The sequence below is a fragment of the Sorghum bicolor genome, chromosome 10 (assembly GCF_000003195.3).
Source record: "Sorghum bicolor cultivar BTx623 chromosome 10, Sorghum_bicolor_NCBIv3, whole genome shotgun sequence".
NCBI classification, from domain to species: Eukaryota; Viridiplantae; Streptophyta; class Magnoliopsida; order Poales; family Poaceae; genus Sorghum; species Sorghum bicolor.
The window spans coordinates 1,629,357-1,767,623 of NC_012879.2; the positions used below are offsets into that span (position 1 = coordinate 1,629,357).

General features: G+C 45.0%; 16 protein-coding genes, 2 long non-coding RNA genes and 1 pseudogene across 25 annotated transcripts; 11 read left to right on the plus strand and 8 right to left on the minus strand.

Annotated features, from left to right (window-relative positions):
* On the plus strand, positions 1,632 to 4,934 carry LOC8068382 (putative endo-1,3(4)-beta-glucanase 2). The gene is given in 2 exon segments (XM_002436359.2): positions 1,632 to 4,745; positions 4,748 to 4,934. Coding segments are annotated over 2 exon segments (2,199 nt in total). The 5' UTR covers positions 1,632 to 2,639; the 3' UTR covers positions 4,841 to 4,934.
* On the plus strand, positions 7,075 to 7,841 carry LOC8069055 (pathogenesis-related protein PRMS). The gene has a single exon (XM_002436360.2). The coding sequence runs from the start codon at positions 7,155 to 7,157 to the stop codon at positions 7,659 to 7,661; it is 507 nt and encodes a 168-aa protein (XP_002436405.1). The 5' UTR covers positions 7,075 to 7,154; the 3' UTR covers positions 7,662 to 7,841.
* Positions 8,648 to 14,153, plus strand: LOC8069056 (spastin). Its single transcript, XM_002436361.2, has 13 exons — positions 8,648 to 9,113; positions 9,208 to 9,305; positions 9,678 to 9,706; positions 10,138 to 10,378; positions 10,452 to 10,547; positions 10,631 to 10,746; positions 10,824 to 10,904; positions 11,729 to 11,852; positions 12,535 to 12,584; positions 13,092 to 13,182; positions 13,296 to 13,331; positions 13,407 to 13,507; positions 13,698 to 14,153. Exons 1-13 carry the CDS (start codon positions 8,821 to 8,823, stop codon positions 13,812 to 13,814), a joined length of 1,473 nt encoding a protein of 490 aa, XP_002436406.1. The 5' UTR covers positions 8,648 to 8,820; the 3' UTR covers positions 13,815 to 14,153.
* On the plus strand, positions 15,909 to 22,154 carry LOC110431277 (serine/threonine-protein phosphatase 2A 65 kDa regulatory subunit A beta isoform). Of its 3 annotated transcripts, none has more exons than XM_021450220.1 (13): positions 15,909 to 16,122; positions 17,195 to 17,605; positions 18,523 to 18,769; positions 19,198 to 19,310; positions 19,508 to 19,587; positions 19,719 to 19,860; positions 19,943 to 20,023; positions 20,118 to 20,222; positions 20,396 to 20,578; positions 20,724 to 20,816; positions 21,408 to 21,547; positions 21,619 to 21,685; positions 21,781 to 22,150. In XM_021450220.1, exons 2-13 carry the CDS (start codon positions 17,213 to 17,215, stop codon positions 21,898 to 21,900), a joined length of 1,764 nt encoding a protein of 587 aa, XP_021305895.1. In that variant the 5' UTR covers positions 15,909 to 16,122; positions 17,195 to 17,212; the 3' UTR covers positions 21,901 to 22,150. The 3 variants fall into 3 exon arrangements, with proteins under 3 accessions (XP_021305895.1, XP_021305894.1, XP_021305896.1); XM_021450219.1 differs by having other exon boundaries at positions 15,910 to 16,127; XM_021450221.1 differs by having other exon boundaries at positions 15,924 to 16,127; positions 21,793 to 22,154.
* LOC8069057 (LRR receptor-like serine/threonine-protein kinase ERL1) lies at positions 37,778 to 44,652 on the plus strand. The gene is made up of 26 exons (XM_002436362.2): positions 37,778 to 38,371; positions 38,754 to 38,825; positions 39,062 to 39,133; positions 39,237 to 39,308; positions 39,601 to 39,672; positions 39,854 to 39,925; positions 40,007 to 40,078; positions 40,167 to 40,238; positions 40,327 to 40,395; positions 40,505 to 40,576; positions 40,672 to 40,743; positions 40,826 to 40,897; positions 40,976 to 41,047; positions 41,131 to 41,202; positions 41,288 to 41,359; positions 41,465 to 41,536; positions 41,654 to 41,725; positions 41,802 to 41,873; positions 41,953 to 42,024; positions 42,111 to 42,182; positions 42,265 to 42,336; positions 42,424 to 42,494; positions 42,574 to 42,705; positions 42,809 to 43,147; positions 43,253 to 43,623; positions 43,839 to 44,652. The coding sequence occupies exons 1-26, from the start codon at positions 38,151 to 38,153 to the stop codon at positions 44,202 to 44,204; spliced, it is 2,937 nt and encodes a 978-aa protein (XP_002436407.1). The 5' UTR covers positions 37,778 to 38,150; the 3' UTR covers positions 44,205 to 44,652.
* Positions 46,055 to 53,287, minus strand: LOC8069058. Of its 4 annotated transcripts, none has more exons than XM_021448898.1 (15): positions 52,749 to 53,287; positions 51,448 to 51,585; positions 50,892 to 51,048; positions 50,345 to 50,453; positions 49,349 to 49,399; positions 48,942 to 49,063; positions 48,772 to 48,847; positions 47,662 to 47,774; positions 47,357 to 47,429; positions 47,183 to 47,245; positions 47,005 to 47,067; positions 46,834 to 46,920; positions 46,705 to 46,747; positions 46,500 to 46,589; positions 46,055 to 46,419 (listed from the first exon to the last, which is right to left on the minus strand). In XM_021448898.1, exons 1-13 carry the CDS (start codon positions 53,026 to 53,028, stop codon positions 46,709 to 46,711), a joined length of 1,371 nt encoding a protein of 456 aa, XP_021304573.1. In that variant the 5' UTR covers positions 53,029 to 53,287; the 3' UTR covers positions 46,055 to 46,419; positions 46,500 to 46,589; positions 46,705 to 46,708. The 4 variants fall into 4 exon arrangements, with proteins under 4 accessions (XP_021304573.1, XP_021304574.1, XP_021304575.1 ...); XM_021448899.1 differs by having other exon boundaries at positions 47,662 to 47,771; positions 52,749 to 53,273; XM_021448900.1 differs by having other exon boundaries at positions 47,357 to 47,426; positions 52,749 to 53,273.
* On the plus strand, positions 65,930 to 69,607 carry LOC8068383 (probable aminotransferase ACS12). The gene is made up of 4 exons (XM_002436363.2): positions 65,930 to 66,522; positions 66,643 to 66,795; positions 67,864 to 68,024; positions 68,114 to 69,607. Exons 1-4 carry the CDS (start codon positions 66,034 to 66,036, stop codon positions 68,970 to 68,972), a joined length of 1,662 nt encoding a protein of 553 aa, XP_002436408.1. The 5' UTR covers positions 65,930 to 66,033; the 3' UTR covers positions 68,973 to 69,607.
* LOC8069059 lies at positions 69,779 to 72,070 on the plus strand. Of its 2 annotated transcripts, none has more exons than XM_021449385.1 (2): positions 69,779 to 70,356; positions 70,498 to 72,070. In XM_021449385.1, exon 2 carries the CDS (start codon positions 70,512 to 70,514, stop codon positions 71,661 to 71,663), a length of 1,152 nt encoding a protein of 383 aa, XP_021305060.1. In that variant the 5' UTR covers positions 69,779 to 70,356; positions 70,498 to 70,511; the 3' UTR covers positions 71,664 to 72,070. The 2 variants fall into 2 exon arrangements, with proteins under 2 accessions (XP_021305060.1, XP_021305059.1); XM_021449384.1 differs by having other exon boundaries at positions 69,779 to 70,246.
* Positions 72,563 to 75,907, minus strand: LOC8069060. The gene is made up of 2 exons (XM_002437708.2): positions 75,575 to 75,907; positions 72,563 to 75,472 (listed from the first exon to the last, which is right to left on the minus strand). Exon 2 carries the CDS (start codon positions 75,039 to 75,041, stop codon positions 72,930 to 72,932), a length of 2,112 nt encoding a protein of 703 aa, XP_002437753.1. The 5' UTR covers positions 75,042 to 75,472; positions 75,575 to 75,907; the 3' UTR covers positions 72,563 to 72,929.
* On the plus strand, positions 75,907 to 77,237 carry LOC8068384 (peptidyl-prolyl cis-trans isomerase CYP18-1). Its single transcript, XM_002436365.2, has 3 exons — positions 75,907 to 76,293; positions 76,405 to 76,641; positions 76,753 to 77,237. Exons 1-3 carry the CDS (start codon positions 76,291 to 76,293, stop codon positions 76,993 to 76,995), a joined length of 483 nt encoding a protein of 160 aa, XP_002436410.1. The 5' UTR covers positions 75,907 to 76,290; the 3' UTR covers positions 76,996 to 77,237.
* Positions 77,945 to 83,075, minus strand: LOC8069061 (barley B recombinant-like protein D). The gene is made up of 3 exons (XM_002437709.2): positions 82,807 to 83,075; positions 80,314 to 80,433; positions 77,945 to 79,215 (listed from the first exon to the last, which is right to left on the minus strand). Exons 2-3 carry the CDS (start codon positions 80,377 to 80,379, stop codon positions 78,292 to 78,294), a joined length of 990 nt encoding a protein of 329 aa, XP_002437754.1. The 5' UTR covers positions 80,380 to 80,433; positions 82,807 to 83,075; the 3' UTR covers positions 77,945 to 78,291.
* On the minus strand, positions 85,645 to 86,816 carry LOC8068385 (histone H1). The gene is made up of 2 exons (XM_002437710.2): positions 86,475 to 86,816; positions 85,645 to 86,353 (listed from the first exon to the last, which is right to left on the minus strand). Exons 1-2 carry the CDS (start codon positions 86,799 to 86,801, stop codon positions 85,904 to 85,906), a joined length of 777 nt encoding a protein of 258 aa, XP_002437755.2. The 5' UTR covers positions 86,802 to 86,816; the 3' UTR covers positions 85,645 to 85,903.
* Positions 90,073 to 91,044, minus strand: LOC8068386 (histone H3.3). The gene is made up of 2 exons (XM_002437711.2): positions 90,807 to 91,044; positions 90,073 to 90,702 (listed from the first exon to the last, which is right to left on the minus strand). The coding sequence occupies exons 1-2, from the start codon at positions 90,876 to 90,878 to the stop codon at positions 90,364 to 90,366; spliced, it is 411 nt and encodes a 136-aa protein (XP_002437756.1). The 5' UTR covers positions 90,879 to 91,044; the 3' UTR covers positions 90,073 to 90,363.
* Positions 94,397 to 99,776, plus strand: LOC8068387 (protein DECREASED SIZE EXCLUSION LIMIT 1). 2 transcript variants are annotated; one of them, XM_021448552.1, is made up of 13 exons: positions 94,397 to 94,891; positions 95,028 to 95,090; positions 95,177 to 95,245; positions 95,715 to 95,771; positions 96,285 to 96,478; positions 96,565 to 96,620; positions 96,828 to 96,921; positions 97,363 to 97,429; positions 97,911 to 97,993; positions 98,119 to 98,210; positions 98,728 to 98,834; positions 99,007 to 99,070; positions 99,284 to 99,776. In XM_021448552.1, exons 1-13 carry the CDS (start codon positions 94,770 to 94,772, stop codon positions 99,335 to 99,337), a joined length of 1,122 nt encoding a protein of 373 aa, XP_021304227.1. In that variant the 5' UTR covers positions 94,397 to 94,769; the 3' UTR covers positions 99,338 to 99,776. The 2 variants fall into 2 exon arrangements, with proteins under 2 accessions (XP_021304227.1, XP_002436411.1); XM_002436366.2 differs by having other exon boundaries at positions 94,399 to 94,891; positions 99,312 to 99,776.
* Positions 100,226 to 101,111, minus strand: LOC110430862 (annotated as a pseudogene).
* On the minus strand, positions 102,293 to 105,349 carry LOC8069062 (aspartyl protease family protein 1). Its single transcript, XM_002437712.2, has 7 exons — positions 104,843 to 105,349; positions 104,160 to 104,750; positions 103,895 to 104,033; positions 103,345 to 103,421; positions 103,007 to 103,197; positions 102,786 to 102,857; positions 102,293 to 102,669 (listed from the first exon to the last, which is right to left on the minus strand). Exons 1-7 carry the CDS (start codon positions 105,196 to 105,198, stop codon positions 102,368 to 102,370), a joined length of 1,728 nt encoding a protein of 575 aa, XP_002437757.1. The 5' UTR covers positions 105,199 to 105,349; the 3' UTR covers positions 102,293 to 102,367.
* On the plus strand, positions 112,598 to 115,166 carry LOC110431337. Its single transcript, XR_002448831.1, has 2 exons — positions 112,598 to 113,727; positions 114,963 to 115,166. It is a non-coding gene; the product is annotated as an uncharacterized LOC110431337 (long non-coding RNA).
* Positions 116,381 to 119,295, minus strand: LOC8068388 (arginine decarboxylase 1). The gene has a single exon (XM_002437713.2). It carries the CDS (start codon positions 118,833 to 118,835, stop codon positions 116,730 to 116,732), a length of 2,106 nt encoding a protein of 701 aa, XP_002437758.1. The 5' UTR covers positions 118,836 to 119,295; the 3' UTR covers positions 116,381 to 116,729.
* LOC110430763 lies at positions 120,267 to 122,042 on the plus strand. Its single transcript, XR_002448121.1, has 3 exons — positions 120,267 to 120,571; positions 121,521 to 121,800; positions 121,883 to 122,042. It is a non-coding gene; the product is annotated as an uncharacterized LOC110430763 (long non-coding RNA).

A 138,267-nucleotide genomic window follows, 5' to 3' on the forward strand; every position in this document is an offset into this window, starting at 1 on the left:
AGTTGGGCTCTACTTTCCGCAGAATGACATGAATAAGGCTCATGAAATTATTCATACCACTGGAACAGCAGAATACAGACGGAGTGTCTCGGAGATTGCAGCATGGAGATAGTGCATTTTTTTTCAATGGCACTATCAGTCAATCTTGCAGCAAAATTTTCAATGTTATCATCTTCCTTGGCCCACTCAAGTAACTCAATGATTTTGTGGGCAACCTTATCCTGCACTATGGGGTTCTGCACTATAGGTAGCACTGTTTTGCTGTGCTGTCTTTGCCAGCAATTAGGAAGTTGAGGACTATGTCATGCAGGTAATGTTCATTCATTGTTTCAGGATCACTCTCGCTTTCTAATATGAATCTTGATAGTATATCCTCTCTGGCTTTCTGCATGTGTCAAAAGGAAAATGTAATTACAAGTAAAACAGTGTGGTATATTGTTTACTTTGAGAAAATCTACTATTCTACATGAGCAAATCCACAACTTGTTCCAAAATTTTCAAGGACACATGATACAGATTAGACATCCCCCCCCCCCCCACACACACACACAAACACACCACACCAAAAGAAGAAGAAAAACAAATTACCAACTATATTTTCTATCTTGTACTATATTATTTGCAAATCTGATGATGTTTGCCTGTTCATGATATAAGACTATAGTACGGAATGGATAGATGCAGTTTCTTACAGTCATGTTCATTCTTCAACTGCTCTCTCTTTTTATGGATCAAATGCATTACAAAGTTGTCAATGATCTGAATGCTCCTCTTTAGTTTGGCAAACATATAGACATTAAGTAGCCGTTTCAGTTGGCAGAATATACCGATATCGGTGGTAAACAAGAGAGTTTGCCTCATCAAAGTCCTCACTGAATCGAATGCTAGATTCATCTAACCAAATACTGTGTTGAGCTCCAAACCAAATCCCACTTTGAAGATTGAATCCATAGTTGTTTTCATCAAAAGTCCTGAGGAAAATTGCATTGCAGTGAGTTGTGTTGGAATCAAAAGGGTAGAACTTGTAACTAAACAGGCAGAAATAAGCAAAATTACGAAGTCGAGTTTCTTTTAGTTTTCTTAAGCACATGCTGTTGATGACCATGTTCAAGGTACTCAATTTTCAGATCAAGCTTAGTTCGTAGAACTCTGTAACTCCGCTTCAAGTTAATCATTATGTTTGTTTGCTTGTTCAGAGAACTGGTATATGGTATCTCAATCCAGCAAATGTCTATATGTTTGCTTGTTCATTTGGTGGCTTGCCATCATAGTTGGTACTAACGACAAGCATGTTATGACTTACCATATGTTAAATATTACAGTCCAGATGATATGATAAATAAAAAAATATTACTCTATGATTATTACGCTGTTCACAAGAACACGTTTCTAGCGTTTCCTCTTCATGTATGATGTATGCCAAATGTGTGTCAGAGATTGTTTCGATTAAGGCCTTGTTTACTTTCGAAAAATTTTACAAAATAGGAACAGTAGTACTTTCGTTTGTATTCGATAAATATTGTCTAATTATGGACTAACTAGACTTAAAAGATTCGTCTCGTCAATTCCGACTAAACTATGTAATTAGTTTTTATTTTCATCTATATTTAATACTCAATGTATACGTTTAAATATTCGATGTGATAGATAATCTGAAAAATTTTGTAAAATTTTTGGGAACTAAACAAGGCCTAATAGTCTTGGTCTTGGTAGCGGCAGCGAATGTTGGAGGTTCTGTGAATCATCAGAATCAGAATATATATATTCCCTCACTCATGCATTTCCAGTAGGTTGCTTTTAATTTTCCTCTAAAATAACAAGCAGAGCAGCAACGTGGGGTGGTACGTGACGGGTTATTTCTTCCTTGCGGCCGCGTCCAACCAAAGACAAATCGTCGTGGGCTCGTGAGTGGCGCCCCGGAACCAAGCAAGCAACGAGCACCGACGGCCGACGGCCCCCCTTGCGGCATTGCCGTTGCCGGTCGTCTTCGCTTCGCTCTGCCGCTAAGGGCAAGCATTCGCCGCCACGGCAACCCTTTTACCCGATCCGTGCTCTCTTCATCCTCGCACGTCTCCCTCCCGGCCTCCCTCTTTACTTGCTTCTACTCAACTAATCATAATTGCCACCACTACAATCATCACCGTGCTAAGAAAAAAATATATTGTACAATTAATCCTTCGACGCTTAGCCGCTAACCATCTCGATCTGTCCTTCGTCGTGCTTGCGGCCTTGGTGTCGTCGGCGCTCTCAGTCTCGTGGCCCTTACGAGTCGGTTCACTTTTTTTATTAGCCGTACTTTATAAGTACAACCAACAGTAATTTTAGTCATGATCAGTAATTTCAGCTATGACTTTTCAAACCATGCAGATGCAATAACTGTACTCAACATATCCATCCATCGATAACTAGCTACCATTGCCAAGATTTTGAAATCGATCTATTTGTTTGAAATAGTGTCGATGACACGCTGGCCCATACAAAGCCCAGCCCGGCCCAACCATCATCACACGCACAGTATACCAGTATAAAAGCAGCTGCAGCCGAGATGCGGTAGTGGCCGAAGATTCCAAGAAGCTGGGCCAGCCACCCCGTTCGCGCGCTATCTCCCGGCCCAGGCCATCCCCTCCCGGCTTCCCACCATGCCGCACCACGGCAGCCACCGCCCGGGCGCGCCGCTCCAGGTCCAAGACGGCCCCGTGTTCCCGCGCGCCACGTCCACGGTGGTGCCGGACCCGTCCCGCTTCTTCGCGCCGGCGCTCCTGGCCGCGCCGCTGCCCACCAACTCCTTCTTCCAGAACTTCGTGCTCAAGGACGGGGACATGCCGGAGTACATCCACCCGTACTCCATCCGCTCCCCCGGCGCCGGCGCGCTCGACGTCTGCTACCCGTCGCGGATCCACTCGGCGTCATCCATCACCCAGGCGTTCGTCGCCGACCTCACCGTCTCCGACGCCTCCGCAGGCGCCGGGACCGGGACCGCGCAGCGCCACGTCGTGTCGGCCTTCGATGACCTCTCCGTCACGCTCGACGTGTCCCCGTCCCTCCGCGCGCACCTCGTCCGCGGCTGCCCCTACGTCACCCTCGCCACCACCGCCGCCGGCCCGATCGACATCTCCGTCGCGTCCGTCCACGCCTTCGTCGAGGTCGGCGCGACCTCCTGCCACTGCCACCACGGCTCCTCCGGCACCAAGTGGCGCCTCCGGATGGACAGCGGCCAGACCTTCCTCCTCTACGCCTCGGCTCCGATCCACCTCACGCAGGCCACCGCAACGCAGCTCTCGGCGCCCGCCTTCGCCGGCGCCATCCGGGTCGCCTACCTCCCGGACGCGTCCATGGAGCCGGTCCTCGACCGCTACAGCCGCTGCTACCCGACCGCCGGGCACGCCACGCTGAACCCGAACGACCGGCCCTTCTCCGTCGACTACTCCTGGCGCAAGGAGGGGCACGGGGAGCTGCTGATGCTCGCGCACCCGCTCCACCTCCGCCTACTCGCACTCGCCGCCGCCGCCAACGACGACGACGACGAGAACCGTGCCGTGCGGGTTCTCGACGGCTTCCGGTACCGTAGCATCGACGGCGACATGGTCGGCGTCGTCGGAAACTCCTGGGCGCTGCGCGCCGACCCGGTGCTCCCGACGTGGCACTCCACCCGCGGCGTCAGTGCGGACGGCGTGGCCGAGGTGGTGGCCGCGCTGCGCGCCGACGTTGGAGCGCTCGCGCCCGCCGCGGTCACCACCACCTCGTCCTACTTCTACGGGAAGGCGGTCGCGCGGGCGGCGCGACTGGCGGTGATCGCGGAGGAGGTCGGGTGCGCCGACGTGGTCCCGGCGGTGCGGGAGTTCCTGGCGGCCACCGTCACGCCGTGGCTGGACGGCAGCTTCCAGGGGAACGGCTTCCTGTACGACGCCACGTGGGGCGGGCTTGTGACGCTGCAGGGGCTCACCGACTCCGGCGCCGACTTCGGGTTCGGCATCTACAACGACCACCACTACCACCTCGGCTACTTCCTGTACGCCATCGCGGTGCTGGCGAGGTTGGACCCGAGCTGGGGCCGCCAGTACGCGACGCAGGCCTACGCCATGGTGGCCGACTTCATGACGGTGTCGTGCGACAAGTCCGCCGCCGCCGCCGGCGGCGGCTGCTTCTTCACGCGGCTGCGGATGTTCGACCTCTGGACGCTGCACTCGTGGGCGGGGGGGCTGGCGGCGATCCCCGACGGGCGGAACCAGGAGAGCACCAGCGAGGCCGTGAACGCCTACTACTCGGCGGCGCTGGTGGGGCTCAGCTACGGGGACGCGCGGCTCGCCTCCCTGGGCGCGACGATGGCGGCGCTGGAGATGCTGGCGGCGCAGACGTGGTGGCACGTCCGGGACGGGGACGGCATGTACGAGGAGGACTTCAGCGGGAGCAACCGCGTCGTCGGGGTGCTGTGGGCGAACAAGCGCGACAGCGTGCTGTGGTTCGCGCCGGCGGAGTGGAAGGAGTGCCGGCTCGGGATCCAGCTGCTGCCGCTGCTGCCCGTCAGCGAGGCGCTGTTCCCGGACGTGGCGTTCGTCAGGGAGCTGGTGGAGTGGACGCTCCCGGCGCTGGCCAGGGACGGCGTCGGCGAGTGGTGGAAGGGCTTCGTGTACGCGCTGGAGGGGATCTACGACACGGAGGCGGCGCTCGCCAAGATCCGCGCGCTCACCGCGCATGATAATGGCAACTCGCTGACCAACCTGCTGTGGTGGCTGCACAGCCGCGCGCCCGCCGCAGCGTCGTCGGGGACGGGGACGCCGGGTTCGGGTTCGGGTTCGGGTTCGGGTTCGGGTTCGGCGGCTGCTGCTGGTACTGCCACTGACAGTGACAGTGGTGGCCAACGCGAGTGACCGTTCGTGACAGTTTGTGGAACAGGGTGATCTCGGCTTTCAATGGAGAGAGTGTGGAGTTGAGAAGTTACGAGAAAACCTTTATATGTCACCAAAATCTATGGGCATTTTTTGCATGTTATATGCCATCAAATTCTACAGACTTTTCTTACATGTCATTCAAAAGGGATTTGCTAAAATTCTGAATTTTAGCTTCCTTTCGGGTGACGATTAGTGCATATATTTTATTCTAAAATTGTAGGTTTAGTTCGTTGTAATTTATTTAGGCATAACCTGCAATTTTTGGGATACGAGAATAAAAAAAACTTGTTAGACAAAACCACGACAAAACCTGATCCATGTGGGCACAAAAATAATTAACAATTCATAATTATTTCTATAGTCAGACAAGGATAAAAAAAATGATATGTTATGATACAAGGATAAAATAACAAATCATAAAAATAACAATTTACTTGTGCTAGTTGGTTGTACAAGATTGTTGCTTGAAATCACCATAAAATTCAAGGACCTGAAACATTGGAGAGGTGCATTCAGAAAATATAAATTCCCTTTATTGTCATTCTTTTCGCGGATTAAGATGGAGCTTTGTTAACTAGACAATGAGGAGACTTAATCCATTTGGATTAGGCCATGAACACGTATTCAGGCATCCAACCTAACCAAGTCGATGTATGTGCATTTTGTCTAACTAGTGATGCTATTTTTATTTTAAAAAGGCGGCAAGAGCTTTGTCGTATTTTTATTAGACGAGGAAAAATAAAAGCAAAATAGATTTACATCAACTTACTCCTATATGGCAACTCGACTTAAAACTACTGTGGCACACATACCATAAACCATAAAACTATCTTCCACAGGCTAATTCATTTGCAACGTCGTTGCACTACCTCTTAACCTAGGCTATCTTCCACAGTAGCAGCATGTGGGTGTACTCTTTTGCTTCTTGGATAGCAAAAGTATAATCTAATTAACAATAACCCCAACACCACCTTCACCACATTGCAACATAAAAGGAGCCATCCCATATGGATCTTGAACCATCCTGGCAGTTGGTTGCTTAACGGGGAATAGGTTGGTTCTATGCCCTGAGGTCTGAGGATACATGTGGTCATTTTTTGTTGGAATCCTTTAGTAGTGTATTTTTGTTATAATTAAATTTATTTTTAGAAGGCAAGACCGGAGGAGTATTTTTAGAGCACCTCCGCATACAGGACCTAGCCGGATGTTCAAATCCTTTAGAGCTTATCTATTTCAATCCACATGTTTTTGAGTGTATTGGAATATTGAAACTTAGTTTAATTCCACTTTAATATCCACTTCACCATATATGGATTAAGATAAACAAGGGCGAATCCAGGCACCGGACTAGGAGAGCTGTAGCCCGAGGTGTAGTGTAGCCTAAATTTCATATGAACAAGTCTTTGAAGCCTATAAAATCTCCAACATTTAGCCTAAGATAGCTTAACCAGCCCAAGCAATATTTTACTAATTAGCCCCCCCCCCCCTCCTGATGGTCTAGATCCGCCCCTGAAGATAAGTATATGCGTATCTAAACAAGACTTTAGTGGTGTATTTTTATTGTAGTTATAATTTATTTTTAGAAGGTAGGATGGGAGGAGTGTATTTTTAGAGCAGCTGCGCGTACAGGTCCACGAAGAGAGTTACAAACAACTGGACATACGGTCGCACACATCTATCGTCCACACGACCGAATAGGGGAAATAAGAGCATGTTCGTTTGTATAGAAAATCATAGTTAAAAATATTATTCGCTAATTTATTATAATAGAAAAATACTGTTGGAAAAAAAATACATCGAATGAAGCCTAAATGTCGCAAGTCTAAACTTTGCGTGACGATCATAACAGAAATAGATAGGCATGCATCCTGTACGTCTAGCTAGCTTTTACTACGTTCTAGACTAGACAGCTAGCATGCATGACTTGACCATTATTCCAAGAGGTCCTTTGATTTGTACAATCCATGTAACAGAATCAAAGTGCATGCCTCAACGCTATGCACGTCCGCCTCTGTTCGTGGAATTCTATGCCCCCTTGAATTCGTACGTAGAAAAAATTGGGCATGCCGGCCACCATTTAGGTACGCGTGCAGTGCAATAGGAGTATTTTTCCAAGCAAACCAGAGAAAATTCACATGCTTCTCCCACTATAAATACCGTACCCCCACATACTTGCAATATACAGTATCTTGCACAAAACACACACACATACACAGGGTCGATCATCTCCCTGCTGCCTCTAGCTAGGTCGCAGCTTCTACTACTATGGAGCCATCCAACAAGCTCGTCGCTGTCTTGCTCGTGTCCTTGGCCATGGCTGCCGCCACCGTCGTGCAGCCTTCCTACGCTCAGAACTCGCCCCAAAACTACCTGACTCCCCACAACAACGCCCGTGCCGCCGTCGGCGTTGGCCCGGTGACCTGGAGCACGAAGCTGCAGCAGTTCGCGGAGAGCTACGCCGCGAAGCGGGCCGGCGACTGCCGCCTGCAGCACTCCGGCGGGCCGTATGGGGAGAACATCTTCTGGGGCTCCGCCGGCGCCGACTGGAAGGCGGCGGACGCGGTGCGGTCGTGGGTGGACGAGAAGCAGTGGTACAGCTACGCCACCAACAGCTGCGCCGCCGGCAAGGTGTGCGGCCACTACACGCAGGTGGTGTGGCGCGCCAGCACTAGCATCGGCTGCGCGCGCGTCGTCTGCCGCGACAACCGCGGCGTCTTCATCATCTGCAACTACGAGCCCCGCGGCAACATCGTGGGACACAAGCCCTACTGATCGATTATATATTGTGATCGACGGCTTACACAGACACGTACGTCCGTGTGCATGCATGCACCGCGCATGACTTTCCGCATATGAATAAGATTTTATTAGTAAATAAAAAGGCCATCTCTGAGTGGAATATCTATATGTACGTAGTAGTCATCAATTAATAAAGAGGTCCGTTATTTACAAGTTGTTTGCTTGGTTCTTCCTATACCAGTCGTACCTACCACTGGTACAAAGATGCTTTCTACATGCTTTTGGCATTTTCACTGCCATTTCTTGTTATCCCCAATATCCCCAAAGGCTAATAAAAATTGAGATATTCACCCGCGTTTATTAGAGAACTGTCGGTGTAAATCTATTTATATTAGTGTTTGGCTTAAAAAACCGCCTCTATTAATCGATTCTCAATCAAAGCGGCATATTTAAGTTACAAGTTATGTGATTTTTCACGCGAAAAGTGCTCGCTATGTGGTCGGCGACACTTGAACCCATGACCTCGGGCTTCGTGCTCATTCACTATTTTCCTAACCACTTCACCTATAAAGACACTTGTACATTTGGGATATTCGTCCTCCCCATTTTATATCGATTTAGTTTTGAAATGAGTATTTATAATCTAAATGGATTTAAATAAAAAAGTTGTCAACTACATAGTTTTATAACTTTTTAAGATCTACAACTCTCGTTTTGATCATTTCTCCATCCAAGGTTGTTGAACAATTCGAATTTTAAATGTGATAAAATTAATTAAAACATAACTTTCCTTGTATAGATGATCTCACTAATCACTAACTAAAATAGTTTTAGCTAACTAAAATTTAGCAAGAGAGACCAAAAGCCCTCGATAGAGTTTGTGGTCTACGTTGGTACGAATCAAACAAACCCAAAAATCTAGGCCTGTCCAGCCCAAGAAAATCTCTAGTCCTGGCCCATCAAGCCACAAGCCCAACAACGCATGCGCCTGCCTTGCGGTCTCTTGCCGCGGGCGCACGACTTTTCCCCAACAACCCGATCGCCCACGCAAACCTCTCCCCAACTCGATCAAACCGCGGACGAAAAAAACCACCAAAATTCTCCCAAATTTCACAACCCCCCTAGCCCCCAGCCAATCTCGAATCCCGATGCTCCCAGCCTCCACCGACTCCCTAGCGGTCGTCACCAGCGCATGAGCTTCCTCCGCTCGCTAGCCGACTCCTTCTCCTCGCTGCTCTTCTCGTCGTGGGGCGAGGCGGCGCCCATGGACGCGGCGGGGGCGGCGCCGTCGCCGGCGGCTGTGGTGGGGGAGCGCGTGGCGGTGAAGCTCAGGGGCTACTTCGACCTCGCCAAGGAGGAGATCGACAAGGCCGTGCGCGCCGAGGAGTGGGGCCTCCCGGACGAGGCCACCGCGCACTACCGCAACGCGATGCGCGTCATGCTCGAGGCCAAGGCCGCGCGCGTCCCCGACGCCGTCTCCTCCAGGTGCGCCCGCGTTCACTTTCTCGTCTCCATCGCGGATTGGGGCTTCTGGAATGTTTGGTGTCTGACTAGTGATGGTGCCCTGTGGAGCTTGCAGCGAGAGGGGGCAGGTCAGGGTGTACCAAGAGAAGATCGCCAAGTGGCAGGCGCAGGTCGAGGAGCGGCTCAGAGTGCTTGGTCGGAGAAGTGGTGAAGGTGTGCACTCCTTTTTCTTGTCAATTCAGTTCCACTATGATAAGCCACTGCAAAGTTCACGAAGTGTGATCAGCTATGTGCGCTTTGCATCTAGGATAATCTGCCCTACAGCCATTGTTCACTCTGTTTTCTGCTTGAAAATATGTGCTATCATCTAGACATTCACTTCAGTGAGCTGTTCAAAAGTTCCATATTTTGTTATTTGATCATTAGTCAGCTTTCTTGCACCAAAAAAAAAAAAGATTATTAGTCAGCTGTGTTGTTGAGTGAGGGCTTCAAATCTTACTTTGTTTCAACATATTGATTTTTTCCTGGCTGTCTATTACTGTACTTCCTTGGGACTTAATTGTGTTATCTTCTCTGATTTTTCAGGGGCCACTACTGCAGTAGTGCCTAAGAAGGTACAGTTTCTGGACTTCTAGCTGCATGTGGGTGTGTTATCTTGTATCAAACTTTTGTTTCATAGCTTAAATATTTGTTACCTTCTGAATTTTGATGTCTTCATCTTGGTTGTTTGGCATATATGCTTTGTATAATGTGATATAATGTACCTAGTTTTTTTAGTGAAACTAAAACAGGACTATATTATTGGTAGGGGGCTTCCCTGCCGTTTCCTCAAAAAAAAAAAAACAGGACTATATTCTAGGCAGACTTTTCCTCCTTGCCTGACTAGCTTTGGTGATATGTTGAAATAGTGCAACGGACTACTTGTTAAGCTATGTTGTTGTTGGGGGTGGTCGGGGAGCCACCCTCTTGTGCTCCTGTGGTATAAATTTTTCAGTTTTGATGTCAAAATATCAAACATTATAAAAATTAAGTATCGTTATTGTAGGTTGCTGCAAGCAATCCTATCGGTAGGACTGCAAGAACAGCGCCAAATAGCATCCAAAGATCTCCTTTGCAAAATAGTCCTACCTTCAACAGAGGTGGCCAAGCATCTGGACATCAGAAGATAGGAAGTGGAGCTTCCAGACCTGTTCAAAAGGCTGGTGGAAGCTATGATGACAAGCTTGTTGAAATGATTAATACAACAATTGTGGACAGAAGCCCTGCTGTTAAATGGGATGACGTTGGTATGCTGCTGAGTCCTCTATAGTCCACTAAAACATTTGTTACAGTATCCTTGATCAGACGTTTGATTTGTAGCTGGTCTTGACAAGGCAAAGCAAGCACTCATGGAAATGGTTATTTTGCCTACTAAACGAAGGGATTTGTTCACCGGACTTAGGAGACCTGCTAGGGGTAAGAGCATTCTGAAACTGTCCTGTTTTGCACACTTGTTCTGTTAATAGGAAGATCTGATTAAAATTCACATCATCTTTTAGGTTTGCTTCTCTTTGGTCCACCTGGGAATGGAAAAACAATGCTTGCCAAAGCTGTTGCATCAGAATCTGAAGCAACATTTTTTAATGTTTCGGCTTCTTCATTGACATCAAAGTGGGTATGTGCTTATCCTTTCCTTTATGACAATTTTCGTTGTGAATAGTCTAAATTAATTCGTGTTTCATTGGAGAACAGGTAGGAGAAGCTGAAAAACTTGTCAGGACACTTTTCATGGTTGCAATTGATAGACAACCATCCGTTATTTTTATGGACGAGGTTCGTGTTGCATGCTCTTTGTACAGTAATCATTTGTAGTGACCTTCTTGATTTATATTCTTTCTGAAACTTACGTGATAAAATTCTGTATTTCTATTCAGGTTTGCTTTGCTTCTGTTTTCTTTAGAATTTTTTTATTGATGGAACCTTTTGCGTGATTTAAAGTACTCCTTGTTAGAAACTTAGAATGGTGATGTATTATTAAAAACAGAAAGGTTTGATCATTTGAAAAGGTAAAATTATTAGGCATGGAAAAGATATAATTTCCATCCACTTGTTTTCTGTATGTTCTCCACAAAACAGTGTATTAGAATATGAATAGCTTAGCGCATGAAGAGTCATCTAGAATGTGAACAACACTTAGCATATGAATAGTTGTGATGTGTTGTTGTATCCTGTAATTATAAAACCACTTGCTAATGAGTGGAAACTCAGGACAATTATTCTTACATGGTATCAGCTAGGTACCGTTCCTCTTCCTCTGTTGCTGCAATGTTTAATGGAATAATTTCAAATGCCCTTAGATTTATGAGATACTTGTGGCTACTCAGGACAATTAAACGGTACCTACTCAGGACAATTATTCTTACAAAGTATCATTGAAATATTCCATTAAACATTGCATTCTGCCCTTAGATTTATGTATTTCACTGCTTTTGGTTGTCCTGTAACTCTGTATTTTCTGTTAGTTCAGTTGCAATGTGATATTCTTACAGTATTGAACTGCACTACTTAGGTGATTTTATATATTTATCATATTTTAGTTGTTTTCTTGTAATATTGGAGGCTGAGCCTTCTTTATGGTGGCTGGTTTTTATTTGCAGATTGATAGTGTCATGTCTACAAGGTTGGCTAATGAGAATGACTCTAGCAGGCGACTGAAATCTGAATTCCTTATCCAGTTTGATGGGGTGTCCTCAAACCCAGATGATTTAGTAATTGTTATAGGTTAGCGTCTTCATCTTCCTCTAGTTGTTTAGCTTTTACTCTATGTTTGGATCTAGCTACATCTTACATGTGCAATTGTAATATGATACATATTACATGTGCAATTTTAAGTTATAACTAGGGAGTCCTGGAACCGCATACTAAAATATTTATTTGCTTTAGTTCTGCTGTTTTGGATTTGATATCCAGTATTTGGCAGTCACTTCGATTTCAATGTAAACGACCCTTACTTCAACTCCTAGTATTTGGTTTCCATTACTTAAGTAACCTTGGCTAGGACATGGAATTTTCTCTGTATTTTTGCTTCTTGGGGTGTCAGTTCCGTGCTCCGTCATTTCTGAAACAGTTTTCAGCCTTGTAGGGCAGGAGCTGTCATCACTAAATTAGTCTAATTAATATTCCACTTTACCTTCTCACAGCTTTTAGTGGCCACATTTTCCCATGAATAGTAAAGAAAAAGGAGCCTGGAAACTAATGGTTGTTCTTTGCATTACCAAAATATGACTTTTATTTTTGTCATCTTTATATAGTGGCTGCTTTTATAGAAGACAACTCTAGATTAGCGGTGTGCACTATGTGTATGGATCCTATGTATTTGACATGACAATGTCTGTATACAGGATTGCAGGTGTTTTTTATTTTTTAACGCTGAATCATCTTTTCTTGCCAATTCTCTGTCCAGGGGCTACTAATAAACCTCAAGAGTTGGATGACGCTGTTCTTCGAAGACTGGTAAGATCTATTCTAAGTTCTAACATATATGTGGTGTGGTACTGTTTTTTGTTGGGTACAGAGTTTGTGCAACATGGAAGCTTTTACAGCTGATTCCTGAGATACTCGTGGCTCAATCTCTATTGCGGATTATAGCTGTGAGAGAGAATTTCTGGAATTGAGAACGAAAAACGCTGATTCCTGAGATACTCGTGGCTCAATCTCTATTGCGGATTATAGCTGTGAGAGAGAATTTCTGGAATTGAGAACGGAAAAACAACAGTTTGAACTAGTTACAGTAGCAACTTGTGTTTGTCTTTTAGTAAAGTAGATTGCTACTATAAAGCATGATTGATGGCGCGGCATGTGATTTTGTTGTATCATTATTCTTTGTCAGTGAGTGAGTTAGGAGTTGGGCCTTAGGATCATTGTTGAAGTGCTATGCACTTATTTTCAAATTAGTACCAGACTTTGCTGTCTTGTTTTTCTAGATATTGAATGTCACTGTTTTTGTTATCCAATAAACAGGTAAAAAGAATATATGTGCCACTACCTGATCCAAATGTACGGAAGCTACTTCTGAAAAATCAGCTCAGAGGACAAGCATTCAAATTGTCGAGTAAGTGCTCCAATGTTTCTCTTGAGAACTACTTGATCGTGGTGATTGTATGTGTAGCACTGTTTTTTTTTAATGTTTGGCACAGTAGCTAACCTGGAACTGGTTCCTGACAGACTATGATTTCGAAAGACTTGCTGTGGAGACTGAAGGTATTGTATATTCTAGTTAGTATATGGTTGTTTTGAAAACATGGGCTATGTGGTCCCTGATAGTCCTGTTTGTAGGATATTCTGGAAGTGATCTGAGAGCCTTGTGCGAAGAAGCTGCAATGATGCCAATAAGAGAGCTCGGTCCACAGAATATTCTTACTATTAAAGCAAATCAGGTATGTTTTTAAAACAATTTGAATTTAGATTCATTTGTTCTGAATTTTGTCAATGTTAAAATACCAGCTCAAACAGTCTTGTAAGGTATCTTTATACAGATAACATAGCCTAAGCAGTTATTGCCCAGTAAAACTTGGGAATGTCTGGTATGCAGAGCAGTTAACCCCGTTTCTAACCTTATATCTTCAGTTGCGACCTTTGAGGTACGAGGATTTCAAGAACGCAATGACGGTGATTAGACCAAGCTTGCAGAAGAGCAAATGGGACGAGCTGGAGAAATGGAACGAGGAATTCGGTTCGAGCTGACGGCTATGCATGCTGCCTGATGATTATGATGGTGAAGCGGCCCTATTTCCATCTGTACATGATTTATGTCTTCCGCAACACAAGAGGTCACACACACACGCCCATTGATGCCGTCCTTGTTGGGAACACAGAAGCTGAAGGTATATTGCTGGGAACAGTCCCTATAAAGTAGAGCCATTGAAATGCTGCTGCCCAAGTTATTTTTAAAAAAAACCTCGTGTGTGTTATTAGTCGATGAGCTACTTTGACCGTAGAGGGCGAAATCGAAGTGCCATCGTCATTGTGTAAAAAGACAAACAGAAAAAAAAAGGCTTAATGACATATATATATATATATATATATATATATTAACAAGTTTTTGCCTTTTTGGTGGTGCCGCTGCGGCAATGCAACGTGCCGGATCCGATCCCACGGGCAGTAGCTGCGACGGCACGGGCGCATGTGCCGACGTTCGCCGTGTACCTTGTAGCCTGTCGCTCGTCTAAAAGGTTATAACTAAAATAATGTTTGTTAATTTATTGTGAAAGAAAAACACTAAAAAAAATATAAGATAAGCAAACAAGCAAACGGACTCACCGTACGGTACAGTATTTTGCAGTGTGGCATGTGGGTCAATGTTCTTTTCTTCCTGCGATCTGCTGCTGCTACACACATGCCGTGCCGGCACTTGTTGGCTCGGTGCATTGGTGAGTGCTCGAGTGGTGTGATCGGTGGATTCATCAGGGCAGGGCAGGGCAGGGCAGGGCAGGCTCGCCGCCAATCGGAGCTGTGATTGTTCATGCTCCATGGCTTAGCGCTTGCTCATCAGAGTTTTTTACAGCAAAAAATGTGCGAAAACAATGTCGGTGAATCTCTCCCAGCGCTGTGCTGGCATGGTGCTGGCTGCATAGAAGCATGTTTGGATCGCTGGACTAAATTTAGGCCCCGTTTATTTGTGCTTCTGCACGCTCCGGCTCTGGCTCCCAGTTTAGGCACTGTGTGGTCGTGTGGATTACTGTAGCCGACCAAAAAATGGCTTCGGCTCTAGCACAGGCAATAGAGGAGCTGACAAAATGGCTCCGGCTCTAGCACAGGCATGCTAATAAGACATGATCGGAAACACTGTTTGCTGAAACTCTGCTGAAACTCTTGACTCTGCTAAGCCTCTTCAGCATATTGTCTTTAATGTATTTTTTCCTTTTATCATGTATGGATAATAATTGTATAAGACCTATCTATGATTCATACAAGTAAATATATGAATGATAACTGTAAAAAAAATTATCTATGGTTCACAAGTAATTATATGATGTGGCATTAACCATACGTAATTTGTGCACTGATTAGTAGTTGAATCTATCTACAAATAAGATGTCTACTATTTACCAAGTTTTGAGATTTTGAGAATATGGTTCACGGTAGTGTGGTGAGAGCATGAGATTAGCCAAATCATTTTCTAAAGGTATCTTTTGTTATTGTTGAAAGAAAAACGTCTTCTACAGACTCTGTAAATGACTCTTGAAAATTAGAAACTCTCCATCCCACCTTATTCACTCTCTACTTTTAGATAGCCTACCTTACTAGCCATCCTTTTATAGAGTCGGTTGAAGTGCTCTAATATCTTTTTGTCAAATCTATTTTAGAGAGTAGTTAAATTAGTAAATTTGGCTAGTTTCTTTAGCTAATCTTTTAGAGATGCTCTAATGGAGTCTTATGAAACTAATTGCTACTTCTACGCATTGTGTCATATGTAAATTTGGTTATACTCAATTTATTCTAAATTATAAGACGTTTGGCTTTTCTAACATCAAGTTTATCACTCGTCTTATTTAAAAATTTGTGTAAAATATTATTTCTTTTGTCGTGGCTTGGTTTATTAATAAAACTTCTTAAAAAATAATTTAAATTTATATAATTTTTTAATAAGATGTGTGGTCAAATTTAGAGTTAAAAAAAAGGCAAACAGAGGAATGGAGTAAATTTGAAAGGGAATTATATCGTGTTTCAAATGATAACGAGATATATCGAAATCACATTCCAATTCCAAGCGAAGCCCGTCCATAGGAGCGGGTCGTGTTTGAGAACGGGTCGACCCGTCCCCTTGCATTGCAGGGCCCTAGTCCCACATCGCACGCCCAGCCAGGCCTCCTCGACATCCACTGCCCCCCGTCCGTCTCAATTCCCTCGTCGCATTCCGCAACACCTGCTCCTCCTCGCCCCCCTTCTCTCAGCGGCGACGCCTCGGGGCGCTCCTACCCTGCCCCCTCTCCGGTCTCCCCCGCCGTCGGCGAAGCAGCCGTCGCAAAAGCCCGATCCGGACCCCCGCGAGGTCAGGTGAGATCCCGCTTCTCTCCCCCTCTCCTCCTTCCATCTCTAGATCTGCGCACCGCTCGACCACCTCCGATCGCCGAGCCCGGCCTTCGATACCGCCGCCGTTTTGGAGCTCAAGCGTCCTTCGTTCGCGCGTTTACGTGTGGTTCCCTGCCAGATCTGTGTTGTTTTTTGGCCGATTCCTCGCGGATTGGTTTGGAGGCTGTGTGGTGTTGGTGGTGGCTAACTGGTTATTTGGATCAATCATTGCTCGTGGTGTGTTGTAGATGAGTAGATCGCGTGTGCGTCTGCTGTCACATCTCGTTGTGTGCATCAGCTCGTATCGAGATTCGCTCGTTTATTCAGGATCTGCGAACATGCAATTTAGGAGTTGAATATGTCGTTACATAAATCAGATTTCAGAAACAACATCCAGGTTAAACTTTTGATTCCGAGAATTTTCTCCATGCCCCATGAGTGAGAAGAAAAAGCAATCAAACAAGTAGAAAGCCATAAATAAATATTCCTCGTGACCAAATGACCAGATCTGTTCATGCCAAATTTTACTTTCTCAGAGCATTTGCCTGCACTTGATTCAATTTCTCAGAATGTTCAGATGCCAAATGACGATGTTTCTTTCCTGAAATCTTATTTATTTATAGGCAATATAAATAGGCATCTTTGCGTGACATTTTTTCTCTGGATCAACCAACTATTATTGTTTGAACTGAAGCCCCTGCCATTTCTAATTGGGCAGTTGAGACTCACCTCCATAGATGATGTTATGAAATGTTTGTCCCTTCGAAGTAATTTGTGATGTTGTACTTGTCAACGTGAATTGGTTAGTTTTATTTGGATCATGTGTATCAGTAGTATTCTTGTGTTGTTCAAGCAAGTCAATCCCAGGGAGCTTTTAGTTGTAAATTTGCAATAGTTTGGTTCATCTATTCTTTGGTTATGCCATCAGAGATCTGATTTTTGCATATTTTATCCAAGTTCCTTTATAATTTGCTTCTGTTTGTTTATTCAACCAAAGTTGTCTTTATATAATTACAAAGCTCCTAATGTTGTTTCCTCATTTACCAATTCAGAAATCCTTGATATACCTGATGGCTATGATTGATGAACCTCTGTATCCAATTGCTGTACTGATTGACGAGCTGAAGAATGAGGACATTCAGTTGCGTCTAAACTCCATTAGAAGACTTTCGACAATTGCACGGGCTCTTGGAGAAGAAAGAACCAGGAAGGAACTGATTCCCTTTCTCAGTGAAAACAATGACGATGAAGATGAGGTTCTTCTTGCAATGGCTGAGGAATTGGGTGTCTTCATTCCTTATGTTGGGGGCGTAGAACATGCTCATGTTTTGCTTCCACCTTTGGAGACATTGTGTACAGTGGAGGAAACTTGTGTCCGCGATAAGGCAGTTGAATCTCTGTGCCGTATTGGTGCACAAATGAAGGAATCTGACATTGTCGACTGGTTCATTCCAGTAGTAAAGGTAAGAGGTTCATTTATTAAGTATTTGGTGTAATGTTAATGTAAATAAATATGCTGCCATTGTTACTGCATTTAGTATATGTGGATGTGATTTTGTTGGATCAAACGTTTGACATTGTATTTCATGTCACATGCACTATGCATCTAATTTTCCTTTACCTTACATGACTAGTGCACTGCTTAGATGTGACATTTATTTTTCCCACTTCCCATGCTTCAGTAATTTAATGTGTTGTACTGATAGGCTTCATCAATTTGTTAGATGCCATGGGCAGTCAGCTAGGCCACATAGGTCAGAATGGCAGTCTGAGAGGCCCATTGGGTTTAGGATTAGAAATACGATTGCCACCTTGCTTAGGCATCAAGTAAGCCTCTCTATATAAGGATATGAGATGTATCAATTGAAGGCAAGCAAAAATTATCATTAGAGATCCTCATCTACTCTCGGACCTTGTCACCATCCTTGGCGTGCCAAATATCAAGTGTTTGGTTTGGCGTCCATTCACTGTCGTACCATCAAACTCCCACGTTCTGCACGTCTCCCTAATCCAGGATGTGACATTAGACCTACTAACTGTTGAGTCAAGCAGCATTTTTCTACATGCAGTCAGTGCTTTGCTTTCTGTACCATGTGCCCTTCAAATGCCAAATTATATATGCAAAAAGATGCATCATTTTCTGAGTATAGTTTCTCCTGCTATGGTACACACAATGCCATACTACATGCCTTTGTGCTACTTTCTATTTGATCTCTTATTTGTGCAGATGCCGTACTAATATGGGTTTACCTATTTATTTTGTTTAACATTCAATGTTTATTATTAGAAGTAATTCGTGCATTTTATTTCATGTGATGTTCTACTAGTACCTATATGTCCATCCATAAATTTAAATTATCCATGTGTTTACTCTGTTCAGAGGCTAGCAGCTGGCGAGTGGTTTACAGCTCGTGTATCATCCTGTGGTCTGTTCCACATAGCCTATCCAAGTGCGTCGGACCAATTGAAAACAGAATTGAGGACTATCTATGGTCAGTTATGTCAGGATGACATGCCTATGGTCAGAAGAGCAGCTGCATCAAATCTTGGAAAATTTGCAGCCACAGTTGAACAGAATCATTTGAAGACAGAAATAATGTCAATATTTGATGACTTAACCCAAGATGGTACATTTTCTATACAGTTTCAGTTAAATGTCTTGTGTTGTGTTGCTTCATTTGTTTATTTTCTTGGTTCTTGCAGTGATTATGTCCTGTTTCTTATCTTTCTTGTTTGAGATAACTATTTGTGTATCATTTTTCTCTAAATAGTTTTTCTGATCATCCTTTGGGGCCTGAAAGTTGAAAGAGAATTTTAAACATTTTTTCGCTTTCGTGGGCAAAAAAATTAGTTATGAACTTGATTACTTGAAAGTTTTTTTTTATAATTCTTGAATATCTTCAAGCCAGAATTTTCTCTGAAAGATGCACTACAGCACACCTAAAATCTACATGTGTTTTGGAACAACTTATTCATGATTGAATCATTGAGTTAGTGTTTGCATAGTCATAGGCATTTGGGCACTATGTCTAAACGTCACCTTTTTTATTTTCAGATCAAGATTCAGTGCGTTTGTTGGCTGTTGAAGGCTGTGCTGCTCTTGGTAAATTGTTGGAACCACAAGATTGTGTAGCACACATTCTTCCTGTCATTGTCAATTTCTCCCAGGTACATTGCTCCCATGTTGGACCCGTACATTTTGCAGCAAGTAATTTGCTTTCTTTGTCTGGATATATTATTGGAAGACATATTTGTAGTTGCTAGAGGTTGATAATTTCTCAGAGTCGCCTCTTAGTTTTGCAACTTGTTGCTGTTCAGTGCATCACCACTGATAAATGCTACTTGCTTATACTTGCTTTGTTTAGGATAAATCATGGCGTGTTCGTTATATGGTTGCCAATCAATTATATGAGCTCTGTGAGGCTGTTGGCCCTGAGCCTACAAGGTATTATTTGTCCTGGCTGAATTCAACCTATTATTGCAGGGTTGTAAAACATGTATCTGAATTCTTGAGTTTCATGTAAACCCATAACCTTTTCAAGTGGATTAACTCTATATCTCTGTTTTTGGGATTAGAGCTGATTTGGTGCCTGCATATGTTCGACTCCTTCGTGATAATGAGGCTGAAGTGCGGATAGCAGCTGCTGGAAAAGTAACTAAGTTCTGTCGCATATTAAATCCACAGATTTCAATCCAACATATTCTTCCGTGCGTTAAGGTGGGGGCAAAGCAATCATTGAACACCATTTCGTTGCTATTTTTCTTCTGAGTGAATTAACTCATGCCAATTGCATTTGCAGGAATTGTCATCAGATTCATCCCAGCATGTTCGTTCAGCTTTAGCCTCAGTCATTATGGGAATGGCCCCTGTACTGGGCAAGGTGATATCAGTGATGCAGACATATGTTTGTAGAATATGGTGTTGACAACTGTTGGCATTCCATGTAAGCTGATCATCTTTTTTTGTTTTGGCAGGATGCTACCATTGAGCAGCTTCTTCCAATTTTCCTCTCTTTGCTGAAGGATGAATTTCCTGATGTTCGACTTAACATAATCAGCAAACTTGATCAAGTTAATCAGGTCAGTACCATTTTTTGTTATCGATTTATTTGCTTTTTTCTTGTTTTGGATCTTTAAAGTCTTCTTTTACCAGCTATTAGTATATTTGGATTTTTTAAGTCAAGGTCCTTGAAAGCCTTGCCTTTCTCTTCAAAATTATCTGATGATCAGTGAATTTTCTTTTGATCTTTCAGGTTATTGGAATTGACCTGCTATCCCAATCACTGCTACCAGCCATTGTAGAACTTGCGGAGGATAGGCACTGGAGAGTCCGGCTTGCAATAATTGAGTACATCCCATTGTTGGCGAGTCAGTTAGGTGTTGGGTTTTTTGATGACAAGCTGGGGGCACTCTGCATGCAATGGTTGGAAGATAAGGTTTGTGCCATTAGGGGTTATGTCAAAACAGTAACTCTATGGGGCTGTCTCAAGCATCTTTCCCTCTTATCTTATATCCTTGAGTGCATATAGGACATTGTGTTGTTTTGACTAATGGTTAGACTAACCAAAATTTGCGTATCAGGTCTATTCAATCAGAGATGCTGCCGCTAACAACTTGAAGCGCCTTGCAGAAGAGTTTGGTCCAGAGTGGGCAATGCAGCATATAATTCCTCAGGTTATTAATCTACTATCTCAATGCCTACAACTGTGCATAATATAATCCTTGTTGCTAATTTATCAACTATAGCTAAAACCTTTGTAAATGTTCATTAAATGTGATCATGCAAGACAGTAAAATTCATTATCATCTCCAAGAGAATTGTCCACCCAACCACCCCCAAAATTACATGCCGCTGCATATTATCCTGGTATCCAGCGATGAGTAGCTAAAATTTAGGAAATGCACTAAAAAAACTTCTCATTGTTGTGATGGCATGGTGGTTCTGCTAGTTTTAGAGTACCCATAGTGTGCAAAAAAAACCGATGCTTCAATTAGGAGAGAATTTCCAACCATTGTTTTCAACACTACAGCAGCTGATGCCTCATTAATTTTTTCAGTCGTTGATGCTTCTTCAAGCATCAAGGCTTAAAAAGTGATATTCACTCACTTGCACATAAATCGTTCTGGGTCCCATGTTGTTCAAAGACATCCAGGCATCGAATACACATTGTGAGCAAAGAACGAATTGAAGCGCAGGGGTCCCATGTTAGTGAGGTGACGTCTCAGCAGACACTGTGGTTGCTTACAACTCGTTTGTTTTCCCAGGTGCTGGAGAAGATCAACAATCCACACTATTTGTACCGCATGACAATTCTGCAGGCTATCTCCTTGCTAGCTCCTGTCATGGGTGCAGAAATCACTTGTCAAAAGCTGCTTCCAGTTGTCATTAATTCTTCAAAGGACAGGTGAGTAACTAGAATGTTAAGAAAGATCTTATCTTGTCAAGGTCTTAATAACACTGTTAATATTTTTTCAGGGTTCCTAACATTAAGTTCAACGTTGCAAAAGTACTACAGTCACTTGTACCGATCCTCGATCAATCTGTGAGTTGCTCTGGTGATTTTGCATGTTACCATTTTTAAAGTGCTACGTCTGTATTTCGTGTTATTGGGGAATATCATCAATGCTTACTCTGCAGGTTGTGGAGAAGACCGTGAAACCATGCCTTGTTGAGCTCAGCGAGGACCCTGATGTTGATGTAAGATACTATGCAAATCAGGCACTGCAGGCGTGCGATCAAATGATGGTGTCAAGCTAACTAGTCTTCTTGTATTAATTATTTAGAGTTTGATGTTCCATAGTCCAATTTTGGATTACCTGTAATTTGGCCTTTAGATTGAAGAAGAGTTCCGTCTAGCCTCAGTAACAGATCAACACTGCCATGCTGATAAATGGACGGTCCCTGATCCCTTGTTCGTTGTGTTATTAATGTTGTATAATTGAGCAAGACACAACACGTTTCTATGTGTGTTTACATGGCAGATTGAACTTTACTGTCTTTCCAGTTTGATACTTGAGCCTGGCACTTTCGACATTCTCTCTCAAGTAGTTGAACAACTACTTCATTCGTTCCAAGTTGGTTTTCCAAGGAATGATCATCTTCGATCACTTTGGTCACTAGTTGGATCTTATGCATAACTTCATTATTGGAGTGTACGGTGCTGTTCACCTGCTCATCACCTCTCAACTGCACCTCTGCATTATCTACTGTACAGTGTACACTGGACTGCAATAGCCCGCCGACCTTCCAGCCTGCCATTTATTTCAGTCTCAGACCTTGTTTAGTTCAAATCGGTACTGTCGCACTTTCGTTTGTTTGTGACAAATATTATCTAATCATGGACTAACTTAAAAGATTCGTCTCGTGATTTACAGCTAAACTGTATAATTAGTTTTTGTTTTCATCTATATTTAATGTTTCATGTATTTGCTACAAGATTTGATGTGACAGAGAATCTTGAAAATTTTTTGGTTTTCAGGTGAACTACAAGGCCTCATTTTCTTGCACAGAACAAGGTGTGCATTGTACATTGTTGAAATGAAATGACACTGTACATTGTTGAAGATCACCCGGGTCGTGGTTTGTGTGCAGGCCCCACAGGCACAGGAAAGAGATAAAAGCTGCATCCTGCATGTATGTTGTTGGTTGTTGCCGATCCAACTCATGGGATTGGGATGGGACCTGTGATAAATTGGCTTCTGTTCATCTGCATATCAGAGTTGCAGGACAGCAGTATTCTTTCCGGTTTTGCGCAGCACACTGTAGCTGTTGTTGCATTGTTCAGACATTATATTATATATCCTCGTTGGTGCAAAGTCTTTATTTTAACCTGCTGCTTAATATAATATAAAATAAAGTAAAACTGGACGTGTAATTCATTGATAATGTAAGTATCATCAGTACTCTGCTCTGTTACTGTATTAGTCAGTTAATGATGAGTCAGGAGCTGGTAGATGGGCCTTTGGGATCATTGGTGGTGTGCTGGAGCACTTATTTTCTCATCAATACACCTTTACTATGCTGCCTTGCCTTGTTTCTCTATATCTTGAATGCCACTGTTTTCTTTTTTTTATCACGAATGCCACTGTTTTTGCTATCCGATAAACAGGTGAAGAGAATATAATTATGTGCCGGTACCCGATCCAAATGTGCGGAGGCTACTGGAGTACTTCTAAAAGAGTCACAGCTCAAAGGACAAGCATTCGAATTGTCGAGTAAGTTGCTCCAAGGGTGATCAGGCCAAGCTTTGCAGATCGAAGGGCAAACGATACGAGGCTGGAGAAATGGAACGAGGAACTCGATTCTAGCTGACAGTGATGCGTGCTGCCAGCTTATTCACTTGACAGTGCGTGCTTATTAATTTGTTATGAGAAAAAAAAAACACTGTTGAATGAATAGTTGATAAATTTAACAGCAAGTAAACAGGATGAACGATGACGACGATCGAGCGGCCCGGGAGTAGACACCGGGCCGGGTGGTCCAAGTCCCTCGCTGCTGGGCTGGGCTGGGATGCGAGTGAGATCGATCTTTATCTGACAGTGCAGCCCAACAGGAATTGAACGGGTGACATGACAGACAAGTGCCCGGCAGTGCCTCTCGAGAGGTCGGAGCAGGTCGCCGGAGTTGCTCCTCCTGGCATGCATAATGCATTGCACGGTGATGATACCACGCTAGGCTAGGCGTCAACGTTGAAGCCATAGAGCAATATCATCATCATCATCATCATGAATGCGGCCATGGCTTAGGATTCTGGTTTAGGTGAAACGGACTAATGAGCCGATCTCTACAAGCAGTTGGCGGCTGGGTGTGGGGGTGCCCTTAATGAGCTGGGCCGCATCGTGGTGCGTACTTCCTTTCGGCTCAAAAAGACTATTGTTATTGATTTTTATATATCTTTTTTGATCGTTTATTTTATTAAAAAATATATAAATATCATCTATGTTGATATAACTTTTTGATCATTAGAGATACTTTAAGAAAAAAAAATTATTTATTTTTATAAAAAAATTGAATAAGAGAAATTTAATATGATGTATCATTCGTTTTTTTAGACGGAAAGAGTAGTTTACTGCACGTAGTGTACGGCACTCGCAGCGGGTGTGGTGTGGCGTGTGGTGCTGTGGGTGGGCCCCGGCATTTTGGGTCCCCGAATGTTCTTTTCTTCCTGCGACGATCTGATGTGCTGGCCCTGGCCTGCGCATGGTACACACATGCCGTGCCGGAGCCCGGCGGCGTGGTGTGCCCCTCGCGGCCAATCGGATTTGGGATATGTGATTTGTCCATGCTCCGATCCATCGCTTAGCGCTTGCCTTGCCCATCATCGGAGTTGGCAGCCAAAAACATATCTGCGCCGGCACCAAACACTGGTACGGTCATCTAAACAACCTCTACTTCCACATCATCTAAATGAATGAATTAAAAAGCGAACGAAATGGTAGTGTAGCTCAAATAGTTCGTTGATTAGTCGCTTTTCACCCAGCAGCACATGGCTGAATTTGTCGTGGCCGTATAAACTTTAGTTGGACTAGTAAATAGTCCAAATGATCCAAGCGCTTCTTTTGGCCAGCTTACTTCACCGTATAGCATGTTTGCTTGAGTTTATCTATCGAATCTATCAACTATTTAATAATGTTTTTTTTCTCTTACAAAAATCATCGAATAGTATTTTCAGACATGACTTATACTAGCCCAACATAGAGTCATCAAATGATTTTATTTTAAAATGATCCATGCCCCTTATATATCATTAAGGAAAAAAAGATTAGAGGAACTTAGAATACAGAAACAACACTGAACACCTGCGTTAGGAAAAACTTGTTCGATTGAGCTTATCTGTCGAATCTGTCAGTTATTTAATAATATTTTTTCTGTTATAAAAAATTAGCTAAGGCCTTGTTTAGTTCACCCTGAAAACCAAAAGGTTTTTAAGATTCCCCGTCACATCGAATCTTGTGCACATGCGTGAAACATTAAATATAAACGAAAACAAAAACTAATTACACAATTTAGCTGTAAATCACGAGACGAATCTTTTGATCCTAGTTAGTTCATAATTGGATAATATTTGTCACAAATAAACGAAACTGCTACGGTACCGAAAACTTTTCACTTTTCGAAAGTAAACAAGGCCTAAGAGTACTTGTAGCCTTGTAGGCATGGATCATCAGCTAACAGGCTGCAAGTGTGTGTGTGCGCATCTCCTTGTCGCCAATCATCACGTGTACTACTAGTGTGCTAGTGTGGTCATAGCTAGGCCCCCATAGCCCATAGTAGTAGCCCATAACCGATAGGCGATAGGGAGATTGTTGGCGTGCCCATGGGATACGGCGCCGACCGTGGCGCAGGCGGCCGAGGTGACGCCGCTTTCCCCCTCACATCCCACAGCTACTACTACTAGGATCGGAGGAGGAGCACAGACAAACACGCCCGCCCGGCGACGGCGAGCACATGTCACATGTCTCACGTCCATCGCTTGCTCACCATGGAGCCGCCCGGGCTGTTGCTCCGGGCCGGATCCCCAGCCATGGGTAGGGTAGGGTAGGGTAGTGCTTCACCTTCACGTCCCGTCATGGCCACCGGGAACGACGACGATCCGGCCCCCGCTGCACCTGCACTCTTCTTCTCCTTTCACCTCACCTCACCACTCAGCTCGCTCTGAATTCCTTGCACGCATCGAGACCTGAAATTGAAAGACAGCTTCACGTTCTGATCCACCTCATATCACCTCACCTGTGAGTGCCCTGCTCACTCCTCTAAATTATAAATCATTCCATAAATCTTGAAGAATCAAAGTATCTTAAGTTTAACGAAATTTATATAATAACATTTATAATATTAATCTAAGTATTGTTAGGTTCTTTATTAGTTATATTTTTATAGTAATATCTATTTGATGCCATAAACCTCTCTAATTTTTCTATAATATTGGTTAAACTTAAGATACTTTAACTCTTCGAGATTCTTAAGATGAAATAGAGGGAGTAGTAGTGTGTGTGCCACGCCCTACCCTGCCATACTACCTAGGACAATTACTACTCATCCTGCTGCGACTCCTGAAGTTTTGTTCCCGAAAAAATAAAAGTTTTTAGTGATTAGTGTTCACTCATAGACTAGTTGGATTTAAAAGATTCGTCTTATAAAATACATATAAACTATGCAATGAGTTCTTTTTTATTCTATATTGAATACTTTATATGCATATGTCCAAACATTTGATGTGATGGGGTGAAAAGTTTTTGGTTGGGAACTAAGGCCTTGTTTAGTTCCCAATTTTTTTTCAAGATTCTCCGTCATGTCGATTTTTTGAACACATGCATGAAGCATTAAATATAGATAAAAATAACTAATTGTATGGTTTGTCTGTAAATTTATAAGATTAATATTTCAAGCTTAATCAGTCTATAGTTAAATAATAATTACTAAATATAAACGAATAACCAAACTCAAAAAAAAACGTGGCGCGAGGCAGACAGGGCAAGACGTACTGAAACATCCTGTACTGGGAGTAGGAGTAGGCAGTTGGTAGGGAGAGTGGAGAATCTCGATCGCTAGAGATGGACAGTACACTGTACTCCATGAGAGCAGGTATAATAATGGGCTTATAGCCAAGCTAATGCTGATGTAGAAGAGAGAAGAGAGGAGAGAGATGATAGCTTGGCTCTTAGTTAAGCACCAAGCTGGACACGGATGCATAGGTAGTAGTGGGCCCAAAAAGCAAATGTTGTGAGAAGAAAGAAGAAAGAGAATGTGTTTTAGAGACAAGTAGGAGACAACTTATTGTATAACTTGGCTCTAATTATTTGGTTTATAACCAAGCATTTGGCTCTATTATTGACCTTGCTCTGAGCTCAACAGTACAGCTATGCTAGCTATACTATAGGGGATGCACATGCACCAGAGAGCGCGCGCGCGCTAAACAAACACAGCTGGTTACCGAATGCGTCGGTCATTTAGCAGAGCAAACAATATTTTCCAGTCAAATAACACGTTAGGAACGACAGTTTAATTAAGGCTCCGTGTCTTAATAATAGAGAGAGAGTGAGATGCACAGCTAGCAGTTCTGTCTTGTGTGTGTTGTATGTATAGGACAAACTGACACAGAATGTGTAGCTGTAAACCATATATATACAGGACCTTTTTGCTGAATTAGTGAAATGTTCCAGTTGCAAACGTAGGCATGTGTAGTTGCCACTTTTCATACAACAAAACAATACAGGTTTTGCCTCCCCCTCCCCCCCAACCCCATTCAACACATCCATTTGAAAAACAAACAAAGAATTATATATGATGATCACATTAGTCACATGCAACAATTTGTAGTAGGAGTACAAACAAAACAACAATTTCACATGCTGCCTCTCTAACAACTTCTACTACTAAAGAAAAAGGAGAGCACTCCAATCCAAATTCCAAACAGCCCCTAAGGCTGGGCACCACAGCAGAAACAGTATTCCACATTGTTGCCTGTTGGCCTCTTTAGACCTTGTTTAGTTCACCCCGAAAATAAAAAAACTTTTCAAGATTCTCCGTCACATCAAATCTTGTAGCACATGCATGAAGCATTAGATATAGGCGAAAATAAAAACTAATTGCACAGTTTACCTGTAAATCACGAGATGAATCTTTTGAGTCTAGTTAGTCCATAATTAGATAATATTTGTCAAATAAAAACGAAAATACTACCGTGCCGAAATCTAAATTTTTTTCGGAACTAAACAAGGCCTTATCCTGCTCACAGCAACAAACTTTTCCTCTCCTCTAGCTCCCCCCCAGTTCTGGGGCTGCCATCATCATGCTGGCTGGCCATGGCACTCCCTCACATCACATGGTCTGTGCCAGCAATAATATGCCCACTGGACCCAGTAATGGGCCATCACAGTACCACTGCGCCCTTGCCCTCCTTTTCGTTTGGGCTGGCAGGCACACTGACTTTTGCAGATCACCCCCTCAAAAGCTGGAATATTCATCTTTCACTGCATGCTTGGTGTAAGGCCTTGTTTAGTTCCTAAAAAGTGCCAAAAAATTCTAGATTCCCCGTCACATCAAATCTTACGACGCATGCATGTAGTATTAAATATAAACAAAAATAAAAACTAATTGCACAGTTTATCTGTAATTTACGAGATGAATCTTATGAGCCTAATTACTCCATGATTGGACAATATTTATCAAATACAAACGCAATGCTACAGTAGCGTTTGCCAAAAATTTTTGGCAACTAAACAAGGCCTAAGTGCAGGGGCTATCTCTCATTTGAAATTGTACCTGGGGCAGTCTGCACAATGTGCTCATGGTTGGATCAGATGTGGGGAGCTGGTGCATGCAATGCAGGTGTGGTCCATGTTGTGGCTCATTCTCTTTGTACACAACTAGCTACAACAACAGCAGGTCAGCAGCTTGCTTGCTTGCTTATTTCTGTCTTAGTTATTATGGATAATATAAGGATATAATAATAAATAATAGGGAGGCTGCCATGCCAAGTTGAAGTGGGCACAAATAAATCATAACAAGAAAGAAAGTCAAGAACCAAGGATGGGCCCTTGGGTGTGTAGATGCATCACATATACCGGTATGTAGTGTTGTGCCACATCCTCTCATATCTTGGTCAATGCCATCAATATTTTTGGAGTTCCATGCCTATGCATGGGCACATACATACATGTATGTCCCATAGCCGGATAGCCACCACATTGTACACACACACACTGCACTTTTTGGACGCCATATGTTCCTTCCATCATGCCTTGTTCATTAGGACAGAGAGAGAGAGAGAGAGAGTGAGGGAGAGGTAGATACCCGATCACGGATTCTATGATGGGTTCCATCAATCCATCCCATATCCATATGCATATGGCCTGGCCCAAGCCATCTACAGATACACATACGGAGTAGTACTGCGGTACACCATTACGGTACGGTACTGTTCACCTGCTCACCACTCACAAGTTACAACTGCGTCTCTGCATTATCCACTGTACGCTGGACCGCAACAGCTCGATCGCCGGCCTGCCTGCCTGCCTGCCTGCTGGCCATTTATTCCAGTTTCAGTTTCAGTTAAAATTGAACCGAAAGAGAAATTAAATTGAAACCAAACCATGCATCACTGTTCGTCGCTTCCACCGGCCGGCCGTGGTTTTGTGTGCACAGAAGCACAGCCACAGGAAGGAGAAGGAGGTAAAAGCTGCGTCCCTGCATGTATGTTGTTGTTGCCGATCCAAACTGATGGGATGGGACACAAAATAAGTGGCTTCTGTGCATCTGCACATCACAGATTCACAGTTGCAGGGCAGCAGTATTCCTTCCTTGGTTGTGCGCACTGTACCTATTGTTGGCTTGGCTTCAGGGCCGGGGTTTAACCTGCATTGTTGCTTCAGACATTACAAAATCTTTAAAGACTGCACCTTAATCTGCATGCTGCTTAAAATAAATTAAAATAAAAAAACTAAACTTGTAATAATAGTTTTAATAACTGAGCTAATGACTTGTTCTGAACATTGCAGTGAAATGTAACCTGAAAGCGAAACCTTCCAAAGAATTGGCATCAGACCGGGAGAAGATGGGAACAGCTCATGCTCCTTGTTACTATACTGTTGCCGCGTTGGTCCCCTGCCACCCAGAAGCAAAACCTCTCTCTCTCTCTCTCTCTAATGCTGCCTTTACCGGTTCAGCCTCTGACTGTACAGTTGCTGAGATTACCGGAACAGAACTGATCTAAACCGAGCAAGCAAGAACAGGAGATGCATGCAGAGAAACTTTGCCAAGAGCTGGCTGGCTACTCGTATACTCCATACACACAACACACATGACACGATCTTTCGAAAAAAAAACACACATGACACTTGACACATGCATCCAGCATTGCTTGCTGCAGGGGATGGCAAGGCAAACGCAGAGACACTGCAATGTCATTGGCATGGAGATGGAGCCACAGCCATGGAGATGGAGCAATAGCAACCTTTTGACTAGTCCAAAACTAGGCACGCAGCCCTTGTCCCATGTGTCATGCATGCACTCCATGCCCGGCCGCAGCTAGTAGCTGACCTTGTGATCGATGCGTTGCGACTTGCAAGGCAGGCAGGCAACGAGTGCAGCGAGCTGGTGGCTGGCTGTGTGCTGCGGCCTGCGGCTGCTTTGGCCTTTGCCCCAGCTCGATCTAGCTCTGCCTGCTTGCCATGCATGCAGCCAGTTATTGCTCCGCGGATACTCCTACAAAGGTTCAACGCCTTTGCGCGGCACAGTGCAAACACCCGTCGCCGTTGTATGCTGCAAGCGGCTAGGCTTTCGGCCGCAGCAGGCCACAAGAAAAGACAGCGACGCCATTGGCTGGTTCATGTTCATTGAAGGCAATGCAAGCTTGGATGCATCTCTGCTGCCTTTGTTTTGGCTCTCTCCTTCCTCGTTAGTCGTTACGATATATATAACTATTACTATGTAGCTGTTATTTTGTAGCCACTTTGAGTTACGATAATTACTATATTAATTTATAAGATTATAGTAACTCCTTACTAAGTGGTTTACTGTAACATTATGGTAAATATCCTCATGTGTTATAGTAACCCAACTATCGTAAATATGTATACATATTATCGTAAATTAGTATATAAAATTATCGTGTATATATATATATAATAGTATTCTACACCTAGGATATATATATATATATATATATAGAGAGAGAGGGAGAGAGAGAGAGAGAGAGAGAGGGGGTAGAGTGAGTACTCGTAAGAGAGGGGTTTTGGAATGTTCATATTTGTTCGCATGTGGTGTGCATGAGTATCATTGAGTGTACTGTATGTGGTGTGCATGGGTGTCACTGTGTACTGTATGTGTAGCCTAGCCATGCCACCGCCAACATCTCTCTCTCTGCCTCGGCCTCCTGTGCTGTGTAGCTGCTACCTAGCTGCTTTGTTTATGCATGTTTTTCCTCCATTGATGGTTGATGCTACTCTGCTTGGCCTGCTGCCTCGAGTTGTCACACACACAAACACACACACAGATGAGAGGCCAGAGGGAGAGGCTGTAGGTGAGCCTTGTGATCGATGCAGCTTCTGTAGCTGTGGTGATGAAGGCTGCTGCAAAGCCTGAGGCTATACTTGCACTTTGTGTGAGGCTGAGCCAGAGCCTGAGCTGTGGAGCTGTGTGAGAGTTTATGGATCATGCATGCATAAAGTACACGCATCAGGGCTAATTTAGGGCATCTCGTCTAGCCTCTGCATGCTAATGAATTTCTCATCTGCCGTGTCGTGTTGCTCGATCAGATCATTGAGTGCATACCATATAGGAGTAGGAGCGCTACTCCGTATACTTTCTTGCTAGCTTTGTCTCGCCTCTAGCCTACAACTGCATGCAAGGAGCCTGCAGGCAGCATGCATTGGGCAGCTCAAAGGAAGACGAAGACAATTGAACCAGAGAGCAGTGTATCATCCATCAGCTTTGTCAGGGCACATGTTTAGCAAACGGGGAAAAAAAGAGACAAAGATTTCATTTGAGACGACGCATACATGTTGATATGTTTTGGCACATCTGTGCATCATGCTCAAAGCTGGCCTGTACCAATTGTTTGTACGTGCGAGTTGCAAACTACTGCAACTGCAAGCACTGCGCGCGAGATGTCACATAGCGCCCATGCAATTTTTATTTTTGAAAAGAATGGTACACGCACCCTCGGTTCAAATTAGAAGTCATTTTAATTTTCCTAGATATACAAGGCGATTTACAATTTGAAACAGAGAAATTTATGAATTTGCAAGCATACGATTTGACGTACTACCCTATTGGTTGAAGCTTACAGAGTTTGACATTTTCTCAAATCAAAATACGCACTAGATGTAGAGTCACAGCGTAACTAATTAAACTAATGTTTTAGTTGTCCGAACTCCGAAGTCAGCTCTTCCAAACATACCCCCTCGGTAAAAAGAGTCCATGTCTCGTTTTTCCAATGAATCTCAATATTAATTAAATAAATTTTCGTATTACCAAATAAGTATTGTTAGATTGATTATGTAATATATTTTTATAGTCAAACTTGAAATTGATTGAATCATTGATAAACAAGATGCACATTATTTTAGGACAAAGGGTGTAGACCAGCCAATACTTTTTAGTTAAGTATAGAAAATATATAATTTTACAAACTATTTTTGTGGATATTTGTTCTCTCTCCATTCCAAATTATAAGTTAATGTTTTGAATTTTTTGAATACATAAATTTTGCTATATATTTAGAAATACACTAGATATATAGTAAAAACAATGGATCTGGAAAAACTAAAACATCTTCTAATTTGAAACTAAGGGAGAATTTGTTTTCTTTTCCTTTTTCTTTTTCTTTATAAAGAGGGAAGTGTTTGATTGTTTGTGACGGGAGGGAAGTGCACACTTGCGTACCCATTCAAAATAATATATTTCCATACAAGACAATTGTCCAACGGTTATAAATAACTCTTTTTACCTGGCATCGTTTAGTTTTCAAATTTTTAAATTTTCGGTACTGTAGCATTTTTATTTTTATTTGATAATTATTGCTCAATTATGGACTAACTATGTATAATTAGTTTTTTATTTTTATCTATATTTAATGCTTTGCTACAAGATTTGATGTGACGATAATCTAGCTAGTAGGGGACCGTGGCACCGTGGCACGGCGTATGTGGGCCATGGGCCCAGAGATCATTACAATGTGTTGAACGTAGGTATGGAATGGGGGAACTAAGGCCTTGTTTAGTTTACTGACGAAATTTTTTCGGGACACTGTAGCACTTTCGTTTGTTTGTGGTAATTATTGTCCAATCATGAACTAACTAAATTTAAAAGATTCGTCTCGTAAATTTCGACCAAACTGTGTAATTAGTTTTAAATTTTGTTTATATTTAATACTCTATGCATACGTCTAAAGATTCGATGTGACGGGGAATCTTAAAAAGTTTTTGGATTTTGGGTGGAAATAAACAAGGCCTAATATATACAACAAAAATGGTATAAGGACCACCTTTACCAAAAAAATCATAGATATATACGCCACTGATCTTGGATCCTACAACACATGCTTGCCTTGAATCGATCAATGGATTAAAGGATGGATTCATTCCATTCCTGCAACTGTGCAATGTACAGCTACCATACATAACAGTATATTATATACTCCTACAGAGCTAGACTCTGATCATTTATATCTGCATGCAAGCATAAAGCAAGCGTACGTAGCACGAGTTTAATTCTCTGCTTGCATGCGTAGTGTAACAACTGTGCATTTGTGTGTGTGCCACACACGTCAATACACGACGCATCGATCATGTACCAAGTGTGATGGAGCCAGAACTAACGCCACATGCATGCAGCATGCATGCTGATCGATCGCAGCTGATCAGCAGGGAGCAGCCAGCAGCAGGATCGGAGTTACTTCGATCGCAGCTGCCTGCCTAGTACGTACTACATGCAATGCAGGCATGCCGCAGTTCCAGACGACGACGCAGCGGCCTGAATAATCCTGCTGCCTGCTGCAGTGCAATATAGCCCCGCTGCAGCTGGTGGGGGACTACGGATCGGACGGGGTATACAAGCAGAAGCAGTTGCAGTGCATGGAGGGGAAGGAGGAAGGTGGGAAGCAACATGGGCGGCGGAATGCTGCGTGCAGGAAGAAGTAGATGCTGCTCACGGAGCCGGCAGAGGCCTGCCTATATATGCTTGTGCTGTGCTTTGCGTTAATGGCCCTTTTGGTACACTTGTCTTATATGTGTACTACGTACGCAGGCCGCCGGCCGGCCGGCATGAAAGGACGACTCGGATTTTGGAGGGAAAACGAAATGGTTCATCAATTGTTTTTTTTCAAAATAATAGTGGTAAAAAAATTGACATAGATATCTTATATCAGCCGAATCTGTCAACCATTGATCAGTGTTTTTTCTCTCAAAATTAAATAAATCAGTTATTTAACATTTTTCTCTCACGACAAATCAACGAACAGACACAGTCCTATAGGGGTCGTGGGCTCAAGATGATGTGAGCCTAGATCCACCAGCCACCGGGGTGCTCATCCACCACACCTTCAAGGCGATAGCCTTCTTTGTGTCATGGTGGGGCTATGTTGCAAGGTGAAGGAGGAGACTGGCTCAATGGTAAATGAGGATGGGTGGTTGGTGTACTAGGCCAAGCGAAGAGAAGAATGTAACAATGACATGTGGTACAACATCCACTTCTCGTCCACACAAACCACCACTCGTCAAAACTCAAAACAACTAGATGGCTAAATACAAACGGTTTCAATAGTTGGGGTAGCCAAAGATTTCTGAATTTCGAGATTTATGGCCAAAACCAAACTCAGACTATAGTTGAAATGGTAAAAAATACACTTAGCTTGTCCCTTTTTTCTACCATGTTATTCACATACCTAGCTAACGAATAAAAACCCCTCCACCTTGACTTTAACGACCTTCTTAATTAAGACCCATAACAACCTTCACTGTTGATGATAACACTAACAAAATATAGGTGAAAGGACTTATGTTATATTGGAGGCGTGTTTTGGTTAAAAAAATATATTGGAGGCGTGTTGAAGATGTTGAAGAGGTAACCTCGCCTTCCTTCAGAACGAGGCCAAAGAGGGATGAATACTGGCTGCAATGTTCCATCAAGATTGCCCCCTTTTGTTAATACTATCATCTAATATTTTATTATTTTGCTCTCTATTTTATAAAAAAAAACTAGCCAAGAGATTCATGCAAATTGCCCAGGTAGTTTTTTTCTCTTTTCTTTTCATTACATAATATTTTATATTTCTTAAATATTTTTTATAAATAAATTAAATTTGTTTGATTGTATTAATCATCTCTTTATTCATCTAATTACATCCAGCGGCACCATCAACTATATATCTATCACCAAACAATTTTTTTGGCTTCAAAACATTGATGAATGTGATCGCTTTTTTTCTAACAGTGACGATGGGAACGTTTGGTTGATTTGTGCAGCTAGCTCGACTCGCCTCGCTCGACTTTGCAAGTTGTGGAGAGCAATTTTGGCTTGCTTATGTTGGTGGCGGAATTCTATAAAGCACAAGAAACGAGGATGGAAGCAAACTAACCAAACGTTGTGTCTTGATGCTCAGCCGAGCAAAGCAAGACAGAGTGAGACATCCAAATGTACCTGATCATATACATAATTGATTTCTAGCTTCGCACCTCTTTTCCTTGAAGAACCTGGCTAGTTTAAGGGATCAATCAACCGCTCCAACACCTAATGTGCTCTCTAAGTCGATTTTGGTGGTTGGCCTTCAATCTTATGTGGCGCAGAGTCATCATTTACGACTTACGTGTCACTTTGGTGAGAATCATTTCAATCCCATGGTTGTGTACTTCTAGTGCTTCTACTATAGTTAGTGCCGTTGGCATTGTTCAATGAGGTTGTCATTTTTTCCTCTATAATGTAAGTAAGACTCCCTTTCTTGTACTAGGTACTACTTTATTCAATAACCACTAGCACTGCACTATTATGCGCCACGTTGTTCATAAAAAAAACCTCACTCATGTTAGGAAACACGATGGAGAAGTGCAAGGACAAGGTTTGCTATGTGCTACAAATAAACTAAGAGATATATATGTAATAAAAAGTATAATGCAGTAAGAGAATGAGTGGACAAATATGCTTTGGCAACTGACTAGGGTTCATTTGGCAGCTCGGAGCTATTCTAATGGTGGCCAAATAGGTGGCATGCCACTAGCACCTCATTGGAACTTCATATTAGCTTAGGTAACATACTAATAGATACTACTATACGACGATTAGACACTATGCCTTTTTCGTTTGCTCTGCCTCATCCATTGTTTTGTGCCCTGTGCCACCGCGGCCCATGAGTATGTGGGACCGAGGCAAAATGATGGATGGATAGGAGACTAGATAAGGGAGCTAGGGTTTTGGAAGGGATGTCTATATACTTCACTCTTCATGCATCCAATGGTCCTAATCTACCTTGAGGCCATATAATAGTAGGAACAAATCGAGGCGAGGTAGTGCCTCGCCTATAGTTGTGTCGTGCCTACAAGCACTATGGCTCGAGATGATGCTGGCACTGACACTATAACCATTGGCATCGGGGCGGTTTTGTGTTAGTGTTGTGCTTCTTAGGGTTGTGCTTAGTGCCATTGAATAGGCCTAGCTCACTTGGTCATCTATATAGAAAGCCACACACGCTAGAATTCCTACCAAATGGATAAAGATCAGAATGATTAACTATGAATCACTAATTCGCCATACTTGTTTTGCCTAGGGTGGGGGATGTGGAATGGTTGGGAGTAGTTCTTATCAATTTTATTTCTTGACTCCTCTCTCTATTCTAGCAACTGTATTTGTCCCGCTAATCTTTATTCAGCGAAAAAGTTAAAATAGGTTCTATTTAAGTTGTGTAACAAAAGTTTAGTATTTTGTTATTGATATTTTCATTTGTATGGCTTTTTAAGAAAAATATATTTTTTCTTGTTAATCAGAATTTAGTCTACTTGCTAGTCGCCACACATAATCATAAAGTGATTCTGATTCATAAAAAAACATTTTCTAGAAGAATATGATCCTACAAGAATATGTATCCTTACCAAAAAACATCCTAAATGTATTTTTGTCATGCTAGAACGAAGTAGCAAAATACATGTTTCACTAAGTACCCCGTGACATGTACCCACCTATATATATCTTCTGTCTTCTCTTCAGCAAACCTCAAGCCACACATGGATCTCCACGAGCACACCAATCCATTAATTCTTTCCTCATCAAGAAAAACAAAAAAAGAATCATTATTTGTGCAAACCCTAATAATAACTAACACTCATGGAGTACTAATCCCATGGAGCCACACGAGCACATGCATGCATATGGTGTGGTCGTCTAAGCCTAAGACCGGCCAGAGGCTCCTCCAACCATGATTAATTAACCAATAATTGCTGCCATGACCATCTGCTTGCACCTCCCCCTTCTTCAATCATATAAATCCTTAAGCATCTCCCTTGACGAGCCATCCGTACGTCGGTCATGGCCCATGCCCATCCAGGGCGACAGCTCGCACGGCTGCACTGCACGTCTGCACCGCCGGTCTTCTTCGTGGTCTGGCCCGGCCGGCCGGTGTGGGTGGTCACCACAACGACGACGAGGAGGAGGAGGACACGCCGGCGCCGGCGCCGGCACGACGCGACGCCACTCTCTCACAGTCACAGCCCCGGCGTGACCCCCTCCCCTGTGGCCACCCCGGTACAGTACCACCATGTACCGGCCCCTGGACCACACCGGCGGCCACACGGGAGGCCACAGGGTTTTCCCGCGCGGGGACGATCCCCAGCTGAATGGCGGGCGGGGTCCTTTTTACGCGCGCTCTTTTAGCCCCACTGACAGGTGGCATCCGGCGGATGGTGGGGGCCTACGTGTCATTGAGGTTCCAGGCGGACGACCGCAATGAGCCAAACGGCGTGGAGGGGGTTTTGGTTTTTTGAAAAAATGAAAACAGAGAAGACCACGGCCCACGGGCCCCTACAGGCTACACGTATGCCAGGGGGGCCCAGTCTCTGACGCGGTGGGCCCCGGACCGTCAGCCTTAACGCCCTCTCCCTCCGTCTTCTTTCTCTCTCCTACCACCCACCACCACCACCCTATGCTATGCCCTGCTCTGATCTCCGCCTCCCTCCTCTCGGCTCTCGCTCTCTCTCCTCGCTGCGCGCAGAGCAGCGGCTGCCCCCCGAAAGCAACCACAGTCACGTCGCTATCGCCAGCGCCACCACAAAAACGCATCGCACGCAGAACATCTCGCACTCCTACTCCCTCCCTGCCCCCTCACTCCCTCCTTCGTGGTGCCCGTCACATGGACATGGACATGGGCATGGAGCAGCAGCAGAAGCACTTGCGCCGGTGCTAGCTGAGCAGGCAGTGGCAAGGACTTGTTGGCCCGCCCGGGTTGGCTGTTGCCGGAAAGGCGGTGGCTTTGGGCAAGAAAGCGACGGTTGCGAAAGGTTCTTGCGGATTCGCGGGCGGGAATGGCAGCGAGGGCGGCGGCGGCGGTGGTGCTGCTTATTGCGGCTGTGGTGTCGGTGTCGGCGGGAGGAGGTGAAGGGGACGGAGACGGGCAGACGCTGATGGCGGTCAAGGCGGGGTTCGGGAACGCGGCCAACGCGCTGGCGGACTGGGACGGCGGCCGCGACCACTGCGCCTGGCGCGGCGTCGCCTGCGACGCCGCCTCTTTCGCCGTCGTCGGCCTGTGCGTGCGCTCTCCTCGACCTCTCCTCCTCCCGTGCTCTTGGAATCTTCCCGCCCCGCTTCCTGCATTTGTTGCTCCGCTTGGCTTCTTGCCGTGTTTTTCTTGCGTTCTTGATCAGGCGGAAACACTGTTTTTTTGGGGGAACAAGGAGAAGATGGCACCTTGCAGAATTTGTTCTTTCTTTTTTGCCATCGGAGCTTGTTTCGGCCATTGAAGTTTTCTTCTCAAGACACTCCTTTGCCGTGGTGCTCCATATCCGTATGGTGCTCTGTTTTTGTTGCTCATTTTGTTGGGGAAGAAGTAAAGAGTCCTTTTTTTTATTGGTTTGCTGAAAAATAGAAGAATCTTCTGATGAGATTGTTTTCTGTGCGGGAAAAAACAGGAACCTGTCAAATCTAAACCTCGGAGGGGAGATCTCGCCGGCTATAGGGCAGCTCAAGAGCCTACAGTTCGTGTAAGTGGATGACTTGGAGAAACGTACAATTTCCTGCATCGGCCTGAGATTTTGTGCATTTGACTATACCTGCAACACCGTTTTATTAATCCTACTACACCGCATCTGATTTGACCCCTCGTGCCATGATGTGACACAGTTCTTTAGTACTATTTAATTATTTACTTTTAAGCCGACACATCCTAGATGTGGCTTGCTGATTAGTTTATTTGTGTGCTAATGATTTGCTCGTGCAGGGATCTCAAGCTGAACAAGCTCACAGGCCAAATCCCAGATGAGATTGGGGATTGTGTCTCCTTAAAATATTTGTATGTCCCTAAATCAAGCAAGTCTTCTTTTATTGTGTTACTATCTTTTCGTTGTCGATTAGCCATTTTTAAATTGGTTTCTGTTTTTTTCTTGTCTCTGCAGGGATTTGTCTGGAAACTTGCTGTATGGAGACATCCCCTTCTCCATCTCCAAGCTCAAACAGCTTGAGGACCTGTAAGCTCTAGTTCTCTCTATTCCTGTTTCCTGACTGACTTTTACCAAGAGCTATGACTTTTAGGATATGGTCACTTTGGCACCCACCTATACTTGGGTATCTTAGTGGTTACAGTAAAAATGGGAGGCTGTTGCATATGCTGCAGTCATGATTATAACGTGTGATGCAGACATTTGTTACGGTGCAAGAAATTTGCTTGTTTGTGGTTTGTGTCTTGCTAGTTGGTACCTACTCTTTTCTAGTGCTCTAGGATTGCTGCTTTTGTGACATTTTTCTCTCCTTTCTTGACAGGATTTTGAAGAACAACCAACTCACGGGACCCATCCCTTCCACACTGTCCCAGATTCCAAATCTCAAGACCTTGTGAGTTTCCTGGGACCTTTCTCTATCCGTGACCCTTTTACTTCTTTTGCGATTTAAGTTCTGTTTGTTTCACCTACTCTTTTGTGCTTTATTGTGCATGCCAAAGGAATTTCCTTTTGTGTTCTTTGCCACTTATTATGCTGTCTTGGTAATGAAATGTCCGTTTGTCCCTTTGTAATAGGGATCTGGCGCAGAACAAGCTCACCGGAGACATTCCCAGGCTCATCTACTGGAATGAAGTACTGCAATACCTGTAAGAGCTCTACATCATTTTGTTTTGCCCACTTGAGAACAAGTTTTCAGGTGATAACATTTCTGTTATCTTGATCCTCAGAGGCTTGAGGGGCAATTCACTGACTGGAACTCTGTCACCTGATATGTGCCAACTGACTGGCCTGTGGTATTTGTAAGTTTACAGCTCTGGTCCGTTGTATGTCCTGATGCATAAGCTGCAGCTTGATCTTACTGACATTGGTTTCCTTCCATATATGCAGTGATGTAAGGGGGAACAATCTCACAGGAACAATTCCAGAGGGCATAGGGAACTGCACTAGCTTTGAGATTCTGTACGTTGGTTCTGGAGATTCTTTTGGTGTTTCAGTTCTCCTGTTTATGTTGCTATGATGCTCATCTTACTTTATATTTGGCATGCAGGGATATTTCATACAACCAAATCTCTGGAGAAATACCTTACAACATAGGTTACCTTCAAGTAGCCACACTGTAAGTCTTCCTGTTGTCTTCATACCTTCTATACTTCAGCAGACTTATGTCCTCATGCATACAGTACCATGCAGTCCTTCGGTTTAATCTTTGTGTTGTTGTTTTACAGGTCACTTCAAGGAAATAGACTGATTGGCAAAATTCCAGAAGTGATTGGCCTCATGCAGGCTCTTGCTGTCCTGTGAGTACAAAAAAAATGACACTTGAATCCATGCTTTTGGGTTTCTTCATCTTTACTAGCCCATAATGAGTTCTTTATCTGAAATTGTTTCTCAGTGATCTTAGCGAGAATGAACTTGTGGGACCAATTCCTCCGATACTTGGCAACCTGTCCTACACAGGCAAACTGTTAGTATCATCAACAATATTCTTCTTTCCCAAAGCTGTCTTCATTTCTTTTTATTCATGGTTTGATCACCATTCGTTTCAGCTATTTACATGGCAACAAACTCACGGGACATATACCACCAGAACTGGGGAACATGAGTAAACTTAGCTACCTGTAAGTTACTGTTAACTAAATAATTTTGTGCTCCTGTTGTGCATAATTTTAATGAACGTCAATATTTGTTCCATCCAGGCAGCTGAATGACAATGAACTAGTGGGCACAATCCCAGCTGAGCTTGGCAAACTCACAGAGTTATTTGAATTGTAAGAACATATCCTGTATGGAAGTATGCAAATTAGTGTTTATTTTGGTCTCTGCAATTTCTGATAAGTTCTACATTCTCTAGGAATCTTGCCAACAACAATCTTGAGGGTCATATTCCTGCAAACATCAGCTCTTGCAGTGCACTGAACAAATTGTAAGTTTGTAAGCATGCATTTGTCACAGTATTCAACAGAACAGGTATATGTTTCTCATGCTTATCATTTGTGTTTTGTTCTCAGCAATGTGTATGGCAATAGACTGAATGGCTCTATCCCTGCTGGTTTCCAGGAGTTGGAGAGTTTGACATACCTGTGAGTATTAACAGCAGTTTGCTTACAATTGTTGCACTTCACAATGCATTATTATTTCAGTTTACCAGACCCTGGCATGCAACTGAATGTCTTAAAAAATTTCAGGAACCTTTCTTCAAACAATTTCAAAGGCCAGATTCCCTCTGAGCTTGGTCACATAGTCAACTTGGACACACTGTAAGGAGATCCATTTTATCTGTTACCTAGTGCTATGAATTCTGAGTTACATGTAACGTTGCAGGCTTGCAGCCACTTCATTTTTGATAACTACATTCTTCCTTCATTGTGGCACAGAGATCTTTCCTACAATGAATTCTCTGGACCAGTTCCTCCTACTATTGGTGATCTCGAGCATCTTCTTGAATTGTATGTCGAGATCAACCTTTTAGAATTCTTATTATCTATGTGGATAGTTGCCTAATGTCCACAACTGTTCATGCAGGAATTTGAGTAAAAACCATCTTACTGGATCTGTGCCTGCTGAATTTGGAAACTTGAGAAGTGTCCAAGTAATGTAAGTGAACATCCTTTGTGATGTGTTCTAGTAATCGTGCAACTATATGATTCATCTGAACTATTCTTTAAATGTACAGTGACATATCCAGCAACAACTTGACTGGTTATCTCCCTGAAGAACTTGGACAGCTGCAAAACCTTGATAGCTTGTGAGTTCTCCTTCATGGTACTATTATGTTGAATTTCTACTGCATTGTGCGTTAGAATTCTACTGAACTGTGATTTTATTGCACAGGATTCTTAACAACAACAATTTGGTTGGGGAGATCCCTGCTCAGCTGGCTAACTGCTTCAGCTTAATTACCTTGTATGTTGTTGGTGCTAACTTTGTCCTAACAACATGGTTAATTAATTCCCCAGCATTAAAGCATGTGTTGTTTTCATTTCAGAAATTTGTCATACAACAACTTTACTGGACACGTCCCATCAGCAAAAAACTTCTCAAAATTCCCGATGGAAAGGTATAAACAAATGGCTCTACCTGTGGTCTTTGATATTCCTTTCTTACTGAATCATAGTTTCTCAAAGGAACCCATATTTAAATGCAGCTTCGTCGGTAATCCAATGCTCCATGTATACTGCCAAGACTCCAGCTGTGGACATTCTCATGGAACAAAAGGTACCAGACAAGTCCTGTGCAGCCACTGGTCTATTTATGTCTAAGTTCTAACTCAAGCTTTTACATACTTTTGCTCCAGTTAATATTTCTCGGACGGCGGTTGCTTGCATTATCTTAGGCTTCATCATATTACTCTGCATTATGCTGCTGGCAATATACAAAACCAATCAGCCACAGCCACCTGAGAAAGGATCTGACAAGCCAGTGCAAGGTTTGTTCATGTGCTAGTCACCCCTTGAATAGCAATATACTATTACAGAGCCATGTCCAAATATGTTAACACTCATATATTACTTCTCTTGATCATATTTCAGGACCACCAAAGCTAGTAGTTCTTCAAATGGACATGGCTACCCATACCTATGAAGACATTATGAGGTTGACTGAGAATTTGAGCGAGAAATACATCATTGGTTATGGGGCATCAAGTACTGTGTACAAATGTGATCTCAAGGGCGGCAAAGCCATCGCTGTCAAACGGCTTTACAGTCAGTATAACCACAGCCTCCGTGAGTTTGAGACAGAACTGGAGACGATCGGTAGCATCCGACACAGGAATCTCGTCAGCCTTCATGGCTTCTCACTCTCCCCTCATGGAAACCTGCTTTTCTACGATTACATGGAAAATGGTTCCCTGTGGGATCTTCTTCATGGTTAGGATTGCTGTGCTTTTATTCGTGTTGCTTCCTTCCATGCACTCTTTTGCAAATGCCTCATTCAACACATCTCTGACTCTGATAACCCATGGTTATTTTTAGGTCCATCAAAGAAGGTGAAGCTTGATTGGGACACAAGGCTTAAGATTGCGGTAGGTGCTGCGCAAGGACTGGCCTATCTTCACCATGACTGCAACCCTCGCATAATCCACAGGGATGTCAAGTCCTCAAACATCCTGCTCGACGAGAACTTCGAAGCGCACCTCTCTGATTTCGGCATCGCCAAATGTGTCCCGGCTGCCAAGTCCCATGCCTCCACCTACGTGCTTGGAACCATTGGCTACATTGATCCAGAGTATGCCCGCACGTCGAGGCTCAATGAGAAATCGGATGTCTACAGCTTTGGCATCGTCCTTCTGGAGCTGCTCACCGGGAAGAAGGCTGTAGACAATGAATCCAACTTGCACCAATTGGTAAGTCGTCCCCATACTGAACTCCTTTACCAGATCCTCCTTTGAATCGTTCTTATAGAAATCACATGCTAGTGAATGCTGAACAATGAAAAAGAATGTGATGCAGTGTAGATCCATCTTACTCTACTAGTGATTATAACATTAAGTACTGTGATTTGTTGGAACGGTTTGCCTTGCATGAGTGAAACTGTATGTTTGTTGCATTGCATGTGTAGATACTCTCAAAAGCTGACGACAACACGGTGATGGAGGCTGTGGACTCGGAGGTGTCAGTGACGTGCACGGACATGAACCTGGTCCGGAAGGCCTTCCAGCTCGCCCTGCTGTGCACCAAGCGGCACCCCGTGGACCGGCCGACCATGCACGAGGTCGCGAGGGTGCTGCTCTCCCTCCTGCCAGCGCCACCCGCCGCGAAGCCTCCCGCGTCCAAGGCGGTGGCAGCCGGCGACTACACGCGCTTCCTCGCGGCGGCGGCCGACATGAACCACGGCCTGCCCGACGACATCGGCGACAACAGCTCCTCCGACGAGCAGTGGTTCGTGCGGTTCGGCGAGGTCATATCCAAGCACACACTGTCATGATCCTCCCTAACTCCCCAGAAAATTTTTCTCCCAAGTAGAGATGGAAGCAAGAAGGTAGTAAAAGCATAGTAGCACAGTGCAGGAAATAGGCGGTAGGATTATGAGATCGCTGTAGATGGAGACGATCGATGCATGCCACCATTGTTCTTGTGGACGTTGGTTTAGAAGTTGTCCAAAATGGAAGGAGGAGAGGTAATTCTGGTGCTGCTAGGACGGATCTGCAGTGGTTGGTTCGTTGGTTGTCCTTGGTGTAATCACACGGCACGAGGTGTCCCGTGAACGCCATGAATCTCGTCTGAGCCATTATGCCCGGACGTGAGTTTCTTGGATCCTGGAAAGAACCGCATTGAATCGAACCATGCAACCTGCATTGGACAGGGTACGTTGTAAATGAAATGCATCACCGTTTTTTTGGCTGCTATTTATGAGCTGCCCTGTGGTTCCCTTCCCCTGCTGTGTACGTTTCCGTTGTACTACTTATCAGTGTATGGGTATGGCTGCAACTGAATTCAGTATGCCTGCTTGGCTGGTTCACCGTCATCCTTGACATGAGTACTGTACCTGCTAGCACTTACAGTACGGGTGAACTAGCAAGGGTGAAAACTTTTGCACTGAAAGGGCTGTGTGTTTCTACTTTCAAGTTTCAACTGCTGCTGGAATCCTTGCTGTGTCTCGTCTGCTAGTCAATGGCAGTTCTGCAACTGCAAGCAACTGTCCCCTCGGCTCCCTTCTCCGATTAGACCCAACCATGCGATGCGACCTGCCGGCATCCGGCAGACGAGACGACGCTGCTCGCTTTGAGGTGGAGCACCATGGAAGGCTGTTAGAAGCAGGGCGCAGGTGCAGTGCAGACTGCAGATCCATGTAGCTGAGAACGCACGCGCCGTGCGTGACGCGTCGACGCGCACAGAGCGCCACTGCCTGCCCACTGGCACGCCATGTCGGAGTATGGTGACTGCGCTGTGCGCCACCCATGCAATGCAGCTCACGACGAGGCGGCGGCCCCCGAACAGTGTCACCACCTCGTGCCGGAATGGAGCGCGACAGGAGCATCGTGCAGACAGGAACGAAAACTCGCTCGCCCGTGAGGAGGCGGCAGCCCGGACCGGAAGCACAGTCCAACGAGGCAGCGGCCAGCCGGCGGCGACCGGACACGAACAGACGGGGCGGGGTCCGCCGGCGACGCGACGTGGGAGGAGTGAGCAGGTGCCGGGGGGCCGCGATGGGACAAACCGATGTGCGCACTTGACCGGCGACCCACCCGACCGACGCCGGCTGGGCTGGCCCCGGGTCAGGACCCTGAGCCACACTGCCACCGGCTAATACTGCTCGGCTCGACACAACTGTGAACCTGGGAGGACCGGGACGTACTCCGGCAGAGATTCCTGCTGCCACCATCCACAGGCCACAGCAACTCCAGTGCATCTGCGAGCTTTGTCTGTACTCTGTACGCTACAGTACATAGACACCAGGTGATTTGTCTGTGGCGGTTACCACGCATTGAAGAATTGAGAATGAGAAAGCACGGCGAAGAATCCGGCAACCTCGCCAGATAAGGTAATCGCAGCAAGTTAGCGTGCAGGACTGCGCTTTGTTCGTGGGCGTTAATCCTCCAGGGGGACCTGAAGAGCCGGCCTTGCGTGGACTGGGCAGCTCTCCGAGGCCACAGACCTCAGCAGTCACCAGTCACCACCACCGGCAGCAGTTCTCACATCGACTGTGATCCGGCCAGGAGATTCCTGGCGCTGGCAGCACTGTTGAGATTTTTGTCCTGCACCGCAGAGCGCATCTGGAGATTCTGGGAGTGGGAGCTGAGCTTTGATGCATTCGGAGAACATGGGCGCATGGCGGAGACGAACAAGAGCGCACGAACTTGCCAAGGCGATTGCATTATGTTACACTTTGGAGTCGCTGCGGAACGCCGCAGGACTGCAGATACACCGGGTGAGACGCCCCCCACAGTGACACTATGGGCTATGGTTTATCTCTTGCTGTACAAAAACCATCCCATCACAGCCATGGCTCATTTGGCTCCGGGTAGCTGAGAGACGAGAAACGGTGCTCCACACCCGATGACGCCGGACGACGCACCTCAACCATGGTGCCTTAACTAATGTCAGATAATGTATGGCCTTCATCTTGTAAATCAAAACGAAGAGGATGTGAGCTTTTCTTTCTAAGTCAACTGTCCAAAACACCAAAACAAACGCTCGGCCTGCACACAAGTTTAGCGGGTGCAGTGTCAACACAACAACGCGATTATGTCTGGTGGCGATGCTGATGTGGTAAATATACCTTTGTGCCGGTGGAGAGATGTTGAGTCTGAACCAGCCACTAACTATCAAAAGAGAAATCCTGTGTATTCTACTCCTCCATTGACTGGGTCTGGAAAGGGAAAACAAATGGAAGGGTGTCTGTCATGCATTAGAAGAGACTTAGTGAAACAACATGACAGTTGACAGTTATCTCATCAAGGAGATGAACGTTACTAGGTACTTACCAGACTAGTGATGCATGTTACCGATCATGTTTTCTTTGCAGTCCTTGCAATACAATAAAAGAGACTTTTGAGCGCTTTGAATTAAGATGCAAGAACAAGTACAAACAAGTGAATGGGAAACAAGACAACCTTGGTAGTGATATAATTTGGCAGACGACTGATCTGACGCCCTACTCCACGATTTTGGTTTTGGTGTGCTCCCGCAGTTAAAGAAAGCTTCCAAAATTATTCAAGCAAATGTCAGTGTAATGAATGTAGTGAGTAGTGACAAGACTTTCGTGCTACTATATATATACAAACCTTGTTAAATAGTTCAGACAATGGAGCTGGATTGACTTTCTTGCCTATTGATAGGTTAAATTCCTACGGTTTAAAATCACAAGATGCAGATATTGAGAAATCGAGGAAGTATACATTATTTCAGTCACAAGCAACAAAGAAAATATAGAAGGGAAAATGAGTATCACTACAAAAATACCTTAGGCACAGTTGTATTCCTTTTTGCACATTGAAATACACCGTCACCTTTGCTCGCTAACATCTGTTCACAGAAGGTACAAAGATGAACCATTCACTCTATGAATACTGCAGGACAGGAACCTTCATAAAATGAGCTCACAAATAGAAAGAAGATATTATTAATGTCAGCTACCTTTCTATCCAAAGGCCGGGCCTTAAATTTAAACAGATCATCTCTGCAATCTTCGGGTTTGTTATCTACACTGCTACAAGACAACAGTGAAAACATGCATAAGTTCATTTGTTAATAGACAAAAGGTTGCAGACATGTGTCTGTTTACATCATGCCCAAATCGCCCATGTTTTGGTAAAATCATAGGTGCTGCATAGAGTGATCACAAAAAGGAATCTGATTGATCACCTTTTGCTACATCAAATCATGCCTTGACAGATGCAATCAATAGATTAGGTGATTTCAACATCTCATAATAGATTTACCTCTTAAGATGCCTCGCGTGATTGGATGTACATGCTGGCACATTTGACCCAACATCCTCATCTTGTTTGCTTGCATGATGATGACCAGTAGCCCGAAGAGGTTGAACTACCTGCTAGAAGATCAAAATTTCAAATTGAACCAGAAACTAAGCATACAACATTACAACTGTGCAAGAAAGAGAGTAAAGCATTTATGTATGGTAAATCCAGAAGCTTAGCGACTGTTTCAAATAAGCAAACGAACTCTAGTGGGGGAAAAATAGGAGCAAATAGAACATCTTCGACTATGAAAATTGATTAAGATCTTGTTTGGATGTCGTCAGATTCACCTCAGGCCTTGTTTAGTTTCAAAAAATTTTGCAAAATGGACACTATAGCACTTTCGTTTGTAAAATATTGTCCAATCATGAATTAACTAGGCTCAAAAGATTCGTCTCGCAAATTACAGGCAAACTGTGTAATTAGTTATTATTTTTATCTATATTTAATGCTCCATACATACGCCATAAGATTCGATGTGACAGGAAATCTGATTTTTTTTGCAAATTTCTTTGGGAACTAAACAAGGCCTCAATCCACGTGTGTTGGGGTGGAATTTAGTTCAAGTTCCACCCCAACACGTGGATTGATGTGAATACAACTACATCCAAACCAGGCCTAAATGATGTGCAATACTAATTCAGATAAAGCTCATTCAGGCAGTGAATCAGCGAAGTAGGAATGTACCGGTTCCCCTGAATGCAATACTCAACCTGTGAGGGAAGAACCACCCCACAGCATCATAATTAAGAAACTGTATGACCCCGATCAAGTCAGTGAGGGGGATCTTTTTGGGTGCAATACCAGGGTTCAACCCCGGTCGGACTGAAGTACCACTCAGTTTGCTCCCTTAAAGCAATAGTCCAGATCATTATAAAATCATTCATTTCTTGGAGGTAAATTCCATAAATCACACCTAGGATTTTAGATTAACAGCATTCCACAAATCATGCTGCTGGGAAGCATATATTCCTGGGAGCCAATTTGCTCATTATTTTTCAAGGTTGTGAGACTAGTTTAAACGTAATTCATAATCAATTAAAAGATTAAGAAGTGCATGATGCTTCCAACCTTTCTAGTTGATGCCACTTGGACTGTAGGAGCATATGGTGCAACCCGTTGATTTAACTGCTTCGGATTAGTTTGCCTGACATGTTTCAGGTAAATATTTCAAAACTACCATAATGGAAGTACCCTATATTCGGAAATAAAAACATGAAATCAAGAGAAAATGACTTTACACTGATCTTAGAGCCTTTGACCTCTCCGCTCTTAGCTTTGTTGCCAAATTAGGTGATCTAGGAATTGTAATCTTCGATCTGGGCAGACCAGTGGGCCGATCCAAGTTTTGGTTCATAAGATTCTGTATCCATAAGTAAGAATGAGTCAAGCAAGATTTGAGGGAGAGCAGAGAACTAATACTAGAAATTATGTTTTGTAATATAACACCAACATCTTTACAGAAGGGCGGTTTAAGACAAAGCAGCAACTAGTTGCAAAATTAGCAAGTATGTGTTTATTTCTTTTACAAAGAAATATAATTAAGGAGACTCAGAGAACTGCATCCATACAACACCTGAAAGAGAACCAGCATAAAATCTCGATTTATAATCAATTTATTTAAGCAGATGGTTTTAGGAGCTTTTACCTTTTCATGATTTTTATGAATAAACTCATGCTGGGTAGCAGTAGCAGCAGCCTGTGCCACAAGCAAGTAGCTTCAGTAAAGAGCAAGAAGCAAAGTTATTTGATAAAATAGTACTCCCTCCATTCCAAATTATAAGACGTTTTGCCTTTTCTAGATATACACTAGTATATGTCTAGATACATAGTAAAAGCAATGCATCTAGAAAAGTCAAAACATCTTATAATTTGAAAGGAGGGAGTATCAATTAATCAATTTGTACGTTATGCTCACAAACAACTCAAGGTAGCAACTGACTATCAAAAAAAGAAGTGCAGTATCTACATCTAACTAAATGTATCAAAGAATGTTACTCCCTCCATTCGAAATTATAAGATGTTTTAGCTGTGCTAGATACATAGCTTTTGCTATGTATTTAGATATACAATATATCTGGATGCGTAGTAAAAGCATCTAGAAAAGTCAAAACATCTTACAATTTGGAATGAAGGGAGTAGTTCACATCAAGATGAATTTCTTTCCCGGAATTAGAAGTTATTGCATATTTCCAACTTCTGAAAATGTTGCTACTTCCAGTAACATGAATCTTAGTTTCTACGGGAAGAAAACTAGGATTTCCCTTCAAAACACAGGAATAATATGCATGACATATAAATGCAACATGGAGCCCATAATATTTTGCATGTTGACCAAGCATCAAAATTGTGATAAGCTACTTAGGAGTCAAGTTATATTCATTTTGGTGCCAACACTAGAGAGCACAGCTAAAACAAATGACAACGCCACTTGAGAACATTAGCTACTCTTTTTCTGAAAAAAAAAAACTTGCTTCCAAGTGGAAACAAATGAAACTACCACTTGGTAGAGAAGACATTAGAAAGTTCACTAGCTGTTGTGTTTGACATCATTAAAAGGTTGTAAATTAGTTCAGAGTTCAAAAAAAACAAGAACATGAAAATTTGGCAAATGTCACATCTCCACATGAAAACTGTACAGTACCTTGTTGAGATGCCCATTCTCTAATCTCTGTCTTTTCGCAGATTGGTAAGTGCAATCATTTGAGATTACGGTACTTCTCTCGCTTCTAACTCCCACTAGCTTTTTACTCCTGAAAACAAATCAAATTGAGATTAAAAAAGGTATTCACAAACCACATGATGAAGTATTTGTTTAGTTAGCTAAAAAAGACAGCCACAAATTGACATTCATTGAAAGCAAATTCAGTAGCAGATAATAGTAAGAGATGCTCGAGTTTGGGGACACTGTAAAAGGAGAATGCAAAAGGAAAAGATAAAAATAATGTGGACAAATTACTCGTCATTATAATATTGAAATACACTCGGTGCTAAAGACACATATTTCACAACTTATGGTTCATCTACATGAACAAACCAAACAGCACATATAATGCAAGTTGGTCAAGTAAATATAAGGATTTAAGTTAGAAAGGTGGTACAGAGAATCACCATCATAATCTATTTCAAAATTTATTTTATAGTCAGTCAACATAAACTTCACAAAAGTCAGCAAGATTAATATTACTTACTGTGTTGGATTCTTTACTTCCACTTGTCTATTTTGCCTCGCTAATTGACTGGCTGTAGGCTTCATTAATGTGGAGCCTCTCAATGAAGCGCCCTTCATGGTAGTTCGAAAGCGAGATTTGCGTTCATTTTCCAATGCACCATTGCATGGTTTTCGCCCTATTTAGCAGTAACGAACCGTAAATAATTTAAACTTCTATAAGAAATCAATGAAAATATAGAAGCACACAGCTGGTAAACAGGCTCTATCTATTGCTAAGCTAGGGATAGGCATATTGTCAGACATGTCAATCTGTAAAATCTAGCAAGCACCTGTTCATCAATAAAAAAATTTATCTAGGTATCAACATTTTTTTCAAGAAAGCTTGGGTCCTTGTGTATGCTCAGAATTAACTGTAACACCCAAGCATGAACAAAAGGAGCACATAAACACTGATTCAACCACTTATTTAATAAAATGTAATAGAGATGATAACTGGATCATCAAACAGATTAACAGATTAGAAATGAAATAGTGAACTTCAAGAAACTCAATGCTAGAATTTAGATTTTCAAGACCTTCGAATCGATGGATTTTTTGCTCCACACCACTGGAGCATTCATGAGAAGCTGTAGAACAATGCAAAGCATTTGTATCTGCAATGCTTCTAATGGTTTGTAGTCCAAGGTCTTCAGCTAACATCTTGGTAATTAAGGCTGCAGAAACAAAAAGATGAAAGGTTAGTGATATATTTACTAGGAATACAAAGAAAAATAAAGTAACATGCGAAACATTTCTGTACAAGGAATCCATCAACAATTATCATTGCAGGTTTCCATGATTTTGCATGTTAACATCACAGTACTGAATCATGCGCAAAAAAAAAACAAAAAAAAAACTAGTCACCTTTTCGAATTATTCCTCTCTATCTCTATAAGATGTAGGCATCACTCTTCTCCCCGTCAGACGGTGTTAAGGAGAAAAGAAAAGCAGCTATACTCATGAAAATGTGGTGATACACTGCTATCGCCTTATCTAAATCATTTTTATTTCTGATATCTGAAGAGCTTCTTCCATAACCACTAGCAGCCAACTCCTCAACTACATAGCTGGCAACAGCAAGTGCATGAGCTTTCTCATGACATTGTGAAATGACATCATAACAATAAGTGATATGGCCACAAGCAAATGTTATCCCCAATTATTATTATTATTATTTTGTTATTCGCATTCACTCTGTATCTTTTTGTTTTCTCTTCTTGTGTCAAGGTAATATTCTGGTTCTTGGCTTCTGGCAATCAAGCTCCTCTATATGTATACACCAGTTTAATAACTGGAAACTGGAGATCTACATGCAAACATTTTAATCATGGAAGTTTATCCTAGATGGGTGACGTTTGACCATCATAGCCCAGCACCATAATTGAGAAACAGTCAGCTTCTCACAAATTTCCTAACGGTCAATCGGCTTAACATGGGGACCAATTCAATTATGCACCATGATTTCAACGAGAGCTGAAAAGATCAAATTGCGCATATCTGTCCATTCTACCCATGAAAACACCACCAATAACGACTCGATAACCATACCCGATCATTTATTTATGTATTGAGGCGGACGGGACACTAATAACAGAAAGAAAAAAAAAAGAGGGAAAAAAAACTCGCCAAATGGCCCATTTCCTAAATCCATCGGATTCCCCTACTAAACCTGCGGTAACACATATCGTCGTCGGAGTGCTGGAGCGTCGCATTTCAAACGCAAGAGTCGATCGCACGGGACAACCCCCGTTCCCGTCTGACCCCGAATCAGCCCTCCACGCGCGCGGAGACACAAAGGTAGAAATCGCGAGTCGAGAGGAGGAGAGAGAGCACGCACGAGAGGGTGGATAGCTGGGGGCGGCGGCGAACCACTCCTGCGCCGCAGCGGCATCCCGCGGCGCCTCCTCCTGGGTGAGGTCGAACCACCTGGGCGCGTCGAACTCGTAGTCCAGGTCCACCTGGAACCACATGACATCCATGATCACCACCTCCTCGCGCCCGTCTCCGCCGTCGTCCATGCCCCCCGCCTCCTCCCCCTCCCCCTCTCCCACCCCGCCGCCGGGCGAGGACGGGGCGGAGGCGGCGGCGTCGCACATCTCCTCGTCGTCGCTGTCCATGCCGGGAGGACGGGGCGTACCGGCCTCTATCGCCCGTCCACGCCGGGACGGGCACGGCGGCTGGCGGCGGGCGGCGGCGAGGTGTTTGAAGGCTGGCCTGGCCGGATGAGCGGCCGAAGGGGAGAAGGGAAAGCCGAAGGAATTTGAAATGCGGGGTTCGGCACGGGACTCGGGCTTCGGCGTGTGCAGGATTTGACCTGGGGCTTGGGGGAGCAAATTTACGGCTGGGTCCCTGTAGTTTCCGGATTCTCGCTTGGACGGCGGATTTGGTGCAGCCCCACTGCGGCAGCGCAGGAGAATGCAGAGGGGGTACCATAGAATCGTGCACAGTACCGTTGCCGGTGTTGGAAACAAGTGGCAGCTGATGCGGTAGGTATTGAGAAGTTATTGTTATACGGTTGGTTTGTTTTTTTCTCTATACATGGGCCTTGTTTAGTTCCGAAAAATTTTGCAAAATCGACACTGTAGCACTTTCGTTTGTATTTGACAAATATTGTCCAATCAAAGACTAACTAGGCTCAAAAGATTCGTTTCGTCAATTTCGACCAAACTGTGCAATTAGTTTTTATTTTCGTCTATATTTAATACTCCATATATGCGTCTAAAAATTCGATGTGACGGGGAATGTGAAAAATTTTGCAAAATTTTCTGGGAACTAAACAAGGCCCATGTAGGAGCTGTTGCTGCAACTAAACAGCAGCTGTTTTATGCAGTTAAATAAATCAATGAATGGTACAATTTATTACTCCCGTTCTAAAGTATAAGTCTCTTTGACATTTTTAGTTTATTCATTCTGCTATTATCTAAACATATTATTATTATATCCAGAGCAAAATAGATGTATATTAAAAAGTCTAAACGATTTATAATGGAGTATGTATACTTCTTATGTATTGAAACATAGAATAGATGTGATGAACAGAGTAAGAGGCATTAGGAGCTTGGTTAGCATCGGGACAACCTTGTCTAGCCAGGCAGCTTAGCTGTTAATTTTGAGCATGTAGCGGCTTGGGTCTCTGCCTAGCCAGCAAGTTGTCTGCCAAGTCACGATACAAATAAACTCTAGGGGTTTGAGGCTTTTTGGACCTATTTATATCTTAAACAGGTAATAATTAGGTGAGATCCTGTTTGAATTAGCTCATGTCTTATCAATCACCCAACTAATAAGGTTAGTCTCAGACAGTGTTTGGCACCGCTCCTAGGGCTCTAGCTCCTTGCGATTCAGCCCTGTTGTTGTCATGTAGCAAGGAGCCAAAAGGGAGGAGGCCTCCAGCAAAAACAACATGCAAGCAGCACGAGCGACAGAAGCTCGGGATTTAGGGCTCCGGCGGCTCCTCCACAATACTGTTATAGTACCCAGAGTCGGAGCCGCAGGAGCCCCTCCAAATAGGCTCTTAGTAGGAGTTTCGTGACATATAGTTACCAAGACTATTATCATCAGCTTTTGTGTTGATAACTCTAACAGTGAGTGTCATATTTTCTTCATAAATAAGCTGGCAAGTTAATAAATTTGCCAATGTGTCGCTGTTGAAAACTGCATTGAGATTGATCTAATTAGCTATTAGCTCATTTGAGTCATTTATCTCAACTAATAACATAATAGGTATAGTCTGTTAGTTAGTTGAGAACCTCTCCTGCACACACACACACCTCGTATTGGAGCTTGACCAAACTCAAGGCCAAATCCACAAGCTAATCCGGAAGCGCAAGCAAGAACATGCCCGCCGCCGGCACCAAGGGTGCTATCTGAAAAGTACGCTGAGGCGCTTGCACTTGATCTCGGGGTCGGACCCACGACGTCGCGTGCCCCTTCTCCATCTGGCAGTGCGTCGCGCCGCGCCGGAAGACCCAACGGGTCCAACGCCAAGCAGGGCCTTGTTTAGTTCCAAAAAAATTTGCAAAATTTTTCAGATTCTCCGTCACATCGAATCTTTAGACGCATGCATGGAATACTAAATATAGATAAAAATAAAAACTAATTGCACAGTTTGGTCGAAATTGACGAGACGAATCTTTTGAGCCTAGCTAGTCCATGATTGGATAATTTTTGTCAAATACAAACGAAAATGCTACAGTGTCGATTTTGCAAAAAATTTTGGAACTAAACAAGGCCACCGGTGTGGAGGATGGAGCGAGGCGAGCCCGACCCGAGACAGCCGAGACGGGGGCACCGGGCCAACGCCCACCCAACGGGCGACTTCAAGGCGAGCAGGGGCACGGGCGTCATTTCCCCGGCCCTCTCCCACCTCCCGGCTCGGGTGCCTCGCCTCGGAAGGCGCGCGCAGGAATCCGATGTGAGCAGGCACAGGCGCGTTGCTTGTCGGCTTCTCTTCTTCCATTCCGTGGCGCTGCCGGCTGCCTAGTAGACTACTCCAGCCAGTGCAGCGGTCGCACGCACCGGGATGAGATCCCGGTTCTCTCGAGGTCGCCCTGCACCACCAACGCGCATCGGTTTGGGACAAATTTTGCTCGGATTCAAAACTTGAACCCTCCAATATTTTTTTGAACTTCATCACCTTGATAGTAGTACTACTGTAGTATTCCTGCACGGAGGAGTCGAGTGACGCGATCGTTTCGCCAGTTTTGACGCCGTGCCGGCACTGAAGCTGACCAGCGTTGCCGTCTGCTGCTGGCGCTGCTTTTTTTTTTTTTTTGGCAGCTTTGACGCTTGCGAGTCGCGTGCATCTGCACGGCGCAGCACAAGCAATGAGCAAGCGTACTAGTACACGCGAGCCCTTTTCGTCCGTTACTCCGGCGCCTCCTGGCTGGACCTGCCCGGCCCCGGCTGGCCGTGTCACCTCGCCGTACACGGCCGATCCTTTACCCGCTACGAGACAAGGACAGGCTCGTCGGAGGAGGAGACGACGACGACAGAGGCGTATAAATTCCGGCCAGTGGCAGCGGTACAGTAGAGGCGTATAATTTCCGGGTCCGCGGAGACGGGTCCGCGCGCTCGATCGGCCACAGCAAACGGCCAGCACTGTTGGCAGGCCTGGCGGCGGCGGCAGCGTGCGTAACGTAGGAGCACGTACGTGGCGCGTGCGCCCCCCATCCCATGCAGAGGCAGAGCTCACTGTACACGTACACCCTAGTCCCTAGTATCACGACGCGCCAGACGGGTCATGCGGATTTGTACGCGCGCACGCGCACGCTTTTTGAAAATTGGGTGTACGAGCACTCGAGCACGGCTGGCTACACTGTTGCCGCGTAGAGTACAACGTCTTTTGTTCAAGTCGGTATAGTTAGGTCTTGTTTAGTTCGGCCCGAAATTCAAAAAGTTTTCAAGATTTCTCGTGACATCGAATCTTACGGCACATGTACGAAACATTAAATACACACAAAAACAAATTACACAAAAACAAAAAGGTCCTTATACGTATGGGTCCGTGGCGGTTTCAAAGATTGGGCAGCTTAATTCCGGAGTACGAGCGTAAACCATCTCATCTCTGACGTATGTTGATGGTTGCTAGCTCGTTAATCTGAGTATTATTTAATTCAATCAATTGGTAAAATACACACACTGTACAAAATGAAACATGACGGCATGACGCGGTTGCGTCGCTGCGATCACTGGTGGTCCGGTGGGAGCCGATACAGGCCACCTGCGCGCTGGCGCTGCGCCTCTAGGCACCATCCGTGGCGCCGAGGCGGTCAGGACTCACGCGGGGGCTTTGATTGCTCGCCGTCGGGGCCTCCCCGGTGGTAGCAGAGGAGGCTTCTGCGGCGCATCGGCGGTCCACCCCGATCAGATCGCCATTGATGCCCTCTGCGTAGCAACTTAAGGCCTTGTTTATATGCATCAAAAACCCAAAACTTTACAAGATTCCACGTCACATCGAATCTTGCGGCACATGCATGGAGTATTAAATATAGATAAAAATAAAAACTAATTATACAATTTGTCTGTAAATCGCGAGACGAATCTTTTAAGCCTAGTTATTCCATGATTAGATAATGTTTGTCAAATAAAAACGAAAGTGCTACATTGTCAAAATCAAAAAAAATTCATCTAAACAAGCCCTAAGATATACACGCGCAGGCCCACGGCGATCGTACCGTCTCCTACAGTGCTGACTGCCGTGGCCAGCCACTGCCGCTGGCGCGGCGCCTGAGAGCTGATTGGACTGGACCAAATCTGAGGAACACGCCCCTGTGGCCAGTCCACTGGACCGGCGCCCGGCGGCAGCCGGAGCTGGAGGCGACACCGCGACAGACACGGGGCTCGAGATTGCTTCGGTCAGGCGTGAGACTGGGAGAGGCCCAGAAGTCCAGAACACCGTGACAACGAGGTCGACGGCCCGGCGGCCGAGAACGTCGGTTGGGCCAAAGCTGGATGCAGGCCCATGAGTGCAGGTGTGAGGTGTCTAGTGATGGGCCGTGGAGTGTGAGTCTGGTGTGGCCTTTGCGTCCACCGCGCGCATCCACACCAGTACACCACCCGTCACAGCCTCACACGTGCACTGTAGCTTAGAGCATCTAAACTGTTACTAGCTGCAGACTGCTAGCCCGGCCTTGTTTAGTTCGCAAAAATTTTCAAGATTTTCCGTCACATCGAATTTTTGGTCGCATGCATGGAGCATTAAATATAAACAAAAATAAAAACTAACTGCACAGTTTACCTGTAATTTGCGAGATGAATCTTTTGATCCTAGTTACTCTGTGATTGGACAATGTTTGTCAAATAAAAACGAAATGCTACAGTAGCCAAAAACAAAAATTTTTGCCAACTAAACAAGGCCGAAGTCAGCTAATAGCTTTTATATTAGTAGGGCTATTAACTGACATGTGACATGTTAGCTAAGCCATGGTTTTACGTTTAATCCTGCAGCTAGCTAATTAATAGCTACTATAGTATAGTAGTTATCTAGTAAGAGGCATTTTTTTTTCTATTAGCTTCATTGTTTATTTTAAGCTATTGGTTGGGCTAGTAGCTAGCCAGCTCATGGGACTCAAACGGACTTTCAATCCCCTGTCTAATGAAGTAATGAGTAATCAGACACGGTGGCAGCTAGAATACGTGTTGGCGATCGACGGCACGGCAAGGACGCGATTAGGATTAGATGCTTCTTGTTTCGTATGTTTGTTTATCGCTTGCTTTTGCAAAGAGAGGGAAAGTAAAAGGTGTCTTGTTAGCGTGGCAGTGGACGACGGCACGCGGATTTGCTGCACACTTTCGGCTTTCGGCTTTGCGTTCGTTTACCATTTCACCCCCGCACACGGCACTACCACGCTCTCAACGTCTTCCTGGAGAAGGAGTCCCTCCGTCTCCCTTTTTTTATTCCTCTGCCAGTCAAATGGAGAGAAAAGCAGAAGGTTTCGCTAGTCGAAACACTCCCAGTTGGAGTTTTGGTTGCCTTTTTTTTCTTGTTTAGTTCCAATTTTTTTTGAAAAATCGACACTGTAGCATTTTCGTTTGTATTTGATAAATATTGTCCAATCATGGGCTAACTAGGCTCAAAAGATTCGTCTCGTCAATTTTGACCAAACTGTGCAATAAGTTTTTATTTTTATCTATATTTAATACTCTATGTATATATCTAAAGATTCAATGTGATGGATAATCTGAAAAATTTTACAAAATTTTATGGAAACTAAGGCCTTGTTTAGTTCCGAAAAAAATTCGGATTTCGCTAATGTAGTACTTCCGTTTTTATTTGACAAATATTATCCAATTAGGAACTAACTAGAATCAAAAAAATTGTCTCGCAATTTACAGATAAACTGTGTAATTAGTTTTTGTTTTCGTCTATATTTAATGCTTCATGCATATACCGTAAGATTCGATGTAACGAAAAATCTTAAAAACTTTTTGAATTTCGGAGTGAACTAAACAAGGCCTAAACAAGCCCAGTGCTTCCTCCATGGGCGATGGCGGCCCTACTCGTACGTACGTGCTGAGAGACGGACGGCCATGTGATGAGGAGGTCCAGGGACACGGACAGCAACAGCCGACGGATGCGTATGCATGCTTTGCTGATGGTGATGGCTGATGGCTGATGGCAGCGGACACAGTGGTCACTGACGGCCCGGCTGCCCGTCGGACTCCGGCAGCGAGCGGGGGGATAGGAGATCGCCAGATCGGGTTCGGGTTCGGGTTCGGGGCAGCGCGAGGCATGTGCAGCGGACGGCGGACCAGGAGTCCAGGACTGCCGGTGGTGGGTGGGGCACCGGGCACGGCCGTGGCCCGTGGGTGTGTGGCCGAAACAGGGCGCAATCCGATCGTGTGACCCAGGCCGCCTTGTTTAGTTCCAACCTTTTGGTTTTCGGAAGTATAGCACTTTCGTTTTTATTTGACAGGTTTAAAAGATTCATTTCGCGATTTACAGATAAACTTTGCAATTAGTTTTTATTTTCGTCTATATTTAATGTCTCCAGCATGTGTCACAAGATTCGATTTGACGGAAAATCTTGAAAAGTTTTTGCTTTTTGGCTTCTCAGAAATCAACTACGGCCCAGGGGGATTCGGATTGCAGATTCCTCCCCCCAGGCTCGCAGCATTGCGCTCGGCACATTGCAGAAGCAGTGCCAGCATTTTCTCACCAAAAAAAAAAAAGCAGCGCCCCGCAGCAGCAACGCTGGCCTATCGTGTCAAGAAAATTGTACTTGCTATTTTGATTGACACGGCTAACTTTCTATTGTTACCTCAGTGGTACAGTTTTTTTTAAAAAGATTCACCGGAAGGGGGAGATCCCCACCTAAATGATTTTCCATTGATTCCGGCATAAGTGTCAAAGTTACAAATTAGGGCTCAGTTTAACCGAGTAGGAGGGCTATTTTATTAAGAAGAAGATCCAAACTGGACTTAGAACAGAAAACAACACACTATGACTAAGCCACCTATGAGTATTAGCTATAGGACTCGACCAAACATGGAAGCTACCTAGGTTAATGGTCGTGTTAGGGCCGCCCTTACCAAGTTTGCATTTCCTTTTTTTTCCTCAACCCATAGATAGAAATGGGTTCGCTCGATTCAAAAAAAAAAAGAACATGACCTTCGTTTGGCTTTATCAACTGAATTTGTAAGTTATTAATTAATATTTTTCTCTCACAACAAATCAGCCAACAGTATCTTTTGTCATGTCTTACCAGCTAAATAAAGAGTTCAGTGAACCCTTAGCCAAAGGAAGTGAGGAACACTCCTGTTTTGCCAATCTTTTTCGTCTTCACCGGCCGTCCACGTATAGAATAGACGCCACAGATCACTGCTAGAGTGCTAGCCCACAGAGAAAATGAAAACGGTGGGAGCGCATGCGGCCAAGGGGGGCCAGCTTTGGGAGCTCATTGGCAGCAGTCTGGCAGCTCAACTCCTCCACGTCCTTGTCCAGCTGCCGCCGCCGTTTTCCTCGCCGAGCCCGCCACGGCTCTCGGCGTCGTCAGGCAGGAACAGCCAACGCGCCCCCGTCGTTTTCCGCAACAGAAGTTGCGAGCGTGCCGCGGGCTTCGTCCCGGGGCTGGCTGGGAGCCTGGGACTACCTCGCTCACACTGACGGCTCTAGCCAGTACGCGGCGGCGGATGCGAACAAGAGTGGCAGCTGGGCGTTCTTTCCATGGACATGGACAGCAAAAGCCGATGCAGACGCTTGCCTGCCGCCGGAGACCAGATGATTACGTGCTGATGGCAGCGGACACTGGTCACTGACGGAGGCCGCGCGCCCGCCCGTCGGAGACGGAGTCCGGGAGATCGGCGCCGGGGCAGCAAGCAATCAAGCATCGCGAATTCGCGAGGCATGAGTGGCGGTGGGGCAGCCGGGCAGGGGCTGCAGCCTGCAGCCGTCGGCGTCGCGTGTGTGGACGAGACAGGGCCCAGACAAGGGCGCAATCCGATCGTGTGACCCAGATTCCTCGAGGAATCAGAATCAACGGAAACGGGCAGAGATATTTGTCTCGTTTTTTTTTTCCCCCGATTGGTGGTTCGGATTCCTTCCGTGCTACTCCGTCCTTGTAGGCGCTAGCAAGGTGCGACGTGTTGTATTTCGCTTAGGTTTGTTTAGTTCGCAAAAATTTTCAAGATTTCCTATCATATCGAATTTTTGGTCGCATGCATGAAGCATTAAATAAAGATAAAAATAAAAACTAATTATACAGTTTATCTGAAATTTGTGAGATAAATCTTTTGAGCCTAGTTACTCCGTGATTAGACAATGTTTGTCAAATAAAAACGAAAGTGCTACAATAGCAAAAACTAAAATTTTGCAAACTAAGGCCTTGTTCAGTTTGCAATTTTTTTTTGCTTCAGTTACTGTAGCACTTTCGTTTGTTTGTGGCAAATATTCTCCAATCATAAACTAACTAAGGTCAAAAGATTCTTCTCGCGATTTACAGATAAACTATGTAATTAGTTTTTATTTTTATTCATATTTAATGCTTCATACATGTGTCCTAAGATTCGATGTGATGGGAATCTTGAAAAAATTTTGTAGTTTTTAGGAACTAAACAAGGCCTAAACAAGGCATTAGGACGTCCCAGCAATGTTTCAGCCACGATACGACCACATGTATCAAGTGACGTCGCATGGTGGCTGCTGATGTGGATGTGAGAGGAAACACGAAACGATCGCACAGAGAACGAAGCTCTGCTTCTTCGCATACCACGGAGGTGACAGAAAGTATTCTGGATTAACAAACAACATGTGGGATCCACTCTGTGACGTGGCATCAAATAGTTACCAACCGACTATTTTCATTGAGACCACTAGGGCTTGTTTGGCAGAGTTTCTCTCTGGCTTCTGTTCTAGCTTTTTTAAAGAGTATTGGCAAATGTTTTTCTGGATAAACTATTTTTTAAGTAAAAAATAGAGGCTCTGGTGGTGTTTTAGCAAAACCACAAATTATGGTTTGTCCAAAACGGCTTTTAACTCCTCTAGAGGAGCCCCTCAGCCGTGCCAAACATCCCCTTGTATTTCAGCATTTTTTTCCTAGTACAGAGGAGGAGGAGGAGCCAGCAATGTTGTCCTACTATTATGATGATGTGTTTGGTTGGCCGCCACGGCTAGTCACATATTGCAAAGCCTAGTATTTGGTTGATTATTCAACTTTCTCACATCATAAACTTTTATATAGGATCTAGCATTATTTCTAGCCACAAATGTGGTATGTCTTTTGCTCGTCACAAAAAGTTTGATGCCGCCAGAGACTCTAGCGCATGGTGTGGCTAGCCATGGCGGAGAACCAAATGAACCCTATATTTTTGTTAAACTTGAAATATTTTGATTCTCTAATATTATTTAAATGATTTATAGTTTGGAATAGAGATAGTATATTTACATTTGTAAATGATTTTTTTAGAAAAGGAGGTTTTCCCTGTTTGTGTATTTCGAAAAGTAAACACAGCGTTTTAGATGAAATTATTATGAAAATACGCTATGTAATTAATCTAGTCGTTTGACATGACAAATTGTGGTCGCCTACTATTTTGGTCGGAGTAGATCTTTTGCGCCCTCACCAGTCGTCCACGGATTGCTTGTTCCACCTGTGACCGTGCGACGCCACACAGATCACTGGGCCTTGTTTAGTTCACCCAAAAAAGCAAAATGTTTTCAAGATTTTCCGTCACATCGAATCTTAGGGCACATGCATGAAGCATTAAATATAGATAAAAGCAAAAAATTAATTACACAGTTTAGCTGGAAATCGCGAGACGAATCTTTTGATCTTAGTTAGTCCATAATTGAATAATATTTGTCACAAACAAACGGAAATACTACAGTACCGAAATCCGAGCCAGTGTTGTAGCCTACCGAGAAAACGGTGGGAGCGCATCCCAGTGCCAGAGGCGGCAGCCTCCGATCCGCCGTTTTGCTTGCCGAGCCCGCCACGGCTCTCGGTCTCGGCGGTCAGGAACGGCCAACGCGTCCCCCGTCGTTTTTCCGCAACAGAGTTCGGCTTCGTCCGGGGGGGCCTGGCCGCCTGGGGCTACCTCGCTCGGCGCTCGCTCACGCTGAGCGGGAGTACTCACTCACGCGCGCGCTGCGCGGCGGCGGATGCGAACAAGAGTGGCAGCTGGGCTGGGCTGGGCTGCGCGTCTGGAGTCCTCGGCCGCAGCCCGCAGGAGCAGGGGCAGGGGAGATTCCTTGTTGTACCTTGTTCGTCCGTTCCGATGGTGCCGAGAGTTTTCGTCAGTTGGATGTCATTTTTGGCCGCCAGCTCGCTGTCGCGTGGCGTGTCAGTGTCACACACAGTGCACCACCGGACGGCACGTTAAACGGCAACCTCACTTGCCGTTGGCGGCCGAGGCAAGGCAGCAGCACGGCGCCACTCGGCTTTCCTCGTTAAAACAACTTGAGAAGCACTGCCGTAACTTGGAGTACTTGGCTTCTTCCTGAATCCGAGCGTATTGTTTAGTTCCAAAAATTTTACAAAATTTTTCAGATTTCCCGTCACATCGAATCTTTAGACGTATGCATGGAGTATTAAATATAGATAAAAATAAAAACTAATTACACAGTTTGGTCGGAATTGACGAGACGAATCTTTTGAGCCTAGTTAGTCCATAATTAGATAATATTTATCAAATACAAACGAAAGTGCTACTATTTCTATTTTGCAAAAAATTTTGAAAGTAAACAAGGCCTAACTAGGAGTACTTCGCTTCCTAGAGAATATCGAGCCCGCCGTAATAATAACCACACAAAAAAAAAACACCATTGTAGAGACGTTTGAAGATGACTTTTCTTTATTTCCTTTTTCCTTTTTGTCAACAGCTCCTATAATTGAATTGAACGGTCTTAAATCAAGTGAGAATTCAAGTTCTTCATGTTTTAGGATTTCATTCAGGGCACAAGGCTCTGAATTCACCGTGATAATTTCTCATGAAAAATGACCACGAGACAATGCACGAGTGTAAGAGTCTGTTTAGACACACTTGCACCTAGGGGCAGATCTATGATAAGAACAAAGGAGGGGCCAAACAATGAAGATTTAGTGCTAAAGTTAGAGATTAGTGATGATTTTGAGGCTAAGTAACAGTGGTTAAAGTAGAAAATTATGCTTATAAAGGGGGCTGCAGCCCACCCAAGCCCCCTTTAGATCCGCCCCTGCTTACACCTAATGGTACTCGTAACTATAGTTCTTAAGGCGTAAAGGCGAGGCATGACAATGTGCCACCGCCTGGACGCCTAGGCGCCCGCCTTAGACGCCTAGGCGACCATTTTGCAAGGCGCTGGGAGGTCGCCTGGACGCCTAGCGACGCCTTAAGAACTCTGCTCGTAGGTAGATAATATATTTGTCGGTTGCTAATTTAGCTAGCTAATCATTAGTTGAATGAGTAACATTTTGAAAACATATTGGCTAATGTTGTTTTGACCTAGTCATATATGGGCGCATGGATGTTTTTATTTAAAATAGGGGCCTTTCACTTTTAGTCGCTATTGATGTATAGGTATAGATAAGTGTGATTGTGTGAGGATAAATTTTGGTGTTCTCGCTAGTGTAAGGCAAATACACTTATTAGCAATACTAATAGAAAACTAATAGCAACAGTGGTAAGCCACTATTGAAGGAGTACAACTGAGCAGTCAGTCTTTTGTAATCCATTATATGGAATTGGTCCAACAAGTGAGATAATAGTTAACGCATTTCTGTTTAAATTACTTGTACATTATTTGAATCTAAATTATATAGATTGTCATTATCATTACCATTACAATAGATGTTTGAATTGGAATCTAAATTAGCTAACTGCTAGCCTGCCACATCAATGGAGAGGATGCTGGGAACGATCGGCTACCGTAGAAGGAAACAGACAATGGCCTCCCTACCTAAGCCGTTGGAGGAAAGCGGCGCCGCATCCGCACGAGCTATCCTGGCCGTTGATAGCTTCGTGGGCCCCACTTCCTTTTCACATATAATCGCCTCCTCTCCCATCCCTCGCACTCGCACGCCGCCACTCGCAGCTAGCCCGTAGGTGTACCGCTTGCGCCGCCAGAGCTAGCACCACCTGCATCTCCCGTGTCACAGAGGTGTCTTCTTCTCCATCTCTGGCGGGCTTAGAAAGGGTCTCATAAGAGGCAGGTAGGGCCTAGGTGTAGGGACAGGAGAGACGACGGTGAGGCGGAGGTGGCGGTGACACCACCGGATCTGGAGGCAATCGGGTGGGGGGTTAGGTCAAGGACGCCTATAGCCATAGGCAGCATGAGTAGAAGAAGTAAGTAATTGCCACAAGCGAGGTAAGGTCGTGTTGAAGCTCTACAGCCGCCGTGTGGCAGTGACACACTATTGAACGCGGCTGTAGAGTTCCAACAAGACCCTACCTCGCCGTGGCGGAGCGGCGGTGGCGGCGACTTGTTTCTTGTTTCTTACCCAGCGTGAATTTTGATGCTAGGTCTCCTTCTATGGCCAGGATGGTCGGAGATCGGAGCCGCTGCTTCCTTCCGTTTCGCGCTTCGCCGGGCTTTGTTTAGTTCCCAAAAAATTATGCAAAATTTTTCATATTTTCTCTATCACATCAAATCTGTAGACATATGAATGAAGTATTAAATATATATGAAAACAAAAACTGATAACACAGTTTGGTCGAAATTGACGAGACGAATCTTTTGAACCTAGTTAGTCTATGATTAAGATAATATTTATCTATCAAATATAAAGGAAAGTGCTACAACGTCGATTTTCCTCAATTTTTTTGAACTAGACAAGGCCCAAATCAACGGGACGGGATCACGGTCACGGGGAGACGGGACTGGGGCTCCCTTCCCATTTCACCCCACCAGGCCACCACTACCACACGGCCGCGGGCCGCCAGAAGCGGCAAGCAAGACGCCAAACCCGGCGTGTCCCCCAACTCCTTCTCCCCGTTGCCTCCGTCCGTCCGTCCTCGGCAGAGCCAGACGGCCACCACCACCACCACCACCCAGCCCAGCGCCAGTTGGACCCCAAACCCCCAAATCCCCCGCCCGCCCGCCCGCGCCAACCCAATCCCCGCCTCCCTCCCCACCACACCGCCCCGCCTATGCAGCCGCCCCGGCGCCGGCGCGCTCCCCTGAGGCTGACCACGACGCCGCCGCGCCCATGAGGGACGACGGCGACGAAGACGGCTCCGCGACATCCCGGGCGACGACGACGACGAGGAGGAGGAAGCCAGCGCCGACGTCGCCGTCACGCGACCGGCGGCCGCGCGCCGACGGCGGGATGCGCATCGTGGTGCCGCTGCAGGGTGTGGTGCAGGGCCGGGGCGGCCTGGTGCTCGGCTCCCTCATCCCCTGCGCGCTCTTCTACTTCTTCCAGCTCTACATCAAGCGCAACCGCCCCGCCCCCGCGCCGGGCTCCCCGCCCGCGCCGACCTCCGGCACCTCCAACGCCTCCCCGATCCACCGCTCCCACTCACGGGGCCTCCTCACACCGCGCGGCGCGCCGTCGCTCTCCGCGCGCGGCGCCGTCGTGCGGGCCGGAGACGAGGATTCGCTCTACTACGCCGGCCTCCGGCGCTGCGCCGATGACCCTTACCACCCCGCGTCCAACCCCGGCGGTGTCATCAACCTCGGCCTCGCCGAGAACCACGTACGGATCGTCTCATGTTATCTATTATATCCGCTTCCTTCCTTCCTTCGGAGAATCTGTACATAGGTACTGATGGATGATGCATGGATGACCTGACCCCGCGCGCGCGCGCGCGTGCAGCTGTCGTTGGATTTGGTGGGGCGGTGGATGGAGGAGCACGCGGGGGCGGCGATGCTGGACGGCCTCGCGGGAGCCGGGGAGGAGGTCAGGGACCTCACAATCAGGGGGCTCGCAACCTACCAGCCCTACGACGGGATACTTGCCTTGAAGATGGTAGGCTAACGGATTCCGCTCTGATTCATCTTTCCTTTTTTTTGTGTGTGTGTGTGTTCCTCCGCCCATAAAGCATCCATCCCCTATTCTGTGATTTATTTATCTGCAACATTCAAACGTTCCATGTGTGTTGTGTGATAAAATATTGCTGTGCTGCCGGCGCCTCGGTTCCATCGACCATGAAAAAAATGGCGATCTTCTTCGCAACTTACGGTGCTATACTGCTTGATTCATCCTGTGGAGTAGCACGATGGATTGTTTCTTTCCTCTTTTGCAAGCTGTGTATGTAGTATTGGCACTTTTTAGGTTACTGTTTTCATTTTACAGATTATCCTAGGCACAGATACCTCCATCAGATAACAGTATCGGCTAATAATTGAATTGCTGAAAAATCAAACAACTGAAGTCAGCATCTAAACCCGAGGTGGGGTATTATTGTACTCAACTCTCATAATATCGTGTAATTTTGTTTGTTTCTTCTTCCTTCTGATTTTTCCTAGCCATATATGTGTTATCAGAAGCAGATACGACAAAGAGTCACCATTCTAGGCATATGGATCCACGGTGGCTGGAATTGCACCAGTTGTCAAATCTTGAATCTCCTTTAGGCTTTAGTAGACCTTTTTGTTTTGATGAGCTAGTTCCTATAGCTGCGAATATTTGAAGCGTCCTAGTTGCATGTTCTGTGGCTTCCACTGCTTTTAATATTTTTGATTTTGACATGAGATTTTACATTGTATTATTCTGCTTCATATGAAATTGTCTAATGTTGAGTGCTATGCTGCTAAACACCTACTTCCCAACTGAGGCTGGTCAATATGATTCCGCTTACTGTATTGGAACCATTTATATTTTCCTTGTAGTTTATTTTCCATATTTTGATCATTGTTATCTAGTGAACTTAATTCCAGTTGGATCCTTCAGGGAACTAATTGACCTGTTCTGTGAACGCTTCATGGAAAACTGGAACCAGTACATGTGCGGTTTAGTGCTCAACTTCCATGAATGGCAATTTGCATTGTCTTATGGTGTGGTAATTTCCAAATATGAACTCAATTTCTTTTCCAGGCTCTTGCTGAATTCATGCGGCAAATCATGCATGGATCAGTATCCTTTGATCCATCTCAAATGGTGATTACATCTGGGGCAACTCCTGCAATGGAAATACTGAGTTTCTGTATTGCTGATCCAGGAAATGCATTTCTTGTGCCATCACCTTACTACCCGGGGTAATTTTGTCTCTTGCTCTGTTGATACATTCTATGCATGAATTTTGATTTTAATGTGATGAACTGACTTCATCATTTTGTTTCTGCAGTTGGGATAGGGACATAAAATGGCGAACTGGTGTTGAGTTGATACCTGTTCCTTGTCGCAGCACTGATAACTTTAACATCAGTATCACTGCTCTTGAAATAGCTTACAAACAGGCAAAAAAACGAGGAGTTAGAGTTCGTGGGGTTCTCATATCTAACCCTTCGAACCCAACAGGAGGCATTGTGCCAAGGGAAACACTGCATGATCTTCTAGTGTTTGCTGCAGACAAGAACATACACTTAATTTCTGATGAAATATTTGCTGGTTCAACATATGGAAGTGACAAGTTTGTCAGCGTGGCAGACGTGGTGGATGAAGTAGAGGACTTTGATAAAGGCAGGGTTCATATCATATATGGCCTCTCAAAAGACCTATCTCTTGCTGGGTTTCGAGTTGGAGTGATATATTCCTACAATGAACACATTGTATCAGCTGCTGCTAAGATTGCTCGATTTTCATCTGTCTCGAGTCCAACACAACGTTTGCTTATTTCCATGCTTTCAGATGAAAAGTTCATTTCAGAATACATAAAGGTTAACAAAGAGAGGCTCCGGAAAATGTACCTTCTGTTTGCTGATGCTTTGAAACAAGTTGGGATCGAATGCTTCAAGAGCAGCGGCGGGTTCTATTGCTGGGCAGACATGAGCAGGTACATCCGATCTTACAGTGAGAAAGGAGAGCGCAAGCTCTGGGACAGACTGTTGGAGGAAGCAAAGGTCAATGTCACCCCAGGTTCTTCTTGCCATTGCATTGAGCCTGGATGGTTCAGGTGTTGTTTCACAGCATTGAGTGAGGAGGACATTCCTGTCTTGGTGGAAAGGCTGAGGAGGGTCACAGACAGCCACAAATCAAACCGTTGAAACACTAGAGTAGTTATTCCGAACCCCTGCGTTATAGAAATAACCATATCTCGGCAGGTGCTCCACAATGGATTGCAAGGGCACTCAAAGGTTGGAAATCCATTTATTTTAGTTCATAGATATTCAGAAGCTTCTCGCTACAGCTGCGCAACTATTGCTGGAAGCCCCTGGGCTGGTGGAACGATGAATGGGATTTGGGAAACTTGTTCATGTTGGTCAGCTGTCTGCTGTTTCTTATGAGCCATGATGCCGCAGCACTCTGGATGGTTATATCCTGTTGGTCTCACTTGCTTCCTTTGTAGCACTGTTGGTGACTCAGAAGACGAATTGCCCATCTGGTGATGAGGCGTGCTGAGCTGATCTTTTGATCCAGATGACCATCTCCTTTTCCTTTTTGTTGTTCTTTTTTTTTTGGTTCTTTGGTTACATAAGCTAGTGTTCAGGTTCAGGTTTTGTAAAGCAATGGTTCCTGCATGTGCCAGGGTTTTGAACGCTGTTCATACGTTGTCACTGGAAGTAATTTATTTTTTTGGGGGGTTCATTTGAACAGAACAAGTCTGTCAATGAGGAGAATTCTGTGGGGGAGACTTCTTCTGTGGTTGTGGAGTGAACATGCAGTCATAATGTTTGGGAAATTGCATCATTTCCCTGTAGTTTGCTTGCATGTTGACAAAAATGTCCCTGGCATCCTAATGTCATTTTGTCGAAATGATTTTTTGCATAGTAACTGGGGAGGAAATAAAAGAAATGTCTATCTGAGATGAAGAAATGAGACATTAACAAAACAAATACAGGGCCTACCTAATGTGAAGCATAACTAGGTAGAAGCTTCTTCAGAAGGCCATTGACACAACAAGTTTTCCATAGCTCACAGCTAACAGGTACTTTTTTCAAATGACACAGCTCAACCAAACACACTCTAAACCATATCACTAATCTTGTCTTTGTCACCTAAGAAATCCATGCGATGAGATTACTAGAACTTGATTGGTTCCTTCAACACATGGCACAAAATAGTTCCTTTTCATGCGGAGAGGGAAAAAAAAAAGGGTAACGGCCTCGTTTCTTATTGGGCTCAGCCCATACGTAACACAGTGAACCCAGGCAGCCATATGTTTTGTAAGCCAAAGGCCCAAACCATCGCCAAGTCTGCCTCGGCCCATTCGCTTCTCTCCCGAGTCCCGACCCTTCCCTGCCGCAGCGGCCGGAACAGCAGCAGAAGCACGCCGGCGGATCACTGGAACCCACAGCTTCTACGCTCCCGTCAGTTTCTGGTACTCTCCTCTTGCCCTCTTCGGTCTCCCGTCGTCCACCTGCAGCTTAGCTTCCTCGTTGCGGGCTTGCGGTTAGCTCCCCATCACCCTTGCCGTGGCGCGCGCCCGAGGTGTTCGACGCATTGCCTCTCTGGGTTCTCGCGCACGCTGGGCACCATTCCCTTCACGGCGGTTCCCTGTTTCCGGGGAGCCGGGGAGGGGTGTAATGACGCAGCCTCACTGACACTGCTCTTCTGCTTCTTTGTTTCCAGGACCGGCTGGGCCTATGGCGAGGACACCGGATCCGTGGTCGAACATCCCGCTGGAGCTCGCGGGCCTCGTTCTCAAGCGCCTTCCCGCCCACGTCGACCGCGTCCGCTTCGCAGCTGTGTGCCCCCAGTGGCGCTCCGCCGCGCGGCAGGTCCGGCTGCCCCCTCCACTGCCGCTGCTCGCGCTCAAGGACGGGGACATCTTGTACAGCATGCCCCGGGGTGAGCCGCTCCACTTTGCTGGCTACAAAAACGGCCACTTATCTGGCTGCAGAAACGGCTTCTACACAGCTTGCGGTAACTGGCTGGTGTACCGGCGCCTTGACGACTTGCTCTTGTTGGATCCCTTCTCTGGTGCCACCATGACCCTTCCTCCACCATCTAGCTTTGTTGACACCGACGTACGATCAGAGAAGCTGTTCATGGACGTCAGATACTCCCAAGTGATCAAACTAATGGTGTGCTCGCCCAACCTCATTGCTGCACTGTTCCAAGGTAAGGAATCCAATCGGATTGCAGTGTGCCGGCCAGGAGGCTCCATGTGGTCAGTTGCAAGGGACCTGTCTTTGTGGATTACTGACATGGCTTTCTACCAAGGGAAGCTCTACGTTGTTGACTATCATGAGGACCTCTTGGCTCTGGACATCAGCGTGGATGGCAATACTGGTGATCCATGGGTTTCTCGGATTGGACGGGTCATCGATGTTGGTCACTTTGATGATCAGCGGACCCTGTTGAGAATGCTCTACCTGGTTGAGTCGTGTGGCTCATTGCTGCTGGTGTGTAGGAGGATTTTCCATATGCATGCTCATGACGACGGACAGATACACACTTTTGCTGGACAGTGTGAGCCTTACCTTTCGATATTTGAGGCAGACTTTGCGCGATCACGGTGGTCCAAGGTGACGACCCTCGCTGACAATCAGGCATTGTTTCTAGGGCCATGCTCCCGGGCTATTTGCATGCCTCAAAGTGACTCACAGGGCAATCGTGTGTGGTTCTTGGATGACTACAAGGACTTTCACCTTTGGAGTGAGTGGCGTAGCAGAAGCTTGAGTTCTGGCACCTGCAGCGTGGCAAACCCCAAGCCTTTCTCGCCTCTGCCAATGATCTCATGGAAGGGCTACCTTGGAAATGCAGGTGCTGCATGGATCTTCCCTGCAAACTGATGCTGTTGGTTGGACCGTTGTTACAATCAAAGATGTTAAACGCTCCATGTGTTTCTCTGGACGTAGTACCGTGGCCTTCTGGCATCCCCAATGCTGACTTACTTTTGGATGATTATGTTGTGCTTAGCTTTGTGGACTTGTGATGGGAACCTTGTGGTAGCATTCTGTTAGGTGCTAGTAACCTATTCTGTTAAGCATTTAGATTGGGAAGTCGCAATGGTGCTGTTTAATCTCTGAATGTTGTGTTATCTATCGTCGATCTTTTGTCATGGAGTAATACTATGGGTTGCCTGCAATGCTGTTTTATCTTAAGCCCATGGTCCTTTATTCTGGGAACTAAGGCTAAACCATTTGTTATATGCATCGCGTGGCATTTGCAGACTTGAAATGGGATGTTTCTGTTGAGATGGATGGTGTTTCTGAAAGGGGAGGATTGGTGCTCTCATCACATGTTTGTTTACAAGGGACATGAACATGTTATAATTGTGTAATTACTAATTACCCCTCTTTGTTGGAGGCTCATAATGTCAACATTAGCATATGTCTTCTGACAGACATTTGACCTTGAAATCTGATGTGTATTGACTATCTATCGACACATTTTTTTAAGACTTCAAGGGATCCCCGGATGCGTTAGTATTGCCGCTACGATCTAATCTCCACAGTCCCCAAATCCTTCTCCAGCTGCTTGATTTAAAAGAGCAACACTGCTCAGAACATACGCATATAGGCAAATACCTGATTCTTAACCTACTGCTAGCAGATGTGGTGACAGAAATTCAACTCTTGGTAATGAGGACTGCATCCTCATCAGGCCTCCAAATGTCCACCAAAACTCGGGTAATCCGGTATTAGTGCAACAGTTGTAGTAAAACAAGGTACTTGTGCAACTCAACTGCTGTAAACCACTACAAACTCTTGTCCAGCCAATTTTATCGGTAACAACAATTCATGACAGCGAACTGGAGAATGCACCTTCGGCTGAAAAACCACATAAAAGTGCATCAAACAGCATCAATTGCTTTATTCTTACACAAATAGCACACTGCTTTCCACAACAAAAGAAAGAAAGAAAAGAAGAAGAAGGAAAAAAGCAGCAGAGGAAAAAGGCACACTGCTATGTTACACTAGGACATGTGAAAACAAGATTCACCCTGTACCCAAATGAACTTCAAATCTGACGAACAAACATTCACAATAGATCAGTTACTCCAGCAGGCAGCAGAAGCCGAAGCAATACCCTTCAGACCAGAATGCTGTGATTACTCAAACAGGAGAATCATGTGCAGGGTTACCATGATTACCTCCCACACCGCCAGCGTTAGAGGGGCGCTCTAGAATGCCAGCATGTGTGAGCAGTGCCCAGAGGTGGGTCATGAACTCCCCGCCGGCGGCAAGCATTTCGGTGTGGATGTCAACATTGCTTGACGGCGCGAGGAAGAGTATGAAGTCGGCCCAGAAATCAGCCAGCACCTTCCATCTCCGTGCCTCTGGAACCACGCCTCTGAGCTCTCTACCAAGCCTGGCCCCCAGCTCCAGGATGTTGCAGCTGTTGTTGTTTGGTAGGACCATCATCATCAGCTTCTCACACCTGCTGCTCACAGTATCACACCCAGTGAGGCTTCCCCGAGCTTCCATGACCACGGCGTCAAAGATGCGTTGGGTGTCATAGCCATGGCTAGGCAGCATGTCCGGAACAAAAGCCACCAGGTAGGCACAGTAGTCCGATAGGGTCTTGGCAACACGTACATCGTCGTCACCAGTTAAGGGAACCTGGTGATCATCCATGGCGATGGTTGTGCCAATGTGCCATACGAGAATCTTATGGATGTGTGTAGGCAGGGTGCAGGCCCATGATAAGTGGCTCCCCAGCTGATTTCTGTCTAGAGCTGACTGGCCATCTTGTAACTGTCCATTGCTCCCTTTGAACCCAGAAAGCACGCGTTGCATGACTGATTTTCTCAACCTGATCTTTTCCCCATCTTTCTGTCCTTCTCTTGTTGCGTCAACCAAACCCAATGACAGCAGCGGTATCAAATTCCACGGGTGGTAGTCAAAGTTGAGTAAGAGCGAGTACTGTCCAAGCGCTCTCTGCCAGGATCTTCCTGATTCACGTTTTACTTTAATAATAAGACTCTTCCATATCCGAGTTCTTTCCCGGAGATTGTCCACCACGTCCCACCTACTGTCATAGCCGGTATGTATGCAGGACAACAGTAGCACAATGGTAAGAAGGACAATGGTTACCCAGTGAGGAACATCGGTTTTATGAATTCTCTGTTCCAAATTACTACGATGATAGTGCCTGCTAAATGCTCCAGAGATACAATTCCAAACAGTAACATTTATTACAACTAAAAGTATTGTCCAGATCTTATAACATATAGTCTTCGAATCGAACCTTGTATAGAGGAAATCATATAGGAATGCCAACTCCATCTCTACAACTCCAAAAGCACGATCATAGTTGTCTTCTTCAGAGATGAGCCCATGAAGCACGAAATGTAATGTCTTGGTGAGGCCAGCTTCACCAATCCGGTATCCACACAATCTTCGCTTCAACAATTTAAACAATGTGAAGGAAAGTGCGACATCCTTCAATGTTTCCACAACTTCCACTGTGCAATCACTCTGGCTCTCTATCCATTGCCACATGGAATCTATGGTGATGCACTTTTCAGTCACCTCTTCTAATACAACTCCATATTCAGGTGCGGTGGGAAGTAGGGAAGCTACTTCTTCTTCGCCGTAGAATATGTACCTATACCCCTGCATGGTTTCAGTATTCGGAGTGACGTCATCCTGAGCTATTTGCTCATGCTCAATCATCATGTAGTCAGCAACCACTTTAGATTGCTTCAGCAAACCTCCTTTCTTGCTCGCGTTGCTCAGAGTCCCAGCATTCCTGTATGCCAGAATAATGCTCTGAATCCAGATTATCCATATGGTTGCAGCGTAGCTTCTGTTTTGACCTTTGCAGTTCAGAATCAGCCATAGCACGAGAATGATCTGTAACACGTGCTGTACAAGCACCCTCTTCCTGTGTTCAATGTCATGGATGCTGTAGACCAAGAGAGAATCGGCACTCACTTGGATGAGGAGGAGGATGGCACCCCACACGATGAAAGTCTGATCACGGAAGGGACCATCCTGCAGCAGCCCAATGGTGTAGGGGGCCAGAACGGAGAAGAGCGTGTAGACCGCCCACACAAAGAAGCGGAAGAAGCCATGGTTATATCGTCGTCGGCGTGAGCCAAATAACTCAAGAAGGATCCAGATGAAGGCGCTGAAGAGGACGAGGACCTCGACTCGCACCAGACGGCCTTGAATGCTGCCCCAGCTCTGGACAAGAGTTGTGGTGGTGTTCTTGATCCCCATGACTCGTGCCTTGTCTGTCTATGGCTTCTCCAAACTAGTTAGTCCACGCTTGAGAATAAGATGGATGGAGAAGGGGCAACATAGTACAGTGCAAGGGGCCACTAAGCAGATCTGATGGGCACTCGATTTGGAAGGTGCATGCTGAAGCTGAAGGAAAGCACAAATTCTTTGCTTTGGTAAGAGGCCAAAGAAATGTTGGCTCTTTGCCCTGCCCACCCGATTTTGGACTGCCCTTTTGCCACACAGTGGACCACCACTGGGAGCACCAAGCACAGCTGATGTAACAGTGGGCGGCAATTGAAGGTGCCATGGGTGTCCGAACTACAATTCCACTTTCCGCAACTACTCCAGCCTGGCAACTGTGGAAACATCCGCATACCATGATGTTGCCTTGAGGAACATAACCGCCGTGGCATGGCAATGCTGTTTCCCTGTTTGCCATGCGAAAAAATCATGTTACGTTTTTGTTGATGCAATGATGCCTAGTCCCTATCGTGTATCGTTTGCCTGCAAATATGCAACACTTCATATACCTTTTGTGAGAGGCCCATGGCCGCCTCTGGCTTATGCCATGCCACTTGCCAAACAGGCAGTGAGCATTTTGTCGAACAAGTTGCGGCCATCAGCTACGGTGCCTCGATCCTCCACAGAGCAACAGCAACAAAGGCTAGTCCGTGACCATTGACGACGGCGTCGGCCTCCACCAGTGTCGAGAATCCAGCGCCCAAGGACAGTCACGTCCTGCTCGCTCGCCATCTCGCTTCGTTTGCGTTGCGCCGCCCCCCGCGGCGACCCCACGCGCAACGCTGGCTGCCTGACTGGCTCGGCGCCACGGCGTTGTGCGGCGTAAGCAGGAGCCTCCTCGCCGCGAGGCGGCTGCTGCTGGCAGGGCCGCGGCGCTTGCGGCTTGCGGCTTGCGCCGACAGAGGGCGCTTGTAGCGGCGCGCGGGGAGCGGCCGCGGTGGCCTGGCCGCCACAAGGTCGTCGAACCGACGAACCGAAACAGGAGAACCCAGCGTTGACCCAGCCGCGAGGCAGAAAAGGGCTTTCCCGGCCCATAGTGTGGCCCAATTACCTACGAGCCCAACACAGCCCGCGCCGCCTTCCAGCAGACTCCAGCAGATTCGATTACGCCTTCTCCTTGCCGAGCACAGCACGAACCAACCCGTCGTCGCCTTCCTCTCCGGCTCGCCGCCGCCTCCCCCTCACCGGCCTTCTCCGCGCCTCCTCCCACGCTCCGCCCGGCGCCATGGTGAGACTTCTCTCCCGCTCGATCTGTATCCTATCTCTATCCCGTGCTGACTGACTGAATCGACGAACTGACGGACGGACGGACGGATGGATGAATGGATGGTTGTGGCAGTCGGTGACGCTGCACACGAACCTGGGCGACATCAAGTGCGAGGTGTTCTGCGACCAGGTGCCCCGCACGGCGGAGAACTTCCTGGCGCTCTGCGCCAGCGGCTACTACGACGGCACCGTCTTCCACCGCAACATCAAGGGCTTCATGATCCAGGGCGGCGACCCCACCGGCACAGGCAAGGGCGGCACCTCCATCTGGGGCACCAAGTTCGCCGACGAGTTCAGGGAGTCGCTCAAGGTTAGTTGATTCGGTGGTTGGCTTCTCGATTGAATTGATTTCTCCTCTGACGACGAACGAGCTGAACCTTCGCTTTACGGAACGAGTACTGAAATTGGGTTTGGTGAGCAGCACAACGCGAGAGGGATCATGTCGATGGCCAACAGCGGGCCCAACACCAACGGCAGCCAGTTCTTCATCACCTACGCCAAGCAGCCGCACCTCAACGGCCACTACACCGTCTTCGCCAAGGTCATCCATGGCTTCGAGGTGCTGGACCTCATGGAGAAAGCGCAGACAGGACCCGGGGACAGGCCGCTCGCCGAGATCAGGCTCAACCGCGTCACCATCCACGCCAACCCGCTCGCACTCTGAACTCAACTCCTGTCCTGGCTGCCTCATCCAGAAGGATCTGTTCATGGTTAGACCTGCCTGAATCTGGTTGGTTGTCGTCAACATTGATTTCCACTGCAAATGCAACGGCATGTAACTGCCTTGTGAAACATCAATTTGTAGCTGTCTAATTTACTGATGCCGTGACATGTAACCTTTTGGGGATTGGCTAGCTTTGTTTTGCCTGATTTTTTGCTTCTGAATCTGAACCATCAAAACCTTAACTGGGCCTGTTTGCGATGGGTTTTTTTTTTCCCTAACGACTTCACCTAAGAAGCCAGAGAAGCAACGTTTTAGGTGGCTTCACTCAACGGCTTCTCTCCCTTCTGCGGCTTCTCTCGTAGAGCCAAGTTGAAGCCCCTCTCAGCGTGTTTGGTAGGGCTTTACAAAAGAATGGAGAAGCTAAAGTTGAAGACCCTCTAGAAGCCCTGTCAAAGAAGGTCTGAATGGAGCTGATTCTAGTGCTCCCTCCATCTTAAAAAGAATGTAATTATGTGTTTAAAACAAGTCAGATTTTGTTAAGTACAAACCAAGTATATGAAAAATAGTATTAACATTTACGTCTCTAAATATATTTATATTTTATAATCAATCTGATGCAATTTATTTGGTTATTGTTTTTTTATAGATTTGGTTAAGAGTTAAACTTGTTTGGCTTGTGGGGAAAAAAAAACAAGAATAGCATTTCTTTGGGGACGGAGAGAGCATTATCTTTGTCTGACCTACCTGAATGTTAATATCTGACCTAATATGTGATTGCAAGAAGCTACGGGTGTTCATCACTTCAGACTTGCGCTGACTATACTGACTCCTGGAGCGAACACTTCAGATTCGCGATGGTCTTGATTGCTCCCGCTGGAGTTCTGGTTCTGGATACCGCTTGCATAGGTTGCATCCTAAAGGCTACACAGTTCCGCAAATAATTCAGCAGAAACACCAAAAAAAATGTGCCTGTCCAGAACGACAGCTTCAGATTAACGACGACGACGATCCTGAAGCTAATTACCACCACTCGAATCCAGATGTCAAACTGTACAGCTACAATTACACTTCAATTGTTGGCATTCCAGCCTCGCGAGCACAGTTTACCAATCGAGCAAAAAGAACGGGGGAACCTACCGCGCTGTGATTTCCTGATCGCAAAACTCTACCTACATCCACCACAAACCAATGACACTACAGAACATGGCAAAAGTGTGGCTTTAGGGGATGCAGGAGAAGTGACGTTTCACGTTTGTGTGATCTGTCCCCCTTCCAGCTTGAATGGCGGATACTGGGCTACCTGATGGTGATGTACCTGTTTGTGCCATGCTTGGCCCAGTGATCCTTGAGGTCCACCGGAATCGAGAGATCATGACCTTCTGCTGCCAGCCGGCTGAGCAGCTTTGTGAAAGCACCACCGCTCATCTTCCTTCCCCCCATGCGAGCGTGGCGCCTGTTGGGCATCACTGGGAGCGGGTACATGGACATGTTCGTGGTGCAGCAAGATGACTGCCACCCACCATTGCCCCATTTGTAGCACTGATGGAGCTCCCCTGTGCATGAGCAGGCGGGCGCAGGCATGGTTGACTCATCGAACGCGACCTGGTTCAGGCCAAGGTCTTGGTCCTTCCACTCGTTCTTCATCACAGCAGCACGGGCTGAATCTCCTGCTACACCAGACATCCCCCCATTCTTCCAATCACCGGTTGCTTTCTTGGTTTTGCGGAGTACACCTGATGGCCTCTTCAATGGAGAAGCTTGAGAATTACTCTTCCTTGGCTTCTTAGCCTTCCCGATAGTCCCGGGAGCTGTTGCGATAGGGTATGCTTCTGATATGTGCATCTCCCTGACATGGTCATATGGAGAATCAGCCAGCTGCAGTGGGGATGTCTGGACATGTGATAGCTGGTCATGGTGATGGACGTTCTTTGTTCCATTGAGAGGAGGTCCTTGGTGGAATCCATTCCCATTATTCATATTAAACCCATTTGTGCGGGCGAGTTCAAGTGCAGCAAGGGCATTGTCCCTCTCCACAATTGCAGCATTCCGCTCAGCCATTGCAGCATCCCGCTGGGCGAATGCCATATCTCGCTCAGCTATAGCAGCTTTCTTTTCAGCAAGAGCATGGTCTCTCTCTCGGATGGCACTGTCCTTCTCATTCATCAGTGCCAGGAGATTCATACTATGATGGTCTTTTAGCTGCCTTTGAGGCATCATCCACTGAAACACAGAAAATAAATTATAAGTCCATTGTCTTTAGGAAAAATATGCTTGCATTAAACAAAAATAGCTAGCAGGTTACCAATAGTCATCTATGCTGAAATTTAACACAAATTTCCACACTGCAAATATAGCCCTACCACTTGCTATGAAGTTTTATAGCACAACAAACCAAATATTTTATAACAGCCAAAAACAGTAATATTACTTGTCACGGAATAACTTCAAAACTTAGATCATGTAAAATTTACACTATCGAGGTTAAGTACTTGTTGATACAATAAACACGGTTCATGATAAAGGCACTCCCAACAAGAGAAGCCAAAGGCACTGAAGTATGGTACATGACTGGCAGAAAGAAGTTACTACTAGACAAGTTAATCTAGATGACTGAGAGAAAATGCAAATATTTTAAGTTCAGACTTCCCTCCGGGCTCCAGCAATATAAAGGTACAGGTAGTTGCATGATTGCATCTCTAATAATTCATTCCAAAATGAGGAACAGCAAATGCTTTTTGACACATTAATAGTAAGTTGCAAACAATATAGCAGATATGATCCAACACAGAAATGGCAGAACTGATTGGATACATCGGCCCAGATGCAACCTCATACTCATAAGAACTATGAGCCTATAACTAGCTGTACAGAAAGAGCAATAAAAGCAATAAAGATGCACCATCATAACAGCCTTCCCCATGTAGAAATTGTAGCCTGTGGGCAGTTCAATTATATATTTCTGCAGAGCGTTTTTTTTTTTGTATATACTTTGACTTTTCTTTTAAAAAAAGAACAGTAAAGATGAAAACTGGTAGACTAGTCTTTATCTTTCTCCGCTTTAGTATAATCAGAGTTTAAGCTATCAAATAAAGCTGGAATCGTATTCTTTTGGTGAAGAAAAGGCATTTAAGCTTTTTGGATGTTCATAGAAATGTTTGGGACACACATCCTTAAAAATCAAGGTTCCATGCACCAAATAGTGGTGATAACAATTGAATAGATGTCCTAGGCCACGTTTAGTCTATCTTTCATATGTCAAAGTAGCAAGTGTAAATATGAAATGCTGCATAAGAATTCTAGATGACGAATTACACAAACCTGAGTATGAACCGCTTTATATTGGTCAGGCCTTTGCCTGCCATTTTCTCGCCCAAGGTTGTCCATTATTGCATCTGCTTGCAGACGGAAAATAGGGCAGCTATGGGATCAGTGGATCACCTGCAAAATGTAAGGAACAAAATCAACAGTCAAAAACAAGTTTGCCAAACAAAAACCTAGCTAGATTATCTTGTTGCGAGTTTATAGCTTCATAGCAATCTGCCAATCTGGAACAGGGAAGAGATGAAATGCACAAAGGAATAAAGAACACATTATCTCAATGGCAGCAAGTTCAAAAAAGGAAATTTGTGAGCACAGAAGGCCACGGCAAAGCAGGGATATGGACAAACATGAAACTACACGTGTATGGATCCAGGCCCACCTACCACCAGGGGTATAGTATGATATAGTTCGATGGGTGAGTGAGAAAACATTTATATCACGTTAATTATTGAGTTATATCTACAAAACATTAGAAGAGAGTTATGGATTGACTCCAGATCGAGAACTCTATTAACTGACATCAGCTCAATCTGGATTGTCGCAAAAAAAAATTGCAGCAAAATATACCAGTCCCTAACATCAGTTGTATACTCTTTGTGACAGGAGGAATGAACAAATGCATATAACGTGTACTCCCCACAACAGTAAAATAACGTGCAATATCTACAAGGGCTTGTTCCAAATGGCCACCAGGAATTCCGATGGCTCACACGCCATATCCTCAACAAAGCTGAGTGAACAAGAGAATTAAATGTACTGTCTTCCCCTAAAAGACAATGAAGCTTCTTACAAGCTACCCCAAGAGCAACTGGTTTTACACAGTACCGCAAATGCAATCCATGCATGCACCAGCCACGTATGGCAAGTGTACACTCAACTAATGGCCATGCACCGGCCACATATGGCAAGTGTACACTCAGACTAATGGCATGCACGTTAACCAAACGCTTGCTAACAAAGCCATTAACTTGTGAACAATGGTTGTCTGAGGAAGTATTATAGGCATGACTGGACCTGCACTTTCACAAGTCTAAAGCACAGAAAACTCTCCAGGTGAAGCAACAGCAAATAATCGCCATCTGCTTTGAATCTTCTACAGATGGTTCAACACAGGCCTGACAATCCTACCAGACAATCAAGCATCTAATCAGCCAATGCTCATATTATACTATCCCAATATGTTTAGAACTAATATGTACTGGATTAAAAGCTCTATTAGCTGAAACATGACCTCAAAGTTAATCTGGATGGTCACGAAACTTTAGCAGCAAAATATGCTAGTACCTAACATCAGTTGCATACACTTTGTGACAGCAAGCATGAATAAATGCATGTAATGGTCCCAACAGTAAAACAGCGTGCAATGTCTACAAGGGTTTTTGTTCCAAATGATCGCCAGGAATTCCAGTGGCTAAGTAGATCGCATACCATGTCCACGACATAGCTGAGTAAACAAGAGTAACCAAAAAGCGTCGGAGCGTTTTGCAAATCCTATCGCAACAGCAACCGGCTTTATGGACTGGAGTAACGTTCCAAATGCAATACATGCATGCACTGGCCACGTATAGCAAGCGTACACTCAGACTAATGGCATGCAGTGCAGATTAACCAAATAGGCAAGTACACGTCAACAAAGCGAAACCGATAAAATTGTTTTCTTTCCCAAAAGGCAGCGAAATCTTTTGCCTGTCCATAATCATTATTAGGAGAGAATCTGCCAAGTAACTTGCAAACAACGGCTGTCTGCAGAAGTATTAATGGCATGACCCTGAATCTGAACGTCACAGCCCTAAAGCACCGCAATATCTCCGGACAAAGCAGCGGCACACAATCTCCATCCACGTTGAACCTTTGACAGGCGGTTCAGCGCGGGAACTGACAACGCTACCAGATATTCAAACCTCAAACCAGTCAATGCTCATACTAATACTACACTAACCAAACACTTTTGGGATCAACAAACCCAGCATCGCACAGGAGCTGCCGCCGCCGTAGCTCCCACTACTCAAGCACCAAATCCCCATCCTACCATCTCCAACAGCAGCAGCCGGTACCAGCGGCACTTCTGTCCTGCTGCCACTTCACCATCCTAAACCCCCACAAGCACCTCACTCACACTCACACAGTCACACTCACACCTCAGGGAGGGGCATCACAACACAGACGAGGAGGAGCGGCTCACTTGACCCCATCCCCTCCCTCCTCAAATCGGGGCAGGAAGCCGCACCAGAAACGGGGCGGAACCGCAGAGACACGAATCAGACGAAGCGCTAAACCCTAGATCACCCCCGTCCCAATCGGCCCAAACGCCGCGGGAGGGGGTTCGGTGGGAGCGAGTCCCGGGAGCGGAGCCGCGGCTAATCCAATGCGGCCTCCCTCCCCCGCGCGACGCGGAGGAAATTGGTGGGGAAATCGCTGCTAGTAAACGAATCAATCATCAATCAATCAGTCATGGATTGGAAGGGGGGAGGAGAGGGGGCGGTTACGCACACTGTCACAAGCGTTGTCCTCCCATGCGGAGACGCTTCCGAACTCCGAAGGACGGGCGGGCGCAGGCGACCGGCCTACCGGCCCCGCCGCTCCGCCGCCGTCGAGCGAGCGAGCACCGGCGGGGGAAGCAGCCCTGGGTCTGAGGCGACGAGAGGCGACGCTCCGGGATAGCTGCTGGCCTGCCTTGCGGCTGCCTCTGCCTCTCTCTCGCTCTTGTCCTCTCTCTCTCGTTCTCTCTGTGAGTGGTTTTTTTTTTGGCTGGTGGGCGGTGGGGGTTGCGGGAGCAGCCGGGGGAGTGCAGTGTGGGACTTCGGGCCGTGTGGAGCGGAGGAAATGCTGCGTCAGCGCGTGGGGACGGGATGGCAGTCTCACTGAGTCACTGGTGCGCCGCAGGCCAAGGGCGACGTCATTTTCTGCACGGCTGCGGCTCGCGTGGCGCCTCACGGCGGATCCAACGAGATATGGTTGAGAAAAAAAAAAAAGAACACTTCTTTTCTCCATATATATACCAATTTATGATATAATCTTTATATCTTTGTAAGTTGTAATATTGTTGACTATAGCCAGATAGTGAATAACATTGTATCGATGTCATGTAATACATACTCCCGTATATAAGGCGTAATTATTTTTTTTCTTTATGTCCCATAATATAAGGCATGCTCTTTTACAAACATAAATGCAGTACTATGTGAGAGAGAATTAAATACGTTCTTAATCTTTGAACCATAGGTGGTTACGTCTTATATACCGAAGCGGAGGGGGTACAGTTTAATACTTCTAGTTATTTTTTTAAGGAGTATGTAGATCATTATGCTTCATCACTAATGTGTCCTAAAAGCCGTACGGTGTCTTTCTTGTGGAAAACGGTAATCTATTACTGTAGAACATATCATTGTACATATGATTATAAATACATGACATACAATATTGCATTATTACACCTAATTTTATATATGAATAGCTCTATGAACAAATTATAGTAAGAGTTCACTGTATCTAGATTTATGTTTGTGATCTGCTAAATGGGTGCCTCTGTCGCAAAAGCTCATCAGACATTGGACTACAAATGTGTCTACTAGACACGGGACTCCGGTGATGATCGATGACTAGCTTTGTCTAGTGCAAGACGACATGAGCAGGGATTGAGCTCGAGGGCTCATGTCATCTTGGCACAACAACTTGACGCCTCAATGTAGCGGACCTAATGGTTCGTGTACAATGTGCGGGGAAAGATAGGCGGTGGCTAGTGGAGACAACATGACGATGGAGAGGGTAAATGGTTGCCAAAGCTAGTGTGTGGCGTGTTGTATTGAGATAAAGTGAGGAACAAATAGGGTTATTCGTGATAAGGCTAGTGGCATCAGCTTGCTCACTAGTGGCTAATGACTGATGGTGTTGGTGTGTAAGGTGTGGTACTAGGAGGAAGTGAGGAGCTATATGGTATATATAATATATGGATGGCTATAATTAGGCTTTTAGGCATGAGTCTTACTAGGTGATGTCCTCGATGTATATAAAGTGTAGCAGGGTAGTGAAAATGAAGAGAAAGACTAAGTGAAACATTCTTATCCCCATCATTCCTTGTGTCCATATTATTTTTATCATATGAATTCCAACTGAATATAATTTGGATTTTGATACTGTAGCACTTTCGTTTTTATTTGACAAACATTGTCTAATCACGGAGTATCTAGAACTTAAAAGATTCGTCTCGTGATTTACAGGCTGTATAATTAATTTTTGTTTTCATCTATATTTCATGCTCCATGCATATGCCGCAAGATTAGATGTGACGAAGAATCTTGAAAATTTTTTTGTTTTGCGGTGAACTAAACAAGGCCTAGTTCAATTTTGTTCAAAAAAAAATGGTACACAAATATAGTATCTCTACGAGAATGCCCCGCGCTTTGCTGCGGGAATTACCGGTAAAATTTCGCTATATGTTAGTGGATGATTTTTAGTATTTTAGCATAGACAACTAAATATATGTTAGAAAATAATGTAGTTTGCTAATGTGAATAACATAAATACAGAATAATGATATGTGTTAGTTCGATTTATTAGTGGATAATGATGTGAACACTTTGTATGGTGGGGTAATGTATTAGTGGAATGATTTAGTGGATGTTGATGTGAACGCTTTGCATAGCAAGAGAAATAATTAGTGGGATGCTTTAGTGGATGATGATGTACATACTTTGCATGTCAAGAGAATTAGCTAGCGAAGTTTATCTAAGATAAGAGATATAGATTGGTTTCATCCGTAGAAATTTGCCCACAAGAAATGAAGAAAGTGGAAACGGGCCCATCGCCATCTCGTCTGGCCCCGTACTGACCGACGCACGGGATAGTACCATTTGCCGCTCGATACAACGCCAACCCGAACGCAAACCACCGGTGTCGAGGATCAACAAAACCCAGCCAGCGGAAACAGTGTTCTACAGAATGGCGGGCCGCTGTTCTCGTAATGACCTCACCCGGTCCGCGTGGCAGCCCCAGCCCCAGCCCAAGCGTCCCCGCTGTCCCAGCCTCAAAACGTTTCTGTTTCTCGATTCTGCTGCTGCTCGAGCTTATGCGCATCCATTGGCAATGAGGAAATCCCGAAGCTTCTCAATTCGTCCCAGTCCGTACACCATGAACAGCATCGCGGTGGTACTGCTCTGTTCTTCCCAAAGCAGCAGCAACATCGAACATTTTCCTCACTATCACAACATCGCCCAGAAGCTGAAGATGAACCAGCGCCAGTGATGATCTAACTAACGCGACGATTTGATCCATCATCCTCATCACATACATACACACTGATAATGGAGGAACCCAAGCATCATCATCATCATCACAGGAAGCTCAAAGCGCGCGCTTTATTGCCATCACAGATCACACCACACTGGATACGGGTCCGGGTATTTACAACACTCTGCCAGCCACACACAAACGGCGGAGCAGAACAGAGCGCCCGATCGATCGAGCCGGCGGAGACGACGACAGCACACGAGTGCCACGCTGCTGCTACTACTTCCTACTACTACCACTACCAGCTAGTACATACACGGCGGCGTGCGCGCGCGGATAAGGACGGTTGGTCGGTTGCTTATCAGGCGCTGGCCTTGTTGGCCTTCTTGCCGCCGCCGCCGGCGGCGGCGCGGGCGGCCTTGGGCTTCGGCTGCACGGGCGCCGGGGCCACCTTCCTCGCCCGCTTCGCGCGCGCCTTCCGTGCCTCCCTGGGCGGCGCCGCCGCGGCAACCGCCGGCTTCTTCTTGGCCGGCGCGGCGGCCCTCTTGCGCTTGGCCGGCGGCGTCTTCTTCGTCTTGGCGGCCGCGGAGGCGGCGGCGGCCTTCTTCTCCTCGGATGCGGCGAGCTTGAACGAGGCCTTGACCTTCACGAGGCGGCCCTTGGCGGCGAACCCGCGGAGCTGCACGGCCAGCACCTTGCGGTAGTTGGGCGGGAGCACGTCCCGGTGCTTCTCTCCGATGTGCTTGGCGATCGCGTACGGGCTCGCCCCGACCTTGCCGACGTCCTGCGACAGGATCGCCTCCTTGATCATCTGATTTGAGGATCATCCCACATGGCCACGGCCACAAAAACCATGGTCAGAATCAGAATCCATCCACAGACCACGCATGATCATCAGAACGGACAACAAGACGGGATCGATCTTTGCTCACCTCGAAGTAGGGCGGGTGGTGCGGTCCGGCGGACTTGGGCTTCCTGCTCCGGGGCTTCCTCGCCTTCTTCTCCTTCTCGGCGGCGGCCTTCTTCCCCTCAACCCCCTCCTCGGGCTTCTTCCCCTCCTCCACCTTCTCCGGCGTCTCCATAACCCCCTTCGCCTCCTCCGGCGCCGGCTCCTGGGCGACGGCCGGAGCAACTTCCTCAGTCACGGTGGCCATGATCAGAAACCAAAGATCACTCACTCCACTCTCCCTTTCAAGTGTGCTGCTGACGCAAGCGGATGCTCCTACTCGCACTGGCTTGACTAGCCGCTGCTGGTCCATGGCGCGCGATTTATAGCCGGCGACGGCGAGCTCCGATTGGTCCGCCACGGCCGCACGCGGATCGGGATCCTCGGACGGAGCATCAGGGGCGTACACGTGGCCGCGCGTGCGGTCGCCTGCCCCCCGGATGGTTCTCGACTTTTCGCGCGCCCGTGCGTGGACGCCTCGGCTCGAGCAGGGTGTGTTTTCGCGTGTTTTTGGAGGGGTGATTTGGAGGACGAATTTGGCGTGGTTTTTTGCGGTTTGGTTGGGGAATTTGGGGTTCCAGTGAAATTCAAAGTCAGATGGGTGCTGGGGATTTGGAATTTCGAAGAATGGTTTTGTTTCGAGGGAGAATTTTGGGGGATTGTGAGAGGGTGTGCTTTTTTGGGTTTGTGTTGGGGATGGGGGCTGAAGATTTGTACGGTTTGGGGATGGTTAGAGGTAGGAACTCGACGTTACACATGTCGAGTCGGACTGTTTATGCGTGTGAGTTTATGTTCATCGTTGTATGTTTTATCCCATCCTGAATATCATAATTTAAATTAGTACCGTTCGTTTAACACTACCGACTACCAGAAAAAATATAGCTTATAAATAAACGAATAAAACCTAAATTTTGTACTAGGTATCTAAACCAAAATAGGTGGGCTGAAGGTAAATCTTTTTTTGGTTTTTAATCCAACTAGCAATTACTTTATTAGTTGCTAAATATGGATAGATATGGACTAAAAGGTACACTAGGATAAATTTTAGCCACTTTTACGTAAGGCCCTGTTTAGATTGGAGATGAAAATTTTTTGGGTGTCACATCGGATGTGTCGGAAGGATGTCGGGAGGAGTTTTTAGAAACTAATAAAAAAACAAATTACATAGCTCGTCAGAAAACTGCAAGACAAATCTATTAAGCATAATTAATCTGCCATTAGCACATTTGGTTACTGTAGCACTTAAGGCTAATCATGAAGTAACTAGGCTTAAAAGATTCGTCTCGCGATTTTCAACCAAACTGTGTAATTAGTTTATTTTTTATGTACATTTAATGTCCCATGCATGTGTCCAAAGATTCGATGGGATGGATGAAAAAATTTTAGGTGTAAAACTAAACAGGGCCTAAATTTCATCAAGAACAAGTGATCAAACAGGCCCTTCATACTAACGACCATTGTCTAGCAAGTCAAAACTGCAAGAGAAGACGAGAGAAGGAAGAAGAGAACGAAGAGAAGCTAAAGAGGTTGTGTGTCAATCTTTCTGAAAAAAAAAGAATTGATCTCAAATAAATTATAGTATCCTCAATTCGTCTAAAAAAATGTAATTCTTACATTTGGAGAAGTCAAACAATTTCAACTTTGACTAAAATTATATGAACATATACTAACACTAATGAGACAAAATAAATATTTTTGTATTCGTAATAGAATATATTTTTATAATAAATTTATTTCAAGACATATATGCTAATCCTAGTTACTATAAATTTAGTCAGAGTTGGGTTATTTTGACTGCACGTTTCCTATAATTGTACTCCCTCTGAGTTAAACATTGGAATACAAATAGATTATGAATAATTATTAAGTTGTTGAGTTGAAAAATATAAAAATCATATGAATAGATTTATCTCTAAAAATACTCTCTTAAGAATATACTACCATTTTTTGGTATATCTTTTTATAAAACCAAGGAATCAAAGTTAAATTTTGAATATAGTATCATTGTCTTAAACAACTTTATTTACGGGTATGAACAGAGTATTCTTTTATGGATGGAGTATAAGTTTATACTCGAGAACAATTTGATTGACAGAAAAAAAAAAGGAACAGACAAGTTTTTGCTGGAGCGAAATAACGTGGGCCAAAAGCTCAGAATAAGCAGCTTGAACGAGTCATGAGTCATCAGTCAAACTCAAGATTTTCCACCAACTAAACACGGTCTAACTGGGCTTACACTAAGAAAAACCCAGTTTCAGGTCAGCTGCAGACTGGCCCATATGAGCTGCAGACTGGCCCAAATCTATCTACTTGGGCCCGTCGACCAAAAGAGCAGCAAATTCAAATCCATCTACTTGGTCCCTTCTTCGACCAACAGAGTCGTATCTCAAAACGAAAGGACGAAATTTTGGCCCAAAAACCCGAAGAAATGAAAACCGACCAAAAAGGGTTAGCGTGTTGCACGCGCTTCACCGAACAAAATGCGAGCTGTCCCGATCCTGAGTCCTCAACACAATAGGCAGGCCGTGTTTAGATTAAAGACAATTTTTTTTGAATGTCACATCAAATGTGTCGGAAGGATGTCGGGAGAGGTTTTAGAAACTAATAGAAAAACAAATTACATAGCTCATTAGAAAACTGCAAGATAAATCTATTAAGCATAATTAATCTATAATTAGCACATGTAAGTTACTGTAGCACTTAAGGCTAATCATGAAGTAACTAGACTTAAAAGATTCGTCTCACGTGTTTCAATCAAACTGTGTAATTACCTTATTTTTTATGTATATTTAATATTTCATGTATGTGTCCAAAGATTCGATGAAATGGACAGAAAAATTTTAGGTGGTTACCAACAGCCATTCCAATTCAGGCCTGTTCAGCCATTCCAATTCAGGCCTGTTCAGTTCCCAAATTTCATTTTTATTTATTAATTAATTAGAGGGTGTTTGACACTGCTCTAGAGGGTGTTTGACACTGCTCTGCACCACGTTTTTTAACTCCTCCATGTTTTTTAGCCAAACGGTTTCAGCTCTATACATTCAGTTCGAGAAAAAAATATAGAGTTATAAGAGCATATAAAGAGATACTCTATAAGTTCCACGCATTCTGTTCGAGAAAAAAAAGGAGTTATAAGAGCATATAAAGAATACTCCACAAACTTCATGAGAGCACCTAAGAGAAGTATGCTCCATTGTGAAGTTTTTGAAGCAGAATTTGTAGAGCATTCCTAAACACCCTTTAGACTTGAAATGTTTGATTCAGGTAAACTATACACTTATTTTCGTGTTGCTGCCGCAAAATTCGATTAAATGTTTGATTTTTGAGGTTAACTAAACAAGGCCTCAACCAAACGCCGGTAAACTGCCGTCAACCCAAAACCAAACAGCTAAAGGCCTGAGGGCAATACATGACCGATTCGCACTAGTCGCCTGTCTACAGTAAAACCATGGCGGCGCCCGTGACACGGTAGAAACCACGCAAAAAGCAGGACGCCAGGTTCCACGTCCGCAGATTCCGGCGACCCACCACCACAATAAACCAATTCGTACCAAACACGCCACTACGGCAAATTCAAAACGGTGTAAAAATTTGCAGCACGAATTATAATAACCAACTAATAGTCTTTATAACAGGATGGCTTCAGGACGAAGCGACCCAAACAAAATAACCACGGCACAAAATAGACTTGTAAATATATTTTTACACAGCTAACCAAACCAACCGACGACGCTAATACAGACTTTAGCGAGCTAAGTTCTTCATCATCAGATCCACTAAACGCGGGGCGGAGATCAACAAGCCAGAGGGTTCCAAATTGATCTCCGCCCTCTTCGCCGCCTCCTTCAGGACGACGCTGGTGGTACCGGACACGCCTACGCGCGCTCGCCGCGGATGCGGCGTGCGAGCTGGATGTCCTTGGGCATGATGGTGACGCGCTTGGCGTGGATGGCGCAGAGGTTGGTGTCCTCGAAGAGACCCACGAGGTAGGCCTCGGCGGCCTCCTGGAGCGCCAGCACGGCGTGGCTCTGGAACCGGAGGTCCGTCTTGAAGTCCTGGGCGATTTCGCGGACCAGGCGCTGGAAGGGGAGCTTCCGGATCAGAAGCTCCGTGCTCTTCTGGTACTTGCGGATCTCGCGGAGCGCCACCGTACCGGGCCTATACCTGTGCGGCTTCTTCACGCCGCCCGTCGTCGGCGCTGACTTCCTCGCCGCCTGCAACCAAACAGCGCGAAGTCTTAGAACGGAACCCTCGAGAACAGAAAACAACAGATCGAAACGAAACGAAACGGAACGAGATGAGGAACAAGGGAACGAACCTTGGTGGCGAGCTGCTTGCGCGGGGCCTTGCCTCCGGTGGACTTGCGGGCGGTCTGCTTCGTACGGGCCATCTCCTCTTCTCGGCGGGTTTCCTCTCCGCGGCGACTTGGCTTGCCTTGCCTTGGACGGAACGACGAAGACGAAGCTGCGGCGGGTGCGGGGATGCGAATAGTGGGAGAAAAGGGGGGCGCCGGGGGGTTATATAGTCGAGGGAGACAGAGGGGAACGGGCGGGGCGGGCGCGGCGTGGGCGGCAGGAGACGCGTGGACCAAGGCGGCCTCGTGTGACCGTTGGGAAAGTGGATCGGGATGCGAGGCGGGATCGGACGGCGCGGGGTGGGCGGGAGAAAACACACGATCCGTGGGAGGGTCGAGGCGAGGCGGTGATTGGTGGGCAGCAGGGGAGGCACGGATCGGTGACGTGGCGATAGAGATGGGCCAGCGCTGCCAGCGACCGCCCGGCGTGGGGCTGCGCGTCTCGTGGGCTGGGCTGGCCTGGGCACGGCCGCGGAACGCGCACCTGGTGGTGGTGGAGTCGGTTTTGAACTCCGTGTGAACTGTGAGAGAGACGGAAACTGCCGTTGTGGTTTGGGCAAAACTCTATCCTAGAGTCTAAGACAATTAATTATATATTATTTATGTTATTATACTGATGTGGCAGCATATATTAAAGAAAGAGGTAGAAAAAATAAGACTCCAAGTCTTATTTAGACTCTAAATCCACATTGTTCGAGATAATAAATAACTTTAGACTCTATGATAGAGTCTGTATTGTGAGTGCCCTCATCACGCTCCATTTTCGACGAACAGCTGTTCTTTTATTTAGAATTGTTTTTTTGCTTTTCGAATTTCAAATTACAAAACAGGAGCTACTCTTCTTGGGAGTACATGATTCTCTATCGCGTGCTCGCGTGATCGGTGAACTAAAACTCTTATTGGGAGTCATATCAAAATTTCGAGGAACTGTGTCACCTTTGTTATCACTAGCAAACAAAATTTAGCTGAAAATATTATTTATTGATTTATTATGAAAAAAAAAATATTGTTGAATAACTGATGAATTTAGACAGATAAGTTTAAGCGAACAGGCTTCGATATCATTACTAGCCACACGGACCATAAGGCCTTGTTTAGTTGGGCCTTGTTTAGTTCCGAAAAGATTTCGGATTTCGGTACTGTAGCACTTTCGTTTGTTTGTGACAAATATTATTCAATTATAGACTAACTAGGATCAAAAGATTCGTATCGCGATTTCCAGCTAAACTGTGTAATTAGTTTTTACTTTCGTCTATATTTAATGCTTCATGCATGTGCCGCAAGATTCGATGTGACGTGGAATCTTGAAAATTTTTTGCTTTTTGGGGTGAACTAAACAAGGCCTTGGCAAAAAATTTCGTTTTTGGGTACTGTAGCACTTTCGTTTTTATTTGACAAACATTGTCCAAACAAAGAGTAACTAGGCTCAAAAGATTTATCTCACAGATTACAGGTAAACTGTGCAATTAGTTTTTATTTTCATCTATATTTAATGTTCCATGCATGCGATCAAAGATTCGATGTGACATAAAATCTTGAATTTTTTTGCGAACTAAACAAGGCCTAAAAAAGAACAATTTAAATAGGATGAATGCTGTATCATTTGGATGTTCACGATTCAAATAGATTTTGACTTTTCATTTATGAGCACATTTGAGGCCTCTTTGTTTTCATAGCAACCTCTTATCTTGTTCGAGAGTAAGAATTTTCTTTTCATACACAATACATGGGCCTTGTTTAGTTCCAAAAAATTTTGCAAAATAGGAATAGTACCACTTTCGTTTGTATTTGACAAATATTATCCAATCATATACTAACTAGACTCAAAAGATTCGTCTCGTCAATTCCGACCAAACTGTGCAATTAGTTTTTATTTTCGTCTATATTTAATACTTCATGCATGCGTCTAAAGATTTGATGTGACGGAGAATCTGAAAAATTTTGCAAAATTTTCTAAGAACTAAACAAGGCCCAAGGCAAGTTCGTTGCACGAGTAAAGTTCATTTCGAAGGTTGAAACTTTCTATCTTTCTTATCCCCTGATTTAGAGCTCCAACCTAACAATAGAGATGCCATCGTAGTCGTATTAAGGTCCCTTTGGCTGAACCCATTGCTCTTGGATGAAGTTCCACTATTTTGACTTTTGAGATATGCACAGATTTAGGCCCTCTTTGTTTTCGTAGGAACTTCTCATCATGTTCGAGAATAAGGATTTTCTCGTGCCCTCAGTACATGAAGCCAAGCTTACTCTATTACTAGATAAAGTTGGTTTGAAGGTTGAAAAAATTATGTTCTTCTTGCTCCCTGCTTTAGAGTTATAATAATCTAGCAATAGGCACCATTGTAGTAATACTAAGATCCTTTTATCTTAGTTCTTTGCCCAGATGAAGACCACATTAGTCCATCAATTGATATGATCCTCATCCCTTAGCATTGCCCTTGTAAATGAATAACTGGATGTATTATGACTCTAAAACATTATTTTTGGTACTGAGTTCTTAACTTTGCAGTATGAGACAAGTTTTTTTTATAAAGTACAATCAGGCTAGCAAGGTAAGAACAACATGCGCAGATACAATATTTTTTGTCTAGCTTTCATTACAAGGTGTTGATCCTTGCTCAACAAAGGAACTCAGCTCTCCTATGCAAAAAAAAAAATATCTACTTGTGCACATAGTCAGCCAAATTCACTAAGTTTTGCTTTTTGCTTGAAATCTATGTTCCTCTCCTTAACTCTCGAGCTCTAATCCATTGCAATGCACACACAATAATTGGGGTTGCTTAAATCGAGCATTGAACCTCTAGTTGAAGTTCCTCTCTTTTAAATTGACATGTGTTTCAATCTTCTTCGTGCCAAATAATGTGTCTTCACATTGAAGCTTTGCTGCATGAGCTATTGACACTATACATTATATATTGTACCCCCTTGCCCTTAGGCAGATGCAAGATGTTGGAAAAGAGTATTTGTTGGATATACTTGGTTCTTAGTCTTGCTACGATAAGGAAAGAGGATCACATTATATCTTTTGTCTAACTTTTTGTTGAGCAATTTGAGATAATTTTATCGCACTTGGTTTCCTTTAGCAAATAAACTTAGCATACTCTTGGGAAACTCAAATAGATACAATCTTTTTATCCATGATCCACCCGTGTTATGGATATATCTTTTTGTTGATCCTACTCGTTGGCCGTAGCTATAATTCAAATTCTAAAATAAATGCATATGCTTTTTTTTTTGTACTCTATGCATGGGCCAATAGTGTAACAAAAAGCAGTGTCATCAACGTTCAGTCTTGAGAGATTAATATTTGCCCTCTGGTAAAATTTCCTGCCCTATTTGGTAAAGCTTCAACTTCATCTAAAACAGCTTAGTTTCTCCGATTAAACATTTTGTTCTAAATTCAGCTTCATTATTCAGAAAACGTTTGGTAAAATCCTGGTAGGTAAAATACATGAAATGTCTAGAACGTCCTCCTTTATTTTTTCTTTCTTTCTTTCTTTCTTTCTTGTAACAGTTTTTATTTTTTTTTCCACCCCGTTTCTCTTTCTCCCTTTCTTTCCCATCTCACGGTCACGGACGGTCTTGCTCCCGGTTCCCACCTCATCTCCTTCCCAGTTCCCACACGCGCGGGCCGCGTCCCGTCCCGGCCGCCGGCCGTTGCCCGCCAAAGCTCCGCACTAGGTCCCCCAGCCTCCCCGGCGCCGTCCGAAGCCCTCCAAAGCTTCGCACCTCGCCTTGGCGCCGGCCGTAGCCCTCCGAAGCTTCGCCTCAGCCTCCCCGGCGTCGTTGCGCCTTCCCCGGCCGCCGGCCGTCGCGCGCCGAACCTTCGCCCGGGCCTCCCAGGCGCCGTCGCGCCTCTCCTCGGTCGTCAGACACCGCTCGCCCCAAGTCTCCGCCCCGGCCGCCGAAGCTCAGGCGCAAGACGAGATGGCAGGCCTCGAACGGCCCCGCCGCCGCCCTCCCCCGGACCCCGTCGCCGTGCTCCGCGGCCACCGCGCCGCAGTCAACGACGCCTGCTTCCATCCCTCCCTCCCACTCCTCTTCTCCGGGTAAATCCCTCCCTCTCCCCGCTCCCGTTTCTTCAAACCCCTCCCCGATCCTCTGCAGCGGCGAGCACGCACTCCAGCACGACAACTGCTTTCTGTACCACCTGTGTGTGACGCATGCTCTTTGCTACTCATCCAGCGCGGCTGACGGGGAGCTCAGGGCCTGGGACACCGCGAGCCACCGCACCGCTTCCTCTGTGTGGTTCGTCACTTCTGCGCTCTGCAACCATAGGCGATTCAGTTTTGGGCCGACCTGGTGTGACGGCAATAGCATGCGATTTTTTGTAGGGCTCATGCTGGGTCCGCGGGAGTGTATTCTGTTGCTGCTGGTGCTGGACTTGGGAATAAGATCATCAGGTCAGTGGACATGAGCCAGATAACTGATTTTTTTCCCCTGTTGGTTTGCACAGAAGTTACTAGATCAATCTGCTTATGCTCATGTAACCAGGCTACTTGACACGTTTGTTCTGTAGTATTGGTACTACAAACTCGTAATGTATTAGGCTGCCAACTAAGAAGGCCCGTTTCAGTGTAATAATTCAAGTCTGAACTTCAATTACATAACATTGACATGTAGAATTGGAAATGTACTTCAAGGGGGATTCTTCAACTTATCAGTGAATTTAGGATTAATTTGGACTAGATACTGAGGAGAAAAGTGACCACGACTGGACCATGTATCATACTATGTGTTCCAGACAAGTAGACAGTGACAGAACATTGTTGACTGTAGATGGATGAGCTGTTAGGTGCAGCATATTTTGACCAGATTATTTTCTCGTTCTGATGATTTTGATCAATGTGTTTGCTTCTCATGTTGATGCAGCCAAGGCAGGGATGGGACTTGTAAATGTTGGGTGATTGAAGAAGCCGGGCTTTCACGGTATGACTTCTTTTTTGCTCACCCTATCAGAGTTTAAAACAAAAACTATTTTTCTTCAGGAGAGGCAGGTGTACACATCTACTTTTTTTTTTTTAAATGAAAAATGAGACCTTAAATTTGAAGGATAATCTGGGAGACTGGGACGTGATTAGTGGAAAATAAACTCATGAATGTAAATGCAAAGTGAAAACCTATATTTGTCATATTGTACACATATATAGGCAGAAAATATTGCTAAACTTAGAAGCCATATAGCTGATCGAATTCAGCACTTTTACAAGACGACTTCCAATCTTAACCCTGAATGCATAACAACTATCATCTGGTCTCAAGCCCTCTGGTCTCAGTTATGTATGCAAATCATATTCTGTAACTATCCTTTGATCATCAATTACTTCATCGACACATCCATCTTATTGATCTGTTTGGTTCCCAGTAGACTTTATGGTTCATGTGAGATTTATGTTTTATGGATCCATGTAGAATTATATTCATCTTATTGAATTTTTGTAGGAAGCCCCTATTTACTGTCAAAACAAGCACATATCATTTCTGCAAGATGTCACTCGTGAAGTCTTCTTTAACACATGCCACAAAATCCGGCTCAACCTGCTCAGCTAGCGACGTAGAGCCAAAAAGATTGTCATCTGAAAATACAGAATGCCATGGTGTAAACCCTGCAGTAGCCCCTCAAGAACATGATCAATGTATTGAGCCAACACTTAATCGCTCTTGTAAAGTCAGATAACTTTTTTTGGGTGTAACAGACCTTAATAACGTTTTGGTTGGCTAGGCACTACCTCTAATGGGCATAATATGTTGGCAATTGCTGGCGAAGAATCGTCCCAGGTTAGTCCTTAATTAATCAGCCTTTTGATCGAAATTGACCTATTGTATGAAATGAATGATATTAGTACCACACTACCACTGCTACTAGGTATAGTAGAGAATGCTTGGATGAGCTTGTGAAAGACAGCAATCTGTATGATTTTTTTTCTATTTATTTAATGGCTTAGTTTTGTTTTCATGCTGTAACTAAGGAGAAAAAATCTGCAGGTTGAGCTTTGGGACATTGCAAGTGCTAGAAAGATCGTAACTTTGCCCCAAACATGTAGCACTGATACGGCAAATCATCCTACTAAGAAAAAAGGTTTGTTTTCACTTTTTCAAGCTGTAGCTATTTTGTCTCATGACTTCATGAGAAAGCATCAAGTGCATGTTAAGTCTAGTATGTTGATCAAGTACTATTTTGTACTCTTTTATTTGTAGATCCTTCAGTCATTGTACTCCTATTTCCTAGGGCTAGCCCCTTCATGACAGTACTAAGAGCTGCACTATGCTGGTATATATATAGAATTGATTTGGAGGATAAGACTTTTTCACTTTTAGGATTTACGGATTACAGATATAGTTTAGCCGTTTAGGTTGGATCCCTGTTTCATAATATTACAATACAATGTGGTCCACAATATGATACTAGAATGTGGTGTAGTGCTCTGCATCTGCAGGGCAGTAATTAAATTCCGTTTAAACTGTGATGGCATTATTTGTGCTTTAAGTAATGCACACAAACTTATCCTGTTTATTGTAGGACTATGCATGGCTGTGCAAGCTTTCATCCCACATGAATCTGCAGGCTACGTAAATATCTTGTCAAGGTTAATATCAGTATCAAGCTTTTATTCATTGGTCTGCCAGCTAATTACTTGTCTATGGTGAAAAGTTAAGGACTAAATATGGTACCTTGATCTCTAATCTAACCACATCTTTTGTTCATTCTTGGTCTGCCAGCTAATTACTTGATCTAAGAAAGAATCACATCACATATGATTCACTAGAAATCTTCTTCTCTAGTCAATTTTTATTGTATATCTTTGCTGAACATCAGTTTCATTGTTCCCCCTAATTATGGCACCTTGATCGCTAATGTAACCACATTTTTTATTCATTCTTGTCTGCCAGCTAAGTACTTGATCTGAGAAGGAACCGCATCACATATGATTCACTAGAAATCTTCTTCTGCAGTTATTTCTTATTGTATATCTTGCTGAACGTCAGTTTGATTGTTCCCACTGAAGTATGCTAGCATCTAGTTTACATAATGGGTTAGTAACAAAGCTTTGGATTTATTGAAACTAGTTACGAAGATGGAAGCACTCTTTGGTGGGATGTACGAAAGCCTGGGTTACCTTTATCTTCAGTGAAATATCATTCAGAATCAGGTCTCATGCAGCCCCCCTCTCAGTTTATCATTAGCCGTTCAACTTCTAATTTTCAATAATAGTTACATTTATCTTCCTTTGATGGAATGGAACAAAGCATGATCTAATAAGTTGCAGGTGTGCAGCTTTATCCATTGCTATTGATGGGTTTTGCAATGGTGGAATCTCAGGAGGTGCTGATGATAAAGTAGTCATGTTCACGCTTGATCATCCAAAGGTTTGCCCATCTCTGTCCTTGTCATGGAAGGTTTATGCTGTGGAAAATGATATTCGTCTGCCCCTACAAAACCTGAGTGTGCCTTGTATTTCTTGCAGGTTTCCAAGTTATATCTTTGTTAATGCATTGTTAGTAATTTTCCTAGGTGCATGCAAATGCCATTATACATATAAGAAGTGCTTATAAGAACCTATCATTACAAAAGAGAAACTCAGTTTGGGGCTAGCTAATTTTCATTGATTATTTTTTCTGTATCTAATGAATGTGCAATACTGTGAGTTATGATAGACTTTATACAAGGTTTACAAGGCATATAGATCATGTTGTGGTGTTGCTATTCTGGTGTTAGTAATTTAAACATTCTGCAGATCATCACAAGCATCTTCTTGATTTGAAGATGATGTGTTTTTATTCCATATAGGAGTGCTTAGAATTGTGCGGTGAACTGCGAATTTTGAGTTTGTTTGTAGGTCCTGTTGCCTCATTGTGTTGATATGATATTTCCTTCTGATTGCAGGGTGCATTTATTCTTAGGAAAGAAATAGAACTTGAGCGACCTGGTATAGCTGGCACAGCGATTCGGCCAGACAACAAGATCGCTGCAACCGCTGGCTGGGATCACAGGTTTTTCTCCATTTTCATGTTTTTACTGTTTATTACTGGTGGTAGCAATTGAAATCGATGTTAATGTGTTTCTGGTGATCCTGGATGCCCTGGAAGAGTTTGGAGGGCTTCCTAATGTCGTCTCTTCTAGTTGTTGCATCTGTGACCTTTTTTGGTGGTTTTACCCTTGCAGGATTCGAGTGTATAACTACAACAAAGGAAATGCTCTAGCCGTGTTAAAGTATCACAGTGCTTCGGTACGCAACTTGTTCATCTAATTGCGTTCTTTATTTTCTAATTTGGCGTGTATGTGTAACTAAGCCAATTGATTTAGACTTCACTTCCCTCAGGCCTCAGCTAGCATTACTATAACATTATCGTTCTCATTTACGAGAACTGAAATATGCTCTGCATTTGGTCCTCAGTCCAGTTACTGAAGCACTCCAGGTTCACTCGGCTAATTTCTGCAGGCATCTGATACTTTCTTCCTCTTCACAGTGCAATGCCGTGACTTTCTCATCTGACTGCAAGCTTATGGCTTCCTGCTCGGCGGATACGACGGTTGCATTGTGGGACCTCTATCCCCCAAAACCCCAAAACAAAGTGGACATCACAAAAACAGATGAAGCCTCCTGGTAGCTCAGTTGGGCCTTCAGTGCTGAATGTGGTTTTTGCTTGTGTATATTACTCCGGAGTATCCGCTCACCAGTTTCCATGTAGTTTGGGCCTCCTGTTAAAGTCCCATTGTTCTCCTGTGCCGGAATTTTGGGTCTTCCGTGCAGCAGTGAAAAATCTGAACTTGCTGCAACCGAGTAAGCGATTTATTTTTTTTTCGCAAAGAAAAGAGTAGTTATGAAGTGCCAAAAGGAGCAGATAAAGAACATGTATGTAACTGTTGTTCGGAACGCTTCCCTTAGTTTCTTTATTTATTAATTCTCTGAAATTCTGATCGGTTTCGTGGAATAGTTGTCGCCTAATTGACGTAAATCGAGGCAATTGGAGAACTGACTCTTTGAATACTCGCATTACTTGCACAATCTTTAGCAAAAGTCCAGTACCTTGTACCTGCTGACGTTATGATAAGCTTTAACAGTCTACGAATTCATTGTAGTACTGTAATTGGTAAAGCAGAGACACCTACATTTGCTACTGTTCTGCTAGTGCTGAAACTTAATGTAGTTTTTGATTTTGTGTGTCAGCGGAATAGAGTTCGTGTCCAATGTGGTTTGGGCCTCCTTCTAGGCCCATTGTTTGCATGGATCGTAATCTTTTTGAACTTGCATGTGTCGGAATTTTGGAGTGGTTTATTCTTTTCGCGGAAGAAACGAGTAAGTTATGAACTTAAGACGTGCCAGAAGGCAGAGGCAAAGAGTAAACCGTTGTTGGGAACGATTCAAATCAAATCTGAAAGATCGGTTTTGTGCCACAATTCTCAAGTCTCACGAACATGAATTGGACATAATGACAATGCAGTTGAACAATTAACTCATTGAATACTAAATTTGAACAAAACTCAGCAAAAAGTCTAGTAATTGCAGCCTTTAACAGGCTAGGAGTAATCGGTAGTAAACGGAGACACCTACATTTTCTACTGTTCGCCGATGAATTGCTCGTGAAGATAAATCAACGTAACAAAAAAAAAGACTGAAAAAAAGTTTAAAAGAACAATCTCCTTGGTCACTCCAGGGCGACGGTCTCGAAGATCGCCAGTCCATCGACGACGGTCCCAGCCTTCTCGCGCAGCAGCCGGTGCTCCCGCAACGGCCACTCCTTCTTGGCCTCGGCCAGCCACGCCCGCCTCAACGCCGCCGCGTCTTCGCCGCCGCCACCGGCCTCGCCGCCGGGGACGTTGGTGTCCGATGCGCAGTCACCCCCGGCGGCACCTGACGACGGAGCCGAGGTGGTACCGTCGAAGGTGCCGTCGAGTGGTGCCTCGCAGAAGGCCATCGTGGACACGAGCCTCCCCACCGGATACTTCTTCGCGGCTGCGGCCAGCAACGCCAGCACGTTTCCGCCGCCGCCGGCGGCGGTTAATGCGGAGGCGCTGTTCCCGGCGGCACCCGACGACGGAGCCGAGGTGGTACCGTCGAACGTGCCGTCGAGTGGCGCCTCGCAGAAGGCCATCGTGGACACGAGCTTCTCCATCGGCAAATTCTTCGTGGCTGCGTCCAGCAACGCCACCACGTTGCCGCTGCCGCCGGTTGCGGAGGCGGCGCCATACACGGCGGCCCCCGACGGAGCCACGGTGCCGTCGAGCGGCGCCTCGCAGAAGGCCATCATGGCCGCGAGCTTCTCCATCGCCGATACGGTGAGGCTGTTCGAGTTCGGTCGATTGGTTTTGGTAGGGAATCAAACGCAGGGGGCCGGCGTTTATAGGGGCGCCCGTAGGCGCGTAGCTTGCCGACTTGGTTTCCCGCTCGGACGCCGCGACGTCGCGCCGTGCCGGAGTAGGAAACGGGGCAGAGGCAGGGGGAGGGAGGGGCGCAAGCGCAAGGGAATCTGAGTCGGAGTCCTCTTGCATGTAATTTCGTGCGCGGCGGAGCCATAGCCAGCTTGGGTCTCTTGGCGAAGGACTTCCGTGCTTCACAACTCGTAGACTTGAGCAGAGCACGCACAGTCGCGGGCGACATTCTCTGCTAGGTACTCCCCGTTCAAATCGGATTTAATAACACGGTCTCCACAATACAATTTTGATCTCTTATTTTTATAAAAATATTTAAAAATGATATATTTATATTTTTATGAAAGTATTTTTTAAAATAAATCTATTTATATAATTTTCACATTTACAAACTCAATAATTTAAAAGTTATTGGAGATTGTTTTTTCTCATCTTGCTAAAAACCAAGGATTAGGAAGGATTGAGCATCTCCAACCGTTCTCCTTTCCTAACTTCCAATGATTAAAAACTATTATTTTGGAGATCTTGTAGCTCTAATAATTTTCCAAATCCTACTCTAATGAGAATTTTTTTCTAGGTCACTTAAATCGTAGCCTCCCACCCCTCAAATAAAGGGAGACTTCTTCTCCTCCAATCCACTATTTTTTTGATTGAGGATTAAATGTTCTTGTTCTGCTGGAGAGAAGACATTCAAAACCCCAAAACACGTTATATATCTCCTCCAATAACTAATTTTTGGGTTTGAAGTTTTCTCTTAGTGGATATATGCTCTATGAAACTCTTGGAGACGCTTAGTGCCATTAAACTCCTTGATGTAAATGACCATAGCGTCGACGAACGTCCGTGTAATATTTAGATGATACTATTATGAATCATCATATGTGCACAGGATATTTGTAGAGACAACTCTATATACAACCACCTCTGCAAATGCATCTTCAAAGACGGTTTGGTTCGCCGATCACTACAGAGGTGGCTGCCGCCTCTGCTGAGAACAGGCCACATTGCTTAAAATCGTTTATGTACTAATGAAACGCTTTGAAAATATATATAAATATGGATTAGATGGTTTACATAATTAACATGAAAGGCATCATTTTTCATGATTCGATTGAAAATGCACATGCATATATATATTTTGCGTGACATATTGTCACCAAGTCACAGATGTAACAACCAGCACATGAAGCAGTATCAAGGAGAGGAGGCCTCCAAACGACACCCGGCTGCTGCTGCCTGAACCTGAACCTGAACCTGACCTCGCCGGCCACGTCAGGGGCACCCTGCCGGGGTAATAATACGGTCCATTGGTTGCATTGTTCTCCCATGGCAGTGGCACGGAGGGAGCATAGTCGCCGCTGGGGCTTCCCGGAGTAGAGTCACCGGCGGCAGCAGCAGGGCTCCCAAGAGAAGTGTCCGGGCTCCCGCCCTCTTGCATCTTAGCATCCTTGTAACCTACAACAACAATACAGTTTGTGGTACTATACCAATAAGCTATTTTTTTTTTCATGTTTCTTTCCCCCACATTTATCTAATTCATTCATCAAGTAGTACTATATATGAACACTCACAGTCGAACTTCTCCCATCCCAGGACAGATTTCCTGCGGTCAAAGACGACCTTGAGCCCTGTCATGAAGTTCTCTGCATGCAGCCAAATGATTCAGAAAATGCTATATATTTTGCAATGTGAAACAAAAGCAGGAATACACATGAAACAATACAGCTAACTGTATATTTATTTTTGCAGTGAGATAAGATATATATATAGCTTGAGAGAGAGAACAACGCACGGCCAATGGTGGCGTCCTCGGTGCTCAAGATGCTGGTCTTGATGATCCCCAAGCAGTAGCCAATGGGGTGGTACGGCCCGCCATTGGTGCTGGCAAGGACGGGGATGATGGGCCATGTAATGGGGAACACGGCGCCTCCCTTGGTCGTCAGGCTCATCGCCGGCAGCCGCTTCATACTTGTTTGGCCTGGGCTGCATGATGCGTTTTGATCAATGGTTAGTATAGTGCAAGTTAGAACCATATATCTCCGGCTGTTGTTGGTTAGTTGTTGCAATTGCAACTGTGCAGTAGCCTGTTTTACTCTTTATTTTAAAGCAAGTGATCCTATATATATTTACCTCAATCTGTAGCAAAACTCGAACTTTTCATAGCCGCTGCCATAAGTTTCGCTGGCCTCGGAAACCCTCGAATTGAACTAAAATAACAAAGAAAATATAACCACTAGTTAAATAAATAAATAAATAATTAACATATATACTCCCTCCATCCACAAAAAGTATGCAACTATAATAAGATTTGTGCAATTCAAAGTTGAACTGTGACAAAGTTTATAGTGAACTGTAAATTAACATTTATGTTACTATAAAAATATATTTAACAATTAATTTAATGATATCTATTTTATATTATACTAAGTGTTAGTACTTTTATATAATTTTAGTCAAACTTTCAATTGTTTGATGACTTCTTAAAAAGTAAAAAAATTGCAGTCTGTGATAGGGATTCATACAGAAAATGACACCCTTGCAGATTATTAATTATTAATTAGTTGCAACTTACAAGATGATGGACTACCACGAAGTCTCAAATCAAACACCCCTGCAACTAACTGCAATGTCGAAACTAAAGAATGATAAACAGTGAGGGGAGAGAGGGAGGCTTATTTACATTGGTCGTGAGGAACGTGTAAGCCGGGTCGTCGAGGTAGGTAAACGACGTGCCGGAGTCCACAACGGCGGTGAACTCCACCGCCATAGCCTTGCTGTCCACGGTGATCGCTCCGACACTGATGTTGTAGTAACTAGGCCTGCAAATTAAAGGAAAACCACAACGTCGTCGTCGACGAAGACATACACCGATCAGATCAGCGACATGCATGTAGGCGGCCGGCCCCCGTCTGTCTCGGCTAGAGCTAGTCATAGAGAGGCCCTACTGTAAGCTCCCGGCGGCGATGAGCGGCGTCTCCGCCTGGTCCGGGCTGCCGGCGTCGCCGAAGTTGATCCGGCCGACGCCGTCGCGGCTGAAGCACATGGAGAAGCTGTCGGACGCGACGAGGCCACTGCTGGCGAGCGCGCTGGGCACGGAGACCTTGTCCAAGCCCAGCCCCATCAGCCCGCCGGCGGCAGCGCCGCGCAGGAAGGCGCCCGTCTGCACCTGGCCGCACCCGAACACGATCGGCGCCTGCACCGCCTTTCCTCCGCCGCCGCCGCCGCCGTCAACGAGGTGCAGCACGTCCTCCACGAGCACCCCGGACGAGCCGGTGTTGGCGGAGACGTACTTCACCTCGTAGGGGCAGCTGCTGCTGCTCTTTCCCGCGGTGGCGCAGGCGTCCGGACGCTCGCACAGCGGGTGGCCGCACGGCACCGTCTTGCTCGTCGACGACAGGCTCGGGCTGTACATGGTGCTGCCGTTCTTCGCACACAGCTTGCATTCGCAGGGCAGCCAGAAGAGGTCGCTGCCGGTGTCCAGCGCCACCAGGAACTTCGAGCTCGGCGTGCCCACCTCCACCTCCGCGTAGTGCAGGCTGCGAACGAGATCGATCGATCGATCGATCAACCAAAGGCGGTGGCAGGCGAATACACGTGAAAACGAACGAGGGATCAGATCAGCGCGTACTATTCATAGGTATCGAGGCGAGTGGCATTGCCGTCGGCGAAGGTGAGGGTGGTGCTCTGGCCGTCGGCGGCGCTGGCGAGGCCGCGGCGGCGGGTGAAGAGGGCACGGTCGTGGCGGAGCAGCGCGGAGTAGTACTCCGGCGAGCCAACCGCAGGCGCCTCCTCTGGCAACAACCAGCTGGAGCCGGGGACGCCATGGCCGCCGCCTCGCGCGTCCACCATCCACTGCCGGACCACCGGCGAGAACCGATGGTGGAGGTTGAACCCAATGCCGCCGGACGCCTCGGTTGTTACAACTGCAACAAACAACAACACGACGACGGCGGCAATGGCGACGAGGAGATTGCAATGAGCCATGGGGAGAAGAAGCTAGCGTGTGCAGGGGACAGCAAGAAGCTAGCTTGTGTCGATGGTGCAGGCAAAACACAGATATTTATATAGTTTGATTTGATGACGATGACGAGGTGGAGGCGAGGAGAGAGACGTCGTACGTATGGCGTTGAGAAGCCCGAGCTCATTGTTATGTGTTCTTCGTCAACGGTAGGTGCCCTGGCCGGAGAAGGGAGGGCAGCTAGCTGTACTGTAAAACGACGACGTGCCAGAGTGATCGGAGATGCACGGCGTGATTGTGGTTGCCTATTCTAGAGCCATAATCATGGGATGCAAGTTTCTGATGATTGGTCGTTGCCTTTGCCTATATGACATTCAGGGTCTGACTCAAGCTCATGTAAAATGCTATTCTCAGATTGGCTTCACTCAAGTTTATGCAAGTTTCTGAATAATTTTGAGTGTTGCTCTAGGACCGTGCTCGTCGGATTCAAGCATTTGTATCGATAATAATAACATTGTTAGTGCATATTAGCACATGTTAACTAATTTTTAGACAATGTCAAAGAATAATAAGATAAATTACAGTAATATAAAAAATAGTTGTATATAATAAATATTGTGATTATGTTTATTTACCTGATTTTATATCATGTAATATGATATGATCTCTTGCGAGCAACCAAACATAATCTCAACTCTGTCAGACTAGGTAGAAGTATATCATTGCAATGTTGCATGAGCTCAGCTTTTCATATTAGAGTTTGAGGTTTTTTAGGGAGCAAAACCGACTGAGCTTAGTTTTCAAAGATACCATACCATTGGTCATGGTATTATTATTCTTTAAAGTTTTAGCAAAATATGTCCTTACATTGCAATGGAACATACATCCTGTTGTGCGGATCACCTCAACACCCTGTGACTTGTTCCAATATGTATTGGAATCAGACTCTTTACCTTGTTCCATGAATAAATACACAATTCTAACTCATAAGAGTACAAGCTTTCAGTATAGGTCAAATACAGATAAAGAGAAACACGATGATATTTTAGGAAGTAAAAAAAGATGGATGAAAGAGTCACTTCGCTATTACGTGTGTCTATAGATATAGATATAGAATAGCTGGCATTACTATCAGATTATAGCATGTAAAATTGTATTGACAGTTGACACATCTACAAGGTTGTACATGCAAATGTGTCTAGTGTACGGTACGGGCATATATATGAGTGTAGCACTTACAAATATGTATGGATGTCAACGCGACAACTTTGCGCTAACTAAGGCCTTGCTTAATTTGCTGTAAAAATGATCGCCCTGCTAACAATCAGAGGCCATGGCAATAGAAAATTATGCATGATCTCCTAAGCAGAAAACAAGCTAATTAATTTGCAATCTGAACAGAAACATGCATGTCTATGTTGTCAAACTGCAAGGTGGTTGATGCCGTGCGTCCAAGGGAATGAAAACAATGCAGTCTCTGGCCAACAGACGAGACGTGCACACATGATACACCTTTCGTGTCGAGCCCAGAATTTACTCCTATTTATTTACGCGTATATTTTACGTATTTGTGTTCAACATATCCATAATTTAATTTAGAAACATACCTGGCTGATAAGCTAACGGCTAATAAAAAAACCTTCCATGATTCCATCATGGGTCAGCGACAAACTAAGGTTAGAGCAAGATAATATTGAAAAAAAAAATTGTCTGTCAATCATTCCTTCCTAGGATCGACGAAAGTCAAAAGTGAGCTCGCTCATTTCTTTTATATATGTGTTCGTTGACACTATGCTAATGTAGCGTATGTTGCTCAGTCAACGAAATCAAATTGGTTCAGAAGGCAGTTATTAAGTGAAAGTGCAGAAAAATGGCGTACTCCACCACGCCCAACCAGGAGTCGAACCTGCGACCAATAGCATGGCACCCCAGGAAGCTAATCAATTGAGCTACGAAAACTATCTGCCAAGATCTCACGCGCAAACGTATTTAATACGGGTAAAGCGGAAAACTACCACCTACTTAATTACCCCTTGGTTACCACAATCCTGTCCTAAACGTCTATTAAAATGGGTATGGAGGGAGTATATAGATGGAGGCAACTACCAATCACTAACTGATATAGACCTCAATCAAATAGCAAGCCGTGTCATCCAAAATTTGCCTCCATTGAATCACTGTTGATTGCTTTGATGTGAGGACATCGCCAGTAGTTAGCTCTAGGCTAGCATTAGGTGCCACGTGGAGAAAGAGAGGCCGAACGTATTAGCGGACCCACCCTTCTCATATTGTCACACTCAGGTTTATGAATAAAATCAATCGTTTGTGATATGTAATGCCTAAGATATCTATACTGATTAAAAATGATTCATAGCAGCAACAATGCTTTATTCGATATACTTTACAAATAAAACTTATATCTATATAAGCGCACAATAATAACAATCAATGAACTTCTCCTAGGTCTTGGAGCAATAGCTATGCAAACTCGGAGGAAAAGTCTAATAAGATTGAAGAAATAGTGGTTGTGTTTGCTGAAGACAAAGAAGACAATATAGACCCATTGTCAGATCTTGGAACCAAGAAGGGAAGTGACTCTAACAAGAACAAGGATCTTGAGAAGAAACACCCTGCCGTAGGTCAAAGAAGGATAATACAAAGCTAGCGAAAAGCTCCGATTCCAAGAATGACGATGACAAAAGGATGAGCACTATAGCCATAGAATCACCATGAGAAGTCTCCAAAAGCCATCGGTCAAGTAAGATTCTTTTACTTATGATTCTCTTGCAAATGCTCATTCTACTAACCACTTAATCTTTATCTCTACTAACCACTTCACCTTTTTTTAGAAAACTGCATTACCACGTATTTTTATTAAGAAGAGTAGAATTTTGTTACAAAACAAGCATCTCAGCATACACACCGGATGCAAGACAAGTGCAACACTCAGACAAATTAAGGGAAGCTCAGAGCAAGACGACCTAAGGGTTTGGCGTGGGCAAGCATACTACCCACTTCATCTCTCCGTGTCTGCGGGTAAATTAACACCATTTAATTTGATCTTTTTCTTTGCTCCTGGCACCATAGCAGTTATTATTATTATTATTATTATTACTAGAGTATAGAAGTCTCTTGTGACGAGAAGACAAATTCGTGCCTTCAGCCCCCAACAAAGCCTGGCCTGGCCCAACAGAGCAGTTGGGCTGATTCTCACTTGCTCCTCCTGAGAAGCCCACATCAGCTGGCAGCCCAGCAGGCCTGAAGCGCACCAATGGCCGCTGTGGGGAACGTCCGTCAGGCGCAGCTTGTATGCAGGCCTGTACGCCCCCCTGTTGGGCTGTTTCTTGCACCATTCTTCTCCTCATGTTTTCTGCATCGTCCTTACTTTTGGAGCATCATTAGTTGCTGAGCTGTAGCATTATTTCCGCATGATGATATTTTTCCCTTTCTCCAGTTCTGAATCAGTGATGCTTAGTTCAGTAAGCAATCAGCTGATTCAGCTCCTTTGAACTTTGAAGTAGGGAGGATCAGCCGAAGGACTACCGGAGGGAGAAACAAGCAAGAGAGGTAGCACCATTCCAAGCGCACACAAAACGGATACACACGAGTAGCTACTGCCTACTAGCTATCTGAAACACACATGTTCGAAACAAGCAAGTTATTCCTTTTCAACAATAGTGTTAGTCTTACACAAGATCAGATGGATGAAGGTGCCACTAAAACTTAGAGCTTTCATTTGTTTTCTCCAAGAAATAGGTTATTCCTAGCCAAGGGCAACCTTGGAAACTATGGAACCATCCAAAATGTTTGTGCTTCGGTAGCACGCGTGCCACTCTGAGTGATAATTTGGATTTTATTCTTATACTTGAAGTGAATGGAGCCAAAAAAAAATTTCTGTAATATAAAATGAAAAGTAAATTATTTGTTAAATTTCTTTGAAATAAGCAAATGTAAAGGTGAAATAAGGAAGGGCGGCTCGCCAGCTCGCTCAGCCCGTTCTCTATCGGCTCAGGCTGGCAGGCTGCCGCCCGTTGCCTGGGCTCAATAGTCAGTCCATCTGAGGCCTTGTTTAGTTCCTTCACGAAATATTTTTCGCGACACTGTAGTATTTTCGTTTGTTTATAATAATTATTGTCTAATTATAAACTAACTAGGCTCAAAAGATTCGTCTCGTAAATTTCGACCAAACTGTGTAATTAGTTTTTATTTTCGTTTATATTTAATACTTCATGCATGCGTCTAAAGATTCGATGTGACGGAGAATCTTGAAAAGTTTTTGGATTTTGGGTGAAAGTAAGGCCTTGTTTAGTTCCCCAAAAGTTTTACAAAATTTTTAAGATTCCCCGTCACATCGAATCTTTAGGCGTATGCATGGAGTATTAAATATAAATGAAAATAAAAACTAATTACACAGTTTGATCGAAATTGACGAGACGAATCTTTTGAGTCTAGTTAGTCTATAATTGGACAATATTTATCAAATACAAACGAAAATGCTACTATTCCTATTTTGTAAAAAATTATGGAAGTAAACAAGAGCCTGCCTTGGGAGTTGGGACTCTTCTCCGGCTCTTCACTAGTTCCTGCCTACGTGACGTCATAAATAAATGAACATTGTTTCGCAAATGTTCCGTCATGCCATGCATAATACTAGTACAGTGGCGCATTAATAAATTACTATACGCGTAAATGGAAAGAAATCTTATCTTATATATATGATGGGTACGTATCTGCTACAGCCTACATGCACACGTCACCCCCAGCGAATGCGAGCCATGAGTCAACATCGATCTCTGAAAGAAAATCCCTGCTCAAACCACGAGTCAAACTATTCTTTTTCACCCACTTGCATTGGACTCGGTTTCGAAATTCCAAAACCAAAAGAGATCTCGTCGTCAGATTAAAGGAAGGAGCGAGGTCTTGCTTTTGCGTTGCGATGTCGAAAATAGCGGCACACAATTCTCCACCGTTACTGACAATGACACATCCATCGGGGCTTCTCTTCTTTCCTGTCTGTTAGCAACCACTCCAACTTGCACTCTCAAGTGGCCGCGAATTCCGACGGAATCCAATCCATTCGATTCCCTGTTCATTTGAACATGTCAGAGTCGAGTTCATTTTCACCTCATTACAGCATCTCTCTGGTCAGTGGATGTGCAGGTAAGACTGTGAGTTCACACACTTTCCACTCTTTCCATATCTTGGCCTTCTCAGAATCCCATGGATAAATACAATTCCGGCAGAGCCTTCACCTTCAACAGTTGGTAGGCACGAGTGTGCGACAAAGACAGGGAAATCCTGAAAACCCCAGCTGATGTCTCTTGTTTGTTCTGACCAACAATGGTTCATCTTACCTACTCCTAGAAAGCATATATCCTGTATTAGGATAATGCAATATGTGTATTTTTCATTCAAGACGTCGTGTTGTTGTTGTTGTTGACGACATGGTAATGAACTACTAAAGAGTAGTACTGCTAGTAGGTTGTTTTAGTCCAAGGGAACAGTCAGACAGGCTCAGCAGTCCCCTTCAGCACAAGATGTCACTATATATCCTGAATTCACCATTGCTACCAAACCAAAACATCCACTACTTGTAAACAAACACACACGTGCTGTTCAAAACCTACGAGATGTATAGCCTGCGAAGCTTCACTTGCCCAACCACTTCTCTGGATTCGTGTAGAACTAGCGTAGGAAAAGTCTCAGCTCAGGAAGCCGACCCATCTGAAACAATCAAATGCAATCTCAACGGTGGACAACCTATGCAGACATGCTGTTCGCTGCAATGTCGTGCGTACGAGCGTCTCAGGGACTGAAAATTGGCTGCTGTCTCAGACGAGCTCTGCTCAAAGTCTCCGCTCTCCTGCATCTCAACAACTACCGGTGTTCTGGTGTTCCGGTGACCCGGAGGCGGCACGTAGCAGTGTCCAGGTTCAGACATGGCATGCCTGTGGGCTGTGGCGTTTTCCAGTACACTACCAAGCACAGGGACGTCTCTGCAAGTCTCGTCAGCAAGAACTGCTCACCGACCGTTTCACCATGTCCTCTGTCCGGAAACGTACTGATCTTGGTAGCCCAGGTTGGATTTGTGTCATATCTGTTCGTCAAATTGGACCGGATCCTGTGCTTTTTCAACAACCGGGGTAATGCAGTTGAAAGTTTGGACTCAGACAAAACAAAGCAAAATTTGATTTCCCTGCCGAGGAGATGAAAGCGAGACGACACTGGCTGGTAGCTGGTTTCCTGCAGCATTTGCAGTTCTGAATTTCATGCGGAATCCCAGAGATGAGCAGGTTCAGCACTCATTGGCACGCACCACGCAGAGGCAGAGTGGCTGTCCCTGTCTGATCAATCCATAAACTGATCCGATGAGAAGGCATCTGCAATGGCTACTCTAGAATTTTCTTTTATCTTTGAAAGAACACTCTGTACATGCAATTGGTATGCAGAAAACTGTTGCATCTGCCAGCGTGAACATGACTTGAAAAGGCAGAGTCTGACCAATCTCAATCTATGTCATTCAAATGAATGAACACACTGTTTCCCGTTGACTCTTTCCTTGAATCCTAGGCTTACACCAGGGATTAAAGTTGCTTTTCCACATCTGATCCTTGTTTTCCTTTTCATGAGCACGCAACACGAGCTCTTCAGGTCATCAAATTGTTCACGAAAGAACTTTTCGATCCTCTCGAACCTCAAAGTAGATAGAGGACATTTCTGGCTATGCACCTTCAGCAGTGCAGACGTGCAGTACTACAATTTGCAAGCTAGTGCTCGCAAGTCGCAGACATGAGTGCAACACGACCCATTCCTTGTACGGACCCGGACTTGGCCATCACGGAAACGTTGCAAGAATTCAGGTGCCTGACGCAACAACAACTGCATGTAGAGTTCAGTTCCTCTTTCTGAAGGAAAGAAGCAAAAGATTGTTCACCTAAGCTAAGCATGCAAGGTATAGGTTCTCGTATATGATGCTGTGCTACTAATTTTGCTGAACAAAGTGAGAAGAATATGACAGGTTAAGTACTTACGTATTCCTCACTCCAATCTAAAATAGTGCATATTGAGATCCACTCAAAAGTCAAAGTATTATAAATTCGACTGAGTTTATAGAAATAGTGTCAACACAAATATGGTTATAACTCGCTCTGCTTGGCCGTGCTTCTGTAGCCATGGCTGCAGCTACCGCCTGTTAAATTTTTTCGTTCTAGACTTCTAGCTAATGTAGTTGTTGAGTCCTCTGCTGCAACAAAGGTAGATCAGGCTTACTATAAAGATATATTTCATGATTAATGATGTTTTTTATATCATTATCATTAGTGTTTTTTTTAAAAAAAGAATTGATCAGGCTTTTGGAGATACATCTTCAATCAAACTATCTTCAGAATCAGCGTCAACGGCGCGATCCTTCTGAACCAAACTGATAGTGCTCGACAGACGAAGACGATCCGATCCGCGATGAACGGAACCGAATAATAATGCCCATGGACTGATGGCCCCCAACAGCGGAAGCATTACAGCGACACGATGAGCCGGCGATCGAACAGGCGATGGACACACCAGTATAAGTGTCGACAAGAGCAAAGAAGATTCTCGCGTAATCTCATTCTTTGAGATGGTCAGACATCCCTCAAGTCATTCAGAAATCAGGCAGGCATGCTTATGCTTTAGCTTTACCCCCAGTCCCCAGATATATGCTGAAAGACAACGGCGAATATGGGGGCACAACATCTGCCTGCCTAGTGAGGTTGGGCACCCAGCCACTAGCTCGATCAGCTCCCACACAACGCAGCCAGCAGCAGCAGCTGGGGCTGAAAGACTGAAAGAGAGAGCTTTGGAAGGGAGCTTGGGTTCCTGGCTAGGAGCTTGACATGTTTTGTGCTATGTCTGGACACTGGACAGGATCACGACAGGGGGTCGGCAGGTGTTGGATCTGGAATCTCACAGGTCACAGCGCACGCAACAAATGGCCAGCGGAATCATGGAGGGGAGGGGAGATGAACGCCGAAAGGCCAGAGCCGAGAGGTAAACTGCTGGACCCTAGCCTCGCTAGCCCCTATCCATCCATCCATCCATGATCCTTGATCTATTGTCTAAAAAGTCATCGTTGAAAGTACTGTTCGCTGATTGATTCGTTGATTCAGCTCAAGCGAACAGTCTCAATACCTAACCCTGCACCTTCACCTGCATGGCTGCTGCCCTGCCTCTGCCTAACCCCAACTGTAACCCCAACTGTCAACCATCTTCTTGGAGCTAGTAGATCTGAGCGACGGATCCTTCTCGGCCTGGATGGGAACACACCACATGCTCCCACCCCAGCGGGCAGCGGCTGCATCCGACCTGATCGTGGAACCAACGGCCTAGATCACCAGCAGGTGGTCTTGAGATTCCTGCCCCTCTCAAGTTTTACAACTTTCAGAGTTTCAGTGGAGCTGGACCATGCAAGATGCTCAGCTCTGGTGTTCAAAGAAATCAAAGAATCTCTCGCTTGTGGCTAGTAGGAGGTTGAGGGATGAGGGACAGCGGTTCATGGACATGCGGTGTTTGGTTCGCGGGTGAGTTACAATATTCTCCTAGAGTCTGGATATCCTAGCCACCAAAAAAAATGTCTGGTGAGCTCTCATCCATATTTTATAGTTTTATGATTAGTAGTAAAAAGTTAAGAAAAATGTTTGTGTTGTATTATTGATAATATGTTGATTAGTGTATGTTTTGCTTGCTAATTATGGTAGCAACGGTGCTAATTACCATAAATTATTTGTAATTAGCAATTATAATAATAAAACTAATGTTAGTGTATATACTCCCTCCGTCCCAAAATAATTGCCATTCTCGCTTCTTAAGAAATAACTTTGACTAAATATATATAGAAGTATATATTAATACTTAGGATACATAATTAGTATCATCAGAAAGATATTTAAATTTAGTTTTTTAACAAATTTATTTGGAGAAACAAATATTGCATGTATTTCCTATAAATCTAGTCAAACTTGTGATACGAAAACCTAAAACGGCAGTTATTTTGGAACGGAGGGAGTAATTAGTTGTTGTTTTGAATAGTACTCGCTCTGTCCATAAAATAATCAATTTCTAGAGTTGTGTTAAGTCAAACTTTTTAAACTTTGATCAAATTTCTAGAAAAAATGCTAAGATTTATGGTATCAAAGTAGTATCATTAGATTGATCATATAATATATTTTCATATGATGCGCATTTTATGTCATAGATGTTGTTACTCTTTTCCATAAAGTTAGTTGGCACGGATTCTAGGAATTGAATCATTAGGAAAGAGTATATAGATACAATTAGTCAAGTATTCTTATCTCATCTACTCTCATCCATCTATGACTGGTCAAAAAAAAAGTTCCTCCATTTATCTAGGCCTTGTTTACTTCCTCAAAAATTTTGCAAAATTTTTCAGATTTCCCGTCACATCGAATCTTTAGACGTATGCATGGAGTATTAAATATAGATGAAAATAAAAACTAATTACACAGTTTGGTCGGAATTGACGAGACGAATCTTTTGAATCTAGTTAGTCCATAATGAGACAATATTTATCAAATACAAACGAAAGTGTTACTATTTCTATTTTGCAAAATTTTTTGGAACTAAACAAGGCCCTAACCAAACAGAGAGCATAGATAACCAATTCTAGAATGCACGGATGACAATATCGCATACAATCTTGTCCTCAAACCAAACACACCTTGGATGTGTATGCTTGCGGAATTCAGGTTCTTGTATGTACTTTACACTGGTTACTCATCCTATCTATCTATGGCAGGAGATGGATAAATCTGTAGGCGAAGCGAACCAGATTGGTATGTAAAGCTAGAAGAGATTCGCACAGCATAGGCACATAGAGGACAGCGACACTTGTGGCCACAACAGGGGATGAACCATGGCCTTGTGTATATCAGCGCAGCGCGCGCCTGATCTGAATGCGCGGAGCTTATTTCCAACGCCTAGGTCAATTGCGTTCTCATCATATTGGGTGGCAGCAACAATGCCAATTTCTCATACTATACTGCAAGTTTCTTCCCAGTTTATTTAGGCCCTATCTAGATTGGAAATGAAAAATTTTTAAATGTCACATCCAATATGTCGGAGGGGGTTTTAGAAACTAATAAAAAAAATTACATAGTTTGTCAGGAAACTGCAAGACAAATCTATTAAGCATAATTAATCTATCATTAGCACATGTGGGTTACTGTAGCACTTAGGGCTAATCATAGACTAACTAGATTTTAAAAGATTCGTCTCGTGATTTTCAACCAAACTGTTTAATTAGTTTATTTTTTTATCTATATTTAATGTTTTATACGTGTGTCTACAGATTCAATATGATACATAAAAAAAAATTTGGGCGGGGAACTAAACAGAGCCGGCGTATGCGACAGCAAGTGTCCGGAGTCCGTGAACGCTGCGCCGCGCACGGCGGCGGCGGGGGCGAGGAAGTCATAGAATAACCGACGCCCGGGCGGCGCTCACCAACCCCGTCCCCGGCGACGGTCGTCCTCGAGCTCACACAGCATCTGTGCCAAATCCAAAAACTGCACATAAATTCTGCAAGACCTTTTCGTCCTCGTTCGTCTTCCTTTTCGTCCTCGTCGTCTCGCAACACATGTGCAGTGCAGACGCACAGCAAGCAAGCCCCACACACCTACCATGCCGATGACGCTGACGAGCGCCGCGCCGCGCGACAGGTAGCGTCCTGGGAGCTGCGTTGGAATCCGCCGCCGCCCACCGCGTGACGTCCGAATATCTCGGGGTTTATCCAGAGATTCCGGCGCTCGCGGCCATGACACCTGCCCTGCCTTGCCCTCGACGCGACGCCGGAGAAAGCTACGAGAGCGCACGAAAGAGGAAGGCGAGAGCCGGGCGGCCGAGCCGACGGCGACAAGGCCGCCGACTTTGCCGTTACTTTCCCCGGCTGCACCGTACACGTCTCGGATGATACTGTGTCCCGACGACGACGGGGACGAAGACGTCGGCGCCGTGCTCATCTTGCCTTCGAGTTTATCTGTGTCTTGCTGCTCATGGCCGCCAGAAGCCCAGAATCTTGGAAAGCACCCTTTTTTTCTCTCGGGAAAAGCTCAGGGACAAATGGGAGCACCGCTCGAGGTTTCCAGTGGATCGCCGATAGCATTTTCAAAGCAAAAGGAGAAGAACAATCACAGAAAGAAACAAGCAAGGCAACCATGGATGGATATCCCATTGACAAAAGCTGAATGAATTCTTGAAAAACGAAACTAGATAACAGTTGCAGAGAAACTTGCTATTAGTTCCTTCATGTTATTCCCATGGAAGAAAAAGAGAGAAATAAAAAAAAAGGCGAACAGTGGACACTGACGCATTCGGAATAAAAAGGTGGCGCCATGAACTCCGGCGACGACGAGACACCCGACGACTACGACCATGACACGATACAACACCGGGCGGTGGGGGTTAGATTACCAACGCCGGCCGGCGACTTGACAACTTGCTGGCGACTGGACTTGTTTCACCAGGACGGACACGGGAACAGGGGCGCTGCTGCTGCAGCCATGCATCAGACGGTGAGGCCGCGCATGAACTCCCACTCCTCATCGTCTTCCTCCTCGGCGGCGCCGGCGGCTGACCCTTCCGAGTCGCTGCTCATGCCGCTACTCTCGCCGCTGGACAACACCGCGGCCTCCGGGTCGAACACCAGGTACGGCATTGCGCCGAAGGCTCTGGCGAGGGCGGCGGCCGTGGCGCCGTCGGTCCTCTGCTTCAGCACCTCGTACATCACCTCGGGCTCGTGCTGCATCGCGCGGAGCACGTCGGCGCAGGACGGGCCCGCGGCAGCGCGCGTCACGGCGAAGCAGTGGGGGCCGTCGCACTGCGACACGCGCACCACGCTGGGCCCGCCGAAGAGGTTGTGCAGCCCGCCGAGGGCCTCCTGGTAGGCGCCACCGAGGAACATGCCCAGGTAGTAGCCGCGGGTGGCGTGGGTGGGGAGCTCGTGCAGCGGCAGGCTGTGCCTCCCGCCGATGAACTCGCTGACCTTGCCGTCGCTGTCGCAGGTGAGGTCCGAGAGGACACCGTCGACGGCGGGGCGCTCCTGCAGGCGCTGGATCGGGATGATGGGGAACTGCTGCCCGATGGCCCACATGTCCGGCAGGGAGGTGAACACGGACAGGTTGATGTGGTAGGTGCGCGGCGGCTCGGGCGCGCCCATGCCGCGGGCGACGAGCTCGCAGAAGGCGTCCACCGCGGCAAGGTGCTCCAGGCCAAGAACTCCCTCCTTGAACTGCTCGGCGGAGCGCCGCTTCAGCTGGTCGGCGTACAGGGCGCAGGTGTCGTAGTCACCGCGCACGGCGGCGGCCATGACGTTGCGGTAGTCGCCGCGGCAGTCGTCGGTGAGCTCGTCGAGGAGGTAGGCCGTGGCCGCGTCCAGGCGACCTGGCGCCGTAGCCGAGAAGGCCTCGAACACCAGGACCGAGTGGTGGGACACCAGCGCGCGGCCGCTCTCGCTGCAGATGATGGGGTGCTGCACCACCTTGCGGTCACAGACGCGGCCGACGGCGGCCACCACGGCCGTCGCGTACTCCTCCAGGCTGTACGCCACCGACATGTCGGTCTGCGCCGAGTGGGTTCCGTCGTAGTCAATGCCGAGGCCGCCGCCGACGTCGATGACGCGCATGTCGGCGCCGAGCCTGGCGAGCTCGCAGTAGATCTGCGCGGCCTCGCCGACGCCGTCGGAGAGCAGGGCGGTGGTCGGGATCTGGGAGCCAATGTGGAAGTGCAGCAGCTGGAGGCAGTCGAGCATAGCAATGGCCTTGAGCTTGGTGACCACGGACAGTATCTGCGCGGCGTTGAGGCCGAACTTGCCCTTCTCCCCGGACGTGGAGCCGAAGTGGCCGGCGTGCTTGGTGCGCAGCTTGGCGCGCATGCCGACGACGGGGCGCACGCCGAGGCGGCGGCTGGCTTCGACGACAATGTCGAGCTCCTCCTCCTGCTCGAGCACGATGACGGTGTTGAGGCCCATGGAGCGTGCCATGAGCGCGAGCGAGACGTAGCCGTCGTCCTTGTAGCCGTTGCAGATGAGCAGAGCGTCCGGGTTGCCGCGCGCGGCGAGGCAGCTCATGGCGAGCAGCAACTCGGGCTTGGAGCCAGCCTCGAGGCCGAACCCAAAGGGCGCGCCGAACTCGACAATGTCCTCGACGACGTACCTGTCCTGGTTGCACTTGACCGGGTACACGCCCTGGTACCTGGAGCCGTAGCCGGTGGAGCGGACGGCGTAGCCGAAGGCGGCGTTGAGGGTCTCGACGCGGTGGCGCAGGACGTCGGGGAAGCGCACGAGCAAGGGCAGCGGCAGGCCGAGCCCACCGCCCTCGCGCGGTCCCGCGGCCTTGGCCACGACCTTGGCCAGGTCGATCTCCTGGCCCGGGAGCGTCGCGGGGCCGTGCGGGCGCACGGCGACGTCGCCGTCGTCGTTGACGAAGAAGTAGGGCGCGCCCCAGCCGTCCACGTTGTAGAGCGCCGCGGAGAGGTCGGCCGACCACGGGACGGGGTCAGCGGCTGCGGCAGCGGCGGGGCCCACCACGGGCGGGGCAGGGAAGCGAGCCGCCGCGTCGCATGATGCGATGGCGTGCGCCACGGGTGTTGTGGCGTCGACGGCGAGCGCAGGCATCTCGTCAGAAAAAACCGGAGAATTCCACAGATGGGGAAAATAAAGTTAGGCTTTCTTTTTTTTTTGGGCGGTGGGTAGGATTTGGTTGGTTTTTTTTTCCTGTGCTATAAAATTGCTGTTCTGGGAGGCGTTAGCTGGGTGCGGATGATGAACAGGGAAGAACGAAATGGAACGGGGGATTGGATTGGATCGGATTAGCTACTGGGGAAGAAGGAAGGAATCAAAATTCAAAATGATATATGAAAGAAGCTAGAAAAACCAATCAATAACAAGAAGAGATGAAATCGAAATCGAAGCGGGGGGGATCGAGATCGATCGTGAGGGATGCCAAAAGAGAAAGTTCTGGAAAGGGAGGTAGAAGAACTCTAGGACGGGATTTTGGATCCTGTTGTGAGGAAGGGGGCTTTGAAAGCCGCCGAGGCCGGAGCCCCGGCTACCCCCGCAAACGGAGCAGGCGGTGGTGGCGCGCACGGCGGGGAAGGTGTCGTCGCCGGTGGAGGAGCCCGGGCACCCCACGCCGGCGGTCAGGAGGAGTCGGGGTGGGACGGCGACGACGGCGGCGGCTCTCGGGTACGGTCGCGGGCTGGCTCGCTCGCTCGCTCGTCGGTCTCGTTCACGAGGAGAGGCGGACGGATGCGGGCGGCGGCCAAGCGGAGGACGGGAGAGGGGGGCGGGCGAGATGCGGACCGTGCGACTGGCTGCGCGTCGTGACCGAGGCGAGGGTTACGGGGCCGCGCCGAGCCCTCTTTTATAGCGGCCGCTGCCTCCGGTGGGGCCCGTACGCCTGCCCGCCGCGCGTCCCTTTTGGCTTCCACTCCTCGCTCTCCCCCCGCTTGCCTTTTGTTGGTGGTGGAGGTGCCTCTCCCGTCCTCCCCCTTCTCGTGGCTGGCTGGCTGGCTGGCTGGCGTGCCAGAACTCTTCTTCACCAGTCAGGCACTTCCCCCACTGTACCGTGGGGTAGGTGTGGTACAAAACGGGCCCAGTCGTCAGTGTCTCAGGCTGGGCTGGTTCAGAGGGCCTCGTTTGTTCGTGGCTGGCGCCGCGGCGGGGCCCTGTTCGTTAATCGCGAGCGTGGCCCGCTTGGTCACAGTCGCATCGCAGGCAGCCGCTGACGCCTGGGCCCAATGTGGCGTTACCAGTGGCGGTTGTTGGGTTGGAGGCTAGCGGGCGGGCGGGCGGCTATCCCGGGGTGTCACGCTCTTTGATCCTTCCCTTGTTCCGTTGCGAGAGAGGGGAGGCCGTTGGATCGGCCATCGCGCGGCGGGGAGTGGCCGCGACCCGCGAGATCGGACTTCTCCCCTGGTTTTGTATGCAGTTTCCAGTTTACTCATGCGCCCGCCGCGCGCATCTGGGATTCGCTGCGGCGGCCCCGCTGGTGCTGGCTGCAGGGGCTGGACGGGGGTCGCCGGGTTTCAAACGCGCGGGGGCGGCTGCTGGGGCCGGGGCGCGGGCGCGGGCGCACGACGGCCGCGTGAGTGAGGCGTGGCAAGGGGGAACCCAGCGGCAGGGATTCTGCTGCGTTTGACCGCGCGCGGGGCCGTCCGTCCCACGCGCGCCGCACCGCGCCGCGCGCTTTTCCCTGTGGACTGCGGACGGGCGGGCGAGGGGAAGGGAAAATATGCGTGGCGTTGGTTTTACCCGGGCGAGGAGGAGGAATCAGGGCAGGGGATAAGGAGGAGGAGCTTTGAATTGCGGGGAAGTTTTATTCTAGTTGCGAAAAGAAAAAAAAACTGCGAGTAAGTTTTCTCTTTTTTTCCCCCGCGCAACAATCAGCTACGTGTTTTTTATTTTTCCTTTTCATCATCGTGTTTTTTTCCCTTTTTCCTCGCAGCGCCTTGTTCGTGTAACACCCTAAAATTTACTCCTTTTGAAATATAGATAAAATTATTTAATTTTGTATTTTTGTGCTCATGAAAATATAGAAAAAATAATATTTTTCATTAAATTAAAAATTATCATAAGGCTTAGCAATATTATTATGCATACATGCTGGTGCATATGTTTTGATGTGATGCTTGTTGCTCCTTTATGTGTTGATAGTAAGAAAAATATTTAAAATACGTTTAGTACATCGATCTTCTTTATTCGGCACATATTTATCTTTTATCTACAAACAAATTCCTTGTTTCTAAGCTCAAATTTTTATTAGAACCTCCCTAAAATATTTTCTTTATCACTCAAAGCACTTCTTTTAGTTCCTCGTCCATCAAGCAATCTCTACAAACTTTTCGGGAATTTTTCCATCTTCTGTTCTCACTTTTCTCTGAGCATGATCTAATTTTTAGATGCTCTAAACAATCTTATCATGAGCTCTAAAAACTTTATTCGGGTTCCCCATGTTCTATAATATCTCTGAGAATTTTTCCCAAAATTTTCGGAGCTTTCGGAGTATTTTTCGTGGCTTAACTACTAATTCTAAACTTTTCTAGAATTATTTTATCAATGAAAATAAATAATTCCGAAAATAGTAAAATCCAATCTTATTCTAACTCAACCCAAAACCCTACCTATATGTCTCTTATATATACGAGTCAACATGCTGATCGCATATCTTCAACCAGCCTCATAGCGAAGTTTGAGAATCTCCGCCGGCAACCTTTGGTGCACTCTACTTCCGTTCCTTGTTTTCGATTTGTTTTCTTCTTCTGGTTTGTCGATCCCTCAAGGAGTCCTTGTTCTATGCAGCTTATTTCCAGGATAACGCATCTGCTTTGCAGTTGGACGCTTGAAGTCCACGCGAAAGTCTGGCATCGCCAATTCGCCATGGATCTGTTACCCTGCCCTGCCCATGAGTTTGCCTGGTCATCAAGGGCCTCTACTTTTCGAAACCTGAATATTCATGCCTACGGTGCAGCCAAGCTTCAGTCATCAAGACGTGTCAACCAGATCGCCTGCCACCTGATGTCATCTGCGCCGTGATGAGAAACCCTACAGCCTGCCTTGCTTGCTCTCTCTATTCGATGAGGTCTATACCGTGCACAAAATCCTGCATACCTATATATAAATATATATTATATATGATGCTTTGTTTTTCCATGAAACTTCAGATTATCTTCTGTGTTGTTGCTGCCCATTGCCAATCGAGTGCAGCTTGATCACTAGAAACACAGCATCTGCATGCCGGCCCTCCATCTCTATGGCTCACGAGTTGCCCGTGCACTGCAATTCTGCAAATCTTTATCACCTAGTACCTGTGCCTTCGACCTGTTTCAGCATTGGTTAGTGCCTTTATATCCATAGCTTCCGTTTGCGTTAGTCTGTAAATCTGCAACTATGTTTTCTATTGTCAAAATATCTCTGAATTTTACAATTAAAATAATATGATTAATCTGCACGCATTCAGTTTAAAAAAACATGGATATTTTATACCTATAATTTCTATTATGATTAATTATTCTTGATATAAATATATTTTTTGAACTACATTTTATTTAGTTTGTTAAACACGTTGCATACATTAAATCCAGCTAGGTGCTCTCCTGTGTTTATTTATTTTTGCAGAGTAGAGTCTAATGACTTAAACAATATGAGATATGTTTATAAATAAACTATATTTAGCTTGAACTCTACTTTTTAACTAAGATATAAATTGACTAAATTAATATTTGTCACATGGTTTTATAAATAAAATAAACTGAGCTTATAGCCTTTACTCTTAAATTGAGGTAAATCTCCGTTAGTTGTTTATTTTTCATTGTAACTCCGATTACCGTGTTTTTCACGTATGTGTATTCGTAGTCATACGTAGATTAATTTTCAAACCTTTTTCATTGATTGGTGTACTGTTCTAATTATAGCTTTGTTTGCTTTGTGTATGCTTGGTTCCAATTGTTTGTGTGGTGATGATCGATGATCGAGTTTAGACGGTGAGCAATTCGTGGTGAACAAGAGTGCTTCAGTGATCAAGATCAGTACTAGCAAAATCAACAAGAGCATTTGGACTAAGGCAAGTATAGCATTTGGATTTTATTTCTGTGACCATAATCGTGTGACTAGATTAATGTTAAGTAATAAATGATAAAAATGACTTTTTAGCCACTTGATGATTTATCTGTAAGTGATAACCGGGACAACAGTGCAACCATGAGGGCTATAATGGCTCTGGCTTTAGCTCAGTATGAAGACCTTTTCTAGCTTGTTAGAGGTTACCCGAAAGGGCGGAGGGGCTGAACCGTTTTGGGTATAGTGTGGCCTCTGTCTGTATGTGTATAGGCTGCGAGTCATTGTGCCATCGGAAGGGGGGCTCTATATCTGCGCGCAAAGGAAACCTTGCGGCCCTAACATGTTAGACGAACTTTTGAAAGGCTTCATAGTGATCCCTGCCGACCTTCCTTGGAAGTGGGTTAAGAGGCTGATCACCTCGGGCGAAAGGGTAAATCATGACTCATGGGTAAAGATGTACAACCTCTGCAGAGTGTAAAACTGGTATACTAGCCGTGCTCACGGTCAAGAGCGGCCTTGGGGATTCTTGCATCGAAGATGATGATTCTTGTGTGTTAAATATGCCCATTATTTATTATTTAATGCTCTACATTATTTATGTCACATTGATCATGAGATTGTGGGATCTATACAATCTAGTTGCTATACTTGTGGAGTTCGACATGGACTCACTCTTGCTATTTCCCCCAAACCTCAGGAGAAGCTTAGGCTTGTGATCAACCAGTCAGTTGGATCCTGTAGAGAGAAGTTAATACCCGAAGTTTGGAGTTGTCTGTCCGCTGTTTGATATCAAAGGTTATATCTTTTATACTAAGTACGTTATATATTTATGCATTGTCTTTTGATATTACCCCTTATTTGTAGCTATATGTGAGATTTGACTTCTAAGACTCACATATGGTGTATATCTGGTTTTATCCTTAAAATCGGGTATTACAAAGTGGTATCAGAGCAATGCTGACTGTAGGACGCAAGCCTAGTTAGAAATTGGTCGTCTTAAGGTTTTGGAATTGTTATAAAATCCTTGCTCTATAAACCTTGATATTTTTCTCTACACTATATCCTTTCCATTGCTATTCATCTTTACCTTGTTGCTTAGTTTAAAAGTAATTGTTCTCATCTTCACTCCTTGATTTGGTATGCTATTAGAACCTTTTCTTACCACCTTCTTGCATCTTTGAAATATAAGTTTTAGGATCTCTACCCTTACTATAAAGAGAACGAGAGTATCGCAAGTTGAGTGAAGTGTGAACCTTCAATGCTTAATTGGTTTGTTATTATGTTTATGCTTGATTTGGATCTTTGTAATGAGTGCAATGATCTTGTGGGATTTCTTCACAATTTCATTAGTTTATAGGCCTAAGGCATAAGGATTAATGAAATAAGTAGTTGGGTTTGGTTATATCTTGTTTCTATCCCCTGCTGATTTCTGGAGCAGTCTGCGATGATTCTGGAGTATCTCAAGTTTTGATCGTCCAAAGTCTATCAACGTTTTCTGGTAACAACTAGACTTCAAGATCTTTCCCTGACCGCAAGAAGCACCCTCATGGCTATTATGGTTTAGAAGTTACAAAAATCACAAGATGATACAAATGTGCTGTCAAGAATCTGGACCAGTTTCGGTTGCTTACTGTTTAGACATATATAACTATAGAATTTGGAAAAGTGTTCTATAGAAAAGTTGTAGAGTATTTGCTAAGCTTTCCAACGGTATAAGCTGGAACGTATTTGGATAAGTAGAACCTGAGATATGATATTTACACCTGGATGTTTCTGTTCTGTTTCAAAATCTGGACAGATCTGGTATTCCCTATTTTCAGATACCTTAACGTCAGAATCTAGGAAAAAGTTGTATACGAAAGTTGTAGAGGATTTTCTAAGCTTTTCAAATATATAAGGATCATCTCCAGATGAGTTAAGTAGCTCGGGATATAACTTCTGGAAGCTGCTGCACCTTTGCTGAGACATTTTCAGGATGGATATTAAGTTTGGTTGTTTTACCTGAGCTTAAAGACAAAACCTAAGGAGGTCTTCTACAGGAAAGTTTCTGGGAATTTCATAAGTGTTCTAACGGTATAAGCCACAACTCTATTGGATTCATAGAATAAGAGTTATGTCCATTTTACTACGCTGGTGTTTTTCATATCGCGAGGAAATTTCAGGATACCTGTTTGCTCTATTGCACATAAGTTCTTTGGAGTGTCAGAGGTTCTCAATGTTAAGTTAACCTGTCTGGAAAGTATGGAAGCTACCTTTCTTGGTCTCTTAGTTAACTTTTCTTAAGGGGGGTAGCCTAATTAAAGAACTATAAGGAGAAGAAGTGGTTAATAACTCGAACATCTACGAGGACATCAAGTGCTTGGTATGTTGGTTTGTTTCAAGATATCATTCTATTTGGAGTGTGCTAATACCAATGGAAGTTTATGTCATTACTGATACTCATGGATTAAGAGTTGTGTATGAGGATCAGATGACACCAAAGTCTACAGAGTTGTATGTATAGTGTGAGAGTGAAGCAACTTAACTGTGATAAAGGTACCGATAATTGGAACTTAGTGATGAAACTAACCTTGGATAAAGAGACTCGGTACAGCGAATTTAAAAGACTATATGATGTGTAGGGTCTAAAAAGGATAGGAGAAATAAGTTTAAAGAAGGATCGTACCTGCTACACTAGGTGTCTCGTCAATATTTTAGGAATACTTGAGAGGCTACTTGGAGTAAGAGAGTGGAATCAATGCTATGAAGATATAACTACTCAAGAAAGTGAACAAGATTCAAAATCTACGTCTCTTTGATAACCGTCTTCCGAATCTCGAGGACGAGATTCATCTTAAGGGGGGTAGAATTGTAACACCCTAAAATTTACTCCTTTTGAAATATAGATAAAATTATTTAATTTTGTATTTTTGTGCTCATGAAAATATAGAAAAAATAATATTTTTCATTAAATTAAAAATTATCATAAGGCTTAGCAATATTATTATGCATACATGCTGGTGCATATGTTTTGATGTGATGCTTGTTGCTCCTTTATGTGTTGATAGTAAGAAAAATATTTAAAATACGTTTAGTACATCGATCTTCTTTATTCGGCACATATTTATCTTTTATCTACAAACAAATTCCTTGTTTCTAAGCTCAAATTTTTATTAGAACCTCCCTAAAATATTTTCTTTATCACTCAAAGCACTTCTTTTAGTTCCTCGTCCATCAAGCAATCTCTACAAACTTTTCGGGAATTTTTCCATCTTCTGTTCTCACTTTTCTCTGAGCATGATCTAATTTTTAGATGCTCTAAACAATCTTATCATGAGCTCTAAAAACTTTATTCGGGTTCCCCATGTTCTATAATATCTCTGAGAATTTTTCCCAAAATTTTCGGAGCTTTCGGAGTATTTTTCGTGGCTTAACTACTAATTCTAAACTTTTCTAGAATTATTTTATCAATGAAAATAAATAATTCCGAAAATAGTAAAATCCAATCTTATTCTAACTCAACCCAAAACCCTACCTATATGTCTCTTATATATACGAGTCAACATGCTGATCGCATATCTTCAACCAGCCTCATAGCGAAGTTTGAGAATCTCCGCCGGCAACCTTTGGTGCACTCTACTTCCGTTCCTTGTTTTCGATTTGTTTTCTTCTTCTGGTTTGTCGATCCCTCAAGGAGTCCTTGTTCTATGCAGCTTATTTCCAGGATAACGCATCTGCTTTGCAGTTGGACGCTTGAAGTCCACGCGAAAGTCTGGCATCGCCAATTCGCCATGGATCTGTTACCCTGCCCTGCCCATGAGTTTGCCTGGTCATCAAGGGCCTCTACTTTTCGAAACCTGAATATTCATGCCTACGGTGCAGCCAAGCTTCAGTCATCAAGACGTGTCAACCAGATCGCCTGCCACCTGATGTCATCTGCGCCGTGATGAGAAACCCTACAGCCTGCCTTGCTTGCTCTCTCTATTCGATGAGGTCTATACCGTGCACAAAATCCTGCATACCTATATATAAATATATATTATATATGATGCTTTGTTTTTCCATGAAACTTCAGATTATCTTCTGTGTTGTTGCTGCCCATTGCCAATCGAGTGCAGCTTGATCACTAGAAACACAGCATCTGCATGCCGGCCCTCCATCTCTATGGCTCACGAGTTGCCCGTGCACTGCAATTCTGCAAATCTTTATCACCTAGTACCTGTGCCTTCGACCTGTTTCAGCATTGGTTAGTGCCTTTATATCCATAGCTTCCGTTTGCGTTAGTCTGTAAATCTGCAACTATGTTTTCTATTGTCAAAATATCTCTGAATTTTACAATTAAAATAATATGATTAATCTGCACGCATTCAGTTTAAAAAAACATGGATATTTTATACCTATAATTTCTATTATGATTAATTATTCTTGATATAAATATATTTTTTGAACTACATTTTATTTAGTTTGTTAAACACGTTGCATACATTAAATCCAGCTAGGTGCTCTCCTGTGTTTATTTATTTTTGCAGAGTAGAGTCTAATGACTTAAACAATATGAGATATGTTTATAAATAAACTATATTTAGCTTGAACTCTACTTTTTAACTAAGATATAAATTGACTAAATTAATATTTGTCACATGGTTTTATAAATAAAATAAACTGAGCTTATAGCCTTTACTCTTAAATTGAGGTAAATCTCCGTTAGTTGTTTATTTTTCATTGTAACTCCGATTACCGTGTTTTTCACGTATGTGTATTCGTAGTCATACGTAGATTAATTTTCAAACCTTTTTCATTGATTGGTGTACTGTTCTAATTATAGCTTTGTTTGCTTTGTGTATGCTTGGTTCCAATTGTTTGTGTGGTGATGATCGATGATCGAGTTTAGACGGTGAGCAATTCGTGGTGAACAAGAGTGCTTCAGTGATCAAGATCAGTACTAGCAAAATCAACAAGAGCATTTGGACTAAGGCAAGTATAGCATTTGGATTTTATTTCTGTGACCATAATCGTGTGACTAGATTAATGTTAAGTAATAAATGATAAAAATGACTTTTTAGCCACTTGATGATTTATCTGTAAGTGATAACCGGGACAACAGTGCAACCATGAGGGCTATAATGGCTCTGGCTTTAGCTCAGTATGAAGACCTTTTCTAGCTTGTTAGAGGTTACCCGAAAGGGCGGAGGGGCTGAACCGTTTTGGGTATAGTGTGGCCTCTGTCTGTATGTGTATAGGCTGCGAGTCATTGTGCCATCGGAAGGGGGGCTCTATATCTGCGCGCAAAGGAAACCTTGCGGCCCTAACATGTTAGACGAACTTTTGAAAGGCTTCATAGTGATCCCTGCCGACCTTCCTTGGAAGTGGGTTAAGAGGCTGATCACCTCGGGCGAAAGGGTAAATCATGACTCATGGGTAAAGATGTACAACCTCTGCAGAGTGTAAAACTGGTATACTAGCCGTGCTCACGGTCAAGAGCGGCCTTGGGGATTCTTGCATCGACGATGATGATTCTTGTGTGTTAAATATGCCCATTATTTATTATTTAATGCTCTACATTATTTATGTCACATTGATCATGAGATTGTGGGATCTATACAATCTAGTTGCTATACTTGTGGAGTTCGACATGGACTCACTCTTGCTATTTCCCCCAAACCTCAGGAGAAGCTTAGGCTTGTGATCAACCAGTCAGTTGGATCCTGTAGAGAGAAGTTAATACCCGAAGTTTGGAGTTGTCTGTCCGCTGTTTGATATCAAAGGTTATATCTTTTATACTAAGTACGTTATATATTTATGCATTGTCTTTTGATATTACCCCTTATTTGTAGCTATATGTGAGATTTGACTTCTAAGACTCACATATGGTGTATATCTGGTTTTATCCTTAAAATCGGGTATTACAGTTCGTTTGGCTTTATTAGCCGAATCTGGCACAGCAGTGTTTTTCTCTCACAATAAATCAGTCAACAATACTTTCTGCCATAGCCAAACGAACGAGGCGTATTGATCGGCTACGAGAAGAAGAAAGCCATTAGTTGCTGGATGAGAGGACTTGTCCTTCGACTTTTACTAGAATTTATTACTCCACGTGTTGCTACGTTGATTGTGAAAAATTAAAAATGGAACTAAGCATAGATAACGTGATAGTTTGTATTAAGAGATTGAAAGTTAGTGACACGGAACTTTGAGATGATATGGATAGCTTGTATTATTAAGAGATTGGAAGTTAGTGGCATGACATGGTTTATTAGTGGAAGATCGGTCTTGTATGTTAAGATAGAACTTGAGTTCGTGTGGGTAACTTGCATCAGAGGTTGGAAGTTAGTGGTGTGACATAGATATTAGTGGAACGTAATGTGGATGTCTTGTATATTGAGATATAACTTGAGATGATGTGGATAGCTTGTATATTAAAAGGTTGAAAGTTAGTGGTGTGACATGACTATTATTGGAACATGATATGGATGTCTTGCGTTTTTAGATAAAAATTTAGATGACGTAGATAACTTGCATTACGAGTTTCGAAGTTAGTGACATGCATGGTATAACTATTAGTGAAAAATACGTGGATATCTTGCATGATGAAATAGAATATGTAATGGGAATAGAAATATAGATAGATATGGAGTAAATTGTGTGGGAATAGAAACAGACCTCTGTTGTGCACTATGTAAACAAGATGACACCTATCATATTACTGTGTGAAAAAATTTAATATTAGCGTGAAGAGAGATTGGTGGAGCGAAACATAGTAAAATTACAAAAGCGATGGAATGCATTTGATGATATATGAATGAAAAGGAACTCTCTATGCGTTGAGGTGGGAATTGCCATCAATTTTCAAAGCGCACCAGATAAATTAATCGTAAAAAAAAGCAACCGATAAATTAATCCAATGGTAAAGTAATACAAACTTATTATTATTTGGCGAATAAGTCTTCATAAAAAAAATAAATTTTCAAGATATATGTTTGAGGTGATCAAATTTCTTCTATGTTCGCGTTGTTCTAAGAAACAATATTTTTCTTCACACACCATTTTAGCTTGAGTATCAGCATAGCCAAAGTCGATTTTTGCGTTTTAGAGATTTTAGGATACAACATGTGGGATCTCGTCTTGTTGCTTCCTATCCATGACTTGTTTAGATAATGTATATCCATACTTGGCAAAGCTTGAGTGTGGATGTACCGTGGCACGAATGATGTGACCTCACCATTAACACTAGCACAACACCATGGCGCGTGGTCACCGCATACCGTATGTTCCCATATGCACGAGACCGATGGAACTCGAGAAAAATTGGTTGGAGAAACGAATGGCATATGGAAAATTCAATGGAAACCTCAACAAAGGAATATAAATACTATCATCGACCCTTCAGTTCCTTGGTTGTTTGTGGTAGGCATGAATCGTTGGAGTTTGACGTTGTGTTCATGTACCAATGATATTTAGTGAGAATGCAATTTCGTAACTTCCCATTGTGACTTTGTGCTACGAGGATCGAAACAAATTGAATAGAAAGAGGTAGCTGTGCTATGAGGATCCTTCAACAACTACTTAACACTCACTTTTTTCAAAGAAAAAGCATTTGTGCCTTAGCAGGGACTACAAACAAACGATATGCAATTATAAAGATGGTGTGAACACAAAATCACTAGATCTACGTGCCATGAAAAGACAATTTAATTTGAAAAAAAATGAAAAGTTTAATTTAGCTATTCATTTGATAGTTGCCTTTTTTAAGCGCATAGATAGTTCTTTGTCGCATCGTAGCGTCAGCTACTGCCACTAAACTACTAAAGTCACATAGGTAGTATTATCATTCGTGTACTGGGTGGTTAGATCTTGTCTTGAATGTTCAGTGACTCATCTATATGAGACGAACTATAGAGAAGCCACGTCATTAGTTTCCTTAACTCCTCTTCATTGTCTTTGTTGCTTCATGGTGTCAACTAGTGTCACTAAACTACTAAAGTGAGATAGAGGTATTAGTATCGTTCGTGTATAGGGTGGTTGGATCATTGTCCAGCTCTATTTGTCGCAACTATGATGTTGCCTATCGTTTACAAAAGAATTACCTTATCCTTTTTCTTAGGCAGCGCCGCCGCTCTCCACCACACCTACCTCCATTTGCTAACTACTTCAACGCCACTATGTTCGTCCCTACTTTCTTGGTACGTGGTTTTTCTATAGCTTGTCTCATGTAGATGAGTCACGGCGGGGTAGGTGAGCCTGATTAAAACAAGACCTACTGACCAGCGACTCGCTACAGAGAACCTTGACCGATCGACCAACCTGAGCAATTTGATGTTTGTATTGATTTCTCCCTTAGACTAAGGCAGACATGTGTGACGCGTGGGCTATGGGTCTGTTTGGTACCTGGCTAAAGCCTGCCACGGTGCCACCATACAAGAGTCCGCACCACACTTGGCGAGCCTTTTGGATGCCACACTTGCAAGCCATGCAACAATGCATGCAAGGACAGTGGCAACCACATCACATGACAAGCAACCAAGCACCATTTTTTTTCTCGTGGCTGCCGAAGTTTAGTTATGGCGAGCTATGGTCGGGAAGTAACTGCCGAAGTCTAGTTATGGCGAGCTATGGCTGAGAAGCAAACCTGCCCCTATGTTTCATGCACCTATACAAATTACAACCATAAGAGGTATAAAGAGGAGCAACATAGAAACTATGGGTACCAACAAAAACGTTTATGTTCTTGAGGACGTGCAGTCCACAGGTAATCAAAAGAAAAACGTCGTACGTACATGCCACTAGGTTCTCCTGTGCTGAGGCAGTTTCCGCATGGGCGGACGCACGAGGAAAAGCAAACCACTACTCCAACGGGGGCGCCTGTACTGTAATTTTGTTATGCGGAACTCAGGTCTTGTTTAGTTCCAAAATTTTTTCAAATTTCTCATTATATTGAATCTTTAAACGCATACATAAAGCATTAAACATAGATAAAAAAAAATATATTTAATTGCATAATTTACCTATAATCTGTGAGATAATCTTTTGAGTTTAGTTAGTATATGATTGGACAATTATTAACAAATACAAATGAAAAAAATTGCCAACTAAACAAAGCCTGAAAAGCGCACAACAGTACCAGCATCCATGCCGTCTTCGGACGTGCACGGAAAGCAGGCCATTTCCCTTGCAAGGTGGAGACTGGAGAGGCCGTGGGGGCCCGGCCAACGAACCCCATCCTACGGCCCGGTCGGTCCCGCAGACCGCAGTGCCGCTCCCCTCCCCTCCTCTCCCCTGCGGCTTTTTCCGATCGATTGATGAAAAAAGAAAAGAAAAAAAGCGACGGCGGCGTCGTCCGCTCAGCGAATCCCACTTGGCCGGCCCTACCCTGACGGCCCCTGCGGAATGATGGAGCTTGCTTTGTGTGCGTCACGGAATCCCGCGCGGAGATCCGCGGCTGGACCGCGTCGGGACGCCGCGTGTCTGCAGGCGGGGCCGGCCATCCTCCTCCCCTGCTCTCGCTCGCTCGCGTCGCGTTCGCGTTCGCGGTCCGCTCCGCCTCTCTGGAATCAAATCCGCTTTGCTTGGCGTGGCGCGGCGCGGCGAGCGGAGCCGAGGAGGCCGCCGAGGCGCGTAGCACTGCGTCGTCCCTGACCTCACCTCACGCACGCCCCGGGGCAGGGGGCGAAAACTTCCCCGTTTTTGATACAGCGCCGACGCGTCCGGAAATATCGAGATCTTATCCCGGCGATCGACGGGGCACGGATCAGCTTGGCCGGCGGCAGGGCCGGGCCGGTCCGGTGCACAGGCACACGCACTGGCAATTTTTTTTTCTCTCTCCAGTTGTTGCGTAGTCGGCGGGCGGTCGATTAGCGGTAGCACTCGGGCACATCGTTTTCTCGTGACTCAGCTACATAGGATACTAGCTAGAGAGACCTGGGTGACCGTGGATGACTGATCCAAGCGTGAACTCAGCGTGAGACCATAAGTCTTGTTTTCAGTCCTGCTGATCTTTGCTGGAACGATGACAGCGGTCTCGGACGACAACTGACTTGAGTTTCTCGCCTCTACCAACAAATCTCAGCTGGCGTGATCAGACAGAGAACCCTTATTAGCTAATTAATTCAAGGCATGCATGCAGTAGCGTCGGAGACCTGTGGCGACCATTGGCCGACTCAGGGGGGCTGGGGTGGCTGCAGCCCCCCTCTTGGGCTCAAAAAAATTTTAACAGATTTTTTAAGTAAAATATTTTATATATTTAGTATTTTTCTATTTTTATTCTAGAAATCTTTATTTTTAGCACTTTAAATTAATATTAAATTATCAATTTTAACTATATCTATTAGTGTACTTGATTGAGCGAGAAATTTTTTTTAGGTATATTATTTAGGCTCTCTCTTGGTTCGTTTCTAGATCCGCCACTAGTGGTGACGACAGCCGCTACTATGCTAGTATACGTCTGTTCTTTATCTCAACAGGCAGTTTCAAGAGCCTGAGGAATCCATGACGCCGCCGTACGCTGGTCGTGCTACGTACGCATCTACTATATACATTGTTTCGCATATAATAATCCTACTAGAGATATTACGCGACCTGGCTAGGTAGGTACCGCGATATATTAAAGCTAGCTACATACAGTACGTCTCCGTCGAGCTTAGCGTCGATCGAAGGGGACGTGAAGCAAAGCTAGACTGAAATGGCGGGATGGATCAGCTCCATGACCATGATCTCCGTCTCTCCGGGACAGGTGGACGGACGGACCAGGGCCAGCTAGGGGCGGGACGCGATGGAGCCGTGGCTTTTCCTTTTTCCGCAGTGGCGCGCCCGGTTGCTGCGCGAGGCCACCCGAGTCCTGCGGGGCATGCCGCCGCGGTTGGCACGGGGCGCTTGTCACGACGCGCGCACTCACGCACGCAGTCGTGCGGGCGGCGCGTTCGGGGGGAGGCCGCAACCCGGGGCAGGAAGATGCGGCCCGGGGCGACGGCGCGAGGCGTACGACGCTCTCGGCTCCATCTCGCCAGACACCACGTATCGTAAAGGGCAGAAGCAATCTGGGCGCATGCGCTAGCGAGCGCCGCGCGGGGCCCGGCACCCGCCGGCCGCCCGGGCTCTGCGGTCTGCCCCCTCCACTCGCCGGCCAACAATCTCCAAGCGCGCGTGGACCGCACGAACGTTATCGCTTGGAGTCGGGGAGAGTTTGCGCCGAGAGAGCCCGCCGGGCGCCGGGCAAGGTACGGTGCGTGGCATCGCACACGCGCACTGGCCGTCCCTCTCCTTTTCTTCACTTCACCCCGGTGCATGCATGCGCGGTGTCTGCGTGGTTCACACAGGCCGTGTTTAGTTTGTTTCATAGTAGCCACTGTTGTCCCTTGCCTTATCACATGATAGCAAGGGCATAGTGTATTTGGATGTCGAGGGTTTTTCCCCCAGCCAAAATGGCTCTTCCCAAACTTCTCGATGATAGCATCTATTAAACCATGACTAAAAATATTGTTCGCTAATTTATAAATAACGGCTGATCTCTCGTCCGTGGACCGGAACATATCCTCTGTCATCCCCCTGAGATGCCTCGTGAATCGTGATGCCTCGTCGTGTTTTCTCATGTACCGTGTGCGCTTGAAGATATCGATCGAGACCCGCAATGTAACGATCGACCCGTTCCAAGTGTTTGCCGTATTCGCTTTGCTCTGTAAATTTTGCATTATATTATGCAACGGAGAAGGTAATACTCCGTAGATAATATAACTGCGCTTTTTCGTGGCGGCGTCCAAGAAAATCGTAGAATCCAGCGCAACCCCTAGCGGTTAGCTCGATTCTCGCCATCGCAGCAGATTCAGCCACCGCCAAATTAAACTAGTGATAGTGATAGAATTTTACGCATCGCAGGTCGTCGCTCGCGGCGGCCTGCCCACCGCATCACATGCATGTGGCAACAGTGTGATGCATGTTAGAGCTACCTCTCCTTGGAGCTCTTGCCATGTGCGAACGCGTGCGCCCACACAACCAAACCGTTGCAAAGCGGCACAAAGAGGCTGCTACTGCTACTACACACAGAAGATTGCTTTCTCTTGGACATCGCTTTCCTTATATATGAAATCCAAAATCCGGTAGATCACTAACTACTACTCCCTCCGTCCCAAAATAACTGTTGTTCCTATTTTTCGAGAAATAACTAGGATTAAATATATATTTCAAAATATTAATATTTATATTACATAATTAGTATGAATGGAAAGATCTTTTAATCTAGTTTTTAAATAAATTTATTTGGAGATACAAATACTGCACGCATTTTCTATAAATAGGGTCAAACTTGTGACACCAAAACCAAAAACAACACTAAGGTCTTGTTTAGTTTCCACCAAAATCCAAAAAATTTTTAAGATTCCCCGTCACATCGAATCTTACGTCACATGCATGAAGCATTAAATATAAATAAAAATAAAAACTAATTGTACAGTTTGTCTATAAAACGTGAAACAAATCTTTGAAGGCTAGTTACTCCATAATTAGACAATGTTTGTCAAATAAAAATAAAAATGCTATAGTGTCAAAATCAAAAACTTTTTGGATCTAAACAATACCTTAATTTGGGACGGAGAGAGTAGACACTAGGGGATGGAGAGGATAGCATTGCAGCACAAAAAAGCAATAATAGAGCCATGTATCGTAATATTGTAATTATGTTCATCTTTATATATAATATATATTATATTAGTGGTTTTAAAATATTGTAATTATGTTCATTTTTATATATAATATATATTATACTGATGGTTTTAAAATATTGTAACTATCTATGTTCATCTTATTTATGCTTACACCTGTCTTCTATCAAACGGCCACATAATGATATACAAATTGATATCCATAATTGATTCTAGCTACATGTAAATCATTAAACAGCTTAAAGACATACCACTATCTATGAGTTGTATGGTCGTCTTTATACCTGTTTGTATGATAAATTTGAGACACTTAGAGCATCTCCAAAGGCTTTGGCAAATTGATTTGACATTTGTTGTTGTTTGTAAACTCCCATTACAAAATGCAAAGGATAAAAATAAGTCATCTCCAAGGGAATAGAAGGTCTCCAGGCACGCGCGCTTTCGTCGCGCGTGACTTTGCTCGCGCGATCGGGTTTGCAAAGCCATCCATAGCTTGACATTTTTACCAAGTTTGCTCCCTCATTTGCCAAGTTGCCCAAATTGCAAACTTCAAATGCAAAACCGTTGGATACCTCTTTTAGATTTTTTTAACAAATTAATCAAATTCAAACCTAAAATGCAAAACCCTTAGAGATGCTCTTAGAGATGAACCAGGCTCTGGTTACATTTACATGCCCTAAGGAAGACCCGTCGATCAATGGAAAATATATTATAGTTTCAATGTCATCCTTTGAGACACTTAGAGATGAACCAGGCTCTGGTTACATTTACATGCCCTAAGAAAGACCCGTCGATCAATGGAAAATATATTATAGTTTCAATGTCATCCTTGTCACACAACTTGTCCTGTTTCACAGGAAGCTGCTTGGTGGAAATATCGAGTCACTACTACTGCAACAAACGACCTATCCGTCTCTTTCTGCTAAGGCGATCTAGCGCGCGGTGGTTCTTTCCAATAATGTTGAAAACAACTTGCTTAACTTAGGTCTTGTTTAGTTTCAAAAATATTTTGGATTTCGGAACTGTAGAGTTTTCGTTTTTTATTTGATAAATATTATTTAATCATAGACTAATTAGACTTAAAAGATTCATCTAGTGATTTATAGGCAAACTGTGTAATTAGTTTTTATTTTTGTCTATATTTAATGCTTTATGCATGTACCGTAAAATTTGATGTAACGAAAAATCTTGAAAAATATTTTTGGGTTTAGGGTTAACTAAACAAGGCCTTGGTGAAAGATCTTCTACTTGATTTCTTGATTACAGGTTTTGATGAAGAACCTGCAGCAGTGCGCGGCTATACCCAGAGAGGAAGCCAGGATCCAAAGCTAGAGGGGGCCAGCTAATTATAAGGGTCGGCAGGAATTATGTCGTACCACAACAAGATCTTAACATCGGGTTAAAAAAAAAGAGGAAGATATCGAATTTGATGTTGGTTTAAGAAATTTATAATAAATTACCTTTAATCTGTTCATCTTTGAAAAACGCTAAATGTCTAAATTACAGATAAAAAAGAGACATCGTTCATTGATCAATGATTTACACCATATTTATTTTATTCGGATACTTGACATTAGACAATCAATTAGAGATGTATTTAAGAAATCAATATCTAGAATTACTTGAGACAACTTGTTTATCTATAATCCCTAGCGATTTTCCTCAAAAAATAATCCCTAGTGATTAATGAGAAGTACAAATCCTGAAGATTGTTCTATACAATATATATCCCTCTGCCCTGTAAATTTTGCAATTCTAGGGTTTAAATGTATCCCACAAATTTTGCAATTGTAGATAATAGGTACTAGGCCGTACAATGCACTAGGTTACGAGCCATAGTGATGTGGACATGGTACATACATACGTCCAGAAGCTTCAAGTTTATTTTCTGGCCACGAGTTTAGACGGCTTGCAGTAGTGTACCAGCATATAAGAGTGTCAAAACTATTTTGATAGGTGTATTTTTGTAATTTTGATTTAACATGGGTTCTTGTGCATGCTCGTAGAATTGCAAAAATTTTGGGACGCAGGGAGTAGTGCTGGCCGGCCGGCCAATGCTGAGCACACCGACGTGGCCAGCCGGCACAGGCACAGGCACTCCGGCAGCGGCCAACGGCGCAGGGATACCAACCAGTACCACGGACGACATCCATGTGTGACGTCCGGCTGTGGACAGGAATACGGAGCAGTAGCTACTACTGTACGTACTGCAGTCTGCGCGGGCAGGCGAGCTCTGACCGAATCTACTGTAGAGATGATGACCTGACCGCCCCCATCACGGGCCACGCTGCTGCGATGGCTCATGGCAAGCGCGGCGCGGCGCGGCGGGTAGTCCTGGTAGATTCGTTGCGGTGAAGAGATTCTCTGGTCCAGCCCTTCACCTTCACGCCCGGAAGCCCGGAGCGCCGAACGCACAGCCCTGCAGCATTGTCCCTAGCACAGGTGCGCAGGACCAGGCAGAGGGGTGCCCAGCAACGGCCCTCCCCGCATGCCTCCAATGCCGCAACAGCGCTGGGACAACACCGTGCCACCAATGCACTGATGCTGATGCGATGAGGTGTTCCGTTGGCATTCGACCTCACACTGAACCTTTTCACTCTCGAAACTAAAAAGTTTTCAAGATGATTCTCCGTCACATCGAATCATGTGGCACATGCATAAAACTTTAAGTATAGACGAAAACAAAAACTAATTACACAGTTTAGCTGTAAATCACGAGACGAATCTTTTGATCCTAGTTAGTCCATGATTGGATAATATTTATTACAAACAAACGAAAGTGCTACAGTACCGAATTTTTTTCACTTTTCGGAACTAAACGAGGCCTTTGTTAAAACGGCAAAGTGCCAGGTTGCTGCTCTCTG

Excerpts from the sequence above, each read along its gene's own strand:
- LOC8069055 (XM_002436360.2), top strand. The coding sequence starts at position 7,155 with ATGGAGCCATCCAACAAGCTCGTCGCTGTCTTGCTCGTGTCCTTGGCC.
- LOC8069056 (XM_002436361.2), top strand. The coding sequence starts at position 8,821 with ATGAGCTTCCTCCGCTCGCTAGCCGACTCCTTCTCCTCGCTGCTCTTC. Across the intron at positions 9,306-9,677 it reads TGGTCGGAGAAGTGGTGAAG|GGGCCACTACTGCAGTAGTG; the intron begins GTGTGCACTCCT and ends CTGATTTTTCAG. Across the intron at positions 9,707-10,137 it reads CTGCAGTAGTGCCTAAGAAG|GTTGCTGCAAGCAATCCTAT; the intron begins GTACAGTTTCTG and ends TCGTTATTGTAG.
- LOC110431277 (XM_021450220.1), top strand. The coding sequence starts at position 17,213 with ATGGCTATGATTGATGAACCTCTGTATCCAATTGCTGTACTGATTGAC. Across the intron at positions 20,223-20,395 it reads AACTTGATCAAGTTAATCAG|GTTATTGGAATTGACCTGCT; the intron begins GTCAGTACCATT and ends TTGATCTTTCAG. Across the intron at positions 21,686-21,780 it reads TACCGATCCTCGATCAATCT|GTTGTGGAGAAGACCGTGAA; the intron begins GTGAGTTGCTCT and ends CTTACTCTGCAG.
- LOC8069057 (XM_002436362.2), top strand. The coding sequence starts at position 38,151 with ATGGCAGCGAGGGCGGCGGCGGCGGTGGTGCTGCTTATTGCGGCTGTG. Across the intron at positions 38,372-38,753 it reads TCTTTCGCCGTCGTCGGCCT|GAACCTGTCAAATCTAAACC; the intron begins GTGCGTGCGCTC and ends GGGAAAAAACAG. Across the intron at positions 38,826-39,061 it reads CTCAAGAGCCTACAGTTCGT|GGATCTCAAGCTGAACAAGC; the intron begins GTAAGTGGATGA and ends TTGCTCGTGCAG.
- LOC8069058 (XM_021448898.1), bottom strand. The coding sequence starts at position 53,028 with ATGGACAGCGACGACGAGGAGATGTGCGACGCCGCCGCCTCCGCCCCG. Across the intron at positions 47,775-48,771 it reads AAGTGGCATCAACTAGAAAG|CAGGTAGTTCAACCTCTTCG; the intron begins GTTGGAAGCATC and ends TTGATCTTCTAG. Across the intron at positions 46,921-47,004 it reads TGTCTGAACTATTTAACAAG|CTTTCTTTAACTGCGGGAGC; the intron begins GTTTGTATATAT and ends TAATTTTGGAAG.
- LOC8068383 (XM_002436363.2), top strand. The coding sequence starts at position 66,034 with ATGAGGGACGACGGCGACGAAGACGGCTCCGCGACATCCCGGGCGACG. Across the intron at positions 66,523-66,642 it reads TCGGCCTCGCCGAGAACCAC|CTGTCGTTGGATTTGGTGGG; the intron begins GTACGGATCGTC and ends GCGCGCGTGCAG. Across the intron at positions 66,796-67,863 it reads GGATACTTGCCTTGAAGATG|GCTCTTGCTGAATTCATGCG; the intron begins GTAGGCTAACGG and ends TTTCTTTTCCAG.
- LOC8069059 (XM_021449385.1), top strand. The coding sequence starts at position 70,512 with ATGGCGAGGACACCGGATCCGTGGTCGAACATCCCGCTGGAGCTCGCG.
- LOC8069060 (XM_002437708.2), bottom strand. The coding sequence starts at position 75,041 with ATGGGGATCAAGAACACCACCACAACTCTTGTCCAGAGCTGGGGCAGC.
- LOC8068384 (XM_002436365.2), top strand. Across the intron at positions 76,642-76,752 it reads AGTTCAGGGAGTCGCTCAAG|CACAACGCGAGAGGGATCAT; the intron begins GTTAGTTGATTC and ends TTTGGTGAGCAG.
- LOC8069061 (XM_002437709.2), bottom strand. The coding sequence starts at position 80,379 with ATGGACAACCTTGGGCGAGAAAATGGCAGGCAAAGGCCTGACCAATAT. Across the intron at positions 79,216-80,313 it reads ATAAAGCGGTTCATACTCAG|TGGATGATGCCTCAAAGGCA; the intron begins GTTTGTGTAATT and ends TCTGTGTTTCAG.
- LOC8068385 (XM_002437710.2), bottom strand. The coding sequence starts at position 86,801 with ATGGACCAGCAGCGGCTAGTCAAGCCAGTGCGAGTAGGAGCATCCGCT. Across the intron at positions 86,354-86,474 it reads ACCACCCGCCCTACTTCGAG|ATGATCAAGGAGGCGATCCT; the intron begins GTGAGCAAAGAT and ends TCCTCAAATCAG.
- LOC8068386 (XM_002437711.2), bottom strand. The coding sequence starts at position 90,878 with ATGGCCCGTACGAAGCAGACCGCCCGCAAGTCCACCGGAGGCAAGGCC. Across the intron at positions 90,703-90,806 it reads GCAAGCAGCTCGCCACCAAG|GCGGCGAGGAAGTCAGCGCC; the intron begins GTTCGTTCCCTT and ends GTTTGGTTGCAG.
- LOC8068387 (XM_002436366.2), top strand. The coding sequence starts at position 94,770 with ATGGCAGGCCTCGAACGGCCCCGCCGCCGCCCTCCCCCGGACCCCGTC. Across the intron at positions 94,892-95,027 it reads CTCCCACTCCTCTTCTCCGG|CGCGGCTGACGGGGAGCTCA; the intron begins GTAAATCCCTCC and ends CTACTCATCCAG. Across the intron at positions 95,772-96,284 it reads GAAGAAGCCGGGCTTTCACG|GAAGCCCCTATTTACTGTCA; the intron begins GTATGACTTCTT and ends GAATTTTTGTAG.
- LOC8069062 (XM_002437712.2), bottom strand. The coding sequence starts at position 105,198 with ATGGCTCATTGCAATCTCCTCGTCGCCATTGCCGCCGTCGTCGTGTTG. Across the intron at positions 103,422-103,894 it reads ACACGTTCCTCACGACCAAT|TTCAATTCGAGGGTTTCCGA; the intron begins GTAAATAAGCCT and ends TTGTTATTTTAG. Across the intron at positions 102,858-103,006 it reads CGAGGACGCCACCATTGGCC|AGAACTTCATGACAGGGCTC; the intron begins GTGCGTTGTTCT and ends GGCTGCATGCAG.
- LOC8068388 (XM_002437713.2), bottom strand. The coding sequence starts at position 118,835 with ATGCCTGCGCTCGCCGTCGACGCCACAACACCCGTGGCGCACGCCATC.